Source organism: Dreissena polymorpha, chromosome 14 (genome assembly GCF_020536995.1).
Source record: "Dreissena polymorpha isolate Duluth1 chromosome 14, UMN_Dpol_1.0, whole genome shotgun sequence".
Classification (NCBI taxonomy): domain Eukaryota; kingdom Metazoa; phylum Mollusca; class Bivalvia; order Myida; family Dreissenidae; genus Dreissena; species Dreissena polymorpha.
This window is the reverse complement of record NC_068368.1, coordinates 59,172,477-59,274,929: the sequence shown is the minus strand read 5'-3', so window position 1 is coordinate 59,274,929 and position 102,453 is coordinate 59,172,477. Positions and strand designations below refer to the sequence as shown.

General features: G+C 36.3%; 1 protein-coding gene across 4 annotated transcripts; it reads left to right on the top strand.

Annotated features, from left to right (window-relative positions):
* Positions 1-33,308: 33,308 nt before the first annotated feature.
* LOC127858513 (trafficking protein particle complex subunit 9-like) lies at positions 33,309-96,623 on the top strand. 4 transcript variants are annotated; one of them, XM_052395712.1, is made up of 25 exons: positions 33,309-33,407; positions 35,807-35,911; positions 37,177-37,325; positions 37,600-38,275; positions 40,138-40,237; positions 43,098-43,243; positions 45,314-45,448; positions 48,367-48,485; positions 49,064-49,132; positions 57,743-57,814; positions 59,605-59,809; positions 62,591-62,684; positions 65,194-65,370; positions 67,489-67,631; positions 69,608-69,820; positions 71,635-71,845; positions 74,005-74,093; positions 76,104-76,300; positions 77,455-77,597; positions 82,159-82,266; positions 83,266-83,371; positions 84,205-84,298; positions 92,943-93,047; positions 95,064-95,197; positions 95,982-96,623. In XM_052395712.1, the coding sequence occupies exons 2-25, from the start codon at positions 35,842-35,844 to the stop codon at positions 96,240-96,242; spliced, it is 3,816 nt and encodes a 1,271-aa protein (XP_052251672.1). In that variant the 5' UTR covers positions 33,309-33,407; positions 35,807-35,841; the 3' UTR covers positions 96,243-96,623. The 4 variants fall into 4 exon arrangements, with proteins under 4 accessions (XP_052251672.1, XP_052251670.1, XP_052251671.1 ...); XM_052395710.1 differs by having other exon boundaries at positions 33,309-33,459; XM_052395711.1 differs by having other exon boundaries at positions 33,311-33,464.
* The last annotated feature ends 5,830 nt before the right edge of the window (positions 96,624-102,453 follow it).

Sequence of the window (102,453 nt, the reverse complement as noted above, 5' to 3'; positions counted from 1 at the left end):
TCAGGGACGATACTTCACTTGTATGGTACATGTTTGTTTAAATTTATTAAAGTTAGTCTTTTTTTAGTGTAAATCTAGTTTAGGCAGAAAGTGGGACAACACTTATAGCATTAAGTCCCTTTTTCCCGGAGCAAGGCATATATGGACATTATTATATTGCTGTAGATATATAAACTATTTATTTATGATGTGTTCTGAACAACCCAGAAAAAAGGTGTTATGTATTTTCCTCTCTTTTAAAGTTACCAAATTCTCGTGCATGATTGTTGAAAGTTGGCAATTTTTATTTTCAATTCACAGTACTGGATACGAAATTGTTTGTCCTGCTTGGCCGATAAGGGCTTTTGAACTGTCAACAACAAAGTTGAATTTTTGTTTTTATTTGTCCTGACTACCTTTCCAAGACACTTTTTTGGTGTTAAAATGATTAATTAGAACAGGTTAATTTTTATAATAATTATTGTTTGCATAACCTTTGCACTACATTGTCATTTGATTTTGTATCTCTGTTATGCAAGTGTGTGTTATCTATTGTTTCATGACAGTTTGTATCAGTAAGAACTTGATTAAAAAAATATTTTTGTTTTGACAATTGCTTTTAGCTTGGCTGTTTAACACATTATTCATGCAATGAACTTTTCCATGGGCAAGTTTACAAATCGATAATGTCAACACCTCAGATGGTTCATGATTGATGAACTTTTGTGTATATATCACTTTTTAAGAGAGTGTGTAATATATTATGTATTTGTATTTGTGAACTATGCTCTTATGTTAAAAATGCACATGTTGTAATATTCCAATAAAAATTCAAATGTTTTATAATAATAGATTTGATGCTCGTTTCACAACTTAAGTTATAAATTGTACAAATGTCAATAATATTTATTTAGAGTGAATAAAAGTCGGTAAGTTTTTTTATGCCCTCGAAGGTGGACATATAGTGATGGCACTGTCCGTCCGTCTGTCTGTCTTCTCTTTCGTTACACTTTTGCGTTTAGGTTTTGAAAAATGCTCATGACTTCTATGTCCCTTGAGATATAACCTTCATATTTGTTATGCATGTGTATATAGACAAGGCCTTTCCATACGCACACACATTTTGTGACCTTTACCTTGAATTTAGGGTCCACGTTTAGGTTTGGAAATCTGCGTTTAGGTTTCGAAAAATGCTCATAACTTCTATCAAAGCGTTTAAAGGGGGCATATGTCATCCTATGGTTACAGCTCTTGTTTAGAAAGCTTTTGTTTGTAAATATAATTATTATCCTCAAAGACAACTATTGCATTGAAAGAACTTAAGAAAATGCCTTAAGCAGGTCAATTGACTGTATTATTTTTAAATATTGTTGAAGTTTTTTGTTTTAATTTATGAATTTCATAGCATTTTGCTGTGGTAAATTTAGAGGACTCTCCAGGTCTTAAGCTTTTTAAAAAGTAGACAACACTTCTCTTAGACCTTGTGTTCACTTTTAATCTTCTTTTGAAACGGTAAGTTAAATATGTAATGATGAGTTTTTTGTGTGAAAATTCATTACTACATGCATGAAAGTTAGCAGCAAACCTGCTGATGTTCCTGTATTCATCTGCTTGATCCACTACACAAATGTGTAAACTTTGATGTGACCACAATTTGTAATCAAGTATACAAACTTATAAATCTTTTTTTCAGAATTATTGATGAGCAGCATATTGTGCGTAATTAAAAATTGGTTTTCAAATATAATCTCACGAAAAATGTAAAATTATATATTGCTAATAACACAATGTAAAATATACATGTTTTGTGAAATGAAATTCAAGAAATGCATGTGTTTGCGTTTTTTAGCTCACCTGAGCACAACGCTTTTGTGATCGCATTTTGTCCGTCGTGCGTCGTCAACATTTTGCCTTGTGAACACTCCAGAGGCCACATTTATTGTCCGATCGTCATGAAACTTGTTCAGAACATTTGTCCTATTGATATCTCGACTGAGTTTGAAACTGGGTCATGCTAGGTAAAAAACTAGGTCACTAGGTCAAAAAAAAGAAAAACCTTGTGAACACTGTAGAGGTCACATTTAATGCCCAATCTTCATGTAACTTTGTCAAAATGTTTGTCTAAATGAAATGTTGGTTGAGTTAAAAAATGGTTACGGTCCGTTGAAAAATATGGCCGCCAGGGGTCGGGGCAGTATTCCTTATAAGGCTATAGAGAAACCGTGTGAACACTCTAGAAGTCACAATTATTGCCCAATCATCATGAAACTTAGTCAAAACATTGGTTTCATTAATATCTCGGACGAGTTCGAAAATGGTCCAGATCGGTAAAAAAACATGGCCGCCAGGGGGCGGGGCCGTTTTCTCTATATGTATATATTGAAAACATGTGAACACTCTAGAAGTCACATTGTTGGTCCAATGTTCATGAACTTTGGTCAGAACATGTGTTTTTTGGATATGACGGTTGAGTTTGAAAATTGTTCGGATCGGTAAAAAAACATGGCCGCCGGTGGGGGGGGAATTTTCCTTATATTTACATATTAAAACAAGCTTGTGAACACTCTAGAAGTCACAATTTTTGCTTAATTATCTTTTTTTTTTCTAAACATCGATTTTCTAGATATCTCGTCCATGATGGGTGGAAAAACATGGCCGCCAGGGGGTGGCGCAGTTTTCTCTATATGTATATAGTGAAAAAATGTGAACAGTCTAATGTTAAAGAAAGATAACATGTACATATTTTCTAATAGTTAACTCCCTTGTTAAAACCTTGTTAACACTCTAGAGGCCACATTTATTGTCCAATGTTAATAAAATTTGGTCAGAAGATTGGTCTCAATGATATCCTGGATGAGTTTACTACATTTGCTTGAACAACATGGCTGCCAAGGGGAGGGGAATTTTTCCTTATATGGCTATATATGCCTATAGTAAAAACTTGTTAACATTCTAGAGGCCTTATTTATTGTCCTATCTTCATGAAATTTGGTAAGAAGATTGGTCTCAATGATATCTTGGATGAGTTCGAAAATGGTTACGTTTGCTTGAAAAACATGGCTGCCAAGGGGCGGGTCATTTTTCCTTATATGGCTAGAGTAAAATCTTGTTAAAGGGATCTTTTCACGGTTTGGTAAATTGACAAAATTGAAAAAAGTTGTTTCAGAATCGCAAATTTTCGTTTTAGTATTGATATTTGTGAGGAAACAGAAATACTGAACATTTACCATGGTCTAATATAGGCAATATATGCATATTTTGACGATTTAAAAACCTAAAAAATATAAAGCGTTGCAACGCGAAACGATTGAATAATTTGGAGAGTTCTGTTGTTGTCGTTAAATTTTGTGCAACTACAAAGATTGCTGATATAATGCATAAAATACTTTAGCCAAGTATGCTTGGCACAATAGCCGAGCGGGCTAATGAGTTTTTACTTTAGGTTACTCTTGGACTCCGGGGGTCACTGGTTCGAGTCCAGCTGCGGCTACTTTTTTTTCCTATTTTAAATTTTATTCTTGAATTTTTACTGGAGCTTTTAAGACCCAATGTTTACATTTATCAATATAAAGCATTTACTGACTTATTTCAAAACTTGCAAAAAACTGTCAAAAGGCCCCTTTAACACTCTAGAGGCCACATTTATTGTCCGATCTTCATGAAACTTTGTCAGAAGATTCATCCCAATAATATCTTGGACGAGTTCAAAAATGATGCCGGTTGGTTAAAAAACATGGCATTTTTCCTTATATGGCTATAGTAAAACCTTGTAAACACTATAGAGGCCGCATTTATTTTCCGATCTTCATGAAACTTGGTCAGAAGATTTGTCTTAATGATATCTTGCATGAGTTCGAAAATGGTTTCGGCTGCTATAAAAACATGGCCACCAGGGGGTGGGGCATTTTTCCTAATATGGCTATATATTGCTTTAGTAAAACATTATAAACACTCTAGAGGCCACATTTATTGTCAAATCATCATGACACTTGGTCAGACGATTTGTTCCAATGACATCTTGGACGAGTTTGAAAATTGTTCCAGTTGGTGGAAAAACATGGCCGCCAAGGTGGCGTGGCATTTTTCCTAATATAGCTATAGTAAAACCCTGTGAACACTCTAGAAGCCATATTTATTGTACGAGCATCATGAAACTTTGTCAGAAGATTTGTCCCAATGATAACTTGGACAAGTTCGAAAATGGCTCCAGTTGCTTGAAAAACATGGCCACCAGTGGGCGAGGCATTTTTTCTTATATGGACTTATGAATCTTCATTCAACTTTGTCAGTATATTTGTTTAAATGATATATTGGATGTGTATGAAAATGGTTCTGGTCTGTTGAAAAACGTGGCTGCCAGGGTGTTCACTAGTCATGAAAGTTGGTAAGAGCATTTTGTTCTAATAACATCTTGGGCTGCACAGAACAGGTCAGTTCCTTTGAATCACAGGTGAGCGACTTTGGGCCTTTCAGGCCCTCTTGTTTCTAGTTTAGACATGAGGACAGGATTGGTAGAGATCTATGATCATTAATTGAACGTTTATTAACCAGGTTTTTTGCGGGAAGTGTCGTCCCTTGTTCACTGTTAGCCTGTGCGGACTCAACTTTACTCACTTGCATTAAGCCCTGTTTTCCCAGAGCTCGGCTCATTTATATTACACGGATCCGGTGTTTTTTATTGCAAAGTTTGGCACAAATATGTATTCGAATTCTCTTTTTGAGTTTATTATGTGCGGATGGTAAATACACTTAAAACAAAAAAGAACCGCTCAAATGCCAAAGGAACATTAAAAAAAATCTTAGCAGAGCGTGGTTTCGATCCACGGACCTCTGGGTTATGGGCCCAGCACGCTTCCACTGCGCCAAGGCCATGACTCATGAGCCCAGGTTGCGCTACCACAATTGAAAAGGCTTAATTTTGTAAGGAGAGTTTTTATGAGCTTAACTTTATTACTTTATTCATAATGTGATGCATGCTAAATTGCCATCAATTATTAAGAAAATCTTTGCCTTTGGTGTTTCAAACAATACTTTGCGAAATGTCATCTTATATATATATATAGTCCTCCCAAACTATGACTTCCACCAGGATTTGAACCTGGACCTTTCACATTTACAGTGAACATGCTACCAGTTGCACCATGGAAGTTGGGGTTTGGTTTCGGACTATAAGAATATTTCCATGAAGTTTCATGTTGGAATATTGTTACCTATTTGAGAATCAGCCTTAAAAAGTTTCATCATACAAAAACAAAAAAGAGCAATGACATGCTATTTAAGAAAAATTGTAGGGTACTTGCCACTTTTCCTAATTAAAATCTATACATCCATGAAGTTTCATGTTTAAATGTAGTATTATATCTGAGATAAAGCCCTAAAAAGTGGCATCAGTAAAAGACCAATAAGGGAAAATTAAATGTTATGGTCCTTGTGCATGGCACGTCTACTCATAGATAGCTATACATTTATGAAGTTTCATGTTGAAAGATCATTTTCTTGGTTTTCTTCAATAACCCCTTTTAATTCAGCCCTGAAAAGTTTCATCATACGAAAACAACAAAGGGCAATAACATATTATTTATGAAATTGTAGGGTAATGGTTCTTGAGCATGCCACTTTTCCTAATTAAAATCTATACATCCATGAAGTTTCATGTTGAAATGTAATATTGTATCTGAGATAAAGCCCTAAAAAGTCACATCGATAAAAGACCAATAAGGGAAAATTAAATGTTATGGTCCTTGTGCATGGCACGTCTACTCATTGAAAGCTATACATTTATGAAGTTTCATGTTGAAAGATCATTTTCTTGGTTTTTTTCCATAACCCTTTTTCATTATTTCCGTTTTCCAGTCCTCAAAAGACTGTGTGGCAGTTGACCTACAGAACCAATTCATGAAGTACTGTACATGGTCCGGCGGAATGCGATCCTGACCACACTGTTTACAAACAGGAACTTTCTTCCTGTCATATTTCCTTTTTGTAATTCCTTCTTTTTCCATCTCAAGCTTTCGCTTCCTGTACCTTTGAGTGGTGTAGGGGATATTTGACCTGTCCAGAAATGTAACCATGGGCTGGGGAGCAATATGAGTAGACAAGGTCATTGTATTTTCATTTGAAAACTGGTCTATAACTATATATTTGATCTCCTCTCCAGTCACTCTATCAGACGTTTGCTTGGGAGCAATAATGTCATTATTGTTTAACAACTGGCCTTTTTCAGATGGCTGCTTTGGCGTTTTTTTCTGTCCCTTCATTCTTGCCAGACCAGCAGTGTTAGTTGGACATGGGAAAATGTGTGGTTCCGCTTTCCCAGTAGGAAGTTGAACAGGTTTTTCAACGGCAACCGGAATTCCCGCACTGGTTGTTTGTTTCGGGTTGACGAACCTCACTCCCTTGGTGACAACAAGTTTGTCTAGGTCTTTGGCACGTTTTGTATGCCTGAAAGAAAATAAATAATATTGGGCTTTATGATATTTAGACGAGACTTCAGATGAAAATGTACAAACTTGTTGAATTCGATGATTGGTTATGGAGATACAAGTGTTGATGTAAGGGCGGACAACACTATTGCATAACCCCCTTGACTGAAGCAGCAGATAATACCAAAAAGTATTAGTGCTAGGTATGACATATAGTAAGTATGAATCTGCAGATAAATAAAATCATTGTGAAAAAAATAATATTTGCTCATTTGAGTTAAATTAAAATTTGTCACAGTTTGAAAATTATAATTAATCATGCAAAATACAAACATTCATTTCAAACGCCTTTTTACTTTGTTTATCAAACATAATTACCATTGTCTCAATGTGCCCCTGCTTATTTCCGGCAGTTGAATGCTTGTCTCATTCATCACCTTGGCGTTCTGCAAAATCAGCTGTCGGATGTCATAGTACGCCTTTGTGACGTCATCGAGTCTTGAACGAACTCGGGGCATGATGGACAGCAGTTGGACAATAATGGCCTCTGTATACCGGTTCGCATTTGGCCAGCTCGCAGGTACTGAATCTGGTCCACCGCGCATGCACCTTAAACAGCACATGTGAAATTTGGGCGTACATTTATTTATGTTGCAGACACATTCAAATTTGCAAAAATGTAGAAATGGAATAAAATATAGGTTACATCTGCCACATTCTGCTAAAGCCTCTTAAAAAATAAGATCCCATATATCCTATTGTGTTGCTGACTAATACTTTAAAATTGATAACTTAGTGTTGTTAATATTATATTTACTTAGGTTATAGAACTGCATAGGGAAACTAACTAAATATTGCACGTTACTTATACAGACTATTTTTTGACAGCAATTGGGAATTTAGATTTTTTCCCAATTAGGTGTGCTGTTTAGCATTACTTAAAAAGGAAAAAAATTCACAGTGAACATGCAGACTATTACCTTTCCGTACTCTCAACTCCTGGTACAACATTGCGTATGGACTTCTTGGCCTTGTACCGACCCCTAGCTTCCTTTGAAAATCTCTCGGGAAAGGAAGTTGGTCTTTTGTCGTAATCCAACAGGTTGTTCCAGAGTTGTATCAGACGATCTGCTTGTAGATTAGTCAGGTATGTGTTCTTTCGAAGACCAACCAAATATGCCGCTAGCTCCTGAACTCTGCCATACCCTGGAATGTTGTTAGGCCCGACAGATTCCTGCGTAAAATCAACATATCAATTAGATTTGTGAGTAATGTTTTATCACGAGTTAATGTTTATGACTAACTTGATGGTTAAGGACTTTTGTTAGATACGGCAACATATGAAATACCAGTTTTTCTACAAGACCAATTTGACGTCTATTTTGTATGAGATGAAAGAAATAAAGAAAATTAATAAATATATTTCACTATTTGTTTTATTTTAAGGCAACGGTTATTCATACGAGGACGGTAAGAAGATAAAGGGTTCAAAACTTTGAATCATATGATGAGCAAAGACAACTTTATATCCATTTTATAAATCAACATTCTATGCACAAGTATTGGTTAAGAATCCCGAGCAGATTAGACAGTGATAATTTGAAGTTATAAGAACATGTTTCACTGGCTATATTAATGAAGAGGTGTAGACTAAACTAGTTACTCATGCTTATTTAATAAATAAAAATAAAATATACCAATGCCTAGTACATCGCATTAAATCACACAAGAAATTACTTTTTAACAAGAGGACAGAATCCAAGACAGCTGATGTCCAATAAAAAGAAGTTCACTACTGCATCACATTAAATAAGCAAATTAAAAGAAATCCACTTAAGCACATAAAACCTACCTCACTTTCCAATTCATTGAATGAATCTTCTTTTACAGAAACAGCTGACAACTGTTCCGGCACAGGTATAGGAGCTGGCTCAACATACTGCTACAAAAGAAACAAAAAGATAAATAAATTATTTTTAATCTGAAATACAATAACAGAAATATGATGGGAAAGTGACTACAGAATTCCATAATTCAAAAGTCTTCAATGATATAAGAAAACTTATGCTCTACACTTTGAATGTAATATTTACATTGTACTAAGTGCTTTTTATCACACGTTGAATTGATATCTGTCTGAATATCTCTGATATAACACTGCCTGGTATATTTTTGTAAATCAGTTCAACAGGAAGTTTTTATATCAGACCACGATAGGAGGTAGGTAATATTACTCGGAATCAACCATAAAATAATCAATTTTAGTAATATCCAATCAGAATCAACAAAACACATAATTTGATATCAAGATGACATATATTTTTAACACAAAACGCAACACAAACAGCAAAAACATGTTTTAGAAATATTATGCGCAAGTCCTCATGATGTCATAATTAAAACGTCAAACGAAAATCATATTCATTCCCACTAAAAATGACGTATATTTTTTTTTTAAATGAATAATTGGCCAATGATCAACAATCTTATCTTTCACAAAAACTTCTCTTTAACTTTTCAAACACATATCCAATATAACTAAATAATCCAGTATAGAGTAGCCTAATCATATCTCTAAGTTACCTGTGTAGCCTGGAAGTCAGGAACAGTTTCAGTTAACATCGCCTTGTATTCCTCTGATGTGAAGTACGCCAGAGGAGTTGCTGTAAATGCTGGTTTGGTAGAACTGGAAGGGACTGGATGTTCTGGTACTTGTGTAAGCGGAAGGCTGCTTATATCAAGTACGACATCAGATGATTCCTTCAAACCAACAGTTGAGATGGTGAGGTCGTCTATCTGATCTGTATCTTGAAATGAGCCCTCTTCCTCTTCTTCCAAGATAATGCTCTCCTCTTCTGGGGCTGTCTCAAGGGTATCTATCGCCTTGATGTAATCCTCCATTACACTCCCGGTTTGACTGTACAGGTACTCGATTCCGATGAGTTCACCTGAAGTAGAGTTTAACATAAACATAATAATTCTTTTATTACATGAAGGGCTACAACTTGGTCATGCTTAAGAAGAGAACATTAAGTAGTTCAAGCCTTTACAAGAAACTCGTTACATCTCATTTCTGTGGAAACTAGTTTATCGCATTATTGTTTGGTTATATGTTACAACCCACTAAGTGTACAAAGCAAGCACATCTTGGTCATATAATCACATCTTTGCAAATTAGCCTTTCTACTTATTGTTGCCTCTGTTCTCTGTGTGAGTTATTTGGGAATATGTTAGCTGCACTTATAAATAATAATTTACCTGTGTACTTTCTTGGCTCAGTAAATGATGGCACTAGCTTCTTCTTCAAAACCTTCACTGCCAAGGTATTTGTCGCATGTTGCAGAAGGCCACTGTATGATGGATGATCCGAGGTCACAGATGTTGCAGCTCGTCCTCGATCTTCATTCCATCTATGGAGACCATCTACCAAATAGGCCTGGAACAGGACATCACTGGCGAGAGTACCTGTGAAAATTAATCATAATTATGCTATCATTAATATTATATTACATGAATAACTTTTTATAAAGAATGCGAAGGGCTGTGTTTTTTGTGAAATTCTCTTTTCCTCACCAATATAACAACACCTAAGAAATTTATAGATACAATCGTATAGTTTTTTTGACTGACAGACTCCAAAAACTGGAAGTGTAATAACTTATTTCTAAATGACACATTTTGGAATGTCAGTAATCGAAATAGAATGCAGATGACAAATTGTAAAAGATGATTAAGAAATTGATTAAGTAGGGTAGAAATCAGTGAAATAAAAGGAGAAATTGCTGAAGGAAAGCTATACCTCCTTTTATCACAATGATTTCTCGAGTTGTCTACCACAAACTCATACAATATCTTTACTGTCTGGAAATGGGTAAACTTATTGTGAATTACCTGGGATAAACCTGTTCAGGTGCAAATGGAAGCTTTCCAAGGACGTTGAGCCACGAGCACATCTATAGTTTGGCAACACAATCCCTCCCTTTTTCGAAGTGCCAGTCTTGGTGTACAGGGCTATTCCAGGGGGATCCTGTATGCAGGCAATGTGTTTCTGCTGAGCTTCCCAGATGCTTTTCATCCGCGAGCTGTTGATTAAGGGTACACCTAGAGTGTCCCTCCCCTTTTCACCACTGAAGGTTTCAATGAGGTCGCGGAGAAGTCTTGTAGTCTCAGGCACACCCCTTGTCATGCGACGGCAGTGCAAAGCTAGCTCATAGCGGGTGAGAGTTTTAACAACATCACTGTCATACTTGTAATGAATGTCTTGTGCTGCAAGCTCATTCCTCTTGGACATGACAAGACGTTGAAAATCCTCTTCATCCCAATTGAAGATGCAGTTGCTCATCATACCCATGAAAGTTGAGTACAAGGCGTGGGAGTCAGTGGAACAACCAGTGGCAATCCTCCTCATAAAATGCCAGATGTCTAGACGAACAACTGTGCAATTCCATGCTGAGGCCTGCAACACTTGTTGTAAGGGAGATGCACCACAGCAGTCACGATCAAGGTACAAGATTTCTGGCGAAGGGATCTCTGCCTTTGTGTATCTGTTGATGATGCCCACCAACATTGGGGTAAGACCATGACCTTCACTGCTTGTCATGACTGAAGTCAGAATCTGCCCATGCTCGTTCCCCACATTCGAGCACCAAAGAGCTGTTTTAGCGGGGCGACCAGCCAACTTCTTCACCACCTTCTTAGTCGAATCCAGTTTTAGAATTCTCCCAAACACAGAGGTTATGCCAGCCTTTATCTCATCAAGTCGTTGAAAGACATCCTGGATGTAAATTTGCATGAACCATCTGTGTCTGGGTAGGGCAGCTCTTTCCGGTGGATCAGAAATGGTTCGATTGACAAGCAAACCAGAATGTGCTGCATCGATGAAGCCGCTGCAATCTGTAAGGTAGTGAGCATTACTATTGAGCCATGCTTCATCATGTTGCTCATCTACCTTCTTTCTTATTTGGCTGCAGCTGTTGCCAAGTCCTCTATTCCTGAGCAGCAAGACAATCTTCCTGTCACAGGCATGCTTTGCGGTTAGGATGCACGGGAACTGTACCCTGTGGCCTATGTCAAGCTGCGACAAAATTGAATGGCTCCAACTGAGTACACGCCGTCTGCATTTCATGCATTCCAGGTTGTCACAGGCCAAGTTGTAGTAGCCATCAATATCTACAACTTGTCTGACCTTTTGGTTTATGCCTGCAGAGGCGAGTTCTTGCCTATCGCAGCCTGGATGTGGACAATACAGCTGGACTTTCCACTGTTTTCTGGGCATCCATAAAAACAGGGGCCGTGCGAAGTACCTATCCACTCCAGGCAAGCTGTTTACTGCAACGGCTGGCTGAGGTGGATACCACCATAGCTGGTTAAGGTGCTCCGGAACAAGTTCCACACCCCCTGAGCTGGTCCAACGGAACAGGGCTTTCGCTATCCACTGCTGGTCTGCCTTTGGTAGGGTTGTCTTCCAGCGGGCTGGGAGACAAAGGTCTGAAATTCGAATATATATAACACATCTGTTCACTGAAGCTTGAGCCATCCAATATCATATATATATATATATATATATATATATATATATATATATATATATATATATGGAAAGATCAATTAATCATGAGGCATTTACAGTTTACATGTGTCCGCCGTAAAATTACTTATTTGCTAATCATATCTAAGGGAAATTGTCTCGCTTATTGATGCTTATGAGTGACCGAAATTACTCTCATGATAGTTTTACTATCGCAGAAACACTCATGATGTAATCAATATTCAGAGATTACATGTTCTATGGCAATTATCACAGCACTATTGGATTTAAAAAAAACTTCTCTTTCGACACAGATTGTTTGGGTGCTAGCGTATACTAATACATTAACAACGCGATAATTCCAATGCAAATGTCATTTTGTTTTCTGTATTAAAACAAAACAGGCCTAAGGCTTTACAGTGTTTTGCCATAGGCCACTCCCATGAGAAAACATTACAGCGCCTTAGTTAAAAATCCAACAAGTGTCAGAGGTCAGGATGTTACCTGTGCTGGGGAAAAATTCCATTAAGTTTTTTCTACCAATTTAATAAAACCAGTAGAAATAACAGGTAGAAGGCTTTCATGTAACCTTTACAATTAGAATCATACCTTTATTTTCACGTTGACCAACAACAGTATCTAAGGAAGGGCTATGTGAAGGTCTTTGATTCGCGCTCACGTCATCCACTAACTGTTGGGGATCAGGAATTGGCGAATCACTTTGACTTGCAGGCATAGGACGGGTTGGTGGTAACAAACCTTAAGTCAATACAAACTACCTCAGCGTCCTCATAATACATATTCACGCAAACAAATGAGGTATTGTATTTAAACACTCAAGATAATGCTACAGATGATATGTCCCAGATTGATTTTACATTACTATATTAATATTCAATATAGGTTCATGCACAGATTATGTGAATTGTCTCAATTTCTATGCAATTGTAAGTTGATCATAGCCTTTTCATATCATTAAAATCTCATAATCATCATCTTTTTCATAATTGGTATACGTCGTCTTGTGTTTTCTTATGAAACAGGAAGAGTTCAAAATATCTATAAAATAAATCTTGTCAACTCCATAAGTAATCTGAAAATTACCTTGCTGAATAGCGGGAAGCGCTGTCTGTCCACTGGAAGTTTGTTGTGCTTTTTGGGCCGGAACTGGCTTCCTTATTGGCAAACTGGCACCCGATAGCAAGGCTGAAACAGTATATTTTTGCTTTTTTCATTCTCTGTACACTTTAGTCAACAAAACAACACCAATCAATATATATTTAGATAATTTCCTGATATGGATACGATACAAAACGATTGTGTCAGGAAAAAAAAAAGAAAAAAATGTGCATAAAATGGCAAATTTTCCAAATTGTTTTTAAGTTGCCTTTTTCATTTTACACCATTTGAAACTCGAGTTCACTTATATTGCAGCAACAGTTAAATAATTCATGTTACGAGGGTTGTAAATGGGTATAAGGCTAAGGCAGTTTGTCTTGCACAATAACACTATGACCAGCTAAGTTGCAAATAAAACTCTGGTCTCTCAAATGAAAGTCTAACGCCTAGACCATGTGGCTAGACGGATTGATGTGTAAACAGAGATAGAATTTATGATTCCATGATAAGACTTAGCTAATTAATATATCCCATACTGATCAATCATTCTGATCACATAGCATTATTACATGGAAAGTAGTTCTCACGCTAAATTTAATCAAAATGAGATGATACCTTTTCGTTGAGCCGAGATTGTTGGGACAAAGAGTTCCCGGGATGACAACTTTGGTGTGCTCTTAGCATCCACCTCGCTTGTAACTAAAACAAAATAAAATTTCACTATAATACTTATCTTAATAATGTTGATATGAAGAATAAAATAAATGGTCATAGGCTAAAGATCCTGGCACAAAGTCCCATATACACTGAAATTACACAGAGGTCATATAACTCTGGTGTGGCTCTTTACAAGAAAATCAGGAAATAGCTACAAAGTACCTTGATATCTCTACTAATTTTCATAATGTTATCAGGGGCAACAAATTGAACATTTAATATCACTCAATGGTTTAACGCCATTGTAAACACTATTACTGGGCAAAGAACTAGCACTATGCTAAGGAAAAGTGTCTTGTATTTGTTTTCAAAGCAGAATCCACAAGGAAGTGTGCAGTACATGGGTATGGACACCAAGGAGGTCTCCTAAGGGAGATAATTCATCCTTTCATTAGCGCCAAAGCAACTTAACATTATCTGACATTAAACAAACAAATGTATTTATTTTAAGATATCGTTACTAACTTAAGTTTTACAATTTGAAGCTTTATTTCAACAAAATGCCATCAACAGGCTAAATTTAAGATGTTGATTATAGGTATGAGATGTAAGGATATATTGCACTTATATTTTTTAACAATCGCTTCCTAGCATATAATAATTATCATTACCATATCCTCCAGCAGATTTGTAAAAGGTCAGTTAAAATAATAAGAGTTACAAATAATAACATTCATATTTAAAACACGTTGAGGTTACATTCTTTCTATTACTAAACAGAAAAGCACCACAAAAGAACAGATGTAAGTTGGTTAATTATATATACTTTGAGAAAACAAAAGCTACACAAACCACGAGAAAGAGGATTGCTTGATTGTATACATAGAAAATAAAAGCACCACAAACCAACAGAAAGAACAAAAGCACATTTATTTATCTGCTTACCAGAAAAAGAAAACATAAGCTAGGCAGAGAATATCCAGATACCAGTAATAAATGTTTTATATTCGTAGAAAAGGAATATTTTAACTTTCACGGTCCCTGACATTAAAAATGTGTCACCCGATTTGAGTTGACAACTACTATTTTCTTGATTTCGATGGAACAAACACTTTAACAAAAGACATGAAATGTCCCTCTCAATGCAGTCCTCAGAGCACATGCACAAATGACAATATATGAAGAATGCAGAGATGCTTATTTCATACAACATAAGATTTGGACTGGTAACAAAGTTATTGCTTTGATAAGTATCAGTTACTTCGCTTGATCTGTATTCTATTATAACAAGAACCCTGACAATAATGTTTTAATATTCCTTTTCAAAAATATAAATAATTTACAGAACCTAGGTTAGAACACTGCACACATAGTGCACAAACATATTTACAGAGCAAATAAAGTAAAAAATTCTAATCTATTTGAATACATTAATTCTTTCCCTTGTGCATAAAATATATTCTAAATGTACATTAAAAAATATATCATTCAGATAGGCCATCTTGCCTTTTGTATTTAAGATATCCCCTATAACAGGTGCAAATGGAAAAACAGAATTTCACACCTGTAGCTTATTGACATGTGTATACTATAACCCAGGGTTATTGCGGGTAGGCTTTTCTTGTGGTATTGCATTACAGCCACCCATGGCTATTGTAAACAATGAAATCTGTGTGACCCAATATTCAATACAAATTCTCTCCACACCAGTATCACTCCATTCTTAATGTTGAAAAATTATGGAAATTATGACATGAAATTAACTCAACTATACCAAAAATCAATCTTGAAAATATATTTTTCAATAAAACACTCCTATGCTAGTTTTTGTGTACATGTATGTTTTCATGTGTCTGTTTTACAAAGTGTTTATATTGTTAACATGACTTGAGTTTCAAGCCTGTGTTCTTCTCTTCGACTCTTGTCTAACAAATGAATATTATAATTTTTAGAGTTCATTTTCTGATATGAAACAATAGTCAATGCTTGAAAATAATTGCTATATTCATTTATTTTTCGTGCGTTGTAATCCAATTCATTTTTCATTTGATTGCGTTTCAGATTTTTGATTATTTATGTTCAATTTACAACACCCGTTGCCGTACAAGTAGTGCATAGTATAACGGTAAATATCGGGGGAAATCTTCGTAATTAATACCACCTTGACAGAATGATACACATGCTCATATTATCATAATAAAAGGTTTTTAACTTCGTGCAAAGACAAAGTAGGTCAAAATTGACAAGTAAAGAAACAAAGCAACGGGCGTTGGCTAAATAACGTCAAAAACTTATCACACTTACCACGTGTAGAAAATCCGAATACACAAGAATCCGAATACACAAGAAATTAACAGTTAACAATAAAAACACTTAAGCATTAACTTTAAACTATCGATCAACACATCGATATCGTCCATCCGCCATTTTTATTTACAGCCAATTGTGGTAGATCCGTGCAATCCCATTGGTCAGAACCTTTCGAATTGTGGTAGCGTTACGTTCAACGATTGGTCAGTATAACCACAATTCAACCACAATTGATATGAGCTGATTTGCTATGGGGAGCGCCAAGGCCATGACTCATGAGCCCAGGTTGCGCTACCACAATTGAAAAGGCTTAATTTTGTAAGGAGAGTTTTTATGAGCTTAACTTTATTACTTTATTCATAATGTGATGCATGCTAAATTGCCATCAATTATTAAGAAAATCTTTGCCTTTGGTGTTTCAAACAATACTTTGCGAAATGTCATCTTATATATATATATAGTCCTCCCAAACTATGACTTCCACCAGGATTTGAACCTGGACCTTTCACATTTACAGTGAACATGCTACCAGTTGCACCATGGAAGTTGGGGTTTGGTTTCGGACTATAAGAATATTTCCATGAAGTTTCATGTTGGAATATTGTTACCTATTTGAGAATCAGCCTTAAAAAGTTTCATCATACAAAAACAAAAAAGAGCAATGACATGCTATTTAAGAAAAATTGTAGGGTACTTGCCACTTTTCCTAATTAAAATCTATACATCCATGAAGTTTCATGTTTAAATGTAGTATTATATCTGAGATAAAGCCCTAAAAAGTGGCATCAGTAAAAGACCAATAAGGGAAAATTAAATGTTATGGTCCTTGTGCATGGCACGTCTACTCATAGATAGCTATACATTTATGAAGTTTCATGTTGAAAGATCATTTTCTTGGTTTTCTTCAATAACCCCTTTTAATTCAGCCCTGAAAAGTTTCATCATACGAAAACAACAAAGGGCAATAACATATTATTTATGAAATTGTAGGGTAATGGTTCTTGAGCATGCCACTTTTCCTAATTAAAATCTATACATCCATGAAGTTTCATGTTGAAATGTAATATTGTATCTGAGATAAAGCCCTAAAAAGTCACATCGATAAAAGACCAATAAGGGAAAATTAAATGTTATGGTCCTTGTGCATGGCACGTCTACTCATTGAAAGCTATACATTTATGAAGTTTCATGTTGAAAGATCATTTTCTTGGTTTTTTTCCATAACCCTTTTTCATTATTTCCGTTTTCCAGTCCTCAAAAGACTGTGTGGCAGTTGACCTACAGAACCAATTCATGAAGTACTGTACATGGTCCGGCGGAATGCGATCCTGACCACACTGTTTACAAACAGGAACTTTCTTCCTGTCATATTTCCTTTTGTAATTCCTTCTTTTTCCATCTCAAGCTTTCGCTTCCTGTACCTTTGAGTGGTGTAGGGGATATTTGACCTGTCCAGAAATGTAACCATGGGCTGGGGAGCAATATGAGTAGACAAGGTCATTGTATTTTCATTTGAAAACTGGTCTATAACTATATATTTGATCTCCTCTCCAGTCACTCTATCAGACGTTTGCTTGGGAGCAATAATGTCATTATTGTTTAACAACTGGCCTTTTTCAGATGGCTGCTTTGGCGTTTTTTTCTGTCCCTTCATTCTTGCCAGACCAGCAGTGTTAGTTGGACATGGGAAAATGTGTGGTTCCGCTTTCCCAGTAGGAAGTTGAACAGGTTTTTCAACGGCAACCGGAATTCCCGCACTGGTTGTTTGTTTCGGGTTGACGAACCTCACTCCCTTGGTGACAACAAGTTTGTCTAGGTCTTTGGCACGTTTTGTATGCCTGAAAGAAAATAAATAATATTGGGCTTTATGATATTTAGACGAGACTTCAGATGAAAATGTACAAACTTGTTGAATTCGATGATTGGTTATGGAGATACAAGTGTTGATGTAAGGGCGGACAACACTATTGCATAACCCCCTTGACTGAAGCAGCAGATAATACCAAAAAGTATTAGTGCTAGGTATGACATATAGTAAGTATGAATCTGCAGATAAATAAAATCATTGTGAAAAAAATAATATTTGCTCATTTGAGTTAAATTAAAATTTGTCACAGTTTGAAAATTATAATTAATCATGCAAAATACAAACATTCATTTCAAACGCCTTTTTACTTTGTTTATCAAACATAATTACCATTGTCTCAATGTGCCCCTGCTTATTTCCGGCAGTTGAATGCTTGTCTCATTCATCACCTTGGCGTTCTGCAAAATCAGCTGTCGGATGTCATAGTACGCCTTTGTGACGTCATCGAGTCTTGAACGAACTCGGGGCATGATGGACAGCAGTTGGACAATAATGGCCTCTGTATACCGGTTCGCATTTGGCCAGCTCGCAGGTACTGAATCTGGTCCACCGCGCATGCACCTTAAACAGCACATGTGAAATTTGGGCGTACATTTATTTATGTTGCAGACACATTCAAATTTGCAAAAATGTAGAAATGGAATAAAATATAGGTTACATCTGCCACATTCTGCTAAAGCCTCTTAAAAAATAAGATCCCATATATCCTATTGTGTTGCTGACTAATACTTTAAAATTGATAACTTAGTGTTGTTAATATTATATTTACTTAGGTTATAGAACTGCATAGGGAAACTAACTAAATATTGCACGTTACTTATACAGACTATTTTTTGACAGCAATTGGGAATTTAGATTTTTTCCCAATTAGGTGTGCTGTTTAGCATTACTTAAAAAGGAAAAAAATTCACAGTGAACATGCAGACTATTACCTTTCCGTACTCTCAACTCCTGGTACAACATTGCGTATGGACTTCTTGGCCTTGTACCGACCCCTAGCTTCCTTTGAAAATCTCTCGGGAAAGGAAGTTGGTCTTTTGTCGTAATCCAACAGGTTGTTCCAGAGTTGTATCAGACGATCTGCTTGTAGATTAGTCAGGTATGTGTTCTTTCGAAGACCAACCAAATATGCCGCTAGCTCCTGAACTCTGCCATACCCTGGAATGTTGTTAGGCCCGACAGATTCCTGCGTAAAATCAACATATCAATTAGATTTGTGAGTAATGTTTTATCACGAGTTAATGTTTATGACTAACTTGATGGTTAAGGACTTTTGTTAGATACGGCAACATATGAAATACCAGTTTTTCTACAAGACCAATTTGACGTCTATTTTGTATGAGATGAAAGAAATAAAGAAAATTAATAAATATATTTCACTATTTGTTTTATTTTAAGGCAACGGTTATTCATACGAGGACGGTAAGAAGATAAAGGGTTCAAAACTTTGAATCATATGATGAGCAAAGACAACTTTATATCCATTTTATAAATCAACATTCTATGCACAAGTATTGGTTAAGAATCCCGAGCAGATTAGACAGTGATAATTTGAAGTTATAAGAACATGTTTCACTGGCTATATTAATGAAGAGGTGTAGACTAAACTAGTTACTCATGCTTATTTAATAAATAAAAATAAAATATACCAATGCCTAGTACATCGCATTAAATCACACAAGAAATTACTTTTTAACAAGAGGACAGAATCCAAGACAGCTGATGTCCAATAAAAAGAAGTTCACTACTGCATCACATTAAATAAGCAAATTAAAAGAAATCCACTTAAGCACATAAAACCTACCTCACTTTCCAATTCATTGAATGAATCTTCTTTTACAGAAACAGCTGACAACTGTTCCGGCACAGGTATAGGAGCTGGCTCAACATACTGCTACAAAAGAAACAAAAAGATAAATAAATTATTTTTAATCTGAAATACAATAACAGAAATATGATGGGAAAGTGACTACAGAATTCCATAATTCAAAAGTCTTCAATGATATAAGAAAACTTATGCTCTACACTTTGAATGTAATATTTACATTGTACTAAGTGCTTTTTATCACACGTTGAATTGATATCTGTCTGAATATCTCTGATATAACACTGCCTGGTATATTTTTGTAAATCAGTTCAACAGGAAGTTTTTATATCAGACCACGATAGGAGGTAGGTAATATTACTCGGAATCAACCATAAAATAATCAATTTTAGTAATATCCAATCAGAATCAACAAAACACATAATTTGATATCAAGATGACATATATTTTTAACACAAAACGCAACACAAACAGCAAAAACATGTTTTAGAAATATTATGCGCAAGTCCTCATGATGTCATAATTAAAACGTCAAACGAAAATCATATTCATTCCCACTAAAAATGACGTATATTTTTTTTTTAAATGAATAATTGGCCAATGATCAACAATCTTATCTTTCACAAAAACTTCTCTTTAACTTTTCAAACACATATCCAATATAACTAAATAATCCAGTATAGAGTAGCCTAATCATATCTCTAAGTTACCTGTGTAGCCTGGAAGTCAGGAACAGTTTCAGTTAACATCGCCTTGTATTCCTCTGATGTGAAGTACGCCAGAGGAGTTGCTGTAAATGCTGGTTTGGTAGAACTGGAAGGGACTGGATGTTCTGGTACTTGTGTAAGCGGAAGGCTGCTTATATCAAGTACGACATCAGATGATTCCTTCAAACCAACAGTTGAGATGGTGAGGTCGTCTATCTGATCTGTATCTTGAAATGAGCCCTCTTCCTCTTCTTCCAAGATAATGCTCTCCTCTTCTGGGGCTGTCTCAAGGGTATCTATCGCCTTGATGTAATCCTCCATTACACTCCCGGTTTGACTGTACAGGTACTCGATTCCGATGAGTTCACCTGAAGTAGAGTTTAACATAAACATAATAATTCTTTTATTACATGAAGGGCTACAACTTGGTCATGCTTAAGAAGAGAACATTAAGTAGTTCAAGCCTTTACAAGAAACTCGTTACATCTCATTTCTGTGGAAACTAGTTTATCGCATTATTGTTTGGTTATATGTTACAACCCACTAAGTGTACAAAGCAAGCACATCTTGGTCATATAATCACATCTTTGCAAATTAGCCTTTCTACTTATTGTTGCCTCTGTTCTCTGTGTGAGTTATTTGGGAATATGTTAGCTGCACTTATAAATAATAATTTACCTGTGTACTTTCTTGGCTCAGTAAATGATGGCACTAGCTTCTTCTTCAAAACCTTCACTGCCAAGGTATTTGTCGCATGTTGCAGAAGGCCACTGTATGATGGATGATCCGAGGTCACAGATGTTGCAGCTCGTCCTCGATCTTCATTCCATCTATGGAGACCATCTACCAAATAGGCCTGGAACAGGACATCACTGGCGAGAGTACCTGTGAAAATTAATCATAATTATGCTATCATTAATATTATATTACATGAATAACTTTTTATAAAGAATGCGAAGGGCTGTGTTTTTTGTGAAATTCTCTTTTCCTCACCAATATAACAACACCTAAGAAATTTATAGATACAATCGTATAGTTTTTTTGACTGACAGACTCCAAAAACTGGAAGTGTAATAACTTATTTCTAAATGACACATTTTGGAATGTCAGTAATCGAAATAGAATGCAGATGACAAATTGTAAAAGATGATTAAGAAATTGATTAAGTAGGGTAGAAATCAGTGAAATAAAAGGAGAAATTGCTGAAGGAAAGCTATACCTCCTTTTATCACAATGATTTCTCGAGTTGTCTACCACAAACTCATACAATATCTTTACTGTCTGGAAATGGGTAAACTTATTGTGAATTACCTGGGATAAACCTGTTCAGGTGCAAATGGAAGCTTTCCAAGGACGTTGAGCCACGAGCACATCTATAGTTTGGCAACACAATCCCTCCCTTTTTCGAAGTGCCAGTCTTGGTGTACAGGGCTATTCCAGGGGGATCCTGTATGCAGGCAATGTGTTTCTGCTGAGCTTCCCAGATGCTTTTCATCCGCGAGCTGTTGATTAAGGGTACACCTAGAGTGTCCCTCCCCTTTTCACCACTGAAGGTTTCAATGAGGTCGCGGAGAAGTCTTGTAGTCTCAGGCACACCCCTTGTCATGCGACGGCAGTGCAAAGCTAGCTCATAGCGGGTGAGAGTTTTAACAACATCACTGTCATACTTGTAATGAATGTCTTGTGCTGCAAGCTCATTCCTCTTGGACATGACAAGACGTTGAAAATCCTCTTCATCCCAATTGAAGATGCAGTTGCTCATCATACCCATGAAAGTTGAGTACAAGGCGTGGGAGTCAGTGGAACAACCAGTGGCAATCCTCCTCATAAAATGCCAGATGTCTAGACGAACAACTGTGCAATTCCATGCTGAGGCCTGCAACACTTGTTGTAAGGGAGATGCACCACAGCAGTCACGATCAAGGTACAAGATTTCTGGCGAAGGGATCTCTGCCTTTGTGTATCTGTTGATGATGCCCACCAACATTGGGGTAAGACCATGACCTTCACTGCTTGTCATGACTGAAGTCAGAATCTGCCCATGCTCGTTCCCCACATTCGAGCACCAAAGAGCTGTTTTAGCGGGGCGACCAGCCAACTTCTTCACCACCTTCTTAGTCGAATCCAGTTTTAGAATTCTCCCAAACACAGAGGTTATGCCAGCCTTTATCTCATCAAGTCGTTGAAAGACATCCTGGATGTAAATTTGCATGAACCATCTGTGTCTGGGTAGGGCAGCTCTTTCCGGTGGATCAGAAATGGTTCGATTGACAAGCAAACCAGAATGTGCTGCATCGATGAAGCCGCTGCAATCTGTAAGGTAGTGAGCATTACTATTGAGCCATGCTTCATCATGTTGCTCATCTACCTTCTTTCTTATTTGGCTGCAGCTGTTGCCAAGTCCTCTATTCCTGAGCAGCAAGACAATCTTCCTGTCACAGGCATGCTTTGCGGTTAGGATGCACGGGAACTGTACCCTGTGGCCTATGTCAAGCTGCGACAAAATTGAATGGCTCCAACTGAGTACACGCCGTCTGCATTTCATGCATTCCAGGTTGTCACAGGCCAAGTTGTAGTAGCCATCAATATCTACAACTTGTCTGACCTTTTGGTTTATGCCTGCAGAGGCGAGTTCTTGCCTATCGCAGCCTGGATGTGGACAATACAGCTGGACTTTCCACTGTTTTCTGGGCATCCATAAAAACAGGGGCCGTGCGAAGTACCTATCCACTCCAGGCAAGCTGTTTACTGCAACGGCTGGCTGAGGTGGATACCACCATAGCTGGTTAAGGTGCTCCGGAACAAGTTCCACACCCCCTGAGCTGGTCCAACGGAACAGGGCTTTCGCTATCCACTGCTGGTCTGCCTTTGGTAGGGTTGTCTTCCAGCGGGCTGGGAGACAAAGGTCTGAAATTCGAATATATATAACACATCTGTTCACTGAAGCTTGAGCCATCCAATATCATATATATATATATATATATATATATATATATATATATATATATATATATATATATGGAAAGATCAATTAATCATGAGGCATTTACAGTTTACATGTGTCCGCCGTAAAATTACTTATTTGCTAATCATATCTAAGGGAAATTGTCTCGCTTATTGATGCTTATGAGTGACCGAAATTACTCTCATGATAGTTTTACTATCGCAGAAACACTCATGATGTAATCAATATTCAGAGATTACATGTTCTATGGCAATTATCACAGCACTATTGGATTTAAAAAAAACTTCTCTTTCGACACAGATTGTTTGGGTGCTAGCGTATACTAATACATTAACAACGCGATAATTCCAATGCAAATGTCATTTTGTTTTCTGTATTAAAACAAAACAGGCCTAAGGCTTTACAGTGTTTTGCCATAGGCCACTCCCATGAGAAAACATTACAGCGCCTTAGTTAAAAATCCAACAAGTGTCAGAGGTCAGGATGTTACCTGTGCTGGGGAAAAATTCCATTAAGTTTTTTCTACCAATTTAATAAAACCAGTAGAAATAACAGGTAGAAGGCTTTCATGTAACCTTTACAATTAGAATCATACCTTTATTTTCACGTTGACCAACAACAGTATCTAAGGAAGGGCTATGTGAAGGTCTTTGATTCGCGCTCACGTCATCCACTAACTGTTGGGGATCAGGAATTGGCGAATCACTTTGACTTGCAGGCATAGGACGGGTTGGTGGTAACAAACCTTAAGTCAATACAAACTACCTCAGCGTCCTCATAATACATATTCACGCAAACAAATGAGGTATTGTATTTAAACACTCAAGATAATGCTACAGATGATATGTCCCAGATTGATTTTACATTACTATATTAATATTCAATATAGGTTCATGCACAGATTATGTGAATTGTCTCAATTTCTATGCAATTGTAAGTTGATCATAGCCTTTTCATATCATTAAAATCTCATAATCATCATCTTTTTCATAATTGGTATACGTCGTCTTGTGTTTTCTTATGAAACAGGAAGAGTTCAAAATATCTATAAAATAAATCTTGTCAACTCCATAAGTAATCTGAAAATTACCTTGCTGAATAGCGGGAAGCGCTGTCTGTCCACTGGAAGTTTGTTGTGCTTTTTGGGCCGGAACTGGCTTCCTTATTGGCAAACTGGCACCCGATAGCAAGGCTGAAACAGTATATTTTTGCTTTTTTCATTCTCTGTACACTTTAGTCAACAAAACAACACCAATCAATATATATTTAGATAATTTCCTGATATGGATACGATACAAAACGATTGTGTCAGGAAAAAAAAAGAAAAAAATGTGCATAAAATGGCAAATTTTCCAAATTGTTTTTAAGTTGCCTTTTTCATTTTACACCATTTGAAACTCGAGTTCACTTATATTGCAGCAACAGTTAAATAATTCATGTTACGAGGGTTGTAAATGGGTATAAGGCTAAGGCAGTTTGTCTTGCACAATAACACTATGACCAGCTAAGTTGCAAATAAAACTCTGGTCTCTCAAATGAAAGTCTAACGCCTAGACCATGTGGCTAGACGGATTGATGTGTAAACAGAGATAGAATTTATGATTCCATGATAAGACTTAGCTAATTAATATATCCCATACTGATCAATCATTCTGATCACATAGCATTATTACATGGAAAGTAGTTCTCACGCTAAATTTAATCAAAATGAGATGATACCTTTTCGTTGAGCCGAGATTGTTGGGACAAAGAGTTCCCGGGATGACAACTTTGGTGTGCTCTTAGCATCCACCTCGCTTGTAACTAAAACAAAATAAAATTTCACTATAATACTTATCTTAATAATGTTGATATGAAGAATAAAATAAATGGTCATAGGCTAAAGATCCTGGCACAAAGTCCCATATACACTGAAATTACACAGAGGTCATATAACTCTGGTGTGGCTCTTTACAAGAAAATCAGGAAATAGCTACAAAGTACCTTGATATCTCTACTAATTTTCATAATGTTATCAGGGGCAACAAATTGAACATTTAATATCACTCAATGGTTTAACGCCATTGTAAACACTATTACTGGGCAAAGAACTAGCACTATGCTAAGGAAAAGTGTCTTGTATTTGTTTTCAAAGCAGAATCCACAAGGAAGTGTGCAGTACATGGGTATGGACACCAAGGAGGTCTCCTAAGGGAGATAATTCATCCTTTCATTAGCGCCAAAGCAACTTAACATTATCTGACATTAAACAAACAAATGTATTTATTTTAAGATATCGTTACTAACTTAAGTTTTACAATTTGAAGCTTTATTTCAACAAAATGCCATCAACAGGCTAAATTTAAGATGTTGATTATAGGTATGAGATGTAAGGATATATTGCACTTATATTTTTTAACAATCGCTTCCTAGCATATAATAATTATCATTACCATATCCTCCAGCAGATTTGTAAAAGGTCAGTTAAAATAATAAGAGTTACAAATAATAACATTCATATTTAAAACACGTTGAGGTTACATTCTTTCTATTACTAAACAGAAAAGCACCACAAAAGAACAGATGTAAGTTGGTTAATTATATATACTTTGAGAAAACAAAAGCTACACAAACCACGAGAAAGAGGATTGCTTGATTGTATACATAGAAAATAAAAGCACCACAAACCAACAGAAAGAACAAAAGCACATTTATTTATCTGCTTACCAGAAAAAGAAAACATAAGCTAGGCAGAGAATATCCAGATACCAGTAATAAATGTTTTATATTCGTAGAAAAGGAATATTTTAACTTTCACGGTCCCTGACATTAAAAATGTGTCACCCGATTTGAGTTGACAACTACTATTTTCTTGATTTCGATGGAACAAACACTTTAACAAAAGACATGAAATGTCCCTCTCAATGCAGTCCTCAGAGCACATGCACAAATGACAATATATGAAGAATGCAGAGATGCTTATTTCATACAACATAAGATTTGGACTGGTAACAAAGTTATTGCTTTGATAAGTATCAGTTACTTCGCTTGATCTGTATTCTATTATAACAAGAACCCTGACAATAATGTTTTAATATTCCTTTTCAAAAATATAAATAATTTACAGAACCTAGGTTAGAACACTGCACACATAGTGCACAAACATATTTACAGAGCAAATAAAGTAAAAAATTCTAATCTATTTGAATACATTAATTCTTTCCCTTGTGCATAAAATATATTCTAAATGTACATTAAAAAATATATCATTCAGATAGGCCATCTTGCCTTTTGTATTTAAGATATCCCCTATAACAGGTGCAAAAAAGATTTATGAAAGATGTATTAGTGCCACAATCAAGATTTTTTTGTCACAGCATTTGCTTACTGCACAAGTTGATCTCTACTTCTTAAAGTACCTCTTTATAAGGCATTGGTCATTCAATGTACCAGGGAAAGGATTACTGATAACTAATGCTCTATGGAATAGTAGGAGTCAGTTATGTGTCATATAAGTAATCACCTTGATAAGCCGTCTTCCACATACAATGTAATACTTACGATCTCCTCAGTCCGCCGCAAGTGTGTAAAAACAAGTATATAGAAAAGAATGGTAAATTATGTTTTTAAAAAGCAGTTTAAAGTGAAGAGTGAACCTTTTATGCATTCAAGTCACTTTACAACAACTTAATGCTTAAAATACATGTATGAACAAACATATAAATATCAGGCAAAATGTACATCTATTGAAGTGCACAATATTTACAGTTCATGATCTTATATACTATGAAAAAGAAAAAAATATAGTAAATATCATGAAAAATAATACATGTCTGTCTGAAATACCAGTCTCAATCTGGTTTGTTATTGAAAGCAACATTAATTTTAAGCTGTTTTACTTCTAGGTCACTGCAGTTATTTTTACTGTTTGAATATCCATAGTTGTTTCACAAATATTTTTCTTTTAATCTCTACAGATGTGTTTGGCAACATGCATGTTTATCCATTTTAACTTTATACATGTTAAAGTAATGAAAATACATTTGTACCTGAAACCATCTTCTTTTCAACTTTCTGTGTAAGAAGAAGCAACTCATCATCAGACATATCTGGGGGAGTAGCCTGCACTGCGGTTGACACACCTGCTAAAAATCAAAGCTGAGATATCAACAAACATCTTAAATACCAGTCTCAATCTGGTTTGTTATTGAGGGCAACATTAAAGTTTTAGCTGTTTCACTTATAGGTCACTGCATTTATTTATACTTTTTTAATATCAATGGTTGTTTTGCATGTTTTTTTAATCTCTATAGTAGTGTTTGGCAACATGCCTGTTTATCCTTTTTACTTAATACATAATAAGTAAAGAAAAATACATTTTTACCTGAAATCATCTTCTGTTCTGTTTCCTGTGTAAGAAGAAGCAACTGTTCATCAGACATATCTGAAGGAGAAGCCTGCACTGCAGTTGACACACCTGCTAAAAATCAAAGCTGAGATATCAACAAACAGAAACAATATAAATCTTAAACTCTAAATCTTTTGCCTTAATCATATCAATGTATATATGTATGTATTATTGAAGCCGAATAAGTTCTAACCTAGTAAAAAAACATGGAGAAATGAGAATATACTTTACATTATTATGTCAGGGGTGCCAATTGTCCCAAATTTGAAATCCGGAAAATTAAATTAAGCCGTAGGATAAAGGGAAGAGAGGGCCCGAACCCCCAAGCCCTAGCTTATTGTTCTTTTTTTATAGTCTTTCTAGGTGCAATTTCTGGTAAGTACAATGCAACATATTATAAACCAAACCATCCGTAACACCGCAGGAGTATTTGTCATTCTAAACAAATGATATTAAAAACTTCGAAATTAAATTAAAATTGACAAACCAGCGTATCCGAAAACGACTGTCCGAAAACATGTCGCGATACATCATTTGCAAATGAAATAAAATATGCATATCCTTTGACTGCAGAAAATGAAAATCAGTAACCAGTAACCCCGCAAATACGCAGTCAATATATAATTTGATTAACATATTGTTTTAAAATATGATATTGCAGTGCTTTACTTACATGTAGCCAGTTACTGCTCATGTCAGTGCCAGCCGCTTACCAATCAGAAATCAATAAATAAAATCGGTACCAAGCACAAATGTCCGGAATGCCGACGATGCTATAACAATATTCGTTCTGAAATGATCCCGCACTTAAAGAATTTTGTCCCTACCCCCACCCGCCTTGAACAAACTCATCGGATTAACATTCACCTCAAAATCAACCTTGGACGGCTCAAATCCGGATTTCCGGAATAATCCGGAAAATTGACACCCCTGATTATAATTTGCATAGATCTTTTACTGTAACCGAAACAATTTAGAGTGACAATAGGAAAGTAGGCATGGCTAACACCAGACTCATATTTCACTTTTATACTCTGTTTTTATACGGTTAATGAAAGAAGGGCAACGGATACTTTTTTTAAATAATATTGTCAATATGATAAATAATTTAAGTTATGAACTTGTGACATACCACTACTCTTTTTCTTTCGTGTGACGAGTTCTCGACCTTCTTCAAAGAACTCAACATACTTTTTGAAGGCCATTTTGTTTACCCATCTGTTGTCAAATGGACTGGATTCTTTCGGATTGGATAGGTCTCTCTCCATTCCTGCTACTAGGTATCCAGCGTAGCCGGGAGAATTCTCCAAAATCCATTTGAATGTCATTCCCCTGTAAAAGATGAAGAACTAAATATTGGCTAGGACAAGTGAGGATTATTCTTAATGGGGTAATTTTTCTAAATAGGACCCCCGAGTCCTCATTGATATAAAGACACTTTGCAAGTTTGATAATAATCTGATCACAACTGTGATTTTTTAAGTTTCCTATTAATACATATAAGTAAAATAAGCCCTGCCCCCTGTGAGACACTTTTACATATCAATTCAACATGATTTGAAAAAAACTATACAGAGGATCACCTAAAGATTCCTCCTGGAAAATTTTGTACACTGGTGGTTTCAAAGAAGTTTTTATAAGAAAGTGAAAGGGTTAAGCATTTACTTCTATACAAATATTTTGATGTATGTAATTCAAACCTGAATTGGCCGAATTGAATTTCAAAGCAGCCAAGAAGATGCTTCGAATTTGTAATGTCGCCCCCAGCATTCTTGACTATGGTCTCTGCCTGAAGTCTGACGGCAGCAGCTGACAGGGGTTCATCGCGGTCGTTCTCACGATGCTGACTCTTGATGATTTTCACCTCAGCAGAGTCATTCATTGAGAGGGACCCATTAGGACATCTTCGAAATGAAGGCTCCCAAGATGTCATGATCTGTAATAAATATCTTTTGTTAATGAATGCCTCTATTTAAGAACCCGTCTCTATCAGCAGATAATATAATTGCTCAAATCCAATCAAGTTTTTCAAATGGAAAAACAGAATTTCACACCTGTAGCTTATTGACATGTGTATACTATAACCCAGGGTTATTGCGGGTAGGCTTTTCTTGTGGTATTGCATTACAGCCACCCATGGCTATTGTAAACAATGAAATCTGTGTGACCCAATATTCAATACAAATTCTCTCCACACCAGTATCACTCCATTCTTAATGTTGAAAAATTATGGAAATTATGACATGAAATTAACTCAACTATACCAAAAATCAATCTTGAAAATATATTTTTCAATAAAACACTCCTATGCTAGTTTTTGTGTACATGTATGTTTTCATGTGTCTGTTTTACAAAGTGTTTATATTGTTAACATGACTTGAGTTTCAAGCCTGTGTTCTTCTCTTCGACTCTTGTCTAACAAATGAATATTATAATTTTTAGAGTTCATTTTCTGATATGAAACAATAGTCAATGCTTGAAAATAATTGCTATATTCATTTATTTTTCGTGCGTTGTAATCCAATTCATTTTTCATTTGATTGCGTTTCAGATTTTTGATTATTTATGTTCAATTTACAACACCCGTTGCCGTACAAGTAGTGCATAGTATAACGGTAAATATCGGGGGAAATCTTCGTAATTAATACCACCTTGACAGAATGATACACATGCTCATATTATCATAATAAAAGGTTTTTAACTTCGTGCAAAGACAAAGTAGGTCAAAATTGACAAGTAAAGAAACAAAGCAACGGGCGTTGGCTAAATAACGTCAAAAACTTATCACACTTACCACGTGTAGAAAATCCGAATACACAAGAATCCGAATACACAAGAAATTAACAGTTAACAATAAAAACACTTAAGCATTAACTTTAAACTATCGATCAACACATCGATATCGTCCATCCGCCATTTTTATTTACAGCCAATTGTGGTAGATCCGTGCAATCCCATTGGTCAGAACCTTTCGAATTGTGGTAGCGTTACGTTCAACGATTGGTCAGTATAACCACAATTCAACCACAATTGACCTTTCGACAGCGAGAGTGAAGCCACGCCCCCCCGATTTCAAGGGAGGTCACTCCGCCGAAGTCCGTCATAAAACTGGCTACGCGAATCGGTACGTTGGAAGATATTCACAAAGATTTCGGTCCAAATTACATGAAATGTTTCTATTGCTATCATGTTTTATTTAAAATGTGTTAAATGTAATGTATCAAATAGGTGTTTAGCTCCCCTCAAAGATATAGTACCAGAAAGGCCGTTTACCAAAAAGGCTTCCCAAAAAGTCCGCATCAGTGAACCAAAAACGCCTCATGGTATACCAGAAAGGCCATACAATATTTTTATTATCATTGAATAGCTATGCTGAATATAATTATCATATCTATGAAATAGTCATAACTTTTTTATAAGTCTACTTAAAAGTCGTTAATCTATAGTCAAATTCGGCCAATTATCGCAAATTATCACATACAGTATGCATTGTCGTTTGTCACAATACTTTTCATTGAGTAATAGATGTTTCAGTTTTTTAATTAAAAGCCGTTAATTTTGCAACCGATGGCAATATTGCAAATGTGGCAAAGGTAAGTAAATTTATTATATAAGAAGACAAAGAACGTTATATTGAAATCCGATATAACACATATCTATAATGCGTTTGGTCAAAATGACCCATGAGCATTGTTATAATCGTGTAACATAGTCAATGTCGTCAAAAAAGTAACATACACAATATATTATTAATTTCCTCTTAAACTATTTTTTGCAATGTTTAAAATATAAGAAGTTGAAAGAATTTTCATGTACAAAAAAAAAACTCGCTAATCAGACTGGCTATCAAAGTGTCAATGGTCATTCACAGTTTGCGGCATCTGTTTTGATAACGGATTAGTAGAAAGCCCACATATGGTGTAAAATGACATTTATTGGCAACTATTGATAATTACATGCGCATTATAAAATAGTTTCTTAACTTTTTAACGATATACAACTAGCTACATTAAATTCGGAAGATTTAAACCGAAAGAAATAAAAATGCTCTATTTTATGTGATATTATTAAAAATTATAACTGATTGTCTTTATTATTACGCATTTCATTAGCATTAATAATCTAGTTAGCAAAGTTTAGAATATTTTTTTATTAGCCGACTGCATTAGAATGTCAAATTTATTTAATGTTAGCCACCTTTGAAAATATGGTTTTAAATGTTCCTTTCTAATTTCTCTATATAGAGGAAAAACAAGTAAAAAGTGATACTCGTTTTCTATAGCGTGTCCGGTGCAAAACTTACATATTCTATTTTCGCGTAGTATCTTATTATGACGACCTTAGAACAAACGTCGAGGTGTTTTGCTTTCGGGCGATAGCTTAATATGTTGAGATTAAGCTGTTCGTTGAAACGACTACAAAGACGAATCCAACGTTTGCATTTTTTAAGATTAGTACCCGGTTAATGGAACGGAAAAAAACGTAGTTCCATCTTTTAACCGTTCTGGATACATTGTGTCTGAATAACAAGTGCCATAACAGCACCTTTTAACCATTTTCTTTGTTTAAAACACAGCATTACGTATAAGCTTATGGGACGAACAACGGCGAGTTTGACGGACAAAATGGCGGATAGAAACGGGCCTAATCTATGCAGTAATCTGATTGGTTAATAAGCCTGTCAATCAATCGGCTGTCGAAAGGTCAATTGATATGAGCTGATTTGCTATGGGGAGCGCCACTCTGCTCTATGAAATGCACAAAAAAAATGTTAGCTATAAAACTACAGATAGTTACAGAGCCGTCTAAGCTGGGGCGGCAGGGGCACGACCGCCGCCCCAATAGTTTCGGCAAAAATGAAATTTCGGCAAAGACTTGAATGTAAACAATAACATTCAACTGGTCTATAACGAAAATCCCTTTATTATTGAGTAATTAAACCTGGGAATCTTTAATTGTCGGTATGATCTAGACCTTTGCTTATTTTTATTACTATAAAGGAAAGTATGACATGAAAAAATGGCCTGATATCCAATATTCCTTAATTATCAAAAAATTAAAGATACCTCAAGATACCTGAATTAATTGTAATAACTCAAAGTAAATCGATACCTCTAAAAAAAACTTATGTAACGTTTTTACCACTGTCTTGTGTCATTTCAATATGTCTACTTCAAAACAACCAACGAATTCCAAATTACCAAAACGGAATTTCGGGGAAAAAATCCTAAACAACGTTCTTTCAACCCACATGACCCCTATTGTTGTGTCGCCTCCTACAAAGTACAAACTGCGACATGTAGAGATCACTTCTACATCGTCTGTCACAACTTTTGTCATTCAGATTACTGTATGCCTGCAATTGACGCGTATACGGTCAGGTATCAGCCATAAAAAGGCACCAGAATGCGCCATTTGATGCTAAAATTTGAAAAAAAGAGACCGGACCCCACCAACGGGAGGGAAATACCCCCTCCCGTACCCACCCCCTCCGCCACCCCAATATTATTTTGCTTCTGACGCCACTGTTAAGTACAGTGTAATGTAGATCTCATTTCATGTGAGGTTAAACGAGATGTTGTCAATTTTGGACAGCAAATGTCAACAATCCCGATTAATATGCTATATGTGACTTAAATATGGTATTAAAAGCAACGATCTTTTACAACGGTCAATAAAATAACTAGTAGGAAGGTTGTGTATGTCCTATATTTTTCAAAAGTAAACAAGCTTATCAGAAATGAAATATGCATTCCCCACCCACTCGTTTTAATATCATACACACCATATCATGATCAAAATAAACACTCCCATCGGTTCGAAATACGTTTTTGGTCCATTTATATGGATAAGTATTTAGCGGTTCAAAATAGCAAACAGTAAATAGTTGTAAATACAATCGGTTTGTCTTTAAGTATTTGCATTTGAAAGAACAGGCTCTGTTATAGTTACGTAATTTTGTTAGAGTAAAAATACTAAAATGTATCTATTTGGACCTTCTCATCTACTACATCATTTGACACCAGATCAAGTGATTACAATTTATTTATCTTCAAAAAGTTATCCAATGTTCTTTTATTCCTTGTAAGGTGTAACACAAAATCTTCAGAGTACTTAATGCTCTTTCTGTTTGCAATGCACTCGCGATTAAAAAGTCTGGTTTTCATACTGGGATGGCAGTTCCGGATGAAGCACCGTAGGCAGTGAAACATCTGGGGCCCCTTAATCAGCACCTTAAAAATGAAATCATCAGCAAAACATTGCGGTTCGGCAAATAATACCTGTATGATGGTTTTCGGGCTTGTAAGGATAAAATCATTCTTTAGCTCGGCTGTTTTCGGAGGTATTGTCATAGCCAGCTCGTCGTGTCATCCGCCGTCTGCGTCATGCTAAAGCCTTAACATTTTGTTAAGGTTTTGAACATTGGCTCTAAAATCAAAGTGTTTCAACCTACAACTTTGAAACTTCTTATGTAGCTGCACCTTGATAAGTTCTACATGCACACCCATTTTTGGGTCACTTAAGATCCAAGGTCAAGGTCACTGTGAAAAAAAATTCTGACAAGCTTTCATTTATTCAAGACTGCACCCGCAGCTGAGCGTGGCACCCGTTATGCAATGCTCTTGTTAGCCCTCTGTCATGCAAACTTCTTACAGAACAGCTTTATATGGGTCCCGCATATTTTACACAGTTTGATATGGTGACTGAATAGGTGTGTATTTAGTATAGTTTATTGTTAAGGTACTCAACAGCACATTTTGTATGCCCCCGAAGGAGGACATATAGTGATCGGACCGTTCGTCTTTCCGTCACAGTTTGCATATGGGTTTTGCATTTAGGTTTGGAAAAATGCTCATAACATGTATGTGGCTTCAGATAGCAACTTGATATTTGGCATGCATGTGTATCTCATGGAGCTGCACATTTTGAGTGGTGAAAGGTCAAGGTCATCCTTCGAGGTCAAAGGTAAAAAAACAATTTCAAGGGAAGTAATAAGCTTCAAAGGGAGATAATTATCTGTACCTGCTAAATGATAGAAAACATCAAAGAGGCGCAGTGGCGGGCATTGTGTTTCTGACAAACACATCTCTTGTTTCATTTACTATTGCTAGAACTTATTTCCTTGCCAGTGTTTATCAAAGTGTTTTTTGAAACTATTCAGCTTTTCTGCATCCGCATGTTTAGGTAAACTGTTCCATACATGTATTACTCTAGTGTAAGAGAATTGGTGAGTGTTAATGAGTTAACAGTTTTAAGGAATGTCTTCTTTTGATGAATTTAGCATTATTATTTTTTTCTTCAAGGCAATCATCAAGACCTTTCACAAACTTAAATGTCTGAATCACATCCCCTAAAAGTCTTCGTGTGCTAGTGTTCGTGATTTAAGTTAAGTTAAATAATAAATTACTGTCACTTCCTAAAACAATGTCAAGCGCTCAATCAGAACATTGCATAAATGTAAAATAATTAGCTTTGTCAAGTCAGTAGATTAGTCTAAGTAAGTTTTTTTTGTCACAGTCTCATGGGGCCCCTACAAGTCATGAACAGTTGCCTTCTCTGCCATATGGGTGATTGGGCACTGACCAATGGTCTAGTGAACAGACATTGACCTTGCCTTATTTTAACATTCTTCATTTGAACAATTCATGGGCACTAAATCATCATCATCATCCAGTGTAAGGGTTTAAATCCATATTGGAATGTCGGAAACCCTGTTTCCCTGAAACCCAAAAACTCCGGTTTAAAGAATGATTTTACTTAAAGTTGCTGATTTATGTCTTAAATGTACAGTAACTTTTTAAAAACTAGTTATTATTGCACACTCCCTGATGCTTAATCATCTATCTTCAGTTAGGACAATTATTGCACAACATTTCATAACATTGCTCTTCACTGTCATTGAATATTAAAACATGAATGTATTTATCTCAATTATATAATGTCAAATGATGATTTGTTATTCTTACACTAAGTTATCTTTGTTATTCAAGTAAATTTAGAATTTTGATTTATTTCTTGGCACTGTTCAATTTTATTTCAGATTGTATGATGTGAGCATACCTTGAAACACCAAACATGTCTGTTGTGGATTATTCCCAGACGGCAGAAGACCATCAGTGTTTTCTTGTGCTGGTACGACCAACTGGTATGCCTGTATACATATTTAGAACTTAATTTTGCGTTTATACTGCTCACCATTATTTATCGGCATGTGTGTAATGTTGTGGTTAAGGCAAACTTGTAACATCTCCATATCACTGCGTCTACTACAATGCAATATGTTTTATGTCATTTACGGAGATTCAAATTGATGTATAGGTAGCTTATGTGCAGACCATAAAAAATAAATTGGTGAAACAAAGAAAATCTAGTTTTGTTCCATATCCGCTTTAATCACTGTTATCTTAATGTTCAGGTCTAATTTTGCATTTCACTGCCTGTGTAACTTTAACAGATATTCACAATCTAATATTTCATTCTATCAAACTACTAACAAAAAAAAGACATGGCACTTTAAAAGCTGTCAAAGAATAGTTCAGCCTGGTTATTGGATATCTGGGCTTCTTGCATGTGCGTTAAGTGTCATCCCAGATTAGACTGTTCACAGGCTAATCAGCAGGGCCCTCAATATGTCAAATCCACGGCCGAAATTCGGCCGCATTCCCCCCCCCCCCCCCCCTGAAAAGTATACTTTTTTCCCCTTTTTGGGGGAAAAATTCCCCCTTATAAAAAAACAAAAAAAAAACATTATAGATAAATGTGTCTCATGATTATTATATCTCAATTCTATTTTAATTTAATCTTGTCAAACATACTAATTTATGAAAAAAGCAATGAATATAGTGCAGACATGTACAAATGTTATAATTAGAGAGTAATAAAAAAATCTCCCCCAAAAGGGAAACGCCGCGAAAATTCCCCCTGCTATGGGTAGCGACCCGCTTCCCCTAAAATGGATTGAGGGCCCTGATCAGGAAAGACACTACGCTTTTATGCAGTATTTGTTCAAAACAATAATACAGTGCAATTGGTAACTGTCATCCCTGTGTACTGTACAGGCTAAATTAAGACAATACTTAGCTCTTTCGCCATAAGAAGCAAAGTTAAAATTGCTTTTTTAGAGTTACTCGCAGGCTGTTCTGGTTTAATGCTGTTTGCTGCTCATCAGCATCTAAAGGTTGAAAATGAAGCCTTTTAAACTTGAATCTAGTAAGAAAGGTATTGAATTAAATTTAACTTTCTAAGTACTACAAATGTGTCAAAATGCGTATCTAAGTGGTAAAGGGGTTAGATAAGGCACATGCATGAAGCCCAGTATTTCAAGAACAAGGATCAGTTAAGCTCTATGTCTTGGGACAGCTCTGGTTGATTAGTGTTTGTAAGCTGAGCAAATTGTTGTTCCGTTTCTAGGCAAGCTGTTGTCAGGGAAGCACTTCAGTCGTTGCTGGGAGCGTATTGTGCAGCTCAACTGTGTGGCCATTCCCGGCCAGAAGCGGGTCATGTGGATCCGGTACAAGCGCCAGTACTCTGCGGAAAGCAATGAGTGGGGAGACTTTCAGGTAACAGATGGGAGCCACACTATGAAAAAGGGATTTAATGCCTGTGCGATGAATGTAGTACCACTCAAGTAAAACAGGCTTTAATGCATGTGCGTAAAGTTTCATCCCAGATAAGCCTGTGAAGTCCACACAGACTTATCAGGGATGACAATTTGGAATTTTTTGTTTAAAGGAAGTTTCTTCTATGCAAAAGTCTGCTTTAGGCAGATAACAGGCTATAATCCATGTTTTCCTTGAACGCAGTTGAAATTTAATGGACCTTGTTCATTTCCAGGTGCATAGGAAGGCACTAGGTCTTATATCAGTGGGGCGTTGCAGCAACGAAGCAGAATTTCAGGACTTATTTGAGAGTTACAAAAAGGAAAAGGAGTGTTACGCTGACAGCCTGTATAACTCCCGATTGATTGTCTTTGGCATGAATCGAGATGGGAGTGAAATACAGAGGACGGATTCTAAGATAGGAGGGGACGATTCACCGCCTCCAACATTCAAAATGGATTCTTTTGATTTGGAGAGTTCTGACAGTGATAGTGTGGTTCCTGAGAGGCTGGACGGAGATGCGGAGAGTGAGTATCGTAAAGGCACAGTTGAGGTTCTGGACCCATTGCAGTTTGATCAAAGGGAATGTGATACGAAAGCAGACAGTGAAGTACCAAGAGTAGTGAAAAATTCGCCAATAGTCAATAATAATAATAATAACAAAAAAGACGACAGTGCCGGTCCACAGATTACGTTCATACGAACTAAAAGTGAAAAGGCGGATAATAAGAAAGTGGAAAATAAGAAGCTGGATGACTTGAAAAAGCCGCCTGTCAAAAGGACGGGGAGTAACAACAGTCTGAGAGACGCCCCTGGGTCGGAGGTGGTGTTTTACCCCAGTGTGGACAACTGTGAGGGGTTAGAGGAAGGATTGAAGGACTTTGTGACCTCCTTGTTCTTCGTATTGGAAGGTATTTTTAAGTGATCTTATAAGTCATTTTATCCTGTTCAGGGGACAAAAATATTTCTAAACTGCACTCGTCCTGCAGGACAAGTGCATTAAAATTTTCACTCGTCCTGCCAACACATGATCTTGTCCTTCAAATATGTGTGAAATAAAGATTGCAAAGGGCTGATATGATTAATACAGTTTCTTATATCACTGCTAAAATGCTGCTTACTCAGTTATTCATGCCAGCTGATCACAAAAGCAGTGAAATAAGTTACTTTATTTATGAGGAACACAAATTAATAAATGAAGAACATTTTTTGTTTTCCTTTTTTCTAATGCTCGTGTGCTTTCCGTTTCGGACGTTTGAACATCGCTCCCGCCAACTTTAAAGAACGCTCGTTTGTCAGTCCTTTTCTGACGAAATTCAGACTGGTTTAAAGCCGTTCTTCGGGGTTAAATAATTCTTTAAAAATCAATACTTACAGTGAATGCAGTCGGATGGTTCCCTGTCAACATGGACGCGCAAAGTTTACACCAAAAAGTCAATATTTACTCGGGACACAGTTTTGCATAACAACGCGCACCTGCTGTATGAAATTTACAATTGCAATTTCCGGTTCATTTGCGTTCTACTTTCGGAATAGATATGCTTTAAGACAATGATTTTATTTAATGAAAACGAGTCTTACTTGTCAGAAAATACATATTTTATTGTCAGCTTATTTTCACTCGTCCTGTAGGACGAGAGCTTCAGGAAAATCCACTCGTCCTGTCAAGATTTCACTCGTCAATACGAGCGGACGAGTGGTATTTTTGTCCCCTGCTGTTTTTACTTGCGAAATTGAACAAATAAAATTATCCTTGTTCTGAGAAAACCAGTCCTAATGCATGTGAGTACACCGACACTGGATTTTCGTTTAGAAAAGACCTCCTGTAGACAAAAAATTAATTACAAGCGGACAATGTCATCCGCGATTGGCCTGTGCATACTTAACCTGTGCATACATTTACTTGCAAAGGCTAATCTGGGATGCCACTTTATGCACAAGCATTAAGCCTTGTCAGGGCTTTTTTTCCTTCTTTGGGACCCGCCGAAAAACGTCCTTTTCCCTCTGATTTTTTTTCCCCTCAGCAGGTAAATTTTCCCCCAGACTTCATTTTTTTTTTAACTTTAAATACATAAATTAACCTGATCCAGTGTAGAAAATATAACATATTGCATAATTAAATTATCTGTTGCCTTGAATTTGTTTTAAAAACAGCAAAATATGTTAAATTGATTATTTAAGACTTTCTTTATTTTCCCAAAATCCGGCGTTTGGCATGATTTTTTCCCCAAAATCCGGCATTTCGCGCATTTTTTTTTTCCCTCAAAAAGGCCAGGCTCTTTCCCCAAAATCAGATAAAAAACCCTGCTTGTTTCATTACACCCTGGGTTGAGGTGTTGTTTTACCCCAGCATTGAGGACTCTGAGGGCTAGAGAAAGGGCTTAATGTCTTTGTGACGTCCTTATTCATCGTATTGGAAGGTATAACTGTTATAACATTAGGATTAGTAGGAAATAAATTTGTGTTGATGTTGTGGGTTGTCTTATACATGTACATTGTATACAACTTTTATGCAAAATCTACAATCTACATTTTTTTTCAAAAATCAGAAAATCAACAAATTTTTACCTGAAACTTTTTCCTAATCAGATGTAATGTCTAGTCAACAGATAGTGGCTAGGTTTATCCAGCATGTACTGAATCTCTATGCACCAAATATCACCAAATAGCAAAGTTGTCTAGAATGACAGCATAAAATGTAAAAAAATAAATATATGTATTTTCTTGTATCCCAGCATTCATTGAGTCTATTCCTAGGTTGCCATATTTTCAGGTAAAAGGCTTGACAGAGGCTTTGAGAAAGGTGACAGATCCATGTTGCTGCGTGCTCCGTTTGAGAAGAAGGACTTTGTTGGGTTGGACACTGATACCAAGTAAGGATATATGGGCCTTGTGAAATCTGGGCGTACTGCATGTGCGTTAAGTGTGGTCCCAAATTAGCTTGGGTAGTTCACATAGGCTTATCATGGGCGACACTTTTAGATTTAATGGTATTTTTTAGGGATGGCATCGAATACCTATATCGGTATTCGAATATTTGCAAATCCATTCAATCGAATATTTGTATATTCGCATAAAACGGCTGGATTGATTTAACTTCTATTACTCAGTTTCGTATCCAATAGGGATATTTAATATAAATTGACAAAGAAATACAATTGATTATACAATTGTTGTTTTGAGAAATAAAAAGAAAATGTAGCTTAATTGTAAAAAAAAACTTTGAAAAAGCCTATTTAGGCGAAATATATAAGGAAAGAGTGAAACTTGTTCTGTGTTAACTTTCATTGTTAACCAGGTTTTCCGAAGGAAAAAACTGGTTATTAGATTGGCGAATGCGGGCGGGCTGGCTGGCTGGCTGGCTGGCTGGCGGGCGGGCGGAACAAGCTTGTCCGGGCCATAACTATGTTGTTCATTGTCAGATTTTAAAATCATTTGGCACATTTGTTCACCATCATTTGACGGTGTGTCGCGCGAAATAATTGCGTCGATATCTCCAAGGTCAAGTCACACTTTGAGTTCAAAGGTCAAAAATGGCCATAAATGAGCTTGTACTGGCCATAACTATGTCATTCATTGTGAGATTTTAAAATCATTTGCCACATTTGTTCACCATAATGGGACGGTGTGTCGCACGAAAGAATCACGTCAATATCTCTAATGTCAAGGTAGCCACGACTAAAAATAGATTTTTTTTAAAAAACAAACTTACAAAGGGGGTTAATTTTGTTTGTTCATTTCAAAAGTTCAGTTTGAGTTTTCTCCCTTTATCAGATTTTTTTTTCACAATGAAAACCTGGTTTTGTGACAATTTTGTCCCTTGTTTTGTAAGTTATATCCGTTTGCTGAATTCGAGGCTGTTTATAGAATATTTACGTTTTGAATTTATATCATTTGTTAAATTTGAGTAATTCAAGTATTTTAACGGCTGTTCAAACTGTGATCACAGAAACTAAATTATTATTCGCTGGTCAATTAAAGCCCTTAATTGGCACCTAATTGACAAACAACAGTTCGGGCCCTTTCTTAGAGTGTGTATATTGCATTGCGCAATTTGAGTGAATCACACATTTAAATGACTGTTCAAACTGTGATCACAGAAACTTAATTATAATTCGCCAGTCAATTGAAGCCGTTGGCACCCCATTAGTTCGGGGCCTTTCTTAGAGTGTGTATATTGCATTGCGTAATCAACGATGATACGGGCCGTGTTTTCAGTTATACACGAAGAACGTCACATCAAACATGTTAATCCCAAATGATTTCGGGTGCCAATTAGTAAGCGGCTCGCAGGTCATAAAATATTAGGACAATTACATTTGAAAAAAAAAGTAAATAGGCGAATGTCAATTCTGTCATTCGAATACTGACCATTCAATCGAATAATTTTGCCATCCCTAGTCTTTTCCATGCTTAAAAATCCAGTTATGCATAAAGTTGTATCCCTGATTAACCTGTGCAGACTGTACAGGCTCATCTTGGACTACATTTTTTGCACATACATTAAGCCCAGTTTTCCCAGTACAACATTCATTTTGTTAAAGCAGTAATGCTGATGGGATGAATCTTTTTGACCACAATGGCTCATAGCTGCCAAGCGATCAGGCTTTCCCCAGTTTGATCCTTTTTTTGGAAAAATTCTCTCATTCTATTTTCTCTTTCAAAGACACCAAGCAGTTGTCCTATCCACAAAAATAACTCGAGAGTGTTTCAATAAGCTTTTTGCTTTCAAAGCATTCCAAGTTAAATAAATATGTTTAAACTAATTAACTACATGTCGGTTTTGTTGAAGTCATGAACTTTCTATTTCTGTTTGTTGAAGATGGATGGTGGGTGATATATTCATTTGCTTATATCAAGTTATCAAGAGTTGTTAGCTTTATTAATATTTTTAATCATATTCACCGAAACTGCTTAAGTTAATCTTGAAGGTAAGTGGAAATGATTTTTCATTACACAGCTCTTGGTTTTTTTTATGTTTCAAGAAACAATACTGATTCCAATCAACTGGTTACAGTTTTAACCCATTTATGCCTAGCATCTAGAAAAAAGGCCTTGGCAAACAGCGTAGACTCTGATGAGATGCAGCATGATGCGGCGTCTCATCAGAGTCTGTGCTGTTTGCTTAAAGGAAAGATGTAAGAAATATTCTAAATATAGAAATAAATATACTACACATCCCTAATTTTGGAAATAAATTGACCAATTTAGAAGGATGGAAGAGTTCACTAGGCATAAATGGGTTAAAGTATGAGGTTCAGGCACTAAAAAGAAAAAAAGTGTTGTCAAATCAAATGAGAAATTTTTGGGGAAGATATATTGTTATGTTTGGTATTTTTGTTGAAAGTAAGTTATGAAATAAAAACAGCTGAGTAAAGATCAGTTTTAGGGTAACACTGCATGAAAATGGAAGAATAATGATTAAGGGAATGCATGCCATATTGTATTTTTCAATGTTTTAATGTTGAAATAGAGGGGACATATCACATTTGCGTAAAGTGTATTTTCAGATTAGCCTGTGCAATTTGCACAAGCTTAACAGGGACAACACTTCCTGCTTTGATGGAATTTGATGGGTTTTGAGAAAACCTTATACCATCTCTGGTGACAGTTCTTATTACAGTCGTGTAATAATATTAATAATCTTTTCATAATCTGTGTTATAATTGATCAGAGATTAAAATGTTCGTAAATATTTGTTAAAGCTTTTTTTCTTCTGATCTCTGGTGGCAGGTCTTTTAAGAAGAAATGTCAAGGTCGCCTACGCAAGCACTTGGCCGACCTGTGCCTGATCGCGGGGATGCCTGGAGAGGCTATGCTCCACTATACCACTGCCCTCGACCTTCTCAAACCCGTCAATGACAATCTCTGGATGGCAGGTCAGGCAGACATATTGGTTGATTACCTGACTCTTGATAGAGGCAGGTCAGGCAGACATATTGGTTGATTACCTGACTGTTGATAGTGGCAGGTCAGGCAGACATATTGGTTGATTACCTGACTCTTGATAGTGGCAGGTCTGGCAGACATATTGGTTGATTACCTGACTCTTGATAGTGGCAGGTCAGGCAGACATATTGGTTGATTACCTGACTCTTGATAGTGGCAGGTCAGGCAGACATATTGGTTGATTACCTGACTCTTGATAGTGGCAGGTCAGGCAGACATATTGGTTGATAACCTGACTCTTATAGTGGCAGGTCAGGCAGACATATTGGTTGATTACCTGACTCTTGATAGTTGCAGGTCAGGCAGACATATTGGTTGATTACCTGACTCTTATAGTGGCAGGTCAGGCAGACATATTGGTTGACCACCTGACTCTTGATAGTGGCAGGTCAGGAAGACATATTGGTTGATTACTGACTCTTGATAGTGGCAGGTCAGGCAGACATATTGGTTGATTACCTAACTCTTGATAGTGGCAAGTCAGGCAGACATATTGATTGATTACCTGACTCTTGATAGTGGCAGGTCAGGCAGACATATTGGTTGATTACCTGACTCTTATAGTGGCAGTTCAGGCAGACATATTGGTTGATACCCTAACTCTTGATAGTGGCATGTCAGACAGACATATTGCTTGATTACCTGACTCTTATAGTGGCAGGTCAGGCAGATGTATTGATTGATAACCTAAATCTTGATAGTGGCAGGTCAGGCAGACATATTGGTTGATTACCTGACTCTTATAGTGGCAAGTCAGGCAGACATATTGATTGATTACCTGACTCTTATAGTGGCAGGTCAGGCAGACATATTGATTGATTACCTGACTCTTATAGTGGCAGGTCAGGCAGACATATTGGTTGATTACCTGACTCTTATAGTGGCAGGTCAGGCAGACATATTGGTTGATTACCTGACTCTTATAGTGGCAGGTCAGGCAGACATATTAGTTGATTACCTGACTCTTATAGTGGCAAGTCAGGCAGACACATTGGTTGATTACCTGACTCTTATTGTGGCAGGTCAGGCAGACATATTGGTTGATTACCTGACTCTTATAGTGGCAGGTCAGGCAGACATATTAGTTGATTACCTGACTCTTATAGTGGCAGGTCAGGCAGACATATTGGTTGATTACCTGACTCTTGATAGTGGCAGGTCAGGCAGACATATTGGTTGATTACCTGACTCTTATAGTGGCAGGTCAGGCAGACATATTGGTTGATTACCTGACTCTTATAGTGGCAGGTCAGTCAGACATATTGGTTGATTACCTGACTCTTATAGTGGCAGGTCAGGCAGACATATTGGTTGATTACCTGACTCTTGATAGTGGCAGGTCAGGCAGACATATTGGTTGATTACCTGACTCTTATAGTGGCAGGTCAGGCAGACATATTGGTTGATTACCTTACTCTTGATAGTGGCAGGTCAGGCAGACATATTGGTTGATTACCTGACTCTTATAGTGGCAGGTCAGGCAGACATATTGGTTGATTACCTGACTCTTGATAGATGAGCCTTGTTCTGGGAAAACGTGGCTTAATGCATTTGCATAAATTGTGATCCGACATAAGCCGGTGCAGTCTGTACTGGCTAATCAGGGACAACACTTTCTGCTTTTTTACTTAAGTTTTATGTTTTTTTGTTTAAAGGAAGTCTCTTCTTTACGAAAGTCTAGTCTAGGGGGAAAATGTTTTCTCTGAGTAACCTGTGCTGACTTTGTTCACATTAAGCCATGTTTTCTCATATATATCATTACTTCATATTTTTGACAGTTTTGCATTCAGTTTTACAGTTGTTTTAATAACACAAATGTAATGTTCTATTTCGTAAAAATATAAATTGTTCCTAATAGATAGCTGACCATTCAATAAACAAAAAAAGCGAAAAAATAGGGCATAATGTTGATAATATTGTATGCAATATCTTGTGAACTTCTCATAGGTTTATAAGGATTTATCTTATTATTTTTATAATTTCCTACTTTCTTCCTACAGCCTGCTATGAGGGACTGTGTTCCACCGCCGTGATCACCCAGTTTGGTACCCAGGCTGGCTCCCAGTCCACTCTCAGAAGGAACCAGTCTTTCTCCACCAAGCGTGGGGTGGCCAGTCTAGACAAGCAGAAACCAGGTAAGGTCAATAAATAAAATCACTTAGCTTCACAGCTTAATAGCACACAAACATTTTCTCATACATATGAGCTCCACTCTAGGAAATGTTGTTCAACCCTTTGCATGCTGGGGAATTTGTCGTCTGCTAAAATGTCATCTGCTGAATTTCTAAAATTAGCATTTTCTTCGATTTTTTCCAAAGAATACTATCAGAAAAGCAAACAGTTTGGATCCTGATGAGACGCCACGTTCTGTGGCGTCTCATCTGGATCCAAACTGTTTGCAAAGGCCTTCAAAATTTGGTTCCAGCACTGAAAGAGTTAATTCATGTGTATTAAGTGTCTACCAATATTAGCCTGTACAGTCCGCACAGGCTATTCAGGGACGACACATTCCGCCTAGACATGATTTTCATTTAAAAGTGACGTCCCTTAAACAAAAATATCCTTAAATTCAGATAGTGTCGTCCTTGTTAAGCCCGTGTGTGCAAAGGCTAATCTAGGACGACACTTTACGCACATGGATTTAGCCCCATTTTCCCAGAATTTGGCCAAAACAAACCCCATCATGCATCTAGAGATCAAGATTGACCGCAGACTTAATAGTTTGTAAATAAGGTTTTTAATTAAGTTAATCGTTATTAACTTTAGCCATGTCACAAAGGTGTTTGACATGTATAATATTAACTGAGAACCATACGTAGACAAATGTTTTTGCTGGTTAAGTGCCTTTGACTAGGTATAAACTACTGAAAATTCATGATTATTCACTGAACATAAATTTCGTTGGTTTTGTGGACCAATCCATGAACTTAACACAAGCACATTCGCAAATTACTGATGCAAAGTCCTTTTTATTCAAAATCAGAAATCCACGAATGTACATGTCCACATAAAAGTAATTTTTTCAACAGGTAAGAAATGTTATTCGGACCAATATAAATGATTTAACAGTACTTCATCCTGACCCACCCTTACTATTTTTAGCTCATCTATTTTTTGAAAAAAAATTATGAGCTATTGTCATCACCTTGGCGTCGGCGTCGGCGTCGGCGTTGGCGTTGGCGTCCGGTTAAGTTTTGCGTTTAGGTCCACTTTTCTCAGAAAGTATCAATGCTATTGCATTCAAACTTGGTACACTTACTTACTATCATGAGGGGACTGGGCAGGCAAAGTTAGATAACTCTGGCGTGCATTTTGACAGAATTATGTGCCCTTTTTATACTTAAAAAATTGAAAATTTTGGTTAAGTTTTGCGTTTAGTTCCACTTTTCTCAGTAAGTATCAATGCTATTGCATTCAAACTTGGTGCACTTACTTACTATCATGAGGGGACTGGGCAGGCAAATTTAGATAACTCTGGCATGCATTTTGACAGAATTATGTGCCCTTTTTATACTTAGAAAATTGACAATTTTGGTTAAGTTTTGTGTTTAGGTCCATTTTATTCCTTAAGCATTAAAGCTATTGCTTTCATACTTGCAACACTTACTAACTATCATAAGGGGACTGTGCAGGCAAAGTAATGTAACTCTGACTGGCATTTTGACAGAATTATGTGCCCTTTTTATACTTAGAAAATTGAAAATTTGATTAAGTTTTGTGTTTAGGTCCACTTTATTCCTACATTATCAAAGCTATTGCTTTCATACTTGCAAGATTTATGAACTATCATAAGGGGACCGTGCAGGCAAAGTTATGTAACTCTGACTGGCATTTGAACGGAATTATGGGCCCTTTATACTTAGAAAATTGAAAATTTGGTTAAGATTTATGTTTTGGTCCACTTTACCCCTAAAGTATCATAGATATTGCTTTCATACTTGGAACACTCACAAACTATCATAAGGGTACAGTAAAAGGACAAGTTGCATAACTCTGGTTGTCATTGTTACGGAATTATGGCCCTTTTTTGACTTAGCAACTTTTAATATATGGTTAAATTTTGTGTTTCGATCCACTTTACTTCTTAAGTATCAAGGCTATTGCTTTCAAACTTCAAATACTTACATGCTATCATGAGGTTACTGTACCTGGCAACTTTAATTTTACTTTGACCTTTGAATGACCTTGACTCTCAAGGTCAAATTATTAAATTTTGCTAAAATTGCCATAACTTCTTTATTTATGATTAGATTTGATTGATACTTTGATGAAACTACTCTTACCTGACATGCCACAATAGACTCCACCCAAACCATCTCCCCTCCCCCCCCCTCCCCCCTCCCCCCCCTCCCCCCCCCCTATTTTTTTTTTTTTTTTTTTTTTTTTAAGATCATCTCACAAATGACCACCACACCCTCACACTATACCCCCACCCCACCCCCCCCCACCCCACCCCCCCCCCAATTTTTTTTTTTATTTTTTATTTATTTTTTTTTTTTTAAGATCATCTCACAAATCACCACCACACCCTCACACTATACCCCCCCCCCCCCATTTTTTTTAAAAAAATGGTTATGTTTGAAATACCGTCCAACCATCGCACCCAAACCCCCCCCCCATCGCCCCCCCCCCAACCCCCCCCCCCCCCCCCCCTGATTTTTTTTTTTTTTTTTTTTTTTTTCGCTTTTTTGGAAGATAATGTAATAAATGTCCACAACCCCACACTATACACCCCTCTTCACTCCACTCCTCCCTCCTTTGTGATTGAAAATGAGAGTCCCTTCACCTTTAAAAAGAAAATAGATGAGCGGTCTGCACCCGCAAGGCGGTGCTCTTGTTATAACTGAGCTCAACATTTGTGTAGGCCTTATACCAGCAGACTTATGCTGGCATTGGATGTAATCAGGTCTGCAGCATATCTACGCCAATGGGTTCGATGCATGCAAAGTGCAGTCCCTGATTAGCCTTGCGGACTGCACAGGCTAATCTGTGAAGACTTTTTACTCACATGCATTTCACAGAGTGCCGCCCATATATGCTGGTATATATTCAGGTCTGCAGCACAGCTACGCCAACGGGTTTCAAGATCTGGCAGAGGCCAGTGTGAAGTCTAACCTTGATGCTGATGATATTACAGAGAAATACAAAGAGGCTCTAATGTATTATAGCAAGGTGAGAGTGGGTTGTAGCCGTATTATAGGAAGGTGAGACTATAGTGACTTTTTTACCGTTTTGGGAATGGGACATAACAATGTTTTCATTATTATATTTACTAAAGTTGACCTATAGGTAAATGTAGTTAAATTTGAAAATAGTTTAAAACAAAATATTTATATATATATTTATTTATTTATTCATTTTTTAAACCATTGAATGGGAAATATTGTTGGCAGTTACTTGTTAAAAATATATAATTTTTGAGGTTGGGAATTGGGCAAAAGTTTAGCCATAAATTATCGAATAAAAATGGAGTGGTTTGTAGCCATAGTTATATTGTCACCTTGTGTATTGACCTGCAGGTGATTGTCAGTCAAGGATTTAGTTTACCAAAACGCAAACAATGTATTTTTATTGCATAATCCAATCAAAATTAATATGGACAACAATTCATTTCTGTGATAGAGCTACTGTTTTCTGTTGCAGTACAAGAGTGCAGCAGTGATATGCAGTACAAGAATGGAGTTTTGAAAGATGATTTTTGTTTCAGTACAATAAGGCTGCTGTGAACGATACATTGTTTTCTGTTGCAGTACAAGAATGCAGCTGTTGTAGAGATGGAGGCCAGTTTAAAAGCTTGCAGAATACTCATTCTTCTAAAGGTAAATTAAAAATGAAAGTTGGTGCTTTGTTTTTGTAATTGTTAAGTTGTAAAGTACTGAGCCCTTTCACTTGTTAATGGCCACTTAACAGCCATAAAACTTTTCAATGAACTTAATAAATAAAATAAAAAAACAAACAAAATTGAATAATGTTTTATAAATATACATGTATATTGCATATACTGTAAATGTATAGAAATTCGTCGGTATGAAATTTCGTGGTTTAATAAAAAACAACTTATTCGTTGACACGTAATTTCGTGGATTTCAAATTTTCGGGGAAGATTGACAGTCATAATAATTAAACTTTTCTTAAAACAACCAGAGTAATAACGAAGAATAATCTGCTAATGTGTGTTGACAGCAAGGCTTGTGATTAATGTGCACTGAAGCATGAAATTGTTGCCGATAATTGTCGATAAGAGCGAGCGGCGATCTTGTGGGTCCCCGCTCGCTAATTGCCATCAATGTTGTTTTGACAATTTTTGCAATTCTCTGCTCAATCGGTCTCCTAGTAGTAACAATTGAGTAATAAGGTCCGCAAAATACAGGTGTGAAAATCGTTATGTCTCTTTTAACTTTAATTGGCACTAATTGACATATGTGGTAAATCTGCAAAGTGTTTATTGGACGACCTCACGTAAAAGAGAACAATCGTTGATGTACAGTTTAAATTCCGTGCTTGATTTAAAAAGTATTATCACCCAAACACTTATCAAGAAAACAACATATTGTATTACCTAGCATATCACAATCAAATATCTCAGATAACCGAAAACAATAGAGAATGTCGGCAATGACATTCGGAAAGGACCGATTTCAGATTAAAAATGTAAAAATAATCGTTGGTACTTGAATTCGTGGTTCAGCGTGGTTTTACAGTAATAATCATTTAGGGATGACAATTTCTGCTAAGACTAGATTTTCGTTAAGGAACGACTTCCTTTAAACAACAAATCCGTAAATAGGGAAAGTATTGTCCCTGATTAGACTGTTAGGATTGCACAGGCTAATTTGGGAGGACACTTTACTCACTTTCATTAAGCCCTGTTTTCCCAGAATGAGGTTCCCTGTATTAAAGCATTGTTGTCAGCGCTACTTAGTACTGTAAACCTTTACAATAAAAGCTTTACATTTATTTGAAACAGGCCTTCTTGATTTTCAATGTCCAGTCAATATAAAATTTTAGTAAACGAAATGAGTAAGCTTTATTTTTACTAGTATTTTTGTTAAATACTTAAATTTGTTCTTTGAATGTTCAATATTTACATATTCTATCATTTTTAGGTAACATACCCATATTTTTTGCTATTTGTTTGAGAGTGTCATGAAAAAATAAATAACAGAATATCAGCAATTCTCATATTTTATTTACATTATAATGCGTCAAGTTTAGTACAAACTTACAAGTAAGAATGGAATTTGAACTACAGCATTAAGAAACAATATTTACATGAATATAATATTTAAAGCATAAACAATTTAAATTAGTAATAAACGTAGCACATTTGAACTATTTACATAATATTTACACAAGCATTTACAATACATCAATAATAACTTCATCAATAACAGCTCAACATTTGCCCATGGATTTTCAAGCACTGAACCCATTTCATTTTTCTATATTTATATATGACATCATGCTACTAAAAATAGAATGGAGGCTGGATGAACATGACCTCATTGGTCTTCCTCCTCTTCAACTGCCGCTCTTCTTCACGTTTTTGCCCTACAAGGTTCACAAGGTGAGTATACTCCGGAAACTTTTCAATGAAATAGTTTGGGATCTGTCGCTTGGTGTTGTTGGTTCGGTTTCGTTTGTTCGCAAACCATGACTTCACCTGACTCACAGAAATAGCGCACTGATTGGCAAGCTGCTGTTTCTCATCTTCGCTTGGATATGGGTTATTCAAATGCTCTTCGTACCAGTCATTGAGGACTTGCTTCGCCTCTTCTGTTAGTACAGTGTAGTTGGGGCGCATGGAATCAGTCGTCGTGGAATCGCAATTCTCCTTCTCAGGCATCGGTTCCTTTCTCTTGCGACCTTTCCCCTGGTACTTATACTTTATCGGATGCTCGTTGCCGGTGATGGAGAGAGTGTTAAAGCATCGAACTCGTCTGTTGGCCATCCACTTCTTAACCTGTCTAGCAGTGATTCCAGTGACCTTGACCAGCTCTGCCACTTCTGTTTCATTTGGGTAGGGGTACTGGACATGGGAGTTGTACCAGCTGAGAAGGATTTCTGTAGCTTCGGGGGTCAGCATACGGTGGGTACGGAACATGGGGGTGTTCTCAAACTGGAAGTCGTCCTGTCTGATCTTGTTGCTGGTGCTGGTGGTTTCACTGCTGCTTACGGCAGACGTTGACTGAGGCTTTGTAATGTTCAACTGGACGTTGTTGTTGGTAGAGTCACACACATTGATGTTTGCATGGTGTTCACTCTTTGTATTGGAGTCTGTGGATTCATGAGGTGATGAGGTTCTTGTTGTGTTGATCAGATTACTAGAACTTTGTCTGTGATTGTGGTAGGCATTCCAGTTAGTCGTTTGATGCCTTGAAGGGTTTGCCAACATTCCAGGCATGTTGGAAATCTCATTCAGTGGTGACGACTTCACCGTATCCGGGGTGAATGCTGGATAAATTATGTCCCTTTGATACTCAGGTGTGAAGCTCAAACTGGGGGCTCCCCTGCAGAGCTTCTGGATTTCAGCCATGGCGTAGTTCAGATTGGCAGGGTTGGTGAAGCTGAGAGCACTGCCATGGGAAGGTGTGCTGAACATGTGACTTCCGAACCCAAGGCTCATGATTGTCGGCGCTAGCTTCAGATTCTCTTCACAGTGACGGGGAGATGGTACCTGATCTTCGTTAAAGGAGACAGAATTGTCAGTAGACAGATTCTGATTTGTGAGGTCTGCAGCTGAGGCCATACTGATTGGGGAGTTACTGCTGGAACAGGAGCCTTCACTTTGAGCACCTGTGCTGTTATTTCTACCACTTACTGTTGTAGGTATTGCCATGTCGTCAGATGGTAACAAAGATCCCAGCTTGTCAAGTCCACTAGCTGCTATGCACTGTTTCAGAAGGTCAGGTTCTGTAGTGGTCTGTCTGTCCTCATCCTTTGTTTGCTCAGAGGTGTTGTCGACCGTCTCCACATCAATGTCATCGATCTCGAAGTCTTCAGAATTCACACTGCAGTTCAGATAGTCGTCATCCTGCTCATTGTCTTCGCTGTTGAACTTCAGCTTTCTCACCGCGTTCAGTTTGTCCTTGTCATCCATTGGCTGCAGCAAGAGTGATGCCCCTTGAGCAGGTGGAGCAACACTACCACCGTTGTCACTCTTCTTTTCCAGGACCTTCGGGATTATTTCACTCACTGTCATCTGGCACTTTCTGTTCTTGGTCACCTCCAATCTCATCATTTCCGCCTTGTTGATCAGCTGGTCCAGCTTGTCTTCTGTTGACTTGATCAGCTTCAACCTCTGTCTGTCATAGTAAGAGTTGATAGTTGTCTTCACCTCATCATCGGGGCAGGAGTTCAGGGCCCTGTATCGCTCCATCTCGGTATCTCCAACCTCCTTGCTGTATTCGTTTTCCACAGAGAGGCCATCAGCGCTTACTGCAGGGTCGATCCTGACTTTCAGCAACTTGTCTTGGAGTTTCATGTGCTGCATGTACACCTGCTGGCCACTTCCTGTTTGCTGGGCATTCTGGGAACACCCTGTGTTCTGATTAGTCGAGGTTGGTGGAGCCATGGAGCATGCAGGCTTCTGATTGGTGGAGATTGTTGGCTTGTGAAGTTGCATCAGGTTCCAACTGGTTGTGATGAGATTTGCTGGCACTTGCATCTGAATTGACCAGAACATTACAGTTGTTAGGAAAGGATGATGAAAAATGTATTTTTGTATAATGAGATTCTTCAAACATAAGATTTCAAAATGGTATTTTTCTTCAAGCAGTATCATGGATACATTTTTTTAATTCCCTACAAGCACTTACATGTATGAATTCATATGTAAATATTATTATAAAATCAAAATTGATAATTTTTACTAAGATATGCTTGTTAGTAAGCAGTCTTGTGTTCAAGTATCAGAAAGACATTTAAATTAATTACATTTTCAAATTTATGAATCACCAACTGACACAAATCACCGACTTATAATATTTATTTATATTATTTATGTAATATATAATTTTTAAGTTTTGAAAAAGTAGCTTCATAAAAATTATAATTTATAAAATATGAACATTTAGTTTGATATTTCTATCATTCATATTGGAAAAAAATTATTAATAATACTAATTTAACAATATTATTACATATTTTTGTGAAAGATGAGAAAGAAAAAAGATATCCCATGTTAATTACCTGTAGGCATTCTTGCAGGAGAAGCGATTGCAGGTCCTTAAACATGGGGTTGTTCTTGAGTCTTCGTAGATACCCGGGGTCGTAGAGGGGTCCAGCCCCAGCTGTGGGGGAGTAGATCCCGTACAGGGAATAGGGGCTGAAGGGACTGCTGGGTGGGGTGATGCTAGGGAAGTTCAGGGGGCTGGGGATGGCACCTGTGGATATGGAAGTAGAGCAGATATGAGCAAATATGTTCATCAAATACTAGGGAAAATATTCAAAGAATTGGTAATGACTGAATCAAATGAGATAAAATGTTTATCAAATTTGTACAGACTTAGTGAAAAAAATGACCTAAATGTTCATTTAATTGGTAATGACTAAATTAAATACGAGTAAAGTTGTGTTCATCTAATTGGTACAGACTAAATCAAATGAGTGATAAATGTTTATCAAATTTGTACAGACACAATAATATTGAATAAGTGGAAATGTTCTTCAAATTGGGACAAAATTGTATAAGCAAAGATGAGCTTCAAATATATACGGTTTTATCTGTATTTGCTAAGTACACTATAATATTTAAATGAAATTTCAACATATACATGTATGACAATAGCATGTTACTTAAATTTGATTATGTTTCGTTTTATATACTAGGAAACACCAAGAAGATTTGTTAGTATGGACTTTTGAGCCAAAACTGTACAGCATTAAAAAAGAGTGCTTATCCGAATGGAATTGTATCATTTATAATTGAAGCAATATAATTGTTAAATAACAAATTTATTGAAAGTCTGTTTGATTCACTCAGACCAGTTAGTAAAAATGCCTACTCAGCAATAATTTCAAAACAACAATGCCTAGACGTTGAAGGATCAGAAAATAATTTTGATAAGTTAACAATAAGTAAAAGCTATTTACCTGGGGTGAGTGTGTTGCCTATGTGAGCCTTGTTGCTAGGGGTAGGGGCCGTGAAGGCAGAGTAGAACCCGTGGCTGGGCTCAAGGCAGCGCCCCTCTCTGTTTCCATGGTAACTAAGGGAGGTCAGGTGACCAATACTCATATCCATGGCAGCAGCACTAGGCACTTCTATCGTTAACTTTTCACAAAATTGTCTAACAATAATAATAAATTTGATTAAAAAACACACTGCGGTTAGTGTACTCTGCCACAAACACTATGATTCTACCGTAGTATTAAGGCATACATTAAAAAAATGTATATAAAATTTACTCCCAAATTATTAATTAATCACACACTTTCCTCAATCAATCACAGTTCAATCACAGATCAATCTCTCTATATAGCAATACTGCAGTACTGGTAGTCTTAGACTCTGACATGAAGGCACAGTTGCACTGTTTGAAGTATTTGTTGTATTAGCAAGAAGCTGTTTGCCTACCCCTGGCCTGGCTTCCACTTTATATTGTTAAAACAACATTTTCAACTCCATCTCAAAATTGCTTCTCAACTCAAAGTAATGCCATCCCCTTCTCATCTTGCTACGGTCACACCTTTCTGTTGTTATTAATGATTTCTTTAAAAGAACATGTTTGTTTTAAGTTCATTTACTTTGTTTGCAGTTTTGTAACACCTTTACATATGTTTCAGTTAATGTATGGTGCAATCAAGCTGTTAATGTGTTAGTGAAAACAATGACCAAACATGGGCTGCTGATAAATTATAGGGCTAATAAGGGGCCAAGATTTGGTGTGAAAGGATCCCAGTAATTATCAAAGACTAATCAGGAAAGGGGTGGCTTTAATTGATAGTGATTGGGCCTTAATACATGCCTACAAACATCAAAAGGGGTCATTGTTTATACAGAATAGCCACTGCTTCTCAATTTGCTCTGATTGCTTCTTTACAGATTAAAGGGAAATAAGGATTAGATTAGGATTAAGGGACTTTCAGCTCTAGTAGTTGTAGATATTGCATGTGTATTTTGGCTTCATTGAGGTTTGTTGTCTGAAAGACTTAATAGCATACATGTATTTATATCATAAGCTGAGAAATATCACTGTTATTTGCATGTTGGGGGAAAACTAACAGAAACATAATAAACTCTCACATTTCATTGTTAGCATTTGAAAGTAAACTTAAGAAAATTTTGACTTAAATGAGTATTGTTGAACAAAGGTTCATTTTTAAAATGATAGATATATGTTTATGAAATGATTAAATAATCTCAGAGCAATATTTTTTAGTATAAAACTTGCTAGTATAAAATGCTTCTATATAAAAATGTAATTATAATTAAATTTATCTGTTAAATTAACTTTCATTTTGTTCAATAATTTTACAATTTATTCCACAATTAATTTGCAAATTAATTATGTTTAAGTGTGAAATAATGCATTAATAAATTAATTTTGTTCAAACAAAGGTACATAATTAGCAAGATTCCATATACAGCATCATTTATAAAGTTTACCAGAAATAAATCTGAAAGTTTGCATACTAAATGGGTACATTATTACAATAACAACATGTTTTACTAAAAAATTTACCAGGTAATTATATTTTATTATTTACAAATTCAACATCAAATAAACAGAAGTGTGTCTGCACATCCAGTGTTTACACCTTTGCTCATAGATCAAACATGAAAGTGTGAACAGCCTTGATTGCCCTTTAATTGGCCATAAGGCAAGTGTCCCCATGTTATTAAGGGGCAATTAGGTATCAATTTCCAGTGGCCCTGATCTGCTAGCTGATCTCTTGTACATTGATCTGGGATTATCCCTGTGTTTTGACTGCAGTTAGTAAAGAATTTCGGGTTCAGCAGCTTAAGCAGTTATTTTTTTCCCTTGAGTTATCATTACATTTTGTTTGAATGTTGTGAACAAGGATAATATGAAAAATGCATAACAGTGCAGTGTATTAAAAAATTTTGATATTATATTTAAATTAACTTTTGAATTAAAATATTTTAGAACAAGTTTTCAAGTAAAAAATCTAGGCAACAGCATAGTGTATGTAAAAGTAAGTTTTTTTCTTAAATTGCCACTCAGTGAAAATTGGCCCCAAGCAACACAAACACTGCACTGGTAAATTTTGGACAGACCTTGCTCAGATTGCCAATTTCATAGATGTGGGCATATAAGATATGCTCTGGGAAAACTGGATCACTTGCATGTGCATTAAGTGTCAACCCAGAACAGCTAGTGCAGGCTGCTGAGGCTAATCAGGGACGACAGTTTCTGCTTTTAAGAATTTTTTGTTAAAAGGAAGCCACTTCTAAACCAAAATCCACATTAGGCCGAAAGTGTCTTTCCTGATTAGACTGTGCAGATTACACAGGCTTATCTTGGGTGACACTACATACATGCATTAAGACCCGTTTTCCCCAGAGCCCTTTCTCATATTCTTGATCACACATAATGTTGTTAGAATTTTGATATGTTTTGTCAAAATGCTAATACAGCCGCCTTAACCTCCACGTAGATTTTATTCTTAATGTATGATTTTTGGGGAGAATATGGCCCCATAAATATTAAAACGTGAGCCAGGCTCTGAGAAAACAGACCTTAATGCATTTTTGTAAATGTGCAGTCAACACAGGCTAATCAGGGACAACACTTTAAATGCATTTTTGTAAATGTGCAGTCAACACAGGCTAATCAGGGACAACACTTTAAATGCATTTTTGTAAATGTGCAGTCAACACAGGCTAATCAGGGACAACACTTTAAATGCATTTTTGTAAATGTGCAGTCAACACAGGCTAATCAGGGACAACACTTTAAATGCATTTTTGTAAATGTGTAGTCAACACAGGCTAATCAGGGACAACACTTTAAATGCATTTTTGTAAATGTGCAGTCAACACAGGCTAATCAGGGACAACACTTTAAATGCATTTTTGTAAATGTGTAGTCAACACAGGCTAATCAGGGACAACACTTTAAATGCATTTTTGTAAATGTGTAGTCAACACAGGCTAATCAGGGACAACACTTTAAATGCATTTTTGTAAATGTGTAGTCAACACAGGCTAATCAGGGACAACACTTTAAATGCATTTTTGTAAATGTGTAGTCAACGCAGGCTAATCAGGGACAACACTTTCAGCCTGCACATTTTTTTGCCAAGATGAAACTTCAATTAAAAATTTTTTTACATAAAAGCAGAAAGTGCTTTGATAAGCCTGTGTGGACTGCGCAGGCTTATCAGTGACAACTCCTTCCGCACATGCATTAAGCCCTGTTTTCGTAGAGCGAGGCTTGTATAGTTGATATGACCTGTGATTTCAGAGGCCCCTGGCTGCTGCAGATTTCCTGCAGAATGTGATCTACATCAACCTGCAGCTCTCTGATGAGGACAGGGTATGCTAGCATTAGGAACATTTACTTGAAATTACTTTATTAACATACTTGTTAATGAAGTATGTACAGTTTTATACCAGTGTATTTCAATTTTAAAAGTAGGTGCGCGTTATGCTTTGAAGCAACCCTATTCTTGCGCAATATTATAACTGTGACTTTATTTGAAATCTGAATTGCCAGTTTTCTTGATTATACATTTTTTCCGCTCTGGGAATTTAAAAAGGGGATGCGTTTTATACATGGTTGAGCATATAACATGGTTAAGTATGGTTTGTTCGCACCACATAGAAGATACTTTCTGGCTAGCTTATTTAATAGAGTGTCGGACTACCAATCCAATAATTGTGGGTTGTATTCCCAACCTGGCCTTATGAGCCACCTTCTGAGAAAACGGGGAATAATGCTTGTGAGTAAAGTGTCGTCCCAGATTAGCCTGTGCAGTCTGCACAGGCTAATCAGGGACGCCACTTTCGGCTCTTATGGTATTTTTAGTTTCAAGGAAGTCACTCCTTACTGAAAATCAAGTTAAGGTGGAAAGTGTCGTCCCTGATTAGCCTGTGCAAACTGCACATGCATTATGCCCAGTTTTCTCAGAACATGACTCATATAATTACGGTAGTGAGGTCCTGAAATGACTTACTTGGCCATTCTCCAGCTATCTCTGATTTCATGTAGAGCAGTTGTCAGTTGCTGGCATTAGTATGTGCACTTGGCCCAGGTTAACCAGCTTAAATAGGAAAATAGTGTGTAGGTCAACTGACTGCTGTGATTTGACTGAAATACTGTTTACTGTTGATTCATATTTTCCAAGGGTTAAACCAAAGGAGTTTGTGGAAATGATAAAGTCATAATGTAAAAGAAAGACAACAACTTTTAGTATTAATTTTTACGATTATTTTTCACTGTTTGAAGTACTAAATTATTAGTTTTTGGTCCCCAATATTTCCCTAATAACCCCAGGAAAACATAAATTTAAAAAACATGTCTAGATTGTCTGCCATTTACAGATAAGCCTAAATTACTAAATGTTGGTCTCCCATATTTCCCAATTAACCCTGAGGAAACAAAAAAAACCCACCAAGTATACGATTGAAAGATCAGCCCCTGCAGCACATTGTAGAATCTCTACGGACAGATGGGTTTAAAGCGTAAACACTGAACATAAACAGTAATTATATATTCTGCTTTTCACCTCTATCTCTGATTCAAGCAAGCTGTTAAACCAAAACGGTTTGTGGAAATGATTTCATTGTTAAGTAAAATATTGACAACAACTTGCAGTGAACAGCTAAGCAGTCAATGTATTGATAATTTTCACTCTAATTTTTCACCTTTTTAAACCGGTAAATTACAAGTTTTTGGTCACCAAAAGCAAAACAGTAAAATTATTGATAATGTTTTTACTTTTTGAAACCAGTAAATTGCCAGTTTTTGGTCTCCAATATTTCCTTATTAAACCATCATAAAGCATAAAATTAAACAGAACATGTCTACCATTGAGTCGCATTTTGGGCAAACTGGACATAATGCATGTGCGTAAAGTGCCGTCCCAGATAAGCCTGTGCACTTCGCACAGGCTAATCAGGGATGACACTTTCCGCTTTTATGACATTTTTCCTTAAAATGAAGTCTCTTCTTTGCAAAAATCCAATTTTTGCAGAAAAAGTCGTCCCTGATTAGCCTCTGCAGATTGAGCAGGCTAATCTGGGAGGACACTTTACGCACATGCATTATTCCCAGTTTTCTCAGAATGCGACTCAAATAAAACAGATCATGTCTACCATTGACAGATAAGCCGCTACAGCACATTGTCGAGCCTCTACAGCCAGATAGGTTTCCAGCGTAAGGCCTCATTCTTCAAACGTGTTGCTGCCATGCAGTGTGTGGCCCCTCAGAACCCGCGTCCAAACTGGGTCCAGTGTCATCACCTGTTGGTGCAGGCATTGGCAGGGTACCGGATACATCTTGACCCCAAGGACTCCCACGCAGTGCCGGGTAAGAGACTTGGATTAATTTAAAATAATTAATTGGAGCCCTGAAAATCTCACCACGTTTTTGACTTAGCTATTGTTGGATTTGCAGTATTGCCTTCTATGAACTGAGCAAACAGACAACAGAATATGTCTAAGTGAATATGAGCCTGTTGCCTTGACAACTGGGCTAAACACGTTACCACTTAGATACGCATTTAGACGTGTTTGTAGTCCCTTATAAAGTTTAGTTTAATTACAGACCTTTCTTACTAGATTCAAGTTTTAAAGGCTTCATTTCCAACCCTTAGATTCTGATGAGCAGCGAGTAACTCGCAGTCTGTTCAGGTTTTATGCTACTTGCACATAGCCATATTTAGCTCAGCTATTTTATATGAAATATATATAGTGGAGCTATCCTACTCACCCAGGCGTCGGCGTGAGCGTCTGCGTTAGCGTCTGCGTTAGCGTCTGCGTTAGCGTCTGCGTTAGCGTCTGCGTTAGCGTGCAAATGTTAAAGTTTTCGTACTACCCCAAATATTTTCTTTGTCCCTTGACATATTGCTTTCATATTTTGCATACTTGTTTACCAACATGACCCCATCCTATAAACAATAGCATACAACTGTATCAAGCATTTTGACATAATTATGGCCCCTTTTACACTTAGATAATTGAACATTTTGCTTAAATTGCCATAACTTCTTTATTTATGATCAGATTTTATTAATACTTTGACAAAACAACACTTACCTGATTACCACAATGGATTCCACCCAAACAATACCCCAAGCCCCTTCCCAGAATCCCAGAATCCCTTCCCCCGAACCTCCCCCCCCATCATTTAAACATCATCTTATAAATTACCACACCCCAGTCGAGCGCGCTGTCCTTTGACAGCTTTTGTCACTTTGCTTCTGAGTGGGAAAGGGTTAATGCACATACACACAGGCTGTTGAGGGATGACACTTTCCGCTTGTATGGAATACTTCCTTTAAAGAAAGTCTCTTTTGAATGAAAATTCTTTTTAGGCGGAAAGTTTCGTCCCTGATTAACCTTTGTGGACGACACAGGCTAATTGATGAAGATACATTATGCCGATGCATTAAGCCCAGTTTTTCCAGAACGAGGCTTGTATGAGCTGTGTACCCTCCCACCCAGCTCTGAATCAAATAGGTCAGTAAATGTCGCAAGTAAGAAACTTAGTGCTGGGCTGGTTAACCAAGCAATTGGGCCATCAAAAATGTCAGAAGGTTGACTTATTTGAGGATTGTGCTTGGAGAACCGGGCTTAATGCATGTGCCGTAAGTGTTGTCCCTGATTAGCCCATGCAATCTGCACAGGCTCATCAGGGACATCTTTTTCTGCTTTAACTAGATCTTTGTTTAAAAGAGACATCCTGTAAACAAACAATTCCATATCTGACAGTGTTGTCTCTGAGAAGCCTTTGGGGACTAATGGGGGACAACACTTAACTAATGGGGGACAACACTTAAGTAATGGGGGACAACACTTAACTTAAGGGGGACAACACTTAACTAAAGGGGGACAACACTTAACTAATGGGGGACAACACTTAACTAATGGGGGACAACACTTAACTAATGGGGGACAACACTTAACCAAAGGGGGACAACACTTAACTAATGGGGGACAACACTTAACTAATGGGGACAAGACTTAACTAATGGGGGACAACACTTAACTAATGGGGGACAACACTTAACTAAAGGGGGACAACACTTAAATAATGGGGACAACACTTAACTAATGGGGGACAACACTTAACTAAAGGGGACAACACTTAACTAATGGGGGACAATACTTAACTAATGGGGGACAACACTTAACTTATGGGGGACAACACTTAACATGCATGCATTAAGCCCAGTTTTCTCTTAATGAGGCTCTATTCAGTCTTAGTTGGAATTCTTTCAATTGTAAAGGGAATAGAAACCAGGCTATGTTCAAGTAAATACAAGCTTGTGTTGACTGACAGACAGAAAAACTATGGTAGGACATGGTTAATCTAATAAACCTTACTTTTTCACAGCAGTTATATTAGTCAGACCAACACAAAAGTTAAGCTACATGTACATGTAAATCACCTTTCATATGTTTGTATATTTTAACGGATCCCATCAATCTTGCTATCAGGAAAGGGTTCAATTTCCATTCGAGGTGTGTGCTCAAGATCTTAAAAAAAAAACACATATGCCAAGTACTATTTCTTCCCAGGAAATAGACTCAAGAGTGTTTCTATTATTGCAAGGCTTTTGATGCAAGGAAGCTTAAATAAATAAGCACTGCTCTGGAACATTGGTGCTTAAAGTATGTGCATAAAGTGTTATCAACAATTATCCTGTGCAGTCTGCACAGGCTAATTAGAGATGACAGGCTAAACAGGGACAACATTTTCCACCTAAACAAAAAGTACCATATAAGCAGCAAGATTTTTCCCTGATTAGCCTGTGTGGACTGCCAATGCTAATCTGGGTCGATACTTTATGCACATGCATTATACCCCTCTTTCTAAGAGGGAGACCAAAATAGGTTTAACCCTTTCCGTGAGAAGCAAAGTGAAAATGGCTTTTGCAACCAGCATAAAACCAAAATCAGATTTTATGCTGTTTGCTGCTTAGCAGTTATTAAGGGTTGGAAATGAAGCCTTTAAAACTTGAATTTAGTAAAAACAAGTACTTAATTAAATATAAGTTTCTTAGGGACAACAAATGCGTCAAAAAATGTATCTATATGGGAAATGTTTAAAATACATGTATATTTACTTGATTTATGTGCTTTGCAGGTGAGATGAATGGTTGGACTGTGATACAGACACGGGTGTTACATGAGCTGATATACTCCGCCAAGCGCATGGGAAATCTACAGCTGGCTGTCAGGTGGGATAAATTATTATAAGAGTCGTGTTCTGAGAAAACTGGGCATAATGCTTATGCGTAAAGTGTCGTCCTAGATTAGCTTGTGCAGTCCGCACAGGCTTATCAGGGATGACACTTTCTGCCTAAATTGGATTTTTGCTAAGAAGAGACTTCATTTAAACGAAAAATGGCATAAAAGCGGAAAATGTTGTCCCTGATTAGCCTGTGTGGGCTGCACAGGCTAATCTGGGACGACACTTTACGCATATGCATTATGCCCAGTTATCTCAGACCACAACTCATGTACGTACATTTGAGTCACACTCTATGTTAACTGGGCATAATGCATGTGCGTAAAGTGTTTTTCCAGAGTAGCCTGCGCAGTCTACACAGGCTAGTCATGGACCACAATTACTGTCTAGACTTGATTTTACATTAAGAAGAGAATTCCTTTAAACATAAATTCCATGAAAGCGCAGTGTCATCCGTTTGCACAACTGTCTTATCTGGGACGACACTTTACGGACACGCATTTAGCCCCTTTTTCCCTGAGAGCGGCTCATCACTATCTCGGCTTAATATTGTTTGATGCAGATAACGGTATGTTCAAGTGCTTGTTTTCCAACTAATTCCAATGTTGCGTTGTCTGTGGAAGTTTATTTTGCAAAGAAAGGTTGATTCTTATGAAAACATCACAACATTTTTCAAGATTCATCAACTTGGCTGATGAAAAATAGGAATTATGAAAGTTCAGAAACATTCTCAGAATAATTTTTTTTGTTACCATCTGCTAGTCATTTACTTTTAGCAAGTTGCAAATTGCTTACACCATACAGGGCATTACAAACAAGACCATACTAAACTTAAAAATTCCAATTACTTTCAAATCAGTAATGCAATGTATTTGTGAGATTCTGTTGTTGTTGTTTTTGCTGGTTGACTTATCCATGAATTTAACAGTAACTTATTGTAAATATGACAGACACAAATTTGTCATTTGTTTGATTTCAAAATTAGAAATCAACACATTTACATGTGATTGAAAAAGTCATTTTTAATCCCCCCTCCAATTTTTTTTTCATGTCAACGCAAATGGGAAAAAACCTTTTGACATGGGGATTGGGGTTGAATAAGGGCCTGAAATTTGACCAAAAATAAATGGGCCGCGTTCTGAAAAAACTGGGCTAAATGCATGTTTTCGTAAAGTGTCATCCCAGATTAGCCTCTGCAGTCGGCACAGGCTTACAGGGACGACACTTTCCGCTTTAATGATATTTTTAGTTTCAAGGAAGTCCCTCTTTACCGAAAATCAAGTTTAGACAGAAAGTGTCGTCCCTGTTAAGCCTGTGTAGCCTGTACAAGCTATTCTGAAATGACACTATGCAAATGCATTAAGCTCTATTTTCCAGGAGTGAAGGTCGTTCTTTTCCATATTTAGATATCTGCCAGTTCTGCTACACACAGTGTTTCAGCAGGTTTTTATCCCCCGCCATAGGCGGAGGGATATTGTTTTGGCGTTGTCCGTCCTTCCGTCCGTCTGTCCGTCCGTAGCCATATCTTGGAAGTGCTTTGGCGGATTTCATTGAAACTTGGTATGAGTATATATATGGATAAGAGGATGATGCACGCCAAATTGCATTGTACACCATCTGTTAATAACGGAGTTATGGCCCTTTATTTCTTCAAAAAATGCTTTTTTGTGTGTCCAGAGCCATATCTTGGAAAAGCTGTGGCAGATTTCATTGAAACTTGGTATGAGTATATATATGGATAAGAGGATGATGCATGCCAAATGGAATCGAAGACCAAATAAATGAGTTATGGCCCTTTGTATCTTGATAAAATGCTTTTTTGAGTGTCAAATATAACACTTTTGTGTCCAGAAGCATATTTGCGGGGGATATCAATTCAACGAATTTGCTTGTTGTACTAAGGTTTATTCCAAGCTATAATTGTTTAATATGCTATCATGAAGATAATGGAATGTGTAACTGATTGTTTTCAGACACCAACACTGTTGTGTTTATCTGGAATGAAATGTCCATTATAGAAAAAATAGGATTTTGTTGATTTGTTTGGCTGATATCATGAAATATAAGCTTGGCCAAACAACACTTTCTGCCTGGACTAGATTTTAGTTAGAAGGGACCTCCTTAAAAAAAAACAAAGAGCAAAAAGTGTCGTCCCAGATTAGGCTACACATGCATTAACCCTTTACCACATGCATTAACCCTTTACCACATGCATTAACCCTTTACCACATGCATTAACCCTTTACCACATGCATTAACCCTTTACCATATAGTATTTTGACACACGTGTAGTCCCTTAGAAAGTTTAATTTGATGAAAGCATTTTTTTAGTAGATTCAATTATAAAAGGTTTTATTTCAAACCCTTAGATATTGATGAGCAGCAAACAGCATAAAACGTGAACAGACTGCGAGTTACTCGCAGGCTGTTTTGGTTTTATGCTGTTTGCACATAGCCATACTTGCTTTTATTTTGAGTGGGAGAGGGTTAATTTTCAGGTACCTGACAATTCTGCTGCACACTCAGCTGGACTACTTGTCAGACAGTGAGAAACGTGAGCTGGTCACCAACCTGGAAGGGTTCACCGGCTCATGTGAGGGGACCGTCAACACACTGGCCCTAGACTCGGGGGTCCTGGTACCACACGTGCCTCTAATCAATGTGCCGCGTGTCAAGTAAGTGGGTTGTTACAGGCCTTTTCCTGGCAATTTGGGAAAAATGCAATTTTGTGATATGGTATTTTTGGCACAAAAAGTCCACTGGGTTCGAAAAAAAACTAATTAAAAATAACTCTTTATAATAATTCAAATTATGAGAACAAAATAAAAAGAAGGCCTGTTTGATTGGTCTGTAACAGGGTTTCACCTGGCCATTTTGGGAAAAATGCAGTTTTGTGATTGGACAATATTTGGTGCAAAAAGTCCCTTTGTTTTAGAAAAATACACTAATTTAATATATCTCCTTATAATAATTCAAATTATAAAAACAAAATAAGGAATAAGGAAAAGGCCTGTGTGATGACCAGTGAAAGACGTTTCCTTGTACATAAACATACACCAGCACATGTGAGGGGACTGCACACACTCTTGCCCTGGTCTCAGGGGTACTTATACCTCATGTGCCTCTTATCAATGTTCCCCAAGTCAAGGGTTCCCCTAGTCAAGTGAGTTTGCTGTTGTGGGCAGTTTTAAATGTGTGCTTGTAACATTAAAAACATTTTCGTTCTACCATTAAATGAATTTTTAGAAAGAAACTCTGGCTGAAGGATAAACTTGTGTTTGTTTATCTTACTTAAACTTATACTGCTTCTATATGTAGATTGCTGTCAATTTTTTTGGCTTTTAATTTCTGGTCAAAGGTAAACGGCAGTCAAGACTTGTAAATGAGTAAATGCATTAAAATGCATTAATATATTCATACATTTTTTCTTAAATTTGTATACATCCATGCATTTGATACACAAAAGATACAAGCATCTCCATGTAAACCTTTCTTCAACACGTCCGATAAAGTCAAGTACAAAAAGACTAACCTGATATTTTCTATTGACATGATATCCAACTATAAATAAGGATCATTTAAATTATTGTGAAAGTTAGTCTTGAGTGCTTGATAACTCCTACAGACCGTTAGATCAAGTGATCAAAGTAATATTTACAGGGGCATGTACATGTAATATGAACAAATCTCTTAAAATGAATATTTTGATGACTTGGTTGCAAGTTGGGGCGCTTACATGTTTTACAAACATCCCTTGTATTACTTTATCTAATAAAGATACTTAATTGAAACTTTACACAACTAAGGGGGTCATTATTGACAAGGCCCATAACTGTGACTGGTTTTTTTCTCCACTTTTTGGGAAGATAGCCCATGGCTTTGGAATTGGGAATTTTATCGGCATTTTTATGAAATTGGGAAAATAAATTCATTAGCCTTTTTTTCCACATGAAATGTCCACTGATTAGGGAAATACTAAATTTTACATAACTCTTTATAATCATTCAAATTAAAAGAGCAAAATCATATAATACTTCGTTAGATGTAATTGAATTAAAATTGAGATAAAATACGCATTTGACACTTCTTTCTATAAAAATAAAAAATTTTTTTTTTTTTTGAAATTGGGATTTTTTGCCACATTTTGGGAAAAAGTATACTTTTTGGGATTGGGAACATAGCCGAATTTCGGATTTAAAATCGGGCCAAAAAAAAACCTGTCTGATAAAAAAGTAAGAATAGTTAAGAACTCAGTTTAGAAAAAACTTGTTTCTTTCTATCAGTAATGTTGAATTGTTTCAAAATAATTAGGTACTTATATATCAGACATCTTATAAAAAAGTTCAGATAAGACTAACATATATGATTTAACTAAAGAACTTTCATGATCAATATATATCTGAAATAATGGATATACCAAAGATACCGAGCAAATAAATAAAACAAGTCAACTGAAATCCTAGCTGAAGTTGCTTAGCTTCAATGCTACATTGAACATTGAATCAAATTTTTACACAAGTCCTACAATGTATAATTGAAGTCCTGGTCCTGCGTTATGCCAATGTTTCTATATATGCAAAGAGATCGCCATGGCGTAGTGGATATGGTGTCCGCCTAACAAACCAGGGGACACACCTTTGATTCCCATGGTGGGAGCGTTCTTTAGATCCCCCCCAAAATACATCAAGTACTGGTTCTACCCAGAAAATGGACTTGAGAGGTTTTCAATAAGCCATATGCGTTAAATGCAATCAAGCTGAAATAACTAGCTTTAAATTAAACCATATTTGCAGAACATTCAAGCTGTTGCCCCTGGCAACCCACCTGGAGCCAAGGAACCTTCGAGCCCCCGAGGCCTCAGCGTCTGACAGCGTGTTCATATTCACCCCGCTAAACATAGGGGCTGTGGAGCACATGGCTGACAGGCCAGAAGTCGGTAGGTATTGTTCACTTGTCATTGCTTAGCAGCGAGGTGAAAATGGATATATGCAACCGGCTGTAAACCAGAACAGCCTGCAAGTAACTCGCAGTCTGTTCATGTTTGATGCTGTTTGCTGCTCATCAGTATCTAAGGGTTGGAATTAAATTTGATTTTCTGAGGGACTACAAACGCTTAACCCTTTGCATGCTGGGAAATTTGTCGTCTGCTAAAATGTCGTCTGCTCAATTTCTGAAATTAGCATTTTCTTCGATTATTTTCAAAGAATACTATCCGAATAGCAAACAGTTTGGATCCTGATGAGACGCCACAGAACGTGGCGTCTCATCTGGATCCAAACTGTTTGCAAAGGCCTTCAAAATTCGGTTCCAGCATTGAAAGAGTTAAAAGTCTGTATCTGAGTGATAAAGGGTTAACTTTGTTGCAAAAGCACTTATTATCTCAGACAGTTGTAGTTTGAAGAAATCGTTTGAAACTATTAATTTTATGTTGTATTATCATATTCACCCCACTCATTATTGGGGCTGTAGAGCACATGGTCAACAGGCCTTAAGACGGTAGGTATTGTTAATTATTTACTCCTCAGATACCCTTTTTGATGCATTTGTAGTCCCTTTGGAAGTCAAATTCAATTTAAGACATCTTACTAGATTCATATTTTCCAACCCTCAGATACAAATGAGCAGCAAACAGCATAAAACCTGAACAGACTGCAAGTAACTCACAGGTTGTTCTGGTTTTATGCTGTTTAACTTTGATGAAAAGACACTTATTTTTTTCATATGGTTGTAGGTTGCAGAACAGTTTTGAAATGATTAATTAAATGTTTTATTATCTGGCATTTTTACTTGTTACCAAAATTGAAATTTACTCATGGGTTGTTTTTGTAAATACAATCGAAACCCGATGGCTCGAACTTGTCGGCACCAAGAACAAAAGTTCGAGCCATCTATAATTAGAGCCAACCGATTTATAATATGCTTATGTTTACTAATCTGCTATAGATTTGCATTTCCAGTTAAAGAGCTGCTATTGAATTAACAAGAACTGAACATGTAATATTAATACTTCTATTAATCAATATTTTCAAACATTTACACAATTATCAAACAAATATATTGTAATAAACAAATATTATTTAATCACGTTTTTAAGTAGAACATTATGGGTACATGTAAGAACCAGTGCTAAGAAACAAAACATGAGTAGATGACATGTTTGCAGTTATGTGGTGGCTTTAATCAAGTGCTCCTAATTGATTAACAACTTAATCGACTTGAAGCGAGTTCGAGCCAAACGAACAAAAAAATGCGTGAAAACTGTGACTGGGACTGTAAAAACAGTTCGAGCCATTCAACCGTCGCCAATTTGAGCCATCCGACAGAAATATGAATATATAGCAATAACAAAATCAGTGCTTTTGGGAGAGTTCAATCCAACCGGAAACTCTAGCCAAGCGAGTTCGAGCCATCGGAATTCGACTGTATGTAAATGTCAAGTGTTCAGTATGAAACTTTTTACATATTTATGTATCGGTTAATGTAGAACCTTTGATTAATGTACACATTAATTTATGAAAGAGTTTGATCTGCATTCCACATGTATATATGTGTCTTGTTCTGAGAAAACTTGGCATAATGCATGTGCGTAAAGTGTCATCCCAGATTAGCCTGTGCAGTCCGCACAGGCTAATCAGGGACGACACTTTCCGCTTAAATTAGATTTTCGGTTAAAAGGGACTTCCTGTAAACCAAAAACACCAAAAAAGCGGAAAGTGTCATCCCTGATTAGCCTGTGCGGACTGCACAGGCTAATCTGGGATGACACTTTACGCACATGCATTATGCCCAGTTTTCTCAGAACACGATAAATTATATTAATCAGATACTAAAGGACATTTGGCAGGGTAGGTAGAGCCTAACATTCAATATAAATATTCACTATAACTCACTTCCCGCTTTCTCCATTCATAGATTTCAAATGGGTGGAGGGTGACCTGTGTGAGGTGGAGTTAGTGATGTGTAACCCCATGCCAGATGCCTTGTCCCTGTCTCAACTCAGTCTGCTGACGGAAGGGGTTGCCGTGGAAACGTTCCCGTCCAGTGTGGTACTTCCTGTTGCGCCCAGCCTGTACCGGGCCAAGATAACAATGAGACCGACCGCTGCAGGTGAACTCAGTATTGTTGGTGAGTTCACTCATTCTGGTTGTTGGAATATAACATGAGCCGCTCTCTGGGAAAACCGGGCTTAATATAAGATATATAGGATCTGGCACGAGTTGTCATATCATATATATAGGGTCTCGCACGAGTTGTCATATCATACCATATTTTATTAAACGAGTTCAGGAATTTTGTTAGTAAGCGAGCCTTTGGTGAGCTTACTAATGAGTTTCCTGGACGAGTTTAATATAATATGGTATGAAATGACAACGAGTGTCAGATCTTTTTTATGCCCCCGGATCGAAAGATCGGGGGTATATTGTTTTTGGACTGTCTGTCATTGTATGTGTGTGTCCAAAAACTTAACCAAAGCTTTAACCTTGGTCATAACTTTTGCAATATTCAAGATAGCAACTTGATATTTCGCATGCATTTGTATCTCATTGAGCTGCACATTTTGAGTGGTGAAAGGTCAAGGTCATCCTTCAAGATCAAAGGTCAAAAAAACAAATTCAAAAACTTTAACCAAAACTTTAACCTTCTTCATAACTTTTGCAATATTGAAGATAGCAACTTGATATTTGGCATGCATGTGTATCTCATGGACCTGCAAATTTTGAGTGGTGAAAGGTCAAGGTCATCCTTCAAGGTCAATTGTCAAATTTATGGCTTCAAAGCGGCGCAATAGGGGGCATTGTGTTTCTAACAAACACATCTCTTGTTATCACATGCTTTTAAATGATCAAATAAGATAAATATTTGCGCAAACATAATGATAAATACCGAATGTTGTTTACATTTCGTGACGCCATTTGAGCAAAATAACAAAAAGGGATTGGTCAATCGAACGAAAACTAAGCCAATGAAAACGCTTTAAAAGTATATTACACATGTGTAAGATAAATATATTGGTAATGGTAATATTACCGGTACATGTGAAACAGGGTATGGCATGTAATAAAGAAATATCTTACATTTATAAAACCGGCAAACTCTGTGACTTGGTAATATATGTGAGCCTAACTCTGGGACATAGGGGCTTAATGCAAGTGGGTAAAGTGTCTTCCAAGAAATAGCCTGTGCAGTTTGCACATGCTTATTAGGGACGACACTTTGTGGTTTTGTGGACTATTTGTGTGTAAGGGAAGGCTCATATCAACAAAAATCCAGTCTAGGCAGAATGTGTAGATTCTGATTAGCCTGTGCAGATGGCACGGGCTTATCTGGGACAACTCTTTCTGCACATGCATAAAGCCCTGTTTTCCTAAATCAAGGATCATTTACATAAACAAGTCACAGAGTTGGCTAGATGTATACATTTAGGAACTTTAATTGTAATGACACCCACATGGATTGTCATGTATAGAAGATAGTTATGCACATCATGATTAAAAGATACTTGTCAATAAAGGATAAAAAGAAATGTGTTTGATTGGGTTGCCAACATACCAAAGTTCTCTCCTGGCTTACAATTTTCTTTAGCCAAAGCTATCATGGAATGTTGAAACTCTGATCATTTCCACTATTTGGGGGCATTTTATGAATAGTTATTAAGCTCTACCTACCCTGCCAAATGTCCCAATCATAGACCATTTTTACCTGGAGCATGTCCTCAAATCTAGATCAGCACATAGATGTTCAGAAGAAAAATTGTATCGCATTAATCAAGTGTCAGGTTCCCACACAAAACTGTATTGATTTCTGAGAAACTGCAAGTTACGTAACTGTCCCATCATTTCTCAAATTTATGGCATTCACACAAAACTGTATGTAGTTCAGGCAACTGCAAGTAACATGACAGTCCCAGCAAAAAATCTATGGCATTAATTGAATTTCAGGCTATCACACAAAACTGTACGGAGTTCGGAGCAACTGCAAGTTACGTGACTGTCCCAGCATTCCTCAGTCACTCTTCAAGATTGTTGTTACCTCGGCTCTACCCCAGGCACACCTGTCCACCTCATTGCCGTGCTCGGCTGACTTTCTGTCGTTCGGCGAGGGTCTCAATGTGGTCACCAGCGCAACTGCCGTGTTGTATTGTGGACAGAGGTGAGGGTTTACAGTGTATTAGAGTTTGTTGTATTGTGGACAGAGGTGAGGGTTTACAGTGTATAAGAGGTTGTTGTATTGTGGACAGAGGTGAGGGTTTACAATGTATTAGAGGTTGTTGTTATGTGGACAGAGGTGAGGGTTTACAGTGTATTAGAGGTTGTTGTATTGTGGACAGAGGTGAGGGTATACAGTGTATTAGAGGACGGTTGTATTGTGGACAGAGGTGAGGGTTTACAGTGTATTAGAGGTTGTTGTATTGTGGACAGAGGTGAGGGTTTACAGTGTATTAGAGGTTTTTGTATTGTGGACAGAGGTGAGGGTTTACAGTGTATTAGAGGTTGTTGTATTGTGGACAGAGGTGAGGGTTTACAGTGTATTTAAGGACTGTATTCACTAACCATTTTTATGCCCCCCAAGAGTGGCATATAGTTTTTTAACTGTCCATCAGTCCATCCGTCTGTCTGTCAGACTGTCTGTCTGTCCGTCAGTCGGTCTGTCCGTCTGTTCAAAAACTTTAACATTGGTCATAACTTTTGAAATATTGAACATAGCAACTTGATATTTGGCATTCATGTGCATCTCATGGAGCTGAACATTTTGAGAGGTGAAAGGTCAAAGTCATCCTTCAAGGTCAAAGGTCAAAATTATGGCTTCAAAGCGGCGCAGAAGGGGGCATTGTGTTTCTGACAAACTCATCTCATGTTTAAACCTAAGTCTAAGAATAAAGGACATTAAAAAATTGCATGAATTTGAGTCAATTTGGCATGCTCCACCTCTATATACATTATTGTTCATATACATTTTATAGTAAGGACATGATCATCAGTGGAAGTCTGTATACATTCAAACGCTGGGGGTATTTTTCTAAATCTATTCTATAATATTAACTAAGTCTAAGAATTGATTGGTGAATACGGGCCCTGGATCAAAATGCTCAGGCTAACAGAAGCGCATCTCACAGAGGACATTTGCCTTTATCCTGTCCTATCAATTTCCATCTTGCTTGCGAATAGTTTGATATTGATATGGCGTTATGGATATGGTGTCTGCCTAGCAACAGGGAGGTCACGGGTTGATCCCCACTGTGGGAGGGTTCTTTAGATCTCCCTAAAAGAAACCAAGTACTGGTTTTAGGCTCAGGAAATGAACTCGAAAGCTTGCAAATAAGTAGCAAGAAATTTAAATGCAATCAAGCTAAAATAAATAGGTTAAAGCTAAAAGTTTGAAATATCAGTCACACTGGTTGAGTGTATGTTTGTGCCTGTACGGGGAGGTTTGGTTGTGCGTGCATGCATACTAGCTTGTCCCGACTGTTGACTTTGTCATTCATCTTGCAATTTTAAAATAGCTAATCCCAAATATTTTTTTTATCAAATGTCAATGTCAGCCGAAAGATCAAAGGTAACATTTTTCCATTTAGCCGCTTGTGACGACTTTAACTGGTCATTTATGATGCAATTTTAAGGTAACTAATGACCACAGTTGATGAGGCGGTGTGTGGAATGTAGCCTTTCTAACTCAAAGGACAGGGTTAAGAGGTCAAATATTAAATAAGGTCATACATCTGCTTGTTCCTCAAAGGTCAAAGTCAAAATTAAAGGTCAAATTTTTGAATTTGCCACAAATAGTTTGACATGACTGTAACTTCATTATTTATCAAAAGATATAAAAAAATACTTTTTCAAAAATGCTCAACAAGTGGAGGATGTGATTTACTGATTGGGCAATGTTCAGGTGAACATTCCATGTATGTTGTCTGATGCTTACCTTCTGCTGATGGACTATTTAGTTCTCACTTGGATGTTGACGAAAAATTACCAATTGATATGAATTGAAATTTGAAATTTCACCAATTTTTAAGTAAACTCAATAATATTGTACATATGAGCTTTTCTGTGGGAAAATGTTGCTTAATGTTCATAAAGTGTCATCCTTGATTTACCTGTGCAGTCCGCACTGGATAATCAGGGAAAACACTTTCTGCCTAGACTCAATGTTTAGACGAGACTTTCTTTGAATGAAAAATGCCATAAAAGTGGAAAATGTCATCCCTGATAAGCCTGTGCAGATTGCACGTACTTATCTGTAACGACACTTTAAGCATATGCAAGGCTTAGATATTTTATTTGATGATTGTAATCACATGTATGTTTCAGTAAAGAGTGCACAGTGACTATTCAGAACAAAAGCAGATTGCCAATAGACTGGGTGAAGGTTTCTCTGGAGGCCACAAGAGATTCAAAAGGTAACAAACATGTGCTCGCTGCTAGGTGTGTGTTTCAACTTGTTAACCCTTCACCACTTCGATACGTATTTTGATGCATTTGTAGTCCCTTAGATATTTAAATTAAATTAAAGACCTTTGTTACTAGATTCAAATTTAACAGGCTTCATTTGCAACCCTTAGATACTGATAAGCAGCAAACAGCATGAAACTTGAACAGACTGCGAGTTACCTGCAGGTTGTTCTGGTTTTATGCTGTTTGCACATAGCCATTTTCACTTTGCTTCTTAGTGGGAAAGGGTTGATTATTAGATAGAGCAAAATAGGTGAGGGTTGTACTTTTCTTCTGTGTAGTTTCCTCCAGTTGCCTGTCTGGAAAGATGTGCACAGGCTAATAAGTGACACTACTTTCAGCTTTTATGAAATTTTTCATTACAAGAAAGTCTCCTTAACTAAACTTAAGCTAGGTCGGAAAATGTCCTGAAATAGCCTGTGCAGACTACAAAGTTAATTCAAACGATGTTGTCCCGTATCAGCCTGTGCAGACTACACAGTTAAGTCAAACAACATTGTCCCAAATCAACCTGTGCAGACTACACATTTAATTCAAACAATATTGTCCCAAATCAGCCTGTGCAGACTACACAGTTAAGTCAAACAATAACCGTAATTACTCTTTTTTTTTTTCGAAAACTTAGAGTCGAAAATGGAAGTGTCAGAAAATAGCGTCAATTGTATCAATGACTACCGGTAATAGCATGCACTTGTAAAATACCATGCCGTTTAGTATAAATTACAGTTATATATGTTTGCACTGCATTTTTAATAATTTTAAATGCTTAATTTATTTGAAAGAAACTTACTACAAGGTTGTACTTTGACCAACGAGTTCAAAGATGAGCATGTGATGAACCGATACTCCCTAGTAGGAACAAATTTTTTGTTTGTTCTTTTCGATAGTTGTTGTCTAACACCTTCCATCGTTCGTAAAACTTGCATCACAATTTGAAACGTTTAGTATTTGTCACAGTTATTGTACTGAAAAGGGGTAGTACCATTTCGGTAGATAATTGAACTGTTAATTGGCACTACCCCTGGTAATTGTCATAATGCTTATGCTATGGGGCGAAACCATTGTTTAATACCGGTTTACAAGGTTATTTACCCATTATCGCAAATGTAATGGTCGGTTGCACTCAGGCATGCACCTGCCATGTTTTATGATGTTAATCTGGTTGTAAAACCCCATGATCGAAGTGTCATTAGATATCGAAAACAGGACCGAAATTTGGTAAAATAGCGCTGTAAAATATACTGTCTGAAAACATAGAGACATTAATTATGGACGAAAACTCGTGTCAGAAAATTAAGAGTCACGAAAAATAATTATTTTTGCTAAAAAAAGGGGTGTAAGAAAACTTAGAGTGTCAGAAAACATATAGTAATTACGGTATTCATAGAGATTTCAACAACAATTATTATTAATATACGGCTGAGAAAAGAAATATTCAAAAATTATAATTTATATAAATTCATAATTTGTTATTTTCTGGTTTTTTTTTATAAAAAACACACAAACAAAAACAGTACAAGTCATTTGTTTTTGTTCTAGACTGTGTGAGCCAGGTTTTATAATTTGTTCTTTTTTATACTATGTGAGTCAGGTTTTATGATTTGTTATTTTCCAGACTTTGTGAGTCAGGTTTTTTTATTTGTTATTTTGTAGACTATGTGAGCTAGGTTTTATAATTTGTTATTTTCTAGACTATGTGAGCCAGATTTTATAATTTGTTATTTTCTAGACAATGTGAGTCAGGTTTTATAATTTGTTATTTTCTAGACTATGTGAGCCAGGTTTTATAATTTGTTATTTTCTAGACTATGATAGCCAGGTTTTATAATTTGTTATTTTCTAGACTATGTGAGCCAGGTTTAATATTTTTTTTTATTTTTTATACTATTTGAGTCAGTTTGTTTTTTTTTAATTTTCTTGACTATGTGAACAATGTTTTATTATTTGGTATTTTCTAGACTATGTGAATGAGGTATACATGTGGAACTCCGAGAACGTGCAGTCCCAGCTTCCGATCCCTCCCTCCGGAGTGCTGTGTTTTACCATGGTACTCCAGGGAATAGGAGACTTCCTGATCCCTGGGGTGGGGAAGGGCGGGCGAGACTCCCTGCGCAGGCTGGGAGAGCCAGTGAATCAGCTTGTCAGCCTAGGACGGGTAGGTGAAGGATTTTAAAGGAGACTTGCTATGGAAAAATTGGGTTTAATGAATATGATTTTAGTGTCATCCCAGATTAACTTTTGCAGTATTTGCAGACGCATTAATGGATTTTTTTTGTTTAAAGAAAGTATCTACTTAGCAAATATCCAGTGTTTGGAGGAAAGTGCCATCTCAGATAAGCCTGTCAGGATGCATTAAACCCAGTTTTCCCCAAGCACGTCTACAATTATATTATATGTACATGATAACCTGATATTTTGGAATGTTTCAAAATGCATTTTTGGAAGACAAAAATTATATCAGTCAAGCAAAATATTCTAAGAATAGCAATCTAACAAGAATCTTGACTATTTTCACCAAAGGTTAAGTATTTAGCTGAAGACTCTGTTGAGATATAATTACACTTTGAGGTAAGAATATCTTATGTTGCTTTATAACCGAGTTGCCTGTATTGTAGGTAGTGTACGATATGCTAATGATGGATTACTTTTAGGGATCTGGTTACCATGGAAACCCTCTGTCTTTGTTGCTTAGAGATGTTTTTATGCCCCAGGATCGAAATATCGGGGGCATATTGTTTTTAGCCTGTCTGTCTGTCATTTATGTGTGTCACAAACCTTGGTTAAACTTTTGCAATAACTTTTTGAATATTGAAGATAGCAACTTGATATTTGGCATGCATTTCTATCTCATGAAGCTGCACATTTTGAGTAGTGAAAAGATCAAGGTCAAGTTCATCCTTCAAGGTCAAAAGTAAAAAATACAATCTAAGGGAAGTAACAAGCTTTAAAAGGGAGATAACTTCTAAACCTTCCAAATGATATATCGAAAAAAAAATCAAAGCGACGCAACAAGGGGCATTGTGTTTCTGACAAACACATCTCTTGTTTGTATTGTAGGTAATGGAGGGGTTGCTAAGGTTGGACTTTTTAAGGATACCTAGCTACTTTTGCAACACGTGTCTTAACTGTATATATGTGTCACTGCAATGTATCTTTACTTCATAAATGTGTTACTACTTCGTAAATGTGTCACTACTTTATAAATGTGTCACTACTTCATAAATGTGTCACTACTTTATCAATGTATCACTACTTTATAAATGTGTCACTTCATAATTGTGTCTTTACTGCATGTTGCCTGTTTTGCAGGTTGTGGAGGGGGTACTAAGGGTGGACTACTCTGGAGGACCTGGTTACCATGACAACCTATGTCGCTGCTCATCGGTCGCATTCTCAGTGGACATTCTGCCATCAGTTGTTTTCACAAAGTGGAATGTAATGTTGTCAGAAAGGTATAAAGGCCCATATTCAAAACTCTTGTGAGGAAAACATCTTACAAGCAGACCTTAAGTATTCAGTTGTTTTATTAGCTCCACTGGCCAGAGGCCAGCGGGTCTTATGTCATGATCCTGTGTCTGTTGTGCGTGCGTGCGTGAGTCTGTCCGTCCGTCCGTGCGTTAACTTTTTCTTTAAACATCTTCTTCTCCTAAACTACTGGTCCAATTCTGATGAAAGTTCTCAGAAATGTTCCTGGGGTGAACCTCTTCCAAATTTGTTCAAATTATGCTCCTGGGGTCAAATTTGACCCTGCCCCGGGGGGTCAAATATTGAAAATTTGCTTATATAAGGCCTATTTTGTGAAAACTTTAAAAATCTTCTTGTCCATAACCATTGGGTCTAGGACTACCAAATATGGTATGTAGTGACATCTTATAGTCCTCTACCAAGTTTCTTCAAATTATTCCCCTGGGGTCAAATTTGACCCTGCCCCGGGGGGTCAAAAAATTGAAAATGTGCTTATATAAAGCCTATTTTGTGAAAACTTAAAAAAATTTCTTGTCCATAACCATTGGGCCTAGGGCTACCAAATTTGGTATGTAGTGACATCTTATAGTCCTCTTCCAATTTTCTTCAAATTATGCCCCTGCCTGGGGTCAAATTTGACCCTGCCCCAAGGGTAAAAAAATTGAAAATTTGCTTATATAAGGCCTATTTTGTGAAAACTTTAGAAATCACCTTGTCCATAACCATTGGGCCTAGGGCTCCCAAATTTGGTATGTAGTGACATCTTGTAGTCCTCTACCAAGTTTTTTCAAATTATGCCCCTGGGGACAAATTTGACCCTGCCCTGGGGGGTCAACAAATTGCAAATTTGCTTATATAAGGCCTATTTTGTGAAAACTTTAAAAATCTTCTCGTCCATAACCATTGGGCCTAGGGCTACCAAATTTAGTATGTAGTGACATCTTATAGTCCTCGACCAAGTTTCTTCAAATTATGCCCCTAGGGTCAAAAAATGGAAAATTTGCTTATATAAGGCCTGTTTTGTGTAAACTTTAAAAATCTTCTTGTCCATAACCGTATGGCATAGGGCTACCAATATTGGTATGTAATGACATCTAATAGTCCTCTACCAGGTTTGTTCAAATTAAGCCCCTGGGATCAAATTTGACTGTTCCCAAGGGATCAAAAAATTGAACATATGCTTATATTGGGCCCATTTTGTGCAAACTTTAAAAATCTTCTTGTCCATAACTATTTGGCCTATTTCTACCCAATTCGGTATGTAGTGACATCTAATAGGTCTCTACTTAGTTTGTTCAAATTATGCCCCTGGGGACAAATTTGACCATGCCCCGGGAGTCACAAAATGAACAAATGCTTAAATAAGGCCTATTTTTTGCAAACATTAAAAATCTTCTTGTTCATAATAATAGAGCCTAGGGCTACGAAATTTGGTATGTAGTGATATCTAATAGTCCTCTACCAAATTTGTTCATGACTCGCAGATGACCCCCTATTGATTTTCAGGTCACTAGGTCAAAGGTCAAGGTCACGGTGACCCTAAAAAGTAAAATGGTTTCCGGATAACTCAAGAATGCTTATGCCTAGGGTCATGAAACTTCATAGGTACATTGATCATGACTCGCAGATGACCCCTATTGATTTTCAGGTCACTAGGTCAAAGGTCGAGGTCATGTGACCCGAAATAGTAAAATGGTTTCCGGATGATAACTCAAGAACGCTTATGCCTAGGATCATGAAACTTCATAGGTACATTGATCATGACTCGCAGATGACCCCTATATATTTTTAGGTCACTAGGTCAATGGTCAAGGTCACTGTGACCTGAAATAGTAAAATGGTTTCTGGATGATGACTCAAGAACGCTTATGCCTAGGATCATGAAACTTCATAGGTACATTGATCATGACTCGCAGATGACCCCTATTGATTTTCAGGTCACTGGGTCAAAGGTCAAGGTCATGGTGACTCAACTTAGAAAAATGGTTTCTAGATGATAACTCAAGAAGGCTTACGCCTAGGATCATGAAACTTAATAGGTACATTAATCATGACTCGCAGATGACCCCTATTGACTTTCAGGTCACTAGGTCAAAGGTCAAGGTCACGGTGACTTTACACAGTAAAATGGTTTCTAGATGATAACTCAAGAAAGCTAATACCCCTAGGATCATGAAACTTCATAGGTACATTGATCATGACTTGCAGATGACCCCTATCGATTTTTAGGTCACTAGGTCAAAGGTCAAGGTCACAGTGCCAAATAAGGTATTCACACAATGGCTGCCACTACAACTGACAGCCCATATGGGGGGCATGCATGTTTTACAAACAGCTCTTGTTATATTTTGAGATGATGCTTTACAAAGAAAGATGAAACTATTGTATTTGTTATAAATGTGTGAAAGGCTCTTAAGAAGGAACCAGAGATTATTAACCCTTTGCCAAACACTAACAGGATTTTACAGGTTTGTAGCTGACGACTTTATGAATAATTGTGATAAAAGGTGATATTGCTCAAGATGAGCAATTTCTCCTTTTATCACAATTATTTCTACCCTAACTGATCATTTCCTTCAGATTCCATTACAATTTAATTGTCGTCTGCAACCTCTTTCTAATTGGGAATGTCCAAAATGTGTGGTTTGGTAAAGGGTTAAGGCATTTTGATTCCTATGGATCTTGTGAATCTGTTTCAAATCAAATGCGTAGATTTGATCTTCAGCATCTAAAAATATGTGAAATAGAAAGAACGACAATATCTTTTGGAGAGACAAATGTACCTATGTTATAAGCAAACAACCTGTGCAACAATTCCCGGGCTTTTTAGTCTGTTTACTTAACACGGTAGTAACTTTTTCCATATATAAAAATGCTCACCCTTCCAACTTTAAGCACCCAGTGAGACGAGGGATAGAAAGAGAAAGTCACATGCTTGAGTACATTTCAACCCATGCGCATTGCACGTTTTTTTTGCATAAAAAAACAGTGGAGCAATACAGGGCCATCATGGCCCTCTTGTTGATTGTATATTGTACATTCTGTCATCTGGTTTTTTTACCAACTAGACTGGGATTCTGTCACACACATGCATGGACTGTTGTGTTATTAGCAAAGTTATTTACCAGATTTTTATGCTGTTTGCTGCTCATCAGTATTTTAGGGTCATAAATAAAGCTTTAAAACTTGATTCTAAAAAAAACAAAACTTTTATTTCTTTTGTTTTTCAAATAGACTTCAAATGTGTAAAAATGCGTATCTGAGAGGTAATGGGTTAAAAGGAACTAATTCGGATTGCATGATGTTTTGTTGTGCACTCTCTAGTTCTGACCTATGCTATGTGATACTGATGATGTATTGTTCTGCACTCTCTAGTTCTGACCAATGCTATGTGATACTGATGATGTATTGTTCTGCACTCTCAAGTTCTGACCACTGCTATGTGATACTGATGATGTATTGTTCTGCACTCTCAAGTTCTGACCACTGCTATGTGATACTGATGATGTATTGTTCTGCACTCTCTAGTTCTGACCACTGCTATGTGATACTGATGATGTATTGTTCTGCACTCTCTAGTTCTGACCAATGCTATGTGATACTGATGATGTATTGTTCTGCACTCTCTAGTTCTGACCAATGCTATGTGATACTGATGATGTATTGTTCTGCACTCTCTAGTTCTGACCAATGCTATGTGATACTGATGATGTATTGTTCTGCACTCCCTAGTTCTGACCACTGCTATGTGATACTGATGATGTATTGTTCTGCACTCCCTAGTTCTGACCACTGCTATGTGATACTGATGATGTATTGTTTTGCACTCTCTAATTCTGACCACTGCTATGTGATACTGATGATGTTTTGTTGTGCACTCTCAAGTTCTGACCACTGCTATGTGATACTGATGATGTATTGTTTTGCACTCTCTAATTCTGACCACTGCTATGTGATACTGATGATGTATTGTTCTGCACTCCCTAGTTCTGACCACTTCTATGTGATACTGATGATGTATTGTTCTGCACTCCCTAGTTCTGACCACTGCTATGTGATACTGATTATGTATTGTTCTGCACTCCCTAGTTCTGACCACTGCTATGTGATACTGATGATGTATTGTTGTGCACTTTCTAGTTCTGACCACTGCTATGTGATATTGATGATGTATTGTTCTTCACTCCCTAGTTCTGACCACTGCTATGTGATACTGATGATGTATTGTTCTGCACTCTCTAGTTCTGACGACTGCTATGTGATACTGATGATGTATTGTTGTGCACTTTCTAGTTCTGACCACTGCTATGTGATACTGATGATGTATTGTTGTGCACTTTCTAGTTCTGACCACTGCTATGTGATACTGATGATGTATTGTTGTGCACTCTCTAGTTCTGACCACTGCTATGTGATACTGATGATGTATTGTTCTGCACTCCCTAGTTCTGACCACTTCTATGTGATACTGATGATGTATTGTTGTGCACTTTCTAGTTCTGACCACTGCTATGTGATACTGATGATGTATTGTTCTGCACTCTTTAGTTCTGACCACTGCTATGTGATACTGGACTTGAAGAACGTGTGTGACCACGATACAGAGGTGCGATACAGCGGCCAGTCTGCCTACTTGAAGCACCAACACATACGAAGGTAGTTGCTGGTTTGTTGGTTTGGAATTATCACTGAATTTTAGTTTAAAAAATGTAAAAAAGTAAACTATACACAAATATTGTTATATTTGTTGATTAAGCATCAATTGACATAAAAGTTTGCACAGTATTTACTAGTTTGCTGGTTTGGAATGTAACAAAATATGCATTACAATAAAATATTTGTAATTAAAGAACTTTGACTTCACCTTTGATCAAGCATGCTGATCTATATGAGCATAGCTCTTTTAAAAGAGGGTAAAATGCATGTGTGTAAAGTGTCATCCCAGATAAGCCTGTGCAGTCTGCACAGGCTAATCAGGGACGGCACTTTCCGCCTAAACTAGATTTTTGCTAAGAAGAGTCTTTCTTGAAGCGAAAAACATCATAAAAATGGAAATTGTTGTCCCTGATTAGCCTGTTTGGACTGCACAGGCTAATCTGGGATGACACTTTACAAACATGTATTAAACCCCTTTTTCACTGAGCATGGCCCATATGGTTAGTTATCTGATATCACATGCAGATATATCCTTATTCAAATAATGGCATCTGTTATATTCCCTGGATTAAATATATAACTTAAATTGCATGTTAAATACAATAAACTTTGAGGTATTTTACTTATAAGAAATAAAGATAGTTCCAAAAGCAAATTAACAGTTAAAAATCAAAAAGAGAAAACTCAAAACATGTAGTGCCAAACACATTTTTTGAATGACAGGGTTGATTTTAAAATACTGAACTAAATTTAGTGTTCAACTTCATCTATGATTGCAAGTGCAAGAAATGAATCATCGTGATTTCACAGAACATACCTATGATTTCTTATCAAATATTATGTTTACCAGAGTTTGTGTCATTATTTCTTTTAACTATTCTTGTTAAGAGGGCATAGGAGATTTCTTGAAATCAAACACATATTTTAAGGGCCATGGGCTCGTGTGAGCCCCAGAAAATTAACATTCCAGTATACATGTATGACATTTTACAATTGCAGCATATGTATCGAGGTGGAGAGACTAGAGCCAGGACTAGTGGACTCTCACACAGACGCTCAGTTCAGCTCACTTCTGGCTTCATTCCTCGATATCACCTACACCATTGTATCCTTCAAGGAGGAAAACTGTTGTTGTATCAAGGTCTTTCCCCACCAGGGCCAGTATCAAGCTTTATTTTCCTTTTGTTTTACCAAATTTAGTAGTTTAGCTATGACAAGTTTTTGGTGTTAAAACTAAGATGAGCAAGAATCATGATAGAATGAGAGATATCATGAACCATGCTCTGTGAAAAGGGGGTTTAATGCATGTGCCTAAAGTATAGTACCAGATTAGCCTGTGCAGTCCACACAGGCTAATCACGGACAACACTTTCCGCCTTTATGATGTTTCTTTTAAAGAAAATCTCTTCTAAGCAAAAATCCAGTTTAGGCGGAAAGTGTCATGCCTGATTAACCTGTTTAGACTGCACAGGCTATTCTGGGACGATACTTTACGCACATACATTAAGCCCCCTTTTCACAGAGCGCAGCTCATTTATAGAAGCTTTTTTTTGCACTGATAATTTGTACATTCATTTGTTTTGGTCTACAGAACAGATATAACAACTTTGGCATGACTTTTCCATAGTTTTAATTTTATTGGAGTGGTATGTTAAATTAATAATTGCAAATTCTGTATATTTTCTTAAAATTTACCAATAAAATTAGAAGCATACAAAAAAACTACACAAGGGATATAAATATTTTGGCATGACTTTTAAATATTAGTTCTACTTTTATTGGTGTGGTAAGTTATATAAGCGATTGCAAATTCTGTATATTATGTTAAAATTAAACAAAAAAAATATTCATTTCATTAACATACAAAAAAACTTAAAATAAATGAGCATGAAAAAAATATATTATGGGATGTGAGAATATCTTTAACCGTTAGACCAGCCATCTCAGAAAGTCTCCGGTAAAGTGGACGCCTCTAGGCTGACATGGACCAAGGAACAACAACAACTTCTTTGTCTGTCTCCAGTTTCATGGGGTAAGTATCACCTTAGCAATGGTTCTACGATATAATGAGGTAGTTTCTGAAAGAGCAAGATGATATTGTATCATTAGTCGGGTTAATTGAATGGCAATGGTTAAGAGGTACAATGATAAGAATAGGATAGTATCACATAGCAATTGTAAGTATGGAAAAGTTATAATCATAGCAACAATAACTTGTGTATGATTGTGTAGTGGTTAAATGATAAGGAAGCCATAGTATGCAGCAGTAACTCAATTGATATAGTTTTTCTGAGTGGGGTAGATATCTTAATGGTAATACTAACTATGGTATCATGGATAGGTTGTGTAAAGCAATAGTTTTATGGTTTCACTGAGGTAGTATTGTCATAACAACTGTTATTGTGGGGAGGGTACAGTCGATTGGTGTATAACGGATAGCTAAGGACTTCGAGTCTCATTTCAACGTAAACACCATGCATTCAGTAATTAAACCATTAAACCTAGATAGACACATGTCTTTCCTATTGAAACATGCCAGCGGTTTTAAATTTCCGAAAAAAATATTATTTGTTTACAGCGCGAATTTTATGGTATACTGATTCAGCCATTACCGGATCGCTTAGGTCTTTATCGGATTACATGTGTATCGTGTTATTTCCTGAAATTTGACACAGCATTTGTAAAAAATAATTGCAATATATGTACATTTCCAGAAAGGAAATTCATTTCTGCGTTTCATAAGACCAAGTTCATGGAAATCGCTGCACAATTGATGAAGTAATGGCTGTTCAAAGCGATGCACCCTACATTCGGGTCATTTTGAGTTGAATACCTTGTTATCTATATAGAATTGATAGTGAAAAATATGTTTTCAGAGAAATCGATTTTTTGTTATAATTTGATTATTTTTCATTAAAAATGATGTTTTCACTAATTAATATCATAGCCACAAGCTAACCACATGTGTATTGGACAACTTAAATTGAGTTTATATTTATTTTGAGACAATCCCCACATTCCTGAATATGGGTCACCACATGTCCGTTATTCACTAAATCCGGAGTTGCAGCTTTCATGCTTATTTTATACGGTACGCATCAATTTGGTTTCTGAGCATTCTTACTTTTGTAAAGGACACATAATACTAAAATATTACATCAATGAACATTATGTTTACCATACAAAATCTGCAAAATTCAAGAAACCATTCGTCTGCACTTTTCCTGTCGTCACAAAAACGGTGCGTACATAACGTCACCTTGTTTTGCTTTCGAAAAAAGAAACAGTTGTAAACATTGACACACGTCAACAAAAACATGAATCGACTTAACAATGATAGGCTTTTTGTATTCAATTAATAGAAAACTATCAATCTTAACATGAATAAAAGTATTTTGCGAAAAAAGTTTAACCTATCCGTTACTCACCAAAATCTGCTATACACCAATCTACTGTAACATGTTGGCAATGATTACTTTGGTTAGATGGGAAAGGCATTCAATATAAATGGTAAGTATGGTACATTTGTATTTGGGTAGGTATAATGACAACTGTTACTATTGTATCATGGGTAGGTATAATGACAACTGTTACTATTGTATCATGGGTAGGTATAAATACAACTGCCACTAGGGTATCATGTGTAGGAAATATGGCAATTGTTTACTTGGGTATCATGGGTATATATATACTGACACATATAACTAGGGTATCATGTGGACATGTATGTATAGATACAATTTTACTAGGGTATTATGGGTAGGTATAATGGCAAATGTTACTTTGGTATTATGGGAAGTTATAATGACAAATGTTACTTTGGTATTATTGGTTTGTATAATGGTTTGTGGACATGTATGTATAAATACAATTTTACTAGGGTATTATGGGTAGGTATAATGGCAAATGTTACTTTGGTATTATGGGAAGTTATAATGACAAATGTTACTAGAGTATCATTGGTTTGTATAATGGCAACTCTTACTAGGGTATCATGGGTAGGTATAATGGCATATGTTACTTGGGTATCATGGGTAGGTATAACTGATGTCTGTGAGGTATCCTGGGTAGGTATAATGACAAATGTTATTAGGGTAACATGGATAGGTATAATGACAAATGTTACTAGGGTATCATTGGTAGGTATATTTACAACTCTTACTAGGGTGTCATGGGTATGTATACTGACAAATGTTACTAGGGTATTATGGGTATGTATAATGACAAATGTTACTAGGGTATTATGGGTATGTATAATGACAAATGTTACTAGGGTATCATGGGTAGGTATTATGACAAATGTTACTAGGGTATCATGGGTAGGTATAATGACAAATGTTACTTGGTATCATGGGTAGGTATAATGACAAATGTTACTTAAGAAATAATATTTTTCTATCATGGTTTGTTGTCGAATAACTCACAGTAAGGAGTATAGACACGTAGGAATTAAATCACGAGTGCGGAGCACGATTGATTTGATAACACGCATCTTTACTCCTTACTGTGGGTTATTCGACAACTAACCATCATAGAAAAATATTATTTCGATTCTAACACGTTTCTGATTGATTTGGTTCAAGCTTTTGGATGTGAACTATATTTTTCAATACTTAGCCCTTCTTAGTACAAAGTTCACTATTAAGTGACGTCATTGAATTGTACAAACATATGACGTCGTTTTCATTCATAAATATTTTGTAAATGACGTCACTTTCATTGAGAACAACAATCATAGAAACTAAATGACGTCACGTTTATTGATACTTCTGAAAAGCTGACATGCTATAATTTTTTTCTTTATTACGTTTCTTAACAAATAACATTCTTTGCAGGCGTGGTTATGCCACTTATCACCAAATATACAATTTGTTGTTTCATTTCATTTATATACATGCTACATGTATTACATTTTTTTTAGAGCGGGATTTAGCACGTTCATTTTACTGCAATATTTTTGTTATTTATTCGAAACTATTTTCGAAACATTAAGCTCCGCCCATAATTTATTTCAGAATAACCCACACTTGATTTCCTTCTTTGTCTATAGAAAACAAGTCGCGTGCCGTTTAAGAATAGGGTATTATGAGTAGGTATAATGACAAATGTTATTAGGGTATCATGTGAAGGTATTATGACAAATGTTACTAGGGTATATTGGGTAGGTATAATGACAAATGTTACTAGGGTATTATAGGTAGGTATAATGACAAATGTTATTAGGGTATATTGGGTAGGTATAATGACAAATGTCACTAGGGTATTATGGGTAGGTATAATGACAAATGTTATTAGGGTATATTGGGTAGGTATAATGACAAATGTTACTAGGGTATTATGGGTAGGTATAATAACAAATGTTACTAGGGTATATTGGGTAGGTATAATGACAAATGTTACTAGGGTTTCATGGGAAGGTATAATGACAAATGTTACTAGGGTATATTGGGTAGGTATAATGACAAAAGTTACTAGGGTATTATGGGTAGGTATAATTACAAATGTTACTAGGGTATATTGGGTAGGTATAATGACAAATGTTACTAGGGTATTGTGGGTAGGTATAATGACAAATGTTACTAGAGTATATTGGGTAGGTATAATGACAAATGTTATTAGGGTATATTGTGTAGGTATTATGACAAATGTCACCAGGGTATTATGGGTAGGTATAATGACAAATGTTACAAGGGTATATTGGGTATGTATAATAATAAATGTTACTAGGGTATATTGGGTAGGTATAATGACAAATGTTACTAGGGTTTCATGGGAAGGTATAATGACAAATGTTACTTGGGTATATTGGGTAGGTATAATGACAAATGTTGCTAGGGTATTATGGGTAGGTATAATTACAAATGTTACTAGGGTATATTGGGTAGGTATAATGACAAATGTTACTAGGGTATTGTGGGTAGGTATAATGACAAATGTTACTAGAGTATATTGGGTAGGTATAATGACAAATGTCACTAGGGTATTTGGGTATGTATAATGACAAATGTTATTAGGGTATATTGTGTAGGTATTATGACAAATGTCACTAGAGTATTATGGGTAGGTATAATGACAAATTTACGAGGGTATATTGGGTATGTATAATGACAAATGTTACTAGGGTATCATGGGAAGGTATAATGACAAATGTTACTAGGGTATATTGGGTATCATATATCATCAGGCTGTCAAGCGGTCATACTTTTTCCTACTTTTTCCTACTATTTCCTACTTTTTCATCAGGATCCTACTTTTTCCTATTTTTTTACCAAATCTTCTTACTATTCCTACTTTTTCATTTTCAATGGAGAATTTTTTTTTTTAAAGAGTTTATTTAGTAAACTTGCAGGATGAATAAATCTATGGCATGACTGTATCCCTGTTAATGTGCATTCATCTAGATGAGACCTGACAACCCATGCTGACTGTCTGCTAGCACCTCTTCAGGAGCATAAATATTTATTTCTTATGTAACTTTTAAAATTATTGACAAGTTTTTAGCTCACCTGAGCGATAACTCGAGGTGAGCTATTGTGATCACTCAGCGTCCGTCCGTCCGTCCGTCTGTAAACAATTTGTAAACATCTTTTTCTACTAAACCATTGAGCCAATTTCAACTAAATTTCATGTGGAGCATCCCTAGGTCATGGGACAAAAGAATTGTTAAAAAAAATTTGATCACATAACCAAGATGGCCGCTATGACCATATATGGTAAAAACCTTAAAAAATCTTCTTGTCAGAAACCGCTCATCAGATTTTCAAAAAATTTCACAGGGATGACCTTTGAAGGCTCCCCTGAAAAAGTTGTTCAAAGAAATTTGATTCGTCAAAAAACATGGCCGCAGGAGCTCGTTCAACTTTGCATGTTTATTCGTTTTTGCCTATTTTGTGAAAACTTTCAAAAATCTTCCACATTTTTTGTCCGATCCTTTCCAAATTTGCACAGTGTCTTTATATCAATGAGGACACGAACCCTACAAAAAATGAGCATTATTGGTCCATGAAGTACAGAATTACCTCCCCTTGAATTGAGAAAATGGTGTTTATGCAATGAAGTCCAAATTTTTCATCCAATTCTTTCCAAACTTGTAAGGATTTAGCATGGTTCAAACAAGGGAAACAACTATGGTTTATGCATGTTCTTTTTATTACAGATTTGCCTCCCTTTAATTCATTCAAAATCTCATTTTACAGCAGAGATTCCAAATCTGACCTGTAAATGAGCCCCATATTTACTGCCAGTGCTAGGTTACCTTTTCCCATTTGATCATTCTTAAGTATTGGTCTTGTAATGCTGCTACTGCTACTGCTACTGCTACTACTACTACTACTACTACTACTACGACTACGACTACTACTACGACTACTACTACTACTACTACTACTACTACTACTTCTACTACTACTACTACCACTACTACTACTACTACTACTACTACTACTACTACTACTACTACTACTACTATTACTACTACTACTACTACTACTACTACTACTTCTACTACTACTACTAGTACTACTACTACTAGTACTACTACTACCACCACCACCACCACCCACCACCACCACCACCACCACCACGTCTACTATTACTACTTCTACTACTACTGCCACTACTACTACTACTTTTACCACTACTACTACTACTTTTACCACTACTACTACTACTACTACTACTACTACCACTACTACTACTACTACTACTACTTCTACTACTACCACTACTACTACTACTACTTCTACTACTACTACTACTTCTACTACTACTACTACTACTACTACTACTACTACTACTACTACTACAACTACTATTACTACTACTACTACTACTACTACTACTACTACCACTACTACTACTACTACTACTACTACTTCTACTACACCACCACCACCACCACCACCATTCACAGTGACAAAAAACATATTCACACAATGGCTGCTACTACAACTTATAGCCCATATAGGGGGGCATGCATGTTTTACAAACAGCCCTTGTTTCTATGGGATTTTAACCACAACTGTTCATGTTTATCTCCGACACATATTTTTAGGTCACCTGTCATGAAGTGACACGGTGAGCTTATGTGATCGTGTGATGTCCGGCGTCCGTTGTGCGTGCCTGCGTTTGTCCGTGCGTCCGTCCGTCAAAAATTTGTTTGTGTAGACAGTAGAGGTCACAGTTTGCATCCAATCTTGATGAAATTTGGTCAAAATGTTTATCTTGATGAAATCAGGATTGGGATTGTATTTGGGTCATCTGGGGTCAAAAACAAGGTCACTAGATCAAATAATAGAACAACCTTCTGTAGACAATAGAGATCACAGTTTTCATCCAATCTTTATGAAATTTGGTCAGAATGTTTATCTTGATGAAATTTGGGTTGGGATTTTATTTGGGTCATCTGGGGTCAAAAACTAGGTCACTAGGTCAAATAATAGAAAAACCTTGTGTAGACATTAGAGATCACAGTTTTCATCCAACCTTTATGAAATTTGGTCAGAATTCTTGATGAAATCTGGGTGGGATTGTATTTGGGTCATCTGGGGTAAAAATCTAGGTCAAATAAATAGAAAAACCTTGTGTTGACAATAGAGGTCACAGTTTTCATCCAATATTTATGAACTGTGGTCAGAATGTTTATCTTGATGAAATCTGGATTGGGATTGTATTTGGGTCATCTAGAGTCAGGAACTAGGTCACTAGGTCAAATCATAGAAAAACATTGTGTAGACAATAGAGGTCATAGTTTTCATCTGATCTTAATGAGTCAGGTGAGCGATTCAGGGCCATCATGGCCCTCTTGTTTTGAAGTAACAATAGTGCCTTATTTACTTCCTTAGCATTTGTACACTGCAGACTTCACTACCTTACACAGTTCCCAGTGATGCAAGAGCATTGTTTATTCCAGTTTTATTTTGTTTCCATTGACAACAATTTGACCAAACCTTATGCATGTTTACATGATATTGCTGTTTGGAATGCAGAGATATAGAGATACATGTATTGTATGAGTGGTTATGTAATATGGAATTTATTACACAAGTTATTGGAAAAAGATAAAACTGATGCTTTGCCGAGTTTTCATCATTTACAAATATAATGTAATAAATTCTGTATTACATGTGTACATGACAACAGATATGATGTTCTATTGATATCATAGGTACATCATGCTAAGTAATTAAAGATAAATGCACAGAGCCTAAACGCCCTGATACATTTTTATGCTCCCGTTAGGGTGGCATATGGCAGTTGTACTGTCAGTCCGTCTGTTTGTCTGTCTGTGTGTCCGTCCGAAAACTTTAATATGGGCCATAACTTTTGCAATATTGAAGATAGCAACTTGATATTTGGCATGCTTAAGGATATAAAATGCACAATATATTACCATTTCGATACACAGAAGACCTCTAACCACTTATTTGATGATACACCAAAATGAACAGCATCTAATTACATGTATACTTCTTTAACCAGGGTTTTTTTGGCCCGATTTTATAGCCGAAATTCGGCTATGTTCCCAATCCCAAAAAGTATACTTTTTTCCCAAAATGTGGCAAAAAATCCCCAATTAAAAATGTGTATTTTATCTCAATTTTAATTCAATTACATTTACAAAGTATTATATGATTTTCTTTTAATTTGAATGATTATAAAGAGTTAAATCAAATTTAGCATTTCCCTAATCAGTGGACTTTTTGTGTGGAAAAAAAGGCTAATGAATTTATTTTCCCAATTTCATGAAAATGCCGATAAAATTCCCAATTCCAAAGCCATGGGCTATCTTCCCAAAAAATGGAAAAAAAAACCTGTTAACAGGGTAGCTTTGCTTGAAACTTAATTATCATAGATACACTATAAGTGCTAAAATGCCTAGTGGGAAAACAAAGTTTAACCCTTCATGGATGGAGAAGTCGGACAACAGTGAAAAAACACTTGGATCGTGCAAGAGAGATACCGGCAATGAGTTTGCAAGATATTGTACTGTCTGAATGAAGTCCATCTTGTAGTAATTCTGGTGCTAATCAATTGATAAGTTATGCAGATGGATAAAAACACAAGGAAAACATGAAATACATGCATGATAATTCACAAAAGCGTTTGTTTGGAAGTGCCCCAAAGCCAAGCAGCTCTCAGGGTGGTGGGGATAAATCTATCTGTATGCAAGTACATTCATCACATAAGGAACAGGTACAAAAGGCTGAAATCTTTTGGGGCCTTAAGGTAGCTTCAAGTGGGTATCCATACAGAACATGTGATGGCACTCCTGCTTTGTTTCAAGCTATGTTTCCTGGACCTGTGTCTAAAAAATTAGTATTATGTATTCCTACTTTTGAGGGAAAAGTTCCTACTTTTTCCTACTTTTCTTGCAAAAGTAGTTCCTATTTTTTCCTACTTTTTGAAAAAAGGTTACTTGACAGCCTGCTATATCAGAACTTCCATGTTGAAAAAGATCAAGTATATGATGAAATAATTATTTTCTTGTAGGAATAATTCAGTTCAATAGCCGAGATTTTTTTTTCATTTTTGAGGCTTCTTTATTATAAGTTTTGTTAAGTAACTGATAATTCAAGTTTGTAATTTTAGTGGCTACCCATCATTAGTTCAAGAAATTTAGAGAGAATAGTAGTTGGCTACCACATCATTATTAACTGCAAAGGCTTTTTGTTCAGATATCCACTTGAATGGTCAGGTGATCTCTCCTCTGCATATCGGTTCCCTGGAGTACAGGACTGGACAACTTATCCGGCTTGATGTGGAGGCAACCATCCAATCAGGTACCAGTACCAGGGGAATGAACTTTGAGTTCAGGGCTTTAGACAGGGTTACTTCCTTTATGGAAAGCAGTTCCATTTGCTGTTGCAATTAAAACCCTTTTTCATAAGGATGGATATGGCTCAGTTTTTCCTTTTTTTTCAATCAGAAAGCATTGAGATAAGTAAAAATATGAATTTCAAGTCATCATCATTATCATCATTCCTGTGGTAGCTTAATTGCAGATCTTACATTGTATTTTAATGTGTATATATATATTAAATATTTAATGTATTTAATGTATTAATTATTTTAATAATATCAGAATAATATGATAAGGATTGAAGGCCTTGTGTCATGGCATTACCAAGGTTCTTGTTGTCTAGGGATGGACATTTTCTATGCGATCATTTCTAAACAGTTCAATTTTACCCATAATTTTAAATGGGCATATTTTATGACAAGTTGGCACTCTCTTTTTATGCCCTCGGTAGGGTAGCATATAGCAGTTGAACTGTCCGTCAGTCAGTATGTCAGTCTGTCCATCTGTCTGAAAAAAACCACTAACGTTTGCCATAACTTTTGCAATATTGAAGATAGCAACTTGATATTTGGCATGCATGTGTATCTCATAAAGCTGCACATTTTGAGTGGTGGAAGTTCAAGGTCAAGGTCATCCTTCAAGGTCAAAGGTAAAAAAATAATAAAAACATTTATTTCAAAGTGGCGCAGTAGGGGGCATTGTGTTTCTGACGAACACTTCCTTGTTTAATACAAATATTCAAATAACGAATAACTATCCAAACACTTGCACAGTATCCAGATATTTTTCCCTTTTATTCTGTGTCCCACTTTGAAAAAGATAATTTATGTTCATGAGACAGTTGCAGGCTTAAAAGATGATAGGAATTTTAAGAAGCTTTGAAAAATGTTTTACTGAACTGCACAGCTTCATTGCTCAAAGTTTTAACTGGAAATTAATTTATTAACATCACTTCTTGTAAACTTAAGATATACATGTAAATAACTTGAATGTGGGGAGCTTCCTAATTTTAATCCTCCGCCATTGTTTTAAATGTGCCCTTTCTTATTGAAGACATATTTTTGTGATCGATGGATTTGGAAATAAACAAACATTAATTTTCACCACCATAAGATTGCTTGTTGTGTGTAACACCCTTTCCAAATATCAAAGGTCAAGGTCACACTTAGAGGTCAAAGATCCAATTTGGCCAAGAAAAAGCTTAAAATTCCTGTGTCAGCCAACAGTTTGCCATGTATTGATGAGTCTTTAAATGTCTTGCCTCAGATGTAATCCATCATGTCTAGATACTAGTATGTTGTAATAACAGTTGTCTCCCTGTCTAAAAGGTCAAGGTCACACTCTGTAATCCGTTTTTATTAGCATGTGCTTTAAACAGTTTACAATTTCCTAGTTAATTTTTTAAGTGCATTATAATCTCCATTCGTAATTATAAGACATGTAAAGCTGAAATTTGGCACATCTTTAAAACAAGGATGCTTTTTAATGATAGTTCTGTAATGTTTACAATTGCTTGTCAGACATTTTATTAATATCCTAAATTAAAGTGCTAATTCCTGTTGAAACACTTAATTGCTGTCAGGTTTCAAAGATTTTGGGCAACTGAGTCCATATTATTTAAGCCATGGCTGGGTAAACTGGGCTAAATTCATGTGCGTGGAGTGTCATCACAGATTAGCCTGTGCAGTCCACACAGGCTAATCCGGGACGACACTTTCCGCTTTTTTGGAATTTTTCCGTAAAAGGAAGTCTCTTCTCACAGAAAATCCATTTAAGTTGGAAAATAATGTCCTTAAGTAGCCTGTGCAGACTGCATAGGCAAATCTGGGACGACACTATGCACATGCATTAAGCCCTGTTTTCCCAGAACAAGACTTCAATAATGGTATCAGGACTCAGTTGCCCGTACAATTTGACACCTGAATAACCGAACGGCAACTTTAAAAAAAAATTAGCAGTTAAAAGTTTTAAAAAGGCTTATTGCATTTTTCAATAGAGACCAGTGAGCTGTTTGGGAGGGGGGCAGTGCTGACCGTGTGTTGTTGCCAGCACCATGACAACGGGGTGGTCAGCTACAACACTGACCAGTATGTGATTGCCATGGGGAACCAGGACCTGCATGTAGAACAGGTGGGCGGAAAACTTGGATCTGTTTGAAAAATAGATATATATGTTAATCATTGTAAATTGGTGAGTAAGCAATTAATTATAGGAAATCAATTCTTTTTAGGAATTAAAATGAACATTATTAGAAAGCAAATAATATCCAAGCTTTTTGATTTTTGGTCACAGTATTCGAGTTAATATATTTGATTATGCAGTCATGAACTTTTGTTGACCACTTCACTTAATCCACTAAGGTGTTAGCCATGCATCACTGAAACTAAATGACCAATTAGGGAATGACCAACGAACAACAATGATGCAAACAATGACTTTGTTTCTAACTTTCATGAGAAATATATTATTTTGTGAAACAGAATTGAGGACTATATTTGTGTATACTAATCTCAACTTTGGGCATTTGAATTGTTTTTGGAGATAAATCAGAGATCATTCTCTGATCCTTTAATCAGACTTACTAATTAATGACTTAGCTCATATTATTTAATTGTATAATCATGGCTTTTTCGTCACTTAAATGTTAAATTTGCTGCATTTTACTGTATTTACTTTGAGTTTGTGTAGGTGTACATTTCCTAGAAAACTTAAGTATACCTTTTATTGTAAGACATTTAGTTTAGTTTGTGGGAGCAACTTCTTGAACAAAACACAATTTGGCAAATTGCAATCGCATTTTAGTGCAAATTAAAAAAAATAAAAATTCTTTGTATTTTCCATTAGATACCATAAAATAGTTTTAGAAGAAGAGACTCTATTGTTATTTAATAGAATGTAATTTTTTTCTGCACAGATCTCTTCTGATACGCCTGTGCACCACTCCTGCACGTACATGTTCACGTGCGCAGGCTTCTATAAGTTTGACATACAACTCAGAGTGGGCAGTGGTGAGACGCAAAGTGACATTAACTACGGCAATGGTGGTCAAGGAAACCCTATGGTTAATATTGTTCAAGGTCATGGACATTCCTACACGGTCAAAGATGAAGGTCAAGACTCAAAACCTTTGCTGTTAAAATGTTTATCTGTGATAGAAGTGAACATAGTTGAATAGTGTATTTACAATTTTAGCTGCAAAGCAATAATGACACTTTTAAGTGTTGATGGTTTTTACAAATTTGATAAGTGAGCTGTAACATATCAATAGCGCGAGTGTTTTCTATGTGTTGATATGTAGATAAGACTTGAGTGTTTCACAAGATGCATGCAGCTTCTGTGAAATTTGAACTAGTCTTTAGTGCAAATATACTTGCCTTAAAAAGTCTATGTTTAATGCCGTGATACCTACTTTAAATACTAGGATTATTGACATTTATATTATTGTTTATAACTACAAGTTATGTTAAAGGTGCAATATTATTAATCATGGATATAGTTGATTATGAAAAAAATTGTATATGGACCTTGCTCTGTGTAAAAGGGGTTTAATGCATGTGGCTAATCTGGGACAAAAATGTAGGTACATGCATTAAACCCCCTTTTTCAGAGAGCACGTCCCATATTTTTCTTTAAAGAAAGAACCCATTAGTATGGTTTCGACCAACCTTAAACAATTATTTGTCAGCCATTGCCTATCAAGGGTTGCTACAAATTGGTCCTTACCTGGGGTGTTCATACTAATATGCACAGTTTGAATAGAAAATTAGACATGAAAGATGCTAATGGCAAACAGTTAAAAATAATTTAAAATATAATGTGAGCAAAAATAGCAGATAAAAAAGAACTGTCAGCTTAGATAAATGGTTTGATTTGATTCATTAAAATACTGAACAATATGGAAATATTTTACATATATGTAAACCTACTTAATGTAATACTACTTAACTGAAGCATTTAATCTCCAGGGCAACATGGGGCTCATCAACAAAAACATTTGGAAAGGTACCCATCATATATTAACTTCTTATTTTAAGAGAAACCAGAGAAAATTAGGAAACTAAAAAAATCCAATGAAAGCTTTGTAAAGGTGAATACAGTTATATGGGTTTTCAAACAGCCTTTATTGCGTTAACTTGCTTTTTATCAGAGACTTTCTTTTAACCCTTTCCCACCTAGAAGCAAAGTGAAAATGGCTATGTGCAAACAACATAAAACCAGAACAGCCTGCGAGTAACTCACAGTCTGTTCAGGTTTTATGCTGTTTGCTGCTCATCAGTAACGGAGGGTTGGAAATGAAGCCTTAAAAACTTGAATCCAGTTAAAAAGGTCTTAAATTAACTAAAACTTTCTAAGGGACTACAAATTCGTTAAAATACGTATCTTAGTGGAAAAGGGTTAATACAAACATGCATAAAAGCTGAACATATTGTCCCTGAATAGCCTGCGTGGACTGCACAGGCTCATCTGGGACGACACTTTAATCCCACATGAATTAAGCCCAGTTTACAATGTACCAGACTCAAAGTGTCTTCCAGAAAATATGGTTATCGTGATTTTTGTATGTTTGTTATACACAGTTTTATCAATCTTCTTGTTATAAGGTACTTTTAGTTGTAATTAGTTTATCGATGATTAATTACCATTGTTTTTGTTACAAAAAGTCAACCTTAATTTCTGTTTTGTTATTGCAAGCGTGACTTTTTTATAAATACAGGATCTTGCACGAGTTGTTATATCATACCATATTTTATTAAACGAGTTCAGGAATTGTGTTAATAAGCGAGCCTTTGGCGAGCTTACTAACGAATTTCCTGGATGAGTTTAATAAAAATGGTATGAAATGACAACAAGTGTCAGATCTTTTTTATCACAAGCTTTTGAATGAGCAAATTTAATAAATATTTGCGCAAACATAATGATAAATCCCGAAAGTTGTTTACATTTCATGACGTCATTTGACATTGCAACATCATTTCAACAAAATGCAATTGGTCAATCGAACGAAAACTAAGCCAATTAAAACGCTTTAAAAGTATATTACACATGTGTAAGATAAAAATACATGTATAAGTAATGGTTAAATTACATGGGAAACAGAGTATGGTATGTGATAAATATGTTTTTTGTTGCATTTATCTGCATGCTTTGAATTAATGTAACTGAATTATTGTCTTTGTATCCAGAAGTCTAAATGTGAATATATAATAAGAACAACTAAAAATTCTGACTTGCAAAAGTAATTTAATTGTGTTACAAAATTTAAGTTTTCTAAACTATTTTCTTTTATTAAGAAATAGCATAGAAATGCATTGACCTACAGTGTGTCAATGTTCTTATTTCTCTGTTTATTTCATATGTTGTAATAATAGTATTTCAAATACAGGTCTTTCCCATATTATTGTATAAGAATATAATTTAACATTTGACAATAACATTGTAATGCAAGTAGCTACCCAGTGTGTATACAAGTTCTAAGCATCAACTTTATATTAAAGCCATTCTTTTTTAAAGAAACTTTCAACATTCATGTCCAGTCTTTTACCCTTTACCACTCAAATACACATTTTTTCCACGTTTTTAGTCCCTTGGAAAATCAAATTAATACCTTTCTTAATAGATACAAGTTTTAAAAGCTTGCTTTACAAACCTAAGATAATGATGAGGAGCAAACAGCATAAAACCTGAACAGGCTACAAGTTACTCTGAAGTTTTCTGATTGTATGCTAATTGCATAAAGCATTTTTCATTTTGCCTCAGAGCAGGAAGGTGTTCAAAAATAATATATGAATACCAACTGTTTCATGTCAAAGGAACAACATAATTGTACTGCTCAGAACAGGTCTTCCACACAGAGGGAGATATGGGCATGCTTTTGGCCTGCTGTCAATATCACTTCCTATTATGATAATATTATCAGCATAATACAACACACAAAATTACAACTTAATTCAATGTTATCCAGAAAGCTAATCTTTGGTTAGGGAACTGTGCAATATACATGGCAAGTCTAATAGGTCTTGTTAACCGCCCTGATACAATCTTATGCGGGGTATACAAGGTCATGTAACCGCCCTGATACAAACTAAAGGGGGGTATACAAGGTATTGTTAACGTTGCTCTGGACGGTCATAAGTTCAGACATTTTAATATATGGTTTAAAAATCGAATATTCGAATATATTCGAATAATGTTCGAATATATTCAAATAATGACAATCAAATATTTGAATATCATTTTCAGTATTTGTTCCCATCCTTAAATATATTGAAATATTTTGTTCATGAAACATATCAATAAAGCTAATTATTAATGAAGCTTAATAAATTAACGATTTCAGCTCTTGTTTATGACACAGAAAGCGTGTTGATTTTATGACGAGACAGCGTATATAGCTGACCTTGCTATATTTTGGCCGTGATTTTCATGAATCTTTAAATAATTTTAATGACTTGATAATTTACGGTAAATAACCTTTCGTATAATTATATATAATAACCTCTTTGAAAAATATTTAGAGGGTCTGCTATAAGAGCTGTCTCATCTATCGTATACAGAATTCTATTCTTCTCAGCAAGATGTAATTTTTAAAACTATACTCCAAATATAAACGCTACAAATCGGTATAAAGTAAGAACATGTCAACCGTAAATCTAGATTCTAAAACGGTATAATATTTGCAAAAGTTAAAGTTATAACTCGCTGGGCTGCCCAAATCAGAAGAATAACTTTCTATATATCTGAAAACTACGTAACATAGGCTTTCTAATAATATATAATTAGTCAAAAGCGGCCGAGAAATGAAAGTATAATTTAAAAAAAAGAAGTTAGTGGGTACATCAAAATGTATAACCTCTGCGCTTCGATGAACACTAATCGATTGTTACCGGTCACGTGACTCAGTTATGACACGGTTTAACGCGCTGTGGTAAAACATAAAATGTGTATTTCTAGTGTTTAACTCGCTATAAAACCATTAATAACAACGGGAATATACTAAGTTATATTTTTTGAAAGAGAAATTAATAAGCAACAAGATAATGTATAAACCAATAAAATCGGATTATTATTTGTTTGCAGAAGATTCAATTTACTACAGTAAGGGTAAAATACTTGATTCATCTCCTATCAATATACACTCCGTGGAATCATCAATTATTTTTAAGACAATTACTGCTGACAAATGAATATTCAACTGGACATTTGTTTCTGGTAAAAATTCAAACAAGAGTTAAATTGTGCACTTAATCATGTCCAAATAATAATTACGCAGTACAATGTATATCTTCTTACGTATTACTTTTCTGGAAATATTTTATTCCAGCCTAACTAACCAATTCTTAATATTTAAGTTGTTGCCAGTAGTTGCTTTCTTGTACATCGTTATAAATATTTAATGTACCAGTATATGCCATTCCTGTGTAATATTGTAGGCAAACATACATTACTTGATGTTAAAGTTATGCCGATTTTAAGTCAGATATTGTTGATTTAATAAAATATTATGAATATTTTATATTCTGTCTCCTTTTATTTGTCCAGTAATTTATTTTAAAATGCTATTTATTCATCATACTTCAATTGTGGCACATAATAATGCTTCCAATAGAAAATTGGTTTGCTTTGCTGATTTTTTAGCTCGGCTGTTTTCGGAGAAAACCTGAGATATTGTCATAGCCAGCTTGTCGTGTCTTTCTGCCGTTCGCGTCATGCTAAGACCTTAACATTGGCTCTAAAATTAAAGTGCTTCCATCTACAACTTTGAAACTTCATATGTAGCTGCACCTTGATGAGTTCTACATGCCACGCCCATTTTTGGGTCACTAGGTCAAAGTTCAAGGTCACTGTGACCTCTAAAAAAAAAATAATCTGACAAGCTTTCATTTATTCATAACTGCATTCACAGCCGAGCGTTGGCACCCGTTATATGGTGCTCTTGTTTTGTTTCTGATTATTTATTACAACAGTATTCATCGTATTTTATGTTAGTTGGAAATGTTAAGGTCAAGGTCTACTATAGTGGGGGACATATTGTTTTTGCCCTGTCTGTTGGTCTGTTGGTTGGTTGGTCTGTTGGTTGGTTGGTTGGTTTGCGCCAACTTTAACATTTGCAATAACTTTTGCAATATTGAAGATAGGAACTTGATATTTGGCATGCATATGTATCTCATGGAGCTGCACATTTTGAGTGGTGAAAGGTCAAGGTCATCCTTCAAGGTCAAATATATGGGTCAAAATCGCTCATTTAATGTACACTTTTGCAGTATTTCAATATTCAAGATAGCAACTTGATATTTGGCATGCATGTGTATCTCATGGAGCTGCACAATTTGAGTGGTGAAAGGTCAAGGTCATCCTTCAAGGTCAGATGTCAAATATGTGGCCAAAATCGCTCATTTTATGAGTACTTTTGCAATATTGAAGATAGCAACTTGATATTTGGCATGCATGTGTATCTCATGGAGCTGCACATTTTGAGTGGTGAAAGGTCAAGGTCATTCTTCAAGGTCAGAGGTCAAATATATGTGGCCCAAATCGCTAATTTTATGAATACTTTTGCAATATTGAAGATAGCAACTTGATATTCGGCATGCATGTGTATCTCATGGAGCTGCACATTTTGAGTGGTGAAAGGTCAAGGTCATCCTTCAAGGTCAAATATATGGGTCAAAATTGCTCATGTAATGTCACTTCTGCAATATTGAACCTAGCAATTTTATATTTGAAATGCATGTGTATCTCATGGAGCTGCACATTTTGAGTGGTAAAGGGTCAAGGTCATCCTACAAGGTCAAACGTCATATAGGGGGACATTGTGTTTCACAAACACATCTTGTTTTACTCTGGAATTGATAGGTGATTAATTACTTGAACTTGTTATTATCTAAAACTGGCCGTTTATAGCTCACCTGTACATGAATTGCTCAAGGTTAGCTAGTGATCACTCTTTGTCCAGAATCGTATGATGTTAGTCGTTTACATTCAGCTGGTTACCATTCTGGAAGCCACATTTTTATCCATTCTTGATAAACTTGTATAGACTGTTTATCTTGACAAAGTCTAGGCCAATGTATGAAAGACAACAAAGAAATTAGTGCGACAATTACCTTTACCTAGTGACCCCAATCCCAATTTCAATAGGGGTCATTACTGTCCAAAGCAGATGCACGTTGGAAGTATCAATTCAAAGCAGTCCCTCCATTCGCAAATAATTGTTCGGGAACAATTTTAACTCTCAGGGTGATAGTGACCCAAGTTTCAATAGTGGTCATCTACTGGCAAAGGCCAATGCACATAGGAATTATCAAGCCAATTGATCATTCCATTCACAAGTTATTGATTTGAAACGAACTGGTCTACCGACAGATATCTAGCAAAACAATCATGAA

Excerpts from the sequence above, each read along its gene's own strand:
- LOC127858513 (XM_052395712.1), top strand. The coding sequence starts at position 35,842 with ATGTCTGTTGTGGATTATTCCCAGACGGCAGAAGACCATCAGTGTTTT. Across the intron at positions 38,276-40,137 it reads CTTGTTCTTCGTATTGGAAG|GTAAAAGGCTTGACAGAGGC; the intron begins GTATTTTTAAGT and ends CCATATTTTCAG. Across the intron at positions 49,133-57,742 it reads GAATACTCATTCTTCTAAAG|AGGCCCCTGGCTGCTGCAGA; the intron begins GTAAATTAAAAA and ends CTGTGATTTCAG.